Source organism: Bufo gargarizans, chromosome 8 (genome assembly GCF_014858855.1).
Source record: "Bufo gargarizans isolate SCDJY-AF-19 chromosome 8, ASM1485885v1, whole genome shotgun sequence".
Taxonomy (NCBI): Eukaryota; Metazoa; Chordata; class Amphibia; order Anura; family Bufonidae; genus Bufo; species Bufo gargarizans.
The window spans coordinates 56,591,796-56,735,974 of record NC_058087.1 but is presented as its reverse complement, the minus strand read 5'-3'; the positions used below and the strand labels follow the sequence as shown (position 1 = coordinate 56,735,974).

General features: G+C 48.2%; 1 protein-coding gene across 2 annotated transcripts; it reads right to left on the bottom strand.

Annotated features, from left to right (window-relative positions):
• Positions 1 to 40,715: 40,715 nt before the first annotated feature.
• Positions 40,716 to 135,179, bottom strand: GLI2 (GLI family zinc finger 2). 2 transcript variants are annotated; one of them, XM_044304310.1, is made up of 14 exons: positions 134,466 to 135,179; positions 112,016 to 112,165; positions 74,269 to 74,374; positions 65,389 to 65,588; positions 62,875 to 63,063; positions 52,829 to 53,030; positions 52,534 to 52,741; positions 51,687 to 51,800; positions 51,130 to 51,261; positions 50,138 to 50,287; positions 49,184 to 49,348; positions 47,921 to 48,187; positions 45,342 to 45,672; positions 40,716 to 44,841 (listed from the first exon to the last, which is right to left on the bottom strand). In XM_044304310.1, the coding sequence occupies exons 2-14, from the start codon at positions 112,134 to 112,136 to the stop codon at positions 42,671 to 42,673; spliced, it is 4,356 nt and encodes a 1,451-aa protein (XP_044160245.1). In that variant the 5' UTR covers positions 112,137 to 112,165; positions 134,466 to 135,179; the 3' UTR covers positions 40,716 to 42,670. The 2 variants fall into 2 exon arrangements, with proteins under 2 accessions (XP_044160245.1, XP_044160246.1); XM_044304311.1 differs by lacking the exon at positions 134,466 to 135,179 and adding an exon at positions 114,630 to 114,764.
• Between the last annotated feature and the right edge of the window lie 9,000 nt (positions 135,180 to 144,179).

Genomic DNA, 144,179 nt, shown 5'->3' with positions numbered 1-144,179 from the left:
CTGTCTCAGCCTCAAGTTATGCAGCAGTCTCTTATGCTGTTTGAAGACTCTGCTGGCAGGGTTTCCCAAGGGCATCCACCTAGCCCTTCCCCAGCGGTGGAAGACATAGAATGCACTGACGCACAACCACTTATGTTTCCTGATGATGAGGACATGGGAATACCACCTCAGCATGTCTCTGATGATGACGAAACACAGGTGCCAACTGCTGCGTCTTTCTGCAGTGTGCAGACTGAACAGGAGGTCAGGGATCAAGACTGGGTGGAAGACGATGCAGGGGACGATGAGGTCCTAGACCCCACATGGAATGAAGGTCGTGCCACTGACTTTCACAGTTCGGAGGAAGAGGCAGTGGTGAGACCAAGCCAACAGCGTAGCAAAAGAGGGAGCAGTGGGCAAAAGCAGAACACCTGCCGCCAAGAGACTCCGCCTGCTACTGACCGCCGCCATCTGGGACCGAGCACCCCAAAGGCAGCTTCAAGGAGTTCCCTGGCATGACACTTCTTCAAACAATGTGCTGACGACAAGACCCGAGTGGTTTGCACGCTGTGCCATCAGAGCCTGAAGCGAGGCATTAACGTTCTGAACCTTAGCACAACCTGCATGACCAGGCACCTGCATGCAAAGCATGAACTGCAGTGGAGTAAACACCTTAAAAACAAGGAAGTCACTCAGGCTCCCCCTGCTACCTCTTCTGCTGCTGCCGCCTCGGCCTCTTCTGCTGCTGCCGCCTCGGCCTCTTCCTCCGCCTCTGGAGGAACGTTGGCACCTGCCGCCCAGCAAACAGGGGATGTACCACCAACACCACCACCACCTCCGTCACCAAGCATCTCAACCATGTCACACGGCAGCGTTCAGCTCTCCATCTCACAAACATTTGAGAGAAAGCGTAAATTCCCACCTAGCCACCCTCGATCCCTGGCCCTGAATGCCAGCATTTCTAAACTACTGGCCTATGAAATGCCGGCATTTAGGCTGGTGGACACAGACAGCTTCAAACAGCTCATGTCGCTTGCTGTCCCACAGTATGTTGTTCCCAGCCGCCACTACTTCTCCAAGAGAGCCGTGCCTTCCCTGCACAACCAAGTATCCGATAAAATCAAGTGTGCACTGTGCAACGCCATCTGTGGCAAGGTCCACCTAACCACAGATACGTGGACCAGTAAGCACGGCCAGGGACGCTACAGGGAGTGCAGAATTATTAGGCAAGTTGTATTTTTGAGGATTAATTTTATTATTGAACAAAAACCATGTTCTCAATGAACCCAAAAAACTCATTAATATCAAAGCTGAATATTTTTGGAAGTAGTTTTTAGTTTGTTTTTAGTTTTAGCTATTTTAGGGGGATATCTGTGTGTGCAGGTGACTATTACTGTGCATAATTATTAGGCAACTTAACAAAAAACAAATATATACCCATTTCAATTATTTATTTTTACCAGTGAAACCAATATAACATCTCAACATTCACAAATATACATTTCTGACATTCAAAAACAAAACAAAAACAAATCAGTGACCAATATAGCCACCTTTCTTTGCAAGGACACTCAAAAGCCTGCCATCCATGGATTCTGACAGTGTTTTGATCTGTTCACCATCAACATTGCGTGCAGCAGCAACCACAGCCTCCCAGACACTGTTCAGAGAGGTGTACTGTTTTCCCTCCTTGTAACTCTCACATTTGATGATGGACCACAGGTTCTCAATGGGGTTCAGATCAGGTGAACAAGGAGGCCATGTCATTAGATTTTCTTCTTTTATACCCTTTCTTGCCAGCCACGCTGTGGAGTACTTGGACGCGTGTGATGGAGCATTGTCCTGCATAAAAATTATGTTTTTCTTGAAGGATGCAGACTTCTTCCTGTACCACTGCTTGAAGAAGGTGTCTTCCAGAAACTGGCAGTAGGACTGGGAGTTGAGCTTGACTCCATCCTCAACCCGAAAAGGCCCCACAAGCTCATCTTTGATGATACCAGCCCAAACCAGTACTCCACCTCCACCTTAATGGCGTCTGAGTCGGACTGGAGCTCTCTGCCCTTTCCAATCCAGCCACAGGCCCATCCATCTGGCCCATCAAGACTCACTCTCATTTCATCAGTCCATAAAACCTTAGAAAAATCAGTCTTGAGATATTTCTTGGCCCAGTCTTGACGTTTCAGCTTGTGTGTCTTGTTCAGTGGTGGTCGTCTTTCAGCCTTTCTTACCTTGGCCATGTCTCTGAGTATTGCACACCTTGTGCTTTTGGGCACTCCAGTGATGTTGCAGCTCTGAAATATGGCCAAACTGGTGGCAAGTGGCATCTTGGCAGCTGCACGCTTGACTTTTCTCAGTTCATGGGCAGTTATTTTGCGCCTTGGTTTTTCCACACGCTTCTTGCGACCCTGTTGACTATTTTGAATGAAACGCTTGATTGTTCGATGATCACGCTTCAGAAGCTTTGCAATTTTAAGAGTGCTGCATCCCTCTGCAAGATATCTCACTATTTTTGACTTTTCTGAGCCTGTCAAGTCCTTCTTTTGACCTATTTTGCCAAAGGAAAGGAAGCTGCCTAATAATTATGCACACCTGATATAGGGTGTTGATGTCATTAGACCACACCCCTTCTCATTACAGAGATGCACATCACCTAATATGCTTAATTGGTAGTAGGCTTTCGAGCCTATACAGCTTGGAGTAAGACAACATGCATAAAGAGGATAATGTGGTCAAAATACTCATTTGCCTAATAATTCTGCACTCCCTGTATAGATTATACAGCCACCACTAGAGGGAGCTCACTACATACAGATTTTATTACAAGACCCGGAGGCTCATATTGCTATTCTCCTTCTTTACTCTGACCAATAGCAGCAAAGAACAAATAAAAATATTGAAACATGTCATCAGCCCCTCCCCATAGTCTCTCTATAACAGGCCACACCGCCTGCAAATCCTCCTCTTTCTTTGCTGCTGACCGCAGAGATAAGTAGTGCTTTGTTACCGTTTTCTCATTATGTCTTACTGATGATTTTATATGCTTTGGGAAATTTGTCTTGATTTGTTTTTTCCCCTTGTGGGGCTATTTGGGGGTGCATATAGGTGATTTTACACTGTGCCTGTTACATTTATCCCTTCCCCCTATCTTATGGTCTCTTTTGGGGTCCCCTATTGGTGGTTCGGATCCCGGGACGGACATCTTGTTTCTCCCTCTGGTTTCTCCCTCACTGTGCCCTCTTCTGTTCCCCCCTCCTAATCAGGCGGCTCTTTTCCCGCCGCCGCTTACCTCAGTGCGGCCGCGGCTGCGCTCTCTTCCCTCCCGGCAGGCGCGCCCGAGATCTCGCGAGATCTCGGGCACTTCCGCTTCCGCTTTGTGCGTCTTCTCGGCCTGGAGCTCGGCTGCCTCGGTCCGTCCCTGGGGGTCCGGTTAGGTTTCTTTTCGCAGCGTTTCTCTTGTTACTGGCCTGGGGCAAATCCCCATCCAGTTTCCTTCTCCCCAGACGCTCCTGTGGCTGCCGCTTGTTCTAGTGGGCGGCCATTGTCAGCGTTTTTTCTTCCTGTGTGGTTGAGACTGGGTTTTTTAACCCTGTCTTCCCTCATACCATAACTGGCTAGATCGCCTATTATATTATACTAAGGCAATACCATTATCAGTACACACTTGCACAGGCCATCATGCCTAAGAATGTGCATACTGGCCAGGGCCCTGCAGCAGAGGTCATCCCTCTGGTGGAATTAACCCCTTCGGGGGAGGATGGCCATATCCCGATCCCTGGGGATCAGCCCATTGATTTTCAAGCGTCGCTGTCCAGCGCCATTGCTGCAGCCATGGGTTCAATGACCTCGGTCATTTCCCAGACTATTGCTCAGGCCCTAGCTGCCCATCCGACTGCCTCTCAGTCCCCGCAGCCCGTCATGGTGTCCTCACCCACCGGGCCAGGGCCGTCTGCCTCCAGAAAAAGAATTCAGAAAGGTGATGATGTTCCCACCAATGTTGGCGCGCCTGGTCCGCGCAAGAGAGCCCGTACGCGTCGGGCAGAACGCACGCGCAACTGGAAAAGTGCTAGAGCACTGCAGGAGATGGATTCCGACTCTGATATCGGATCCGAGGAGGAGGCTTTAGATGACGCCTTTGAGGAGGCAGAGGAGGACCCATCAGGGGTCATGGAAGATAACCCCTTACCCGGGTGTAGCTCCATGGTTTCGGCAGCAGATGTGTCCTTGACAGACCCATCAGGGGAACCGCTCTTTGACCCGGATTCCCTACACCACCCTCGGTCTGCGGAGTGGTTGCCGTTGGAGCACGTCTCCAAATATTTGGGGGCCCGCGTGCGTTGCCCCCTCTCCAAAGAGGCGCGCAACAAGCTTAGGGCAGAATGCCCCAGACCCATAATCCCGAACAGGGTTTGCGAGACTCCAGCGGTAGACCCCAAAATGACCCAATTCCTCGCAAAATCTGGGTGGAATCCGAGAAAGGGTCTGGAGTCAGCCCTGCGTGCGTGTCAGGACAAGCTCCTGGACATATTTGGCCCCCTGGCAAAGATTTTCGACTTGGCCGAGGTTGCCAAGGCCGAGGGTAAGCAGGTAGACCCTCTAGAGCTGCGCGAGTGGGTGCAGCGCGCGATTTGCGTAGCAGGAAACGTTAAAACGTCCCTGGCTATTGAACGGCGCAAGGCCATACTTTTCAAGGTTGAGCCTAAACTCTCCAACTTGGCGCTTACCGAAGCCGGTAAGGAGGCCCAGGGCCTGCTGTTTGGCGAGTCCTTTATTAAGGACTTAGGACGGTTCGTTGGTGCTTTTACAGCACTCGATAAGGCCCAAAGTTCAATGAAGCGGGTGTTTCACGGTAGGGTCTCTACCAGGGCCGGCAGTTTCAGGGGCCGTCTGTCCGGCCGTGCCCATTTTCAGTCCCGTGCTACGGGCAGAGGCTCCTTCTCCCAGAGACCTGCGTTCCAGGAGCAGAGGCGAGAGTCATCATCCTTTTTCCCTTCCCGGGGAGGATCCTGGAGGCCTAGAGGATACAGAGGAAACCCTGGTTCCAGACGACCTTATGGTAAGACCGATGCCTCATTTCAATTCTTTGACTGTTTGTGTAGGGGGCAGACTCCGGCTCTTTTCTCGAGCTTGGTCGCGCATCACCTCGGACCAATGGATTCTCTCCACGGTCAGGGGTTTCCACATAGAGATGACATCTTCTCATCTATCCATTCCGCCCCCACACCCGGCAGTGCTGTCGGTAGAGAGCCGCATACTTGTGGACTCAGAGCTATCAGATCTCTTCCGCAAAGGGGCCATAGAGCCGGCTCCGGCATCCACTGGTGCGGTGATCAGCAACATTTTCTTGGTGGCGAAAAAAGGGGGTCAGCTACGGCCCGTCATCAATTTACGCGCTCTCAACGCGTTCGTCAGGTACCGCCATTTCAAGATGGAGGGCATCCATCTCCTTCGGGACCTACTTCAGGTGGGCGATTGGATGGTCAAGTTGGACCTGAAGGACGCTTATCTTACCGTCCCTGTCGAAGACGCGTCCAGGGACCTTCTATGTTTCCTTTGGAAGGACAGGGTTTGGCGGTTTACATGCCTCCCTTTCGGCCTTTCTTCAGCTCCGTGGTGCTTCACCAAGCTGATGCGCCCTGCTATGGCCTGGCTACGCAGTCGGGGAGTTCGCCTCATCGTCTATCTGGACGACATCCTGATCATGGCACAGGATCATGCGGTGTTGCTGACTCACCTTCGCTGGACTATGGATCTCCTGTTGGAGCTGGGTTTCCTTCTCAATCAGGAGAAGTCCTGTCTCACCCCGGCTCGCGAGATGGAGTTCCTGGGGTTTCTGGTGGATTCCACGGCAGGGACTCTCAGCCTACCACCGTCCAAGGTTCGGTCTATTCGGAAGGAATTGTGCAGAGCCAAGTCGTCCTCCCAGATCCCGTTGCGTCAACTGGCCAGGATCATAGGGCTTCTAGCGTCATCTATCCAGGCGGTCTTCCCAGCCCCACTACATTACCGGGCCCTCCAGCGTCTGAAGATTTTCCACCTCCGGAAAGGGGCTTCCTATGCGGATTGGATTTCCCTGGACGAGGAAACCAAGGAGGAGTTGTCCTGGTGGATCCACAATTTACAAGCTTGGAACGGCAAAGCCATTTTCGGTCATCGTCCGGACTTCGTAGTGGATTCGGATGCCAGCCTGTCGGGCTGGGGAGCTCACTGCGAGGGGATCTCAACCGGAGGCGGCTGGTCAGCGGACGAAGCGGGATTCCATATCAATGCGCTGGAACTGTTGGCAGGTTCGTTCGCAATCAGGAGTTTCACGAGAGACACGGCCAAGGCCTGCATTCAACTTCGCATGGACAACATGTCGGCAGTGCGTTACATCAATGGCATGGGCGGTACACGTTCCACCATCCTATCTCGGTTGGCGAAGGATTTCTGGGACTACTGTCTGGACAAGGAGTTGATTGTCTTGGCGGAATATCTTCCGGGCGTCCAGAACATTCGGGCAGATTGGAGCTCTCGATATCTCTCCGACTCCAGCGACTGGCAGTTAGATCCAGCGGTGTTCCGGTCCTTAACGTCTCTTTGGGGGCATTGCTGTATCGACCTGTTTGCCTCCCGCCTGAACACGCAGCTACCACGTTTCTACAGTTGGCGCCCGGACCCAGAGGCCGAAGCTGTGGACGCGTTCCTACAGGATTGGTCGCGGGGTCTGCTCTACGCATTCCCCCCCTTCCAACTGATTCCCAGGACCCTGATTCAAGTACGCCGTCATTCAGCGGATCTGGTTCTGCTGGTCCCGTTTTGGACTTCCCAGTCGTGGTTTCCTCACCTTCTGGAGATGATGATAGAGACCCCGTACCTGCTCCCGACATCTCAGACTCTCCTCCGAGGTCCGAATCACCAGCTACATCCTCTTCTCCTGGACGGATCTCTGCGCCTGTTGGCGTGTCGAATTTCAGGGGACCCTGGGAGGTCCCGGGAGTTTCGGGAACAGCTAGAGTCCTTTTGGAGAACGCCTGGGCCCCAGGGACCAGAAGATCTTTCAGATCTGCCTGGGGATCTTGGGATCGCTGGTGCGTGGCTAGGAACTTGGATCCCGTTTCGGCACCTGTGACGGAGATCTTGCACTTCCTATCTTCTCTTTTCGACCAGGGCAAGGCCTATCGCACGATCAGCCTTTTCAGGTCGGCCATTTCTGCGTCCCACCAGGGGTTTGATGGTACTCCTGCGGGGCAACATCCTTTGGTATGCCGTCTATTGCGCGGCTCTCGGATGTCTCGGCCTCCTAGACCTAGATTTTCGGCTACTTGGGACGTGTCTTGTGTCCTTTCCTTTCTATCTTCTTGGCCTCAGAATTCAGACCTGTCCTTAAGGCAACTGTCGGCGAAGCTCGTCACTCTTTTCTGTCTAATTTCCTGCAAGCGGGTGTCCGACGTCCGGGCTTTGGATTATGATGCCCGCTCGTATACTCCGGAGGGGGTCTCCTTTGACATCTCTAGGAGGACCAAGTCTCACATACGCTCAGTCGCTTATCCGGCTTTCCCGGCCTCGCCTTCTCTCTGTCCGGTGGAATGCCTCAAGGAGTATGAAGCTCGCACTTCCCTTCATCGATCACGGGAGTTTTCTCATCTTTTCCTCTCTACCATTCGTCCTTTTGCCCCGGTGACCACTCCCACGCTGGCTAGGTGGATGAAGTGGATCATGGAATTGGCGGGCGTGGACACTTCCATTTTTTCGGCACATTCCGCTAGGGGGGCATCCGCTACCTCTTTGGCGGTGTCTGGCGCCAGGTTGGAGGACATTTTGAAATTGGCAGACTGGTCCAGAGTGTCCACGTTCAGGGAATTTTACTTCCGTCCAGGTCCTCACGTTTTCTCATCAATCATTGAGAATTTGTCTTAACTTTGAACTCGCAATATGAGCCTCCGGGTCTTGTAATAAAATCAGGTGATTTTCCTATTTCATGACGTAAAGTCATGATTTTATTAAAGACACGGAGGCGAGTATTGCCCACCCTACGTTTCCCTCCCTATGTGAGTTTAATATTGGAATGATTTTGATTGTATGTCATTTGCATATTGATTTAACTCTATGAGTTTTTTCCTGAGTAGGTTTGTCGCAACCATTTGTTTGTGCATACCATGCACCAATTTGCTTCTATCATGGTTCTGTTTTCGCCTTTTTTCAGGTTGAGATCGGTCAGTTCCGTGATGTCCTTTGTTCTACGTCCTGGTTCGGAGGGTCGGCAGTTCGGTTCCAGCCGGTCATGTGACGTGGACAGCTTCAGGAGGTTCTTCAAGGTTGTTCCTGGTGTTCCTGTTCGCTTCCGGATGGATGGCGCTTTTGTTCCCAGGCTGTTCCGGTTCCTGGTTGGCGGTTCGGTTGGACTGTTCGGTTCGGATTTACAAAGAAAGAGGAGGATTTGCAGGCGGTGTGGCCTGTTATAGAGAGACTATGGGGAGGGGCTGATGACATGTTTCAATATTTTTATTTGTTCTTTGCTGCTATTGGTCAGAGTAAAGAAGGAGAATAGCAATACTCGCCTCCGTGTCTTTAATAAAATCATGACTTTACGTCATGAAATAGGAAAATCACCTGATTATACAGCCACCACTAGAGGGAGCTCACTACATACAGATTATACAGTCACCACTAGAGGGAGCTCACTACATACAGATTATACAGCAACCACTAGAGGGAGCTCACTACATACAGATTATACAGCCACCACTAGAGGGAGCTCACTACATACAGATTATACAGCCACCACTAGGGGGAGCTCACTACATACAGATTATACAGTCACCACTAGGGGGAGCTCACTACATACTCGATGTCTGTGTAGTCAGCGCATAAGTGTGTTTCAGCAGCACAGCAGGGTCACCATCAGGGCAGTAACCGAGTGCTGTCAGTGACCCTGCTGGCTGCTGCAAAAAGCCAAAATAGGGGCCACTCACAGCTGCCCCCACTGAGCGGCCCAAATTAAAGTTTACTGACCCCAAGAGAAGGCAGCTCCCCCTCCTCTCTGCAGTGGGATAGTCCGTGTGAGGAGGGGGCGTGTCTCCTCCAGACCTTCAGTGGCTGCAGGAGAAGATGAGAGCTGCCTGCAGAGACTTCACCTCAGGTAACGTTAGTGCGCGCCTCGTGTGCATTGCTGGAAGTTCAAGCAAGATGTCCCCTCACTGGCCCCTGCATCCCTCCTACATGCTACACAGAGCAGCAAGGGGGTAAGTTACTGTAGGGGGCGGTCGTCCTGAAGGTGCTACCTATCACCTGTGTTCAAGTGCAAGTCTGTGCCCCCCAGACCTCACAGAGCCCCTGCAACTCCCTGCCCACCAACCATCTCACCTTCTGACATCTCCCCCTGCCCTCTGGAGGTTATATCAGCGCTGGAGCGTTATAAGAGGAGCGGCTGATATCAGTCACATGTGATGTAATGTCTCTGGAGGTTATATCAGTGCTGGAGCGTTATAAGAGGGGCGGCTGATATCAGTCACATGTGGTGTAATGTCTGGAGGTTATATCAGTGCTGGAGCGTTATAAGAGGAGCGGCTGATATCAGTCACATGTGATGTAATGTCTCTGGAGGTTATATCAGTGCTGGTGCGTTATAGGAGGAGCGGCTGATATCAGTCACATATGATATAATGTCTCTGGAGGTTATATCAGTGCTGGAGCGTTATAAGAGGAGCGGCTGATATCAGTCACATATGATATAATGTCTCTGGAGGTTATATCAGTGCTGGAGCGTTATAAGAGGAGCGGCTGATATCAGTCACATATGATGTAATGTCTCTGGAGGTTATTTCTCCCTGGCGTCTCCTGCTCCCTGTTCCGATGCTCAGTATTAGCATACCAGGCGCGATAATTAAACAGGGGCACAGCGGGCGAACGGAGCGGCACCTAGGAATAATAGTAAGCTCTATTAGATCCCTGTTTGATTCCCTACCTAACGTGCCACTTATTTTATAATGTCTGGACCCATAAAAGGTCTTGTTAAAGGGTTTGTCTCACTTCAGTAATTGGCATTTATCATGCAGGTAAAACAAGGCACTTACTAATGTATTGTGATTCTCCATATTGCCTCCTTTCCATCACATTATACACAGCACGTATCCGTGGTTATTACCACGTGTAATCCAGCAGCGGTGGCCGTGCTTACACACTATAGGGAAAGGCTGGAAGTGCTCATAGGCCAACACCTTTACCTATAGTGTGTAAGCACGGCCACCGCTGCTGGATTACACGTGGTAATAACCACGGATACGTGCTGTGTGTAATGTGATGGAAACGACATACAGACACGGAATGTACACTGAGTCATTATTTTTTGCCCAATTGAAGTGAAATGAACGGAACAGACATGGGGGGAAAAAAAGTTAGTTTCTGTGCAGGAGCCCTAAGGTGGGCCCCCAGAATCAGTTACACTGGTTGGCCCTAAGTACCCCAGTCCGACACTGCACAGGGGCACTGCAACGCTAGGCTGAGCCGAGCCCCGGTCTCCTTCCTGCAGAGCGGCGCCCACTTCCAGCCCAGAGCACGGATCCTGAGCCGCCGGAGTCTTCAGGGCTGTGAGTATCTACAGTCATTCACTGTAAGCGGTATTATATATATTACTTGTTTTATGTGAGTAAGGGTGCTGGGTGGACGGAGGGGGTAGTAGTACAGTACTCTCTGCACATTGTAAAAAAAAAGTAATCTACAAAATACTGTATATTTGAGTCAGAAGTTGTGCTTTTTTTTAATTTTTAGAATAATGAGCCATTTTATTAGATACTTTTGTGCTGATTCTTTTCCTTTATATTAAGGGACACTACAGTCACCAGAACCACAACAGCTGAACGTCGTAGTTCCGGTGTCTGTAGCGCGTCTCTGCACGCTTTTTAAAGGGGTTGTCCGGGTTCAGAGCTGAACCCGGACATCCCTCCATTTTCACCCCGGCAGCCCCCCTGACATGAGCATCGGGGCAGTTCATGCTCCGATGCTCTCCTTTGCCCTGCACTAAATCGCGCAGGGCAAAGGCATTTTTTGGAGATCCGGTGACATACCGGGGCTCTCCATGGGGCTGCCAGGAAGCCCGGTGACGACACCAGCACTGATTGGCGGGATTTAGCGCTGCCCTAGCTAATAAAACGGCTAGGGCAGCACTAAAGCCCGTCCATCAGAGCCGGTGACGTCACCGAACACACTGCTGGGCAGAAGTTTCCGCCCAGCAGTGTGTTATTGAAAACAAAAGAGACCGTGCCCTGCGCGATTTAGCACAGGGCACGGGAGCGCATCGGAGCATGAGATTCTCCGATACTAGTCTCAGGGGGGCTGCCTGGGTGAAAATAAGGGTATGTCCGGGTTCAGCTCTGAACCCGGACAGCCCCTTTAATGTAAACACTGCCTCTTCTGAAAAAAAGCCAGTGTTTATATCACTGCCAAGGAACACCTGTAGTGGCCACTCATCAGTTGTCCACTAGAGATGCTTCCTAGTCCAGTGTTGTACAATTTGCACAACGTGGCATTCAAGCTAAACACTCCTCATAGAAATGCATTGATTCAAAGCATCTCGATGAAGCCGCGCATGCGCAATAACCTCCCAATGCTTCCCTATGGGAAAGCAGTGGGTTGGCTATAATATACTCACACACTGCACATTCCTGTGCATTGTATACGAAGTGTGTGGATTTTTTGTGTGTGTTGTGGTGGAGGGCGTGATTGTATGCTAGGGTGTGGGAAGGCGGGATCCAGGGGGCCCAAGTAAATTCTTGCTCAGGGTCCAATTAATATTAAAGATGACCCTGTATACAGCCACCAATAGATGGAGCTCACTACCTGCAGATTATACGGTCACCACTAGAGGGAGCTCAGTACACACAGATTATACAGCCACCACTAGAGGGAGCTCACTACATACAGATCATACAGTCACCACTAGGGGGAGCTCACTACACACAGATTATACAGTCACCACTAGGGGGAGCTCACTACATACAGATTATACAGTCACCACTAGAGGGAGCTCACTACATACAGATCATACAGTCACCATTAGGGGGAGCTCACTACACACAGATTATACAGCCACCACTAGAGGGAGCTCACTACACACAGATTATACAGTCACCACTAGGGGGAGCTCACTACATACAGATTATACAGTCACCACTAGGGGGAGCTCACTACATACAGATTATACAGCCACCACTAGAGGGAGCTCACTGCATACAGATTATACAGTCCCCACTAGAGGGAGCTCACTGCATACAGATTATACAGTCACCACTAGAGGGAGCTCACTGCATACAGATTATACAGTCACCACTAGAGGGAGCTCACTACATACAGATCATACAGTCACCACTAGAGGGAGCTCAGTACATACAGATTATACAGCCACCACTAGAGGGAGCTCACTACATACAGATCATACAGTCACCACTAGGGGGAAATCAGTACATACAGATTATACAGCCACCACTAGAGGGAGCTCACTACATACAGATTATACATCCACCACTAGAGGGAGCTCACTATATACAGATTTTACAGCCACCACTAGAGGGAGCTCGCTACATACAGATTATACACCCACCACTAGAGGGAGCTCACTACATACAGATTATACAGTCACCACTAGAGGGAGCTCACTGCATACAGATCATACAGTCACCACTAGGAGGAGCTCACTATATACAGATTATACAGCCACCACTAGAGGGAGCTCACTACATACAGATTATGCAGCCACCACTAGAGGGAGCTCACTGCATACAGATAATACAGCCACCACTAGAGGGAGCTCACTACATACACATTATACAGCCACCACTAGAGGGAGCTCACTACATACAGATTATACAGCCACCACTAGAGGGAGCTCACTACATACAGATTATACAGCTAGCACTAGAGGGAGCTCACTACATACAGGGTTTACAGCTAGCACTAGAGGGAGCTCACTACATATAGATTATAAAGCCACCACTAGAGGGAGCTCACTACATACAGATTATAAAGCCACCACTACAGGGAGCTCACTACATACAGATTATACAGCCACCACTAGGGGGAGCTCACTACATACAGATTATACAGCCACCACTAGAGGATGTTCACTAGATGCAGATCATACATTTACCATAAGGGGCAGCTCTCTATATACAGTGTATCTGCAGTGAGCTCCCCCCTAGTGGTCACTGATAACGGAAGAATTGTATTATGTATCTCTGTAATAAGTGGAGGGTTTGCACATCTGTATTTGAACAATGGAGCAGTGACCTCTAGGATGAAAAACTGAGAGAAAAGTTTGGATCAGTTTAGATTCAAGAACGAAAAAAGCAGCACAAACCCTTTATTGTTATTACTTGTGATAAAAGGGGCGTTCTCAGGGGGGTGATTAGTTTTTCACATCCGGTGAATGAGATTTATTCTCCAATATTTGATGTAATAAAACATGACTGTAACCTGAATGAATAACTGCGCAGCCGTCCTTGTCACATACATGAATCAAAGGATTGCGGCTACGTTTGGTCTGCTGCACCGCGATGGCTGGCGAGGGTTACCCTGCTAATTTACAGAGAAGAGCAGGAAAATATTTACTCAGCCAAATCATCACAAATCTGAACCACAGTTTCCTCTTATGAATTGTGAGGGCAAACAGCAATTCCCATCCGGACCAGTAATTACTGGCAGACAAATTAGTGAAGTCCAGAGGGCACTAATCATTGGGCGCCCTGTGTACATAGAGCCGTGAGGCCATTACACATACTGACCACCAGATGGCGGCATTGATGAGCACAAGTGACATTCAGGGACCAAAGTCTGGAGCCTCATCCACACTGCACACCTGAGCGTTCTGAAAGGAGCGCTCTGTATGCGCAATTGTACCGGCGTTTGCAATCGCGCATACAGAGACAAGCGTCTCTATGTACGGGAACGCGCGACAAGACGCCCCAAAGAAGCTCATGTACTTCTTGGGCCGTCGGGCGTTTTACAGCGCGATCGTACGCGCTGTAAAACGCCTAGGTGAGAACCATTCCCATAGGGAAGCATTGATTTCTCCTTGTTGAGCGTTTTACAGCGCGTAGGAACGCGCTGTAAAACGCTCAGGTGTGAACCCAGCCCAAGTGTGTGAAAAGAGGCACCAAAACAGTAGAAGACGTCATATAAACTGACAACAGGAGTAGAAATGTGGATGCAGCTTTGGCTGTGATCGGAATATATCATGTTGTTCATCAGTGCAACCCAACTACACAAAAGGTTTACAAAGTGTCCCAGAAATAACCAGAGAAAATTTAAAATCACTGCTCTAAAAAAAAAAACTTTAACTAATCATCTAATTACGCTGTAGTATCAGTAAACTGTGACCCTACCAGCAGAATAGTGAGTGCAGCTCTGGAGTATAATACAGGATGTAACTCAGGATCAGTACAGGGTAAGTAATGTATGTACACAGTGACTGCATCAGCAGAATAGTGAGTGCAGCTCTGGAGTATAATACAGGATGTAACTCAGGATCAGTACAGGATAAGTAATGTATGTACACAGTGACTGCATCAGCAGAATAGTGAGTGCAGCTCTGGAGTATAATACAGGATGTAACTCAGGATCAGTACAGGATAAGTAATGTATGTACGCAGTGACTGCACCAGCAGAATAGAGAGTGCAGCTCTGGAGTATATTACAGGATATAACTCGGGATCAGTACAGGATAAGTAGTATATAGGTGTCCTGTTTGGGGGGTGCACCTGCACTTTATACATTTTCTTGATAATGTGACCGCTGCAGCTGTTTGTTCGGATCTGGATTCTTCTTTCTGCTCCAGTTGTTATATGAAAGTCTCCTGTACATACAAACCTCAGCTGAACCGCCCATTTTGCTGACACCTGACGGATAGCCCTGCCGCCGCCGTCCACATTTTGCTCTCTTTGAACTGACTCCGGTTTTCAATGTTCCATGAAGAATTCCAGAATGATCCGATCTTTTGTTTTATGTTTCATGAAAGCATCAAGTGATTAATGATGTCCCTTTTGTATAATGAGCCACCAGACCTGACAGGATGCCTTGGCTTAACCCATTGTTATCTGTTGGACATCTATCTATCTATCTATCTATCTATCTATCTATCTATCTATCTATTTTCCCTCTTCTATGACTTCTGCCTCAGAAGAATGCTTCTGGTGATTGACTCTTGAGTGTTGGGGGGTGCGGTGGGTTCTTCAGTGGTTGGAGCCTCCTTCGCCTGCTGGGTCCCGGGCAGGAAGCTTCCTCTGACGGCACAGGCAGGAGATGAAGATGTTCTCAGCAGAGCTGCACCTGGTTCCCCTCTATGGATGGAGACTGCAGCTACTTAGAGCACAATCACAGCCGAGCCTGATTCCTGCTGATTACACTCATTTATATATGGGATTAATATGGGGCCCCTGTGGAAGCAGCTGCAGGAGCCACCAACAATCAGCCCAGCACCAAGCGATTATCATCCCCCCCCCCTTCCACCCCATAGAGACAAACCTCAACCCAGAGAAATCTTCAAATCTAAACAGAGAAAATCCTGAACCCCAAGTGTCAGGGTCATTATCCTGTACCCCGAGTGTCAGGGTCATTATCCTGTACCCCGAGTGTCAGGGTCATTATCCTGTACCCCGAGTGTCAGGGTCATTATCCTGTACCCCGAGTGTCAGGGTCATTATTCTGTACCCCGAGTGTCAGGGTCATTATCCTGTACCCCGAGTGTCAGGGTCATTATCCTGTACCCCGAGTGTCAGGGTCATTATCCTGTACCCCGAGTGTCAGGGTCATTATCCTGTACCCCGAGTGTCAGGGTCATTATTCTGTACCCCGAGTGTCAGGGTCATTATCCTGTACCCCGAGTGTCAGGGTCATTATCCTGTACCCCGAGTGTCAGGGTCATTATCCTGTACCCCGAGTGTCAGGGTCATTATCCTGTACCCCGAGTGCCAGGGTCATTATCCTGTACCCCGAGTGTCCTTATTCCATTCTGTCCGTTACCCCTGATAAAGCCAGAGTAGCTGGAGAAACATGTTGGGGGACAGCTTTTAGCGTCTTAGATTCTGATGTCTGCGTCAGTTCTAGCAATTAGTGTAGTACAGAAATAGCGGAGTCCGAGACTGAACCGTGTTTGTTACATAGAATCATCTATAGCACAATATCTATAGGACGGCGCTGTACTAGTCCGCTAATACAGAGTCCAAGTGTGTGACGGCACGGGAAGTGCACCCCCGGCTGACATTGCACTTACAACAACAATGCTTTAGAACTGACAGGGCATTAGATAGTTTTGATTCTTTCTCTAGATCACTATTACTTATACCTAGTAAATTTTTTAACAAAGATAGTAAAAATTAAGTTTTAATATCTGGGACAAGTGAGGTTATTACTTTAAACAGGCTTTATTTTGGTGATCTATATAGATATAGTAACACATTTGTGCTCCTCTTGATATTGGGGACCCCCCTGGATATATGAGATGACAGTAGATTCGAAGGGGGGGGGGGGGGCAGCACCTTTAGCAGCTCATTATCACATCAAAGAATGGCGCGCGCTCTTCTATCTCCAGGAGTCCGCCGCAGGATCGCTCCATGAGGTTTCCACTTTGCTGAGGCAGCGACATCCAGGGAAAGATAATGAAAATACTAGAAATTTCATAATTGTATCAGTTATGACTATGCCTCATACCTCCATATCATACCTCTACAATATATGCCTCATACCTCCATATCATACCTCTACAATATATGCCTCATACCTCCATATCATACCTCTACAATATCTGTCTCATACCTCCATATCATACCTCTACACTATATGTCTCATACCTCTACAATATTGTAATGGACCGTTTCAGCAGACAAGGGGTTAAAATCCGTTACGGCGATATGCCCCTTTCTGAGAGACAGGCACAGCTACTGCAGAACTCCCGAACTGGATACAAAATAGCACTCCAAACTGGAACCTCGCGAATAGCTGCTAGCAGACGAACAGGAAAAGCATACAATCAGCTTACACTCCTGGCAATCAGTCTCTAACAGCATACAGGGAATCCCCCCAATAACGAGACAAGGCTCCGTGTTGAGGGTCAAGCAGTGGTCTGACATGCTGGCACACCCAGCCTGGTTTTTATTACAGTTGTTGCAAATACAGGACAGATACAACACATCCCCACAATGCATCATGGTTTCCTCCTCTCTGTCCCGGAGACAACCGAGAAGTAATCCAATTATCTCTCAGGACAAAGGGAAATCGCCAGTACACATGTGGAGACAACAGGACAGACATCACCATTTAAACACACAATGGGACAATGGCACACACCCAGCATTTTCCTCCCCTCTGTCTATCCACCCAACTATCTCCCAAGCTGACAAGTTACACAAACTTATATACGCTTGGTTCTTTAAAGTGGTATACCCATATGCCCTAACATCATACGTACAGGAATTACCGTATATAGTGGCTGGGTTTGCCACAGGGCCATAATCCCGAGGCAAGAGGCTTTTAAACAGCCCCCTCCAAAACCCAGTGGCGAGGTTGGTTTTGCCACACATCTCCCCCTTCCAGGGAAGACTAACCAGATACCTGACCTCACGGTCAGTACCTGAGTTAGTCTGGCAGTCCAACCACAACCCAATACTGGACCTGTTGAATCTTGGGGCCTGGCTCTGTTCTGTATGTCCCCAGCTGTTGAGTGGGCATCTGCTACTCCTTGCTTTGTGGTTCTCCAGCTTGGAGCTGTAGGTACTTGGTGGGCAGAGGCCGACTGCGCTCTGCCCAGATGTCAGCTCTTCCTCTGGGGTGAGGGGGGTACAAGCCAGTCCTGTAACAAGGGGGTCGGTGGAGCAGAGGCTAGCCGCTCTCTGCCCTGATGCCAGCTCTTCCGCTGAGAAGTGATCATTGGTTATTGCAGGCTCATCCCCTGCCCCCAGAACTCGGTTGGGAAGTAGCTGGGAAGGGGAGGGCTCGCTTACCTCCTCCTCCTGGTATCCCTGCGGAGATGGCTGCAGATCTGGTTGTTTGAGGGGATGACCGACTGTCTCCTCTTTGGCTAAACAGCCCTGTTGCTGGGGGACAGGACCGACTGTCCCTACCCCCTGTGCTGTAAGTGCAGAGACCACGGTCCCATCTGCACATTTGTGGGGCTTACTGTCTCCCCCTGGTAAGTTAAGCTGCCACTGGGGAATGGAGACTAGGCTCCCAGTTCCCAACAAATCCTTCTGTTGCTGTGGGATGGAGACTGGGCTCCCAATTCCCAACAACTCAATCTGCTGCTGTGGGACAGGACCGACTGTCTCTGCCCCCTGTAACTCAGCCTGCCGCTGGGGAATGGAGACTGGGCTCCCAATTCCCGGCACATCACTCGGCCGCTGGGGAATGGAGACTGGGCTCCCAATTCCCAATAAATCACACGGCCGCTGGGGAATGGATACTGGGCTCTATATTCCCTGCTGGACACTCTGCCGCTGGGGAATACTGGGCTCCCAATTCCCGGCACATCACTCGGCCGCTGGAGAATGGAGACTGGGCTCCCAATTCCCAAAAAATCATGCTGCTGCTGGGGGGCAGGAACAACTACCTCTGCCCCCTGTAACTCAGTCTGCCGCTGGGGAGGGAGGACGCTGCTCTCCTCTCCCTGCATTTCACACTGCCGCTGGGGAATGGAGACTGGGCTCCCAATTCCCTGCAGGACCGGTGGAGAGACCTCGGTCCCATCTCTACCGGCCACCTGGGGTCCTTCCCAGTAACGCTCTACAATATCTGCCCAGCTGAATGGGTCTGGATCTGGGTCTGTCACCTTACTGTCCTGCTGAGCCTTCCCAATGGAGTGGAAGAGATCTCGGTAGTCCTGCTCCAGTTCCCACTCCAGGGTTGCTAGGTGAGCCAGATCTTGCTCTACCTCATGGGGGTCATCCCACTCATGCCTAGCCTCCCTCTCATAGAAAATGTCCTGAAGTCTGGACTGTGCAGGGCTCCCAAAGCCAGGCTCTGCAAAGGACTCCCATAACAAGCCAGGACCATCAAACTCCTCTCCCTCTGGCTTGTCATGTTCGGCTGTCCAGGGTATATACTGTGCCATATACCACCAAAGCGCCTGGTAGGCATCCTCCAGCCATAGCTCCTGCCATACCCGGTGCTCTAGTTCCTTCACCCATTCCTCCAGGGGCTGCTCTCCCAAGAAGGGCATCCGCAGGGCCACTTGCTTCTGCAACTGCTGCTCTTCACTGGGGAGACTCTCACCCCGCTGGTATTGTACATTATCCAGGGCCTGGTACCAGATGCCTTTCCTTAATGCATCCCGGCCATCCAGGTCCTACTCCTCGTATAACACTGCTGGTTCCATCCTGTTGCTTTTAGGGTCGCTGTACTGGGACATGCGTTGCCCTTAAATTGTAGAATCCACAGAAATGGTGTCTCCTGTAGCTGTCCTTCTGGCTGTAGGAACGATCCCACCGCTTGCCACCAATTGTAACGGACCGTTTCAACAGACAAGGGGTTAAAATCCGTTTAGGCGATATGCCCCTTTCTGAGAGACAGGCACAGCTACTGCAGAACACCAAACTCCCGAACTGGATACAAAATAGCACTCCAAACTGGAACCTCGCGAATAGCTGCTAGCAGATGAACAGGAAAAGCATATAATCAGCTTACACTCCTGGCAATCAGTCTCTAACAGCATACAGGGAATCCCCCCAATAACGAGACAAGGCTCCGTGTTGAGGGTCAAGCAGTGGTCTGACATGCTGGCACACCCAGCCTGGTTTTTATTACAGTTGTTGCAAATACAGGACAGATACAACACATCCCCACAATGCATCATGGTTTCCTCCTCTCTGTCCCGAGAAGTAATCCAATTATCTCTCAGGACAAAGGGAAATCGCCAATACACATGTGGAGACAACAGGACAGACATCACCATTTAAACACACAATGGGACATTGGCACAATGGGACAATGGCACACACCCAGCATTTTCCTCCCCTCTGTCTATCCACCCAACTGTCTCCCAAGCTGACAAGTTACACAAACATATACACTTGATTCTTTAAAGTGGTATACCCATATGCCCTAACATCATACGTACAGGAATTACCGTATATAGTGGCTGGGTTTGCCACAGGGCCATAATCCCGAGGCAAGAGGCTTTTAAACAGCCCCCTCCAAAACCCAGTGGCGAGGTTGGTTTTGCCACAAATATATGCCTCATACCTGCACAATATATGCCTCATACCTCCATATCATACCTCTACAATATATGTCTCATACCTCCATATCATACCTCTACAATATATGCCTCATACCTCCATATCATACCTCCACAATATATGCCTCATACTAGAGATGAGCGAACCACCCGAGATAAGGTTCAGATCAGGTTTTCCGAATTTTTCTAAAAGTTCGGTTTGGACCTGCATTGATTCCGACCGAACCGAAGTTGCTCCAATCACCCTGTAATTGGTATATAACCCCTTTAGTCTCCTTCGGGCCCTTGCAGACGAGTGTTGGTCACGCTACGAGTCCGCAGAGCAGCTCCCGGCCTGAACTCCCAGCGATGCCGGGGGCCATATAGCATTATATTGATTTATGATGCTATGTAACCCTTACAGTTCTGGAATGTATTGGATAACAGTGACATAATGCTGCCAGTGTTATCCAATACATTCCAGAACTGTAAGGGTTACATAGCATCATAAATCAATATAATGCTATGTGGCTTCGGGAGCTGCGCTCTGGACTCGCAGCGTGACCAATGCTCGTCTGCAAGGCCCCTTAGGGTTAGAAAAACTTCTTTATTTTTTTTTATGAAAATGTTTCTGTTCCCCAAGCTCTGGAACACAATGACATAACTATGGGTAAATGCATGTTTGACTCACGGGTGACACTAGGGAGGCTTGTTCCCGTTGCGGCCTGCTATCGGCTGCCCCCTTTCCCGACGATGGGGAGATGCAGTGACAGCCGTGCTGGTATGAGAAGTGACGCGGGTGCCGGGGCCTGAGGTAAGTACTATCTGTGTGAGGGGCCCGGGCATATAGGGGGACATCATAGAACTTGGATAACCCCTTTAATTTAAGAGATTCCTTGACATGGAGTTTGGACTTGTATTTCATGAGTTTTCCCTGAGATTTCAAATGCTAGATCAATGGTAGAACACAAGTTATACAGTCTTGCGCTTATTCCACCCCAACCCAAAAAATATGTATTTCTGTTAAAATGTGAAATAAAATGAAGGAATGTCCTTGCAGGTCTCTGCTTTTGAGGTCTTCGGAAGCTGCAGTTCTGCCAGGAGGCACAGCGGCCTCAGCTCCTCACTTCTCACTCCCTGGCTGACAGCTTCCCCTGCCTGTCCCTAGTCTGCACTCACAGTTCTTCCTCTTCTTTATAATTCTTGCCTTTCCCTTCACTCTCCCCGGCAGCAGAATACAAGCCTGACTGATTTCTGACTCTCCCTGACTGATTCCTGACTCTCCCTGACTGATTCCTGACTCTCCCTGACTGATTTCTGACTCTCCCTGACTGAGTTCTGACTCTCCCTGACTGATTTCTGACTCCCCCTGACTGATTTCTGACTCTCCCTGACTGATTCCTGACTCTCCCTGACTGATTCCTGACTCTCCCTGACTGATTTCTGACTCTCCCTGACTGAGTTCTGACTCTCCCTGACTGATTTCTGACTCCCCCTGACTGATTTCTGACTCTCCCTGACTGATTTCTGACTCTCCCTGACTGAGTTCTGACTCTCCCTGGCTCCCTAAGATGGTTTTCCTGGCAGACGCTGTAAGAGCCATTCGCCCTTATTCACAGCCCAGCACAGTATGGCGCTCTGCTCGTTCTGCTCGGGCACCTCCCTGCCTACTGCAGCACTGATTGGCTGATCCATGTCAGCATGGGAGCCCTCCCCCCACTTCCTCTCAGGGTCATGTGAGACTTCTTCTTCCTCCCTACTGCTTTTCCCACCATTTTACTGGATTTGTCCAAAATGAACCTAAAAATGTTTGGGTTCATCTGTCAGCCAAAAAATTGCAATGTTTGTAATGAACCCGGTTCATAATGAATTGGTTCGCCCATCTTTACCTCGTATCTCCATATCGTACTTCTACAAAAACGCCTTGTACCTCTATATCATACCTGTATAAGACATGCCTCATACCTCTATATCATACCTGTAGAAGACATGCCTCATACCTCTATATCATACCTGTAGAAGACATGCCTCATACCTCTATATCATACCTGTAGAAGACATGCCTCATACCTCTATATCATACCTGTAGAAGACATGCCTCATACCTCTATATCATACCTGTAGAAGACATGCCTCATACCTCTATATCATACCTGTAGAAGACATGCCTCATACCTCTATATCATACCTGTAGAAGACATGCCTCATACCTCTATATCATACCTGTAGAAGACATGCCTCATACCTCTATATCATACCTGTAGAAGACATGCCTCATACCTCTATATCATACCTGTAGAAGACATGCCTCATACCTCTATATCATACCTGTAGAAGACATGCCTCATACCTCTATATCATACCTGTAGAAGACATGCCTCATACCTCTATATCATACCACTACAATAAGTACCCCCTGTAGTACAATGCCTTTCTCCCGTATATCGGAGGTGACCGTTTCCTCGCAGAATTGGCTCTGCGTTCTGATCACAAGGTACAGGACAGCAGCATTTATTGTGGCAGCAGAAACATTCGCCGGATACATTGTTGCTGATGATAAATCCCCTCAGTTGTGCGGTAACAGCGGTGGAGGGGGAGGGGCCAGGTACGTGAATGGAGATAACTCTGCGATTAATCCGGAGCTTATTACATAAATCACTGCAAAAGCAGGAAAAGGGTCATAGGAGAAAACGCAGTTATCACCTTCCCAGGGGGTTCCTGACGGCACATTCCGGATGTTGACGCAGTAAGACTTCTAATGGGTGCTGCCACCTGGTCAAATGTTCACCAATCCCCTGCTGTAGGATCCAAATCTTTTCTGGGCTCCTTTACTGGGGTCGTTTGTGGCCCCTGAGGACATTTCATGAATAAAAAATAAAAAAATATTTCAAATCTTATAATACAAAACCTATGCTGCAGATTGTTAGATGTCCCCCTACCCAACATGGGGACCTCAGCAGTATTATAGTAGTTATATTCTTGTACATAGGAGCAGTATTATAGTAGTTGTATTCTTATAAATAGGAGCAGTATTATAGTAGTTATATTCTTATAAATAGGAGCAGTATTATAGCAGTTATATTCTTGTACATAGGAGCAGTATTATAGTAGTTATGTTCTTGTACATAGGAGCAGTATTGTAGTAGTTATATTCTTGTACATAGGAGCAGTATTATAGTAGTTGTATTCTTATAAATAGGAGCAGTATTATAGTAGTTATATTCTTATAAATAGGAGCAGTATTATAGCAGTTATATTCTTGTACATAGGAGGCAGTATTATAGCAGTTATATTCTTGTGCATAGGAGGAAGTATTATAGTAGTATATTCTTGTACATAGGAGCAGTATCATAGTAGTTATATTCTTGTACATAGGAGGCAGTATTATAGTAGTTATATTCTTGTACATAGGAGGCAGTATTATAGTAGTTATATTCTTGTACATAGGAGGCAGTATTATAGTAGTTATATTCTTGTACATAGGAGCAGTATTATAGTAGTTATATTCTTGTACATAGGAGGCAGTATTATAGTAGTTATATTCTTCTACATAGGAGGCAGTATTATAGTAATTATATTCCTGTACATAGGAGCAGTATTATAGTAGTTATATTCTTGTACATAGGAGCAGTATTATAGCAGTTATATTGTTGTACATAGGAGCAGTATTATAGTAGTTATATTCTTGTACATAGGAGGCAGTATTATAGTAGTTATATTCTTGTACATAGGAGCAGTATTATAGTAGTTATATTCCTGTACATAGGAGCAGTATTATAGTAGTTATATTCTTGTGCATAGGAGCAGTAGTATAGTAGTTATATTCTTGTGCATAGGAGCAGTATTATAGTAGTTATATTCTTGTACATAGGAGCTGTATTATAGTAGTTATATTCTTGTACATAGGAGCAGTATTATAGTAGTTATATTCTTGTACATGGGAGCAGTATTATAGTAGTTATATTCTTGTACATAGGAGCAGTATTATAGTAGTTATATTCTTGTACATAGGAGCAGTATTATAGTAGTTATATTCTTGTGCATAGGAGCAGTATTATAGTAGTTATATTCTTGTACATAGGAGCAGTATTATAGTAGTTATATTCTTGTACATAGGAGCAGTATTATAGTAGTTATATTTTTGTGCATAGGAGGCAGTATTATAGTAGTTATATTCTTTTACATAGGAGCAGTATTATAGTAGTTATATTCTTGTTCATAGGAGGCAGTGTTATAGTAGTTATATTCTTGTACATAGGAGCAGTATTATAGTAGTTATATTCTTGTACATAGGAGTAGTATTATAGTAGTTATATTCTTGTACATAGGAGACAGTACTATAGTAGTTATATTCCTGTACATAGGAGCAGTATTATAGTAGTTATATTCTTGTGCATAGGAGCAGTATTATAGTAGTTATATTCTTGTGCATAGGAGCAGTATTATAGTAGTTATATTCTTGTACGTAGGTGTCAGTATTATAGTAGTTATATTCTTGTTCATAACAGGCAGACTGATAGTAATTCTTTTTCTTATACATAGTTAGAGTATTATTTGTAATGTCCTGCTTTACTTTGTCTTTTTATCCAAATTAATGGCTAAAGTTACTTCACATTTTGGCCAATGATACATTGTGTATTTTATTCATAATATTTTATTACTTTGCAGTGCCCCATAAGGCTACTGCAAGTGGTTTAATTTTCTCCTATGGGTTAATATCTAATGTTAGCGTAATGTCGTTTTTCTAAGTGATGTTTGCTATACTAGAGCTGAAATTGGAACACCGGTTAATTTTTGGGCCCTACTCAACAACAAGTGTTAGGAGCAAGTGAGTCTGGTCTGCTCGGTGTAGGTGAGAGGAAGCATCGGCAAATGCCTGTGCAGAAGTCAGATGTGCATTAAGGAGCCCTTATCCTTTCCTGCCATCGCCCTCTGAGAGAGAAAGAAGTGCAGAAATTATAGATTGTGTTTGACCAAAGTGAAGAGCAGGACAGAGAGTCGGTGCAGTCTGTCTTATGTATCCACAGACCTTACTGGTAGTGGAAAGTAGGGGTGGGCGATATGGCCTAAAATCTATTTTGCAATATAATTTTAAGCATGTGCGATATGCGATATATATCGCGATATATTGTTTTCTATATTTGGGGGGTGTGTTTAAACTTATTTTTTTTTTTTACTTTTTATTTAATAACTATTAGCCTCCTTAAGGGCTAGAACGTGAAACCCTTGTCATATTTACCCTAATAGAGCTATATTAGGGTGAATAGGACTTTACACTCTCCCTGCTGCCCTGTGCATAGTACACACAGCAGGGAGCTGAGTCCCCTCCCCTAAACGGTGCCATCCACAGATCCCCCCCCCCCCTCCCCTAAACGGTGCCATCCACAGATCCCCCCCCCTCCCCTAAACGGTGCCATCCACAGATCCCCCCCCCCTTCCCTAAACGGTGCCATCCACAGATCCCCCCCCCCCCCCCCCTTCCCTAAACGGTGCCATCCACAGGGAATGCACCCTGGATGCACCCTCCCTTCACTGCTGCGTAAGGACAGCCACCATGAACGACTACTACTCCTACAGTGCCACTACCACGCCCATCCTTCTCCTCTCCCCTGCAGGCTGTCTGAGTCCTGCATAAATATTATTCAAGTGCATCCTGAGAATAAAAGGAAACTAATAGTGATTGGCAGCTGCATTAGGCTCTAGAGACCCCTGCCTAGGGTCAGCACTGTGGAGAGGACAACCCCTCTTCAGGGTCACCTTATAGTCTATGAGAGTTCATCAAACACTTGGATGTAGCTTTAATGGTTCCTATAAATGAAGTTTATTTACATAAGAGGGAATTGATTGTATTGATGGTTGGGCCCTAAGACACCAGACATTTGGGGCCACAATAGAGCTCTGGGCCTCGTGTGAAGCTTAGTCTAGTGCATGGTGCATGGGCTGAGGGTCTGACCCTGAGTGATGTTACTGCTCCCAGGTGATGATGTCACAGAGTTCAGGATTTTGGCCCCAGGATCAGCAGCTGCAGACAGTCCTGATCCAGCGACCATCGGTGAGACGTTCCTCCATGATTTACATGGCCTATACGCCTCACGTCAGCGGGGGAGGGGGCTGTCAATACCTCTCTGATTGGCCCTCAACCAAAAATGAATTTCCCCAAATTAGATTTTCTAACATTTATTCAGGACGTGGAGTGGCAGCAAATGGAGGAAACTCTCCAGTCGCCACAAACTAACGAACATCTGTTAATGGCGCTGGAGAGGTCAAGGACTTGTGTGATGGGAAGTGGGAGCCAAAATGTCGGCAGAATGAGAAAGGTTCTACGCGAATCTCGTACTAATGAGACTGGAGCGGTTAGCGGCAAAACGGGAGAAGGGGAGGGGCTTGTCTTAAAGGGCAACTCCACACAGAACATATGTGGATACTTTGCTTTAACAGGGGAGAGGGAAGAAGGCAAACTGGGCCGACACCAACAGGTCCCATTCATGGGTTAAATCCTCTCACCCACTATTACAGGTGCACCACTGCCGAGCGGTAATCGGGGGACGTCAGGGGCATCCTGTCACCTGAATCCAGCCCTCAAAGTAAGAGGTGTGGCCTAAATGTCCTGTGATCTCCCACAATGCACTGCGCCCTGGCAGCGGGACACCAGCAGAATTCTGAATGCAGCTCTGGGTGTGACTGGACAGGGGCAGTACCTGAGTGTTATCTGTGATGTTACATAGGACTGCAGGTGACATCTACTACATTACCTGTACTCAGAGAGATATCACTGTGTTATCTGTGGTGTTACATAGGACTGCAGGTGACATCTACTACATTACCTGTACTCAGAGAGATATCACTGTGTTATATGTGGTGTTACATAGGACTGCAGGTGACATCCACTACATTATCTGTACTCAGAGAGTTATCACTGTGTTATCTGTGGTGTTACATAGGACTGCAGGTGACATCTACTACATTATCTGTACTCAGAGCGTTATCACTGTGTTATTTGTGGTGTTACATAGGACTGCAGGTGACATTCACTACATTACCTGTGCTCAGAGAGATATCACTATGTTATCTGTGGTATTACATGGGACTGCAGGTAACATCTACTACATTATCTGTACTCAGAGAGCTATCACTGTGTTATCTGTGATGTTACATAGGACTGCAGGTGACATCTACTACATTATCTGAACGCAGAGAGATATCACTGTGTTATCTGTGGTGTTACATAGGACTGCAGGTGACATCTGTACTCAGGAGAGATATCACTGTTATCTGTGGTGTTACATAGGACTGCAGGTGACAGCTACATTATCTGTATCCAGGAGAGTTAGAAAACATGGCTGCTCCCTCAGTTGTGTTATGTGCGGAGTGATTCATGACTTTGCTGTGAGGGGAGAATTACCCAGGACCTCTTCAGTTACATATCAGGGGTCATTTTTTAAGACCGGCATTTTATACGCAGTGTTAATACCCCCGAACGGAAGCTAGGCCTCCTGCACACGAATATGTACTGCCCGTTATCGTATTGCGGATCCGCAATACACAGACACTGTTCCGTGGGCATTCTGTATCACTGATGCAGATCCATTCACTTCAATGGGTCCCCAAATCCAGAGATGCGGAATGGTGCAGAACGGAAGCACGGAACAGAACCCTACAGAAGCACTACGGAGCGCTTCCATGGGGTTTCGTCCCGTACTTCTGTTCCGCAAAAAGATAGGACGTGTTCTATCTTTTTGCGGAACGGGCAGATCGCGGACCCATTAAAGTGAATGGGTCCGCGATCCGCTGCGGCTGCCCCACGGTCGGTGCATTGCGGGCTGCAATTTATGGGGCACACATTCGTGTGCAGGAGGCCTTATGAAGAGTCGTTGGGCCAGCTCCCTTGCGGTCTTAAATTTAGACCATTTTCTACATCTAAAACAGCCTTAGAAAATGATAAATGAGACGGGTCCGCCCGCCTGTCCGTGCCTGCCTGTCCGTGCCCCCTTTTTTTAGCCTGGCGTGAGTGGGGAAAAAGGTGCAGACTGTGGCGCAAATAAACTTTGCAACCTGCGCCAGAAATACACAAGTAAATGACCCCTTCACCATACACGGCAGCAGCTTCATGTCTCTGTGCATGCTCCGTGCACACAACGACGACAATTTCAGCTCTGCTGCATCTAGAAGCCATTGGTGTTTTGGTAATTCCTGTGAGTTTTGCAGCTTTTTATATCAAAACCAGTTTTTTTTTTTCTTTTACACATTTTAAGATAATGAATGTTTTTCGGGAGTTTGAGACCCCAGTGAAGTATTTTTAGACGTTTGGAAGAGAATCAGAATCCTCTTCTCGTTTTCTCGTCCTCGCAGGTTGCAGCAGATGAATGGGGCGTTTTCATCCCTGGGAACATCAGGGTTCCTGGGATTTACTTGTAAGGTGCTGTTTTTGTGTCTATTTAGGGTGTAATTACAATGTGTGATGTTCTAGGCTCCCTGCCACAGACCAGCCGCTCGGAGGAATGTGACACCTTGTCCCCGATCCTCCTTGCTGACTCCTAATCTTCAATTTTCTGGATATTTTTTTAATATATTTTGACCATTTTTGTTGTGTATCCAATGTAGTGTAATAGCAGATCAAACGCTGCCAGTAACACCGCCGGCGTCAGAAATCTGCAGTCACTCAATGGGCCCCGATTTACCAAGGTCCGGCGTGTGCTGCACCGGTCTTGGTAGGGCCTGCACTGCTGGGGGATGTCATTTAGGGCTCACAACCATATGTATTTTGCGGTCCGCAAAACACAAATCCGCAAAATACGCGTGCATTCCGTATTTTGCAGAACAGCTGGCCCCTAATAGAACAGTCCTATCCTTGTCCGTAATGTGGACAAAAATAGGACATGTTTTACCTTTTTACAGAACAGACATACGGAAACAGAATGCACACAGAGTAACGTCCTTTTTTTTTTGCGGACCCTTTGAAATGAATGGTTTCCGCATACAGTGTGCAAAAAAACCAAAATGGACACGGAAAGAAAATACGTTCGTGTGCATGAGCCGTGAGTCCTTGCATGAGACTGCCCAGCAGTGGGGCAGTGTGTCCTCCACAGACCATTGACGGATCCCAAACAGAACCTGGATTCATTGCTAAAGGTGATCCGGTTCCAGTCCGTACCAGTTCAGCTTCCTCGTTAAGACCATTGCAAACAAAGGCTTCGGGGGCTGGATGTCAATGGCGAGACATGTAATGGGCGGCCATAAGCACCTAAAAATGGAAATACAATGAATTGGGGTTTGTGGTGTTTTTGTGGAATTTTTTAGGTTCTCTTGAAGTTTTTTTAAAGTGCAGCGTGCTCTGGGTGCGGTGCGCTCACGATTTCCTGGGGTCAGAGCGACATTTATCTCTTATCCTGTGGACAGGACAAATATAGATTTAACAGGACAGACGCTTTTGGTCCAGTTTTAGAAAAACATGGCTGATTTCTTCCAGAAACAGCGCCACACCTGTCCATGGGTTGTGTCTGGTACTGCAGCTTAGCGCCACTGAAGTGAATGGGGCTGAACTGCAATTCCACACATAACCTGTAGGCAAGGGTGGCACTGTTTTTGGAAGAAATCAGCCGTGTTTTTCTTTGCTTCTGGACAAATGCTGCAGCTGAGGTTCCGGTATTTGACCTTCTAGTGTTAGCGCACTGGATGACCACCTGCCTGCCCACGTCTTCGAAGAGCGCTTGTGCTCGCTTGTAGAGCGGAGCCGTCATTAACAATCCCTTCCCGACTTATGACAGCAGAACCATGATCAGGCCTAATGTCAGCCTCTGCTAATTCAATCAGCTGATTGAGCTGATGTGTCCCTTTATTCCAATTATTGTCAGATCGGGGGTTTCATTCCATCATGGAGAATAAACATCGTTTATCATACTTGTATAGATTAGCTCCTGACAGGCCGCCGCCTGCTTTGCATAAATGTGTATTAATGCCAGGCAGCAGCGCAGACAGCAGCGCGCCTCGTGTGTGATTAAACCGTGTCACCGCCGCTTTAAGGATTGTCTTATCATGGCTGATAATCGGCGAGCGGAACCAAAAGAAGAAGGGAGGCAATTTATTGTGTGGATGGTGGGTTTCCTGAGGAGCAGGCCCAGTGGAGTGGAAAAACGGCGATCGGACCCCGCAAAGTTACACAATATGATGAAGTGGGGAGGGGGATTAACCCTTCACTGCCAGGCTGCCTATCAGTCTTTTCACAGTTCCAATAAATCACATTGACCTTTATGGTTCCGGATTGACTCCTGTAGAGATGAACAAACGTATTGAAATTCATTTTGAGCCGATTTGTCAAACAGTAGATTTGAGTAGTTGTAGTAGTGGCGCTGTGTAGTGGTAGTGGCAGAATATGACTAGCAGCAGGAAGTAGCAGCTGCAGCAGCTATGGCGGCAGTAGCTATACGGTACAGATGATAGGCAGGCAAACAGTGGCAGTGGCATAATGGCTGCAGGAGCTATACGGTACAGATGATAGGCAGGCAGACAGCGGCAGTGGCATGATGGCTGCAGCAGCTATACAGTAAAGAATGATTGTACGAAGACAGACACGGCAGTGGCATGATGACTGCAGCAGCTATACAGTACAGAATGATAGGCAGGCAGACAGCAGCAGTGGCATGATGGCTGTAGCAGCTATACATTACAGAACAATGGTAGGCAGGCAGACAGCGGCAGTGGCATAATGGCTGCATCAGCTATACAGTAAAGAATGATTGTAGGCAGACAGGCATGGCAGTGGCATAATGGCTGCATCAGCTATACAGTACAGAACAATGGTAGGCAGGCAGACAGCGGCAGTGGCATGATGGCTGCAGCAGCTATAAAGTACAGAACAATGGTAGGCAGGCAGACAGCGGCAGTGGCATGATGGCTGCAGCAGCTATAGAGTAAAGAATGATTTGTAGGCAGACAGACAGCGGCAGTGGCAAGATTGCTGCATCAGCTATACGGTACAGAACAATGGTAGGCAGGCAGACAGCGGCAGTGGCATAATGGCTGCATCAGCTATACAGTACAGAACAATGGTAGGCAGACAGACAGCGGCAGTGGCATAATGGCTGCATCAGCTATACGGTACAGAACAATGGTAGGCAGGCAGACAGCGGCAGTGGCAATATGGCTGCAGCAGCTATACAGTTCAGAACGATGGTAGGCAGGCAGACAGCGGCAGTGGCATGATGGCTGCATCAGCTATACAGTACAGAACAATGGTAGGCAGCCAGACAGCGGCAGTGGCATAATGGCTGCATCAGCTATACGGTACAGAACAATGGTAGGCAGGCAGACAGCGGCAGTGGCAATATGGCTGCAGTAGCTATAGAGTAAAGAATGATTGTAGGCAGACAGCGGTAGCGGCAGGAAGGCTGCAGCAGCTATACGGTACAGAACAATGGTAGGCAGGCAGACAGTTGTAGTGGCATTATGGCAGAAGCAGTTCCTCTGTTCCAGTCTGGCCTTTTATACTTCCATGGAGAAGGAGGACAGACGTGTTCTGATTCCTCGTGTGTTGCAATAGAGCTCTGGTAGCTATGTTTGTGTTTAAAAGCCCCGGCTTATTTTAATCCTGCAGATCTTGTGTGTTGGCCTTGGGGAGAAAAGATGCCATAAGGGAGTTACTCACAGGCCTAGGTCTTTGACGTTTTGAGCCTGCGCCTAGAGTTTCAGTGGCATCACCAGTTGCTAAACTGACCACAATAGAAGCAGATCTTGCCATGGCTGTTCTTTTAGACGTTTTAGTCACATGTTGCCTCCACTCTTTATTGCCAACACAGCCACCACCCTTCTCCTCTGATGTCTCCTTCTCCTCTTCGGCGGCACCCTGACCCAGCTCCTGTCTAGCACACAATCATCGTCATAGTCTTCACCTTCCTGCCACTTTTATCAGACTGTGATATCTTATGGTGGGCTCCTTAGCCTAAGTTCTGATGTCCTGCTCTATATTTGCCTTCAGTGACACTGTTGCAACCACTGTCCCACTGCTACCACCATGGCTATGAGTGCCATCAGCCAACACTACCACCGCTATGCATGGGTTCCCCTTCCTCCACCTGAACCTCTTCCACATGGCAGTCCAAATGCTGATGCTTCTCTCACAGGTCATCGACAAGAAGACTCTTTTGAGTATTTTTCATAGCACATGGGATGTTGTTGGCTCTTTTTAGGAAAAAAAGAAGGCGCCCCACAAGGAGGAGGGATGACCAGGCATGGGTCTTTTGTTTTACATTCTTCCATTTACCAGACATTTTATTATAAGGCTTATATGAAAAGTCACAGGCTTGGTACACACACCGGTTATTAAACGGTACTAACGAAATCACTACAGGGAGTGCAGAATTATTAGGCAAGTTGTATTTTTGAGGATTAATTTTATTATTGAACAACAACCATGTTCTCAATGAACCCAAAAAACTCATTAATATCAAAGCTGAATATTTTTGGAAGTAGTTTTTAGTTTGTTTTTAGTTTTAGCTATTTTAGGGGGATATCTGTGTGTGCAGGTGACTATTACTGTGCATAATTATTAGGCAACTTAACAAAAAACAAATATATACCCATTTCAATTATTTATTTTTACCAGTGAAACCAATATAACATCTCAACATTCACAAATATACATTTCTGACATTCAAAAACAAAACAAAAACAAATCAGTGACCAATATAGCCACCTTTCTTTGCAAGGACACTCAAAAGCCTGCCATCCATGGATTCTGTCAGTGTTTTGATCTGTTCACCATCAACATTGCGTGCAGCAGCAACCACAGCCTCCCAGACACTGTTCAGAGAGGTGTACTGTTTTCCCTCCTTGTAAATCTCACATTTGATGATGGACCACAGGTTCTCAATGGGGTTCAGATCAGGTGAACAAGGAGGCCATGTCATTAGATTTTCTTCTTTTATACCCTTTCTTGCCAGCCACGCTGTGGAGTACTTGGACGCGTGTGATGGAGCATTGTCCTGCATGAAAATCATGTTTTTCTTGAAGGATGCAGACTTCTTCCTGTACCACTGCTTGAAGAAGGTGTCTTCCAGAAACTGGCAGTAGGACTGGAAGTTGAGCTTGACTCCATCCTCAACCCGAAAAGGCCCCACAAGCTCATCTTTGATGATACCAGCCTAAACCAGTACTCCACCTCCACCTTAATGGCGTCTGAGTCGGACTGGAGCTCTCTGCCCTTTCCAATCCAGCCACAGGCCCATCCATCTGGCCCATCAAGACTCACTCTCATTTCATCAGTCCATAAAACCTTTGAAAAATCAGTCTTGAGATATTTCTTGGCCCAGTCTTGACGTTTCAGCTTGTGTGTCTTGTTCAGTGGTGGTCGTCTTTCAGCCTTTCTTACCTTGGCCATGTCTCTGAGTATTGCACACCTTGTGCTTTTGGGCACTCCAGTGATGTTGCAGCTCTGAAATATGGCCAAACTGGTGGCAAGTGGCATCTTGGCAGCTGCACGCTTAACTTTTCTCGGTTCATGGGCAGTTATTTTGCGCCTTGGTTTTTCCACACGCTTCTTGCGACCCTGTTGACTATTTTGAATGAAACGCTTGATTGTTCGATGATCACGCTTCAGAAGCTTTGCAATTTTAAGAGTGCTGCATCCCTCTGCAAGATATCTCACTATTTTTGCCTTTTCTGAGCCTGTCAAGTCCTTCTTTTGACCCATTTTGCCAAAGGAAAGGAAGTTGCCTAATAATTATGCACACCTGATATAGGGTGTTGATGTCATTAGACCACACCCCTTCTCATTACAGAGATGCACATCACCTAATATGCTTTATTGGTAGTAGGCTTTCGAGCCTATACAGCTTGGAGTAAGACAACATGCATAAAGAGGATGATGTGGTCAAAATACTCATTTGCCTAATAATTCTGCACTCCCTGTAGTGTTTATTCTGTAATTTAAACACAGAGACGCAATCAAATGTCACTCCCTTTTTCCAAACACACTGCACACTGGTATTTACAATTTACAATGGTATTAATGCAGTAAAAATGCTTTTGCTGTTGGTATGGTATCTTAAAGTAATACAACACATTCACTAAAATGGTTATAATAATGCAGTTTTTACAGTAAAGCTCAATCAATAACATGGGTATAGTAATCCAGTTTTTACAGTAAAATGCTTTTGGTGTAACTGAAGGGTATTTTGCCGTAATATAACGTGTCCACTAGCACGGATATATTGATGCACTTCATTGCACTGAAAATTACCAATTACAAATGGTAAATTTAGGTCTTTAGAAAAAAAGGCGGCAATTATTCAGCAGCAGAATGTATGCTATTGGGGTGCTGGCAATAAGCCTATGAACTATAGAAACTTGAAGTTTGAAGTTTAACAATAAAAAGCTGGCTGTCCATATACAGAAGAAATAACTTTGTGTCAGGATAGAACTTGCCAGCAAGCTGTATGAACAATGGAACAGCACACAACTCGGAGTGAGCAGTCCCTCATTCTCTATGCTAGGTTGTCTCTGATATATTAGGTATATTTTAGGATTTTATCTCCCTGTTCTCTCTCTATAGTGTGTCTCTAGTACAGCTAGATTACTGGCTTGTATCTGCTCCACAATTGTCTTTTAGCAGACACATCCATAACACATGCTCACAGGTCTAAAGCTGGACACAGAATGGCTTCTATTGCGATCTCAGCAGAAGGACCTGCCTGAATCCTGCCTCTGATTGGCTGATCAGGTTGTCTGTCGGCCTCTAAGCCAATCAGAGCAAGCCCCCCGCTCTCCTAGGGTCATGTGATCCTCCATAGTCTTCCTTCTTGTTGTTTTTGCCACTGATTTTCAGTAAAATGGCACCATTTTTGTGTGAGTTGTCCAAAGTGAATCGCCAAAACGTTGGATTCATTTGGCAGACGAATTTATGAGAGATTTGTAACAAATCTGATTAGTTTGGAATTGATTGGCTCATCTGTAGACTCCTCTTAGTGACCCTTTCTCTGTGACTCCCAGTTCAGCAGTGACCAGGGCCGCTCCGAGAATAATAATGGAATAATATTGAACACAATATTAGCTAAAAACTCTCTATAGGGCTGTGGGTCCATACATCTCTATAGGGCTGCGGGTCCATACATCTCTATAGGGCTGCGGGTCCATACATCTCTATAGGGCTGCGGGTCCATACATCTCTATAGGGCTGCGGGTCCATACATCTCTATAGGGCTGCGGGTCCATACATCTCTATAGGGCTGCGGGTCCATACATCTCTATAGGGCTGCGGGTCCATGTGAAAGGGGCAGAAAATTTATATCCATGCAAAATGTTAGTTTTTCCTTTTTAATAAATTTTCTAAAAAAAAAAAAAATTCTGTTCTCACTTTCTCATTATCTGGTATAGAGAGCAGAATGATGGGGAGCGAGATAACAAAATGTGAGTAAAGTAAAAAGAAAAGGTGTGAAGACTTTCCACATGGTATATACAGGGTACAGCCGACCTAGTCACATACACAGTACCTATGTAACTACAGACGTGGACAAAATTGTTGGTACCCTTTGGTCAATGAAAGAAAAAGTCACAATGGTCACAGAAATAACTTTAATCTGACAAAAGTAATAATAAATTAAAATTCTATAAATGTTAACCAATGAAAGTCAGACATTGTTTTTCAACCATGCTTCAACAGAATTATGTAAAAAAATAAACTCATGAAACAGGCATGGACAAAAATGATGGTACCCCTAGAAAACACAGAACATAATGTGACCAAAGGGACATGTTAATTCAAGGTGTGTCCACTAATTAGCATCACAGGTGTCTACAACCTTGTAATCAGCCATTGGGCCTATATATATGGCTCCAGGTAATCACTGTGTTGTTTGGTGATATGGTGTGTACCACACTCGACATGGACCAGAGGAAGCAAAGGAAAGAGCTGTCTCAAGAGATCAGAAAGAAAATTATAGACAAGCATGTTAAAGGTAAAGGCTATAAGACCATCTCCAAGCAACTAGATGTTCCTGTGAGTACAGTTGCACATATTATTCATAAGTTTAAGATCCATGGGACTGTAGCCAACCTCCCTGGACGTGGCCGCAGGAGGAAAATTGATGACAAATCTAAGAGACGGATAATCCGAATGGTAACAAAAGAGCCTAGAAAGACTTCTAAAGAGATTCAAGGTGAACTTCATGCTCAAGGAACATCAGTGTCAGATCGCACCATCCGTCGTTGTTTGAGCCAAAGTGGACTACATGGGAGACGACCAAGGAGGACACCATTGTTGAAAACGAATCATAAAAAAGCAAGACTGGAATATGCCAAACTACATGTTGACAAGCCACAAAGCTTCTGGGAGAATGTCCTGTGGACAGATGAGACAAAAATCGAAGTTTTTGCCAAGGCACATCAGCTGTATGTTCACAGACGAAAAAATGAAGCATATCAAGAAAAGAACACTGTCCCTACTGTGAAACATGGAGGAGGCTCTGTTATGTTCTGGGGCTGCTTTGCTGCGTCTGGCACAGGGTGTCTTGAATCTGTGCAGGGTACAATGAAATCTCAAGACTATCAAGGAATTCTAGAGAGAAATGTACTAGCCAGTGTCAGAAAGCTTGGTCTCAGTCGCAGGTCATGGGTCTTGCAACAGGACAATGACCCAAAACACACCGCTAAAAACACCCAAGAATGGCTAAGAGGAAAAAATTGGACTATTCTAAAGTGGCCTTCTATGAGCCCTGACCTCAATCCTATTGAGCATCTTTGGAAGGAGCTGAAACATGCAGTCTGGAAAAGGCACCCTTCAAACCGGACACAACTGGAGCAGTTTGCTCATGAGGAGTGGGCCAAAATACCTGCTGAGAGGTGCAGATGTCTCATTGACAGTTACAGGAAGCGTTTGATTGCAGTGATTGCCTCAAAAGGTTGCGCAACAAAATATTAAGTTAGGGGTACCATCATTTTTGTCCATGCCTGTTTCATGAGTTTATTTTTTTACATAATTCTGTTGAAGCATGGTTGAAAAACAATGTCTGACTTTCATTGGTTAACATTTATAGAATTTTAATTTATTATTACTTTTGTCAGATTAAAGTTATTTCTGTGACCATTGTGACTTTTTCTTTCATTGACCAAAGGGTACCAACAATTTTGTCCACGTCTGTATATATGTCTGCCCAGTTCTATAAGATGTTGAGCTAGTTGTTCATATAGCTATACTATATACAGTGCCATGTGTGTGGTAATCTAGTGATCTATGGGTATGTCTACAGTAGGATCTGGCTTTTGGTGACCTTGTATTAGAGTCGGTGGCAGGGGCGTTGCTAGGTTAAAACATTCGGGGCCTGTCTGCCAGCTAGATCCAACGGTAGGTCCTCAGGACGGCAATACATTTGAATCTAATACACTGGAAGATCTGAAGGACCTGCGATGATGTCACCACACGTGACCAGTGCAGGAGAGGACGGCAGTGAATAGAAGAAGTCCTGGGGAAGAAGCTGAGGTGATGTCTGCTACATGAGGAGAGGTAAGTGAAGGGAGAGGCAGAGCAATGCTGGGAGTTGTGGTTATTTAACTGGGACTGTATGTTAGGGATGAAAGGAGGGAAGTTATTTACATGGAACTGTGTGTTTATGGCGGCTGTGGGAGAGAGTGATATTAGTTATATGGGACTGAATGTTGGAGGGGGCTGTGGGAGGGAGTGATGTTATTTACATGGGACTGAATGTTACAGGGGTCTGAGAGAGGAAGGGATGTTATTTACATGGGACTGAATGTTATGGGGGCGATGTTATTTACATGGGACTGTATGTTGAAGGTGGCTGGTGGTGGGAGGGTGATGTTATTCACATGGGACTGAATGTTAAGGGTTGATGTATACATGGGATTGCATGTTGGAGGTGGCTAGGGAGGAGGTGATGTTATTTACATGGGACTGTATGGTGGAGGGAGGAATAGAACTACAGGGGGCATTATAAATACTGGGGGAATTATAGGGGTATTATAAATCCAGGGGACATTAGGCGTTCTTATTACTACTGGGGGCTCTATAGGAAAGACTTATAGATCTGTATTATTTCTACTAAGAGCACTATGGGGGCCTTATTACTACTGAGGGGTCTGTAGAGAGCTTTATTACCACTGGGGGAACAATAGGGGGCCTTATTTCTACTGGAGGCTATGTGAGGGTATTATTAATACTGGAGGCTCTTCTGTGAATGGGGGCTCTCTTGGGGAGCCTTATCACTGTTGGGGGCACTGTAGGGGGCAGTATTACTAATGGGGGCATTCTAGAAGGGAATTACTATTGGTTGGACTATGAGGAGCACTATTACTATGGGGGGCACTCCTTTTTCTTCAGGATAGTGTTTGGGGGTATTGGGAAGCACAGCGAGCAGCAGGATAACATAGTGGGGGCTCCAGGTTGGGGGATGATGATAGAAATGAGAGGAAGCTAAGATGTCCGTGTGTCACACTCTGCAGAGACGAGGAGCGGGTGAGAGAAGTGTCCGGACCAAATGGAGAAGATGATGCCAGAGAAGATCTACATCAGAGGAGACGTCACCTGGAGGCCCTGGATGTAACAGGTATGTGCTGCTGTATAGCAAGTACAGCTAAATGTGGGGGGAGGGTCGACTTACAGAACTGGGCCATATTCATTGGGGCTTGGGCCCCGGATCTTTTGAGACCCTAGCAACGCACCTGGTCGGCGGCATTCTCTGCTGAGCCAGTGGTATCTACAGCACAACATAAGATTTAGCTGCTGATTATTGTAACTAGTTGTGATTTTTTTCATTGGTCTAAACCTGTTGTTTCCACCTACAACCTTGATTATCATTTACACCAGAGATCAGCAACCTTCGGCACTCCAGCTGTTGTGAAACTACAACTCCTAGCATGCTCCTTCCACTTGTGTAGGAGTTTAGAAAAAAGCCAAGCAAGTGTGCATGATGGGAGATGTAGTTTCCCAACACCTGGAGTGCCGGAGGTTGCTGACCCCTGATCATCTGTAAAACTCGATTAAAATCCTGTGCATTCCTGGAACACTAATGTTGCAGTTTTCTCTTAATGTAACATTTCAGATCTATGATTGATACATTGTCCTGTTCAGTTCATATCCTAATAATGAGTGCGGTATTATTACCTCCCCTCATGAGGATCAATCGAGAAATGGTTAAATACACATACTTCTTGTCAATGATGAATGGAGGTTTGTATTCTGATGGTCAGACGCGATCCGGGCATCGATCCCGCTGGTTAATAAATCGACGTCTTTAATTATCATTATCGCTAATAATACTTTATTGCATTACTTTGACTTAATCGGCTGGAAATGACACTGAGGTGGTGAAAACAGATTGTAGATGTTGAGAAACAGATGTGATTGAAACGTTAATAGGAACATGAATATGTATGTGAAAGAAATGAGTGCTGATTACCAGATTTACCTGCAAAGTACAAACCCTAATGAATAATCAAATAATGGGATGAAGAATAACAATGAGCAGGAGATTAGTCATGTGAGACAAAGCTAGTAACTAAAGGAAATGAGTGGTAAGTGATCCTACCCATAAGGGCTCATGCACACGAACGTATTTTCTTTCCATGTCTGTTCCATTTTTGGATGCACAATGGATCCACAAAAAAAATAAAAAATACTGAAGTTACTCCATGTGCATTCTGTTTCCGTATGTCCGTATTTCTGTTCCGCAAAAAAATAGAACATGTCCTATTATTGTCCACATTACGGACAAGGATAGGACTGTTCTATTAGGAGCTAGCTGTTCCATTCTGCAAAATAAGGAATGCACACGGACGTTATCCATATTTTTTGTGGATCTGTTTTTGTGGACCGTAAAATACATACGGTCGTGTGCATAAGCCCTTAGTCTGAGGATAACATTCAGGACCACCATGGAGTTACCTTTACTTATAAAACACTGACCCTATGTACAAGAATATAACTACTATAATACTGCTCCTATGTACAAGAATATAACTACTACAATACTGCTCCTATGTACAAGAATATAACTACTATAATACTGCTCCTATGTACAGGAATATAACTACTATAATACTGCTCCTATGTACAACAATATAACTACTATAATACTGCTCCTATGTACAAGAATACAACTACTATAATACTGCCTCCTATGTACAAGAATATAACTACTACAATACTGCTCCTATGTACAAGAATATAACTACTATAATACTGCCTCCTACGTACAAGAATATAACTACTATAATATTGCTCCTATGTACAAGAATATAACTATTATAATACTGCCTCCTATGTACAAGAATATAACTACTATAATACTGCTCCTATGTACACAAATATAACTACTATCATACTGCTCCTGCTCCTATGTACAAGAATATAACTGCTATATGGCTGCTCCTGTTACTGCATCTCCACACTTTCCACGCATTCTTTTGTCCTTCGAGCTCTTTTAATGGATGGTTGGGCCGGGTCTGATAATGTTGAGGTTGTTGAGTTCTGAATATTGATGCTCCCATATTCACCACTGCAGGGGTCCGGCTGTATAACGTTATACACAAGACAGAACCAGAATGGACAAAGATGTAAAAAGTTTGAGTTTAATATACAAAACGTGTATTTACAAGGCAGTTTAAAATAAAAAAATGCTCAATTCTGTCACAGGATATAAATTTCTCGGATCCGTCTTGGACTTTGGGGGGGACACTTTTTTACAAAATATTTACAGGCTAGGAAGAAATACAGAAGTCATTTGCTTGACGGAGAAACGGCAACCAAAAAAATTACCCGGACGAGTGACTGGTTGTGAATGAGACGTGGCTGACACAAAGACAAAGAACACAGAGGATACAGTAGCAGTGAATCAGGACATGTAGAGGTCGCTCCTTGGAATTTACAGGGGTGGTTACTGCCAAGGGTTAATTATTGCACTGTACAACCAGCCTAGAGACATATCACATACTGCCCCCACATTCATTCCTCTACAGGTAGGTAAGTCAGTAAAATACAAATGTTGTGCACAGAATAAAGATTATTAATACAGGGATCCTATAAATGTTCTATACATTTAGATTAATGGGGCGATCATTGTACCTACAGTCAGAGCAGGGGGTAATCACTGTACCTGGAGTTAGAGCAGGGGGTGATCACTGTACCTACAGTCAGAACAGGGGGCTATCATTGTACCTACAGTCAGAACAGGGGGCTATCATTGTACCTACAGTCAGAGCAGGGGGCGATTATTGGACCTACAGTCAGAGCAGGGGGCAATTTTTGCACCTACAGTCACAACAGGGGCAATCATTGTACTTGCAGTCAGAGCAGGGGGCGATCATTGTATCTGTGGTCAGAGCAAGGGAAGATCATTGTACCTACAGTCAGAGCAGGGGGCGATAATTGTACCTGGAGTCAGAGTAGGGAGCGATCATTGTACCTACAGTCAGAGCATGGGAAATTGGTTTGTACCAACTGTCAGAAAAGGGGCGATTATTGGACCTACAGTCACAGCAGGGGGCAATTATTGTACCTACAGTCAGAACAGGAGGTGATCATTGGACTTGTAGTCAGAGCAGGGGGTGATCACTGTACCTACTGTCAGAGCAGCAGGCTGAATGCTTAGAGAATCAGGACAGGAAAACAAGATGCCACATTCACAATATAACCATGTTCCTCATCTTCCACAAAGAGGACAAAACGAGGACTGGTCAGATAAGTGAAGGTTGTGCTCGCTCCCTTCCGCTCCCCGTGCATAGAGCTTCCTGTTTGTTACACTAGAATACTTTCTACTATTGCTGTGCTTTCCCTTTAATGTGACTAATTCTCTCTTCCTTGTGGATACGTCTCAGCCTGAAATACTGAACAGTGGAGGAGGCCAGAAGATGACGACATAACACGAGGTCCGAGGCTGATCCCTGTGAGCAGACCCGTGTATTCATAGAGGAGCTGCCTCCTCTCTGCGTGACACAATATGGCTTTTCACAACGTGTATAATGATTGGCACAATCACGCACAGCGCTCCATGCATGAGGAAGGCGATACAGCCGTATTTACACGCCGATGTAAACAGTGCTGAGGCTTTTATGGCTGCAATGGAATCAAGTCAGTGCATTGAGAAGCAGCTAGAATCCCGTCTGCTGGCGGCACACGGAAATACTGGACTCTGTACAGCTTACACAGCAGCGGTCTGTGTGTAAGAAGTCGATGCTGAAGGTTTGATGTTCCCCTTCGCACCAAGGCTTGGGAAACTCTTAAAGAAAAGTTTATCTTGGGCGGTTTACAGTCCACATCCGTCTAGGACGAGGGAAAGGATGTGGACACTAGTGGAAGCAGAGGCTAAAGAAGAAAAAACACAAGATATAATAATGACTCATTGTGGAAGACGCCTCCTGAGATGCCACCATAAATGTCTGAAGAGTCAGTGTCTTAGGATCTCATCTCAGTACCATCTACTTGCTTGGCCAGTGTCACAGTCATCACAATGGAAGAACGCTCCATCCTGTAGAGAGTCCCAATAAATCTCAATCTGCCTTCAGAGCTTCTAGTTAGGACATAAGATTAAGAAATTTATTTTCCTCTGCCAATGTGCTAAGCATAGAGCTCATATCCCCGATAGCCATATTGTTTATCCCAGCTGGGATGGAAGGAAAAGTTAAGGAGTTCCTGGGAGTTGTGAGGCGAGAAGAGTTTTGAGAGAGACTCTGAAGAAGGCCAGGGCTTATAGTCCCTGACAAGAGACTGCAATGGTCCCCATCGTCCATCATAGAATCGAAATCTATGACAGGAGGCTGTTCCAGACCTTGAGAGTCCACGGTGCTAGTGACCTGATTGACCCCAGGAGATGGCATGGTGGGGACTTGCTGCGTTGTACAGTCTAGTGCAGAATTATAATTGCTGTTCTGCTCAAACATCTGTATTTGGCCTGAGTAATAGAGTAAACCATTGTCCTTTGCATTCATACATGAGGTCGGCTCAGGTTCTTCACTTGCTCTTTTTGGGGTGGCTTCTGCTGTTTGCTGGCATGGACTCTGCTCACTCACCGAGTGCGGGCTCCTCATAAAAGAGGGGTGCTGTCCTGAATGTATACTCCTTTGCCTGTTGGGGGGGTGAGGTGGAGGCCTTGGCTGCATCAAGGAGTTATTAATGACCTGAGCAGATATCCCCATGTTACTGTGTTGATTGTTGAACAGGTTCAGGTTGGGGTAGGGGTTTGAGTTTGGTGGTTGAAGGGTGTCATGAGTGGCACGAAAGTGACTTGGATAATTCTGAGTGTTTGTGGGGTGCGGCTCCCGGCTGCCGTTCATCATCCCGTTACTCTGAGGAGAGTGCATGGGATGTCCAGACCTTTCTAAGATGTTAGATGAGGTGGAGAGTTGGCACTGACCATCACTCGGGACCCGTAACATATGCGCAGACTGGCTAAAGTTCTGCTGCTGGTTGAAGTCGGAGTTGGTGCCTTGGCACGGGTTCAGCTGCTGCACCCTATGCTGAGGATAACTGAATCTTTGCCCATTGACTCCACCATTTCTCTGTGCCAGCTCTTGCTGCGGATTATTCGCCAGGGATGGCTGATGGTTGCAGCTTTGATATTGGCTAAAGTTTTGCTTCTGCTGCACGACTGCCAAATTCCCTTGCGTAAATGGCTGCTTTGGTACATTGGCGGCGACATCGACAGTACCAGAGCTGACTTCATTCCACTGGACGGGCATGTTATTCTTCTGTGTGTCATGACCAGCAGTCCGGTTCTGTGCAAGCTGCTGATAGCTCTTCACGTTACTTTGGAAGTTTTGGTTCTGGTTACTGTAGTCAGGCGGAAGCCTATGGTTCGGCGCTCCTCTGTTCTGAGACTTAATATATTGGACAACATCATCCGGTAACACCAGGTCATCCTCACCACCAGGGACGTCCATATCGGCTGCCATGCCTTCCAGGATGACATTCTCACTGATGCTAGGTGGCCGTGGAGAGTAGATCTGCCGGTGAAGGCTTCCGTCTGAACGAGTGCACTGCTGGAAGCTTATATTCATCTTGTCCATGACTTGTGGAGGATACAACGTGTTCATGGCATTCATGCTGTGGAAGCGCTGAACCCTTGGAAGATGTTGTCCATCAAGTCCAGCTGTTGTTCTTACTGGGTCACTAGCTCGTCTTGTGCCATTTCCAGGAACCTCATGAGGAAAAGTTGGCGCTGGGGCATTACCAAAACCATCGCTGCATCGTCTTGGACCCGGCTGCTGCCTGAAGGCGGGCAGGGAATAGTCTGACCCGTCCAACAAGGACATCTTGCTCCTTAAACTCATTCTCTCCATGTTGGGGAGGGGTGTAGGAGGAGGACCACCAGTTGCGGCTGCGTACTTGGCTTTCAATCGATACTGCTGGGCAGGGGTAAAGTTGAGGAGCGCTGGTAATCCGTTATGTGGGCTGGCGTCACTAGATCTTCTGGAAGCGTCGGTGGAGATGGGGTCATAAGAATCGGCAGAGCTGGCATTGTTCTGTCTGCCACAAAATTGAGAGGCTTCGCTTGAGCGACGGCTGGAGAAATACGGGGAGATCCCTGAAGATCGTCGGCTTGTGTATGCGGAGCTGAGGGTGCTGGTGGCGCTGTCCCGTCTGTCATTCAGCTGGTTCAAAATGGTGATGTCATTCAAAGACAAGTCTGTAATTCTTGGGTTTATGTTCACACTGCCTGGGACACCCATATTGTCAAGTAATGAGCCTGAAAAAGAGGGAAGAAAATCTGACGTTAAATTTATGGACTGTTCTTTGGGGCAGAACAGCACAGAATCCACAGGCCTCATAAAACAGCTGCCACCGATACTGAGTAACATGTGGGGCCAGTCCACATGGAGTATAAAATACCCAGTGGATTCAACCCTATATATTGAGAAGCGTGAACTCCACAGTGCATATCTGCTGAAAGTGCAGAAGTGCCACGGATTTACTTGCAGAAGTTTTCTGCAGCCTGTGGATGTAATTTGTTAAAATCGCATCCACTTTGCTGCAGCTTCTGGTTTCCTGCCTGCATAACCTGCACAGGACCACAATGTAAAGGATAACTCCACCATGGCATGAGTGAATATCTGAGAAATAGATGCCCTTTATTCCCAGTCCTGGATCCTCCCAGGACACTGGCTGCTGCATGGACCATGGCAGGGACCATGACTGAAACCACCTGCACCGATGCCTGAAAAAGAAGCCTCAGGGTATCTCACGTACCATTTCCAGAGATGGCTGGGAATTTGGTGTTCCTGGCAGGTGGAGCTGGATTCATGAATGAGCAAGATTCCTTCAGTGTCTTCAGCTTCTCCTTCTTGAGCTGCTCCAGTCGCTGCACTGCGGTGCCACCTTGTTTCCTGAGCTGCAGGCCGACCATTGCATTACCAGTTGAGACACTGGAGTCCACCACATGGCTGGTGTCCTCCAAACCAAAGATGTCCCCCAGGCCTCCCTCTCCATGAAACTCTACTCCGCTGTCAGTGTGGTTGGTGCTGCCAAGTGGAGACGGCTCACTGCTGCACGACGACTGGCCGCCAGGGCTGGGCTGTATCTGCAGGACGGAACATGAGACGATCAGTGCCCTAATATAGAAGGCGTTCTGATGAGAGTAGTAGTAACAAACTCCTATTCACAACCGATTCGACCACTAAGGAGAGTATCATGCACAAGACGTGGTGGTCACTGGATGATGGGGGTTATCTGCAGCATGCATTGGCAATCTTTGCTACAGTTTAATTTAGGCTACTTTCACACTTGCGACAGAGGATTCCGGCAGGCTGTTCTGTCACCGGAACCGTCAATCCGGACGCAAACGGATGCATTTGTCAGACGGATCCGGATGCGTTGCAATACCAGATCCGTATTTCCGGTTGTCATCCGGAAAAATGGATCCAGTATTTTTTTTTTTCTGATTTTTAAAGACCGCAAAACCGGATCTGTTTTGCCGGAACACTTGGGGACGGATCCGGCATTAATGCATTTCAATAGAAATTAATGCTGGCAAGGATTTTGGGCCAGAGAAAAAACTGCAGCATGCCGTGGTATTTTCTCCGGCCAAAAAACGTAAGAGGGACTGAACTGATGCATCATGAATGGATTGTTCTCCATTCAGAATGCATTAGGATAAAGCTGATCCGTTTTTTTCCGGTATTGAGACCCAAAAACGGAACTCAATACCGGAACTTTAACGCAAGTGTGAAAGTGCGGGTTAAGGGGGGTCGCCCAGTTGTCAAGGCATGGTATAAAGCACAGCAACTTTCTCACAGACTTTCATTATTTGCAAGATCTCTGCTGGCTGTCAATTAATTTATCTATTGTTTACATTCAGTTACAGAGGAAATGTACATGTGGAAGATTTTTTTGCTGAAATTTCAGCGTCATCTGAATATGGCTTCCAGAAATCCCGGTGCTTTCCCCATTCAGATGGAACAGATTTTCAGTCCAAAAATGACTGCAACAAAATCTGTCGCATGTGAATATCCCGAGACACAAGATGAGCATAAAAGACTATGTTTCTGACAGCTCTTATCTGCTCTGACAGGAAGGGCTTTCAGACTCTAAATGTGAGCCAAGGGGTTTCCATTCACTGACAGTAAGCAGAGGTAATAAAAACAGTGAAGATTTCAAACATAAAGTCTATTAGAAATTTGCAGAAGATGCATTCTATGATATGGTCTGCATTAAATCGGGACGCCGGCCCTTTAATATTGCACACAGCTCAGAGCTGACAGTGAACGTTCTCCTCTCAGTCCCCCCAAAACCCACGTAGCACTGGGGACCACAGAATAGGAATCTCTCACCTTGATAAGATCTGTCCTTAGGAAAGTGTTAGAAAAAGAACAGAAAGAATAGGAGTAGTAGTCAGTAAGAGACTGAGAGTCACATGAAACAATATAAGAACATGGTTAGATCAGTTACATGCAGGATGTGCAGAGGGGAGGATTCAGAGCAACCAATCAGAATCTCCCTTTACTGTTAGCCCCGCCCCCAATGATTCCAGTTCTGATACATTGTTCTTCTAGTACTGAAATCTTGATACATTGTATCCCTGGTGGCTTTGTGTTGTATACAGGGGCCACAGGAGCAGGTAGAATAATACACCAGCCCACCCCCGCCGCTCTGCTACCCGGACAGAAATCTATCCTTTGCTAGAACTTTCCGCAGCTTCTTGCTTCCTCTGGATAATACGGATATAAAGTATCGGCAGCGTTACATGCGCTAAACTTACCGCCATCTGGGAATGCTCCTGTGAATAGACAAGATCACCGCCGACTGCAGCAATATTGCGATATTATATCCCCGTCCTATAGCTTCATACACATCTGCATAGGACCCCTCACCTGTCCTGACAGGTCTGTTCTAGGAAATACTTGCATTCTATGATGTGTTGTTCCTCTATTATCCCTACTAGAAGTTTATGATGAGAGGTCCATCTGGGTGATACCAGTCGGGGTCTGTCTGACGCTAACCAGTCATTACTGCCAGTGTTAGACTATGCAGGGTTACCCCCAACTGGTAGCCTCCACTGTTACTCATAAATGTCTAGTAGGAATAATAGAGGGATGTCATAAGAATAGATGCTCCAGAATGGTTCTTACATGGGGGATGCAGACCTGCCCGGAGATGTGAGAGGTCCCCTTTAACATTTCTTGACCCCACTGTAAAAGCTAGCCCCGTGTCAATGGCGTCACCCGTCGCTGTATATGGCTCTTTATAATGTGTGACTAGCATGATGTCATTACACCTTATTGAAATATGTGGCCCCCAGGCACAGGGGCCCCTGTCTCTCCACTACTCACCATACTGTCCTCAGTCTTGATGGTCCTGGACTGGAAGCCGTCTTCTCTACCTCTGGGGCCTCCATTAGACTCTGTGTGTTCAGCGGACAGTCTGTTACCGCCTTCGTCATCGCCGTTTTCCCTAGGCCCCGGTCTGGAGATGACATCATTGCGCTGTTTCTTTGTCACGTGCGCCTCGGGACCGTGAACCGTCTTGACGTGCTTCCGGAGAGAGCTGGGGTCTGTGTATCTCTTCGTACATCCCAGAATTTTGCAGATGTACGGTTTCTGGAAAAGACGAAAAACAAAATCTTACTGACTGAGCGAATTCAACATTAACCCTTTCTACACATATCAGACCGAAGTGTTCTCCACGGGGCAGGAATGCCGGTCGGATGGCGGTATTGCCTGCTCACCCCGCTGCTGCCCGAATACAGTCTTCTATAACGATCATTGTCTTATGTAAATCATTGCTAGATTAAACCTTAATATATTTTGGTTTTATTTTGCTTCAGTTTTAAAACCCCTGCTTGCTGTCAGTGAACATTCTTCTTTAGATGTAAAGGCTGGAAACCCATCGACCTTCCCACAGCTGCAGTTTATTACAATGTATCAGAGCGAAGTCCGGGTCAGAGAGAGCTGCATTCCGAGCCTTGCTTTCATCTACTGACAGCAAACAGAGGTCTTGAAAAGTCGTGTGCCATGCTCACTCCCGGCGCACACGTATGTCACACACAGACGCAGGCTGTACATGTGTTCAGTCCCGCCAGGTTTGTGACTGCCGCCTATAAATCTGTGCTGCAATAGTAAAGTGAAATGACTGGGGGATAACACAGCCCCCTCCGCTGCACTGAGTACCGCTCTGCTGTGTTCGGCTTTCCGTCATTACCCTATTAACTAACGAGTGCCGATGCTGGATGTGTGTATCGAAGCAATAAAACTGCAGGTTACATGTGTGCGCCAGGTCCGGGGATGACCGCAGGGGTCTGCACCATTCACATGGTGAATATCAAGAAAAAAGCCAACAGAGTTCAGCTCTGAAGCACAGATGCTTCCCATTTCCTGTGCTCGACACTAACAGGACGGACGGGTTTTATAGTCCACACCTATTTGGCATCCATGCACCAGCCCAACATCTGCAGCCACTTTATGAAACAGTCGGGGGTGCAGCGCCGGTGCGGTCTGGAGCGGCGGCAAAATAAATTCTATAACAAGAATTTTTTTTTTTTTTGCTTGAGCGGCTGTAAGGCGGAGAATCCCCTGTCAGCAGAATGGAAGCCTCACCTCGTTGGAATGAGTCCTGTTCTGGTGCTTCGCACGGTCGGACGCGTTGGAGAAGGCCTTGTTGCAGCCCTCGTGCTCGCACACGTACGGCTTCTCTCCGGTGTGAGACCGCAGGTGCGTCTTCAGGTTCTCCAGTCGGGAATATGCTTTAAAGCAGCCTTCAAACTGCGGAAACAATGACACATTTATAGGGTATGCACCCCCCAAAAACAGACGCCAAACACCCAGCTTTCCACAGACCTGTGTGAGATGTAATGCTACAATGTTATAAAGATATTCCTCTCCCTTCTTTCCTTTAGGCCTCATCCACACGGCCGTAGCGCTGCCGTTTTGTGTATTTTGCACGGGCAACGTCCGTGCGGCGGCCGGGACGGATTGAGGCCCATTCAACTTGAATGGGCCCGTGATCCGTCAGCACCGCAAAAAAATAGAACATGTTCTATTTTTTTGCAGTGCGGAGGCACGGACAGAAACACCATGGAAGCGCTCTGTACTGGTTCCGTGCCTCCATGCAAGTAAATGGGTCCGCATGTGTGATGCGGGGAGCACGCGGCCGGTGCCTGTATATTGATGACCGTGTGCATGAGGCCTTGCTGTGTTGCTTGTGTGTCAGTTCTTAATGTAGTACTAGCATTCTATTTATTAACCAGGAGGCTCAGGATCAACAGTTATAGTGTAGATTTTGAAGAATCACATGAGAGATCCCCACATTGAAACTTAAACTAGAACCTCTAGACGTGGGGCTTTCGTCACGCCCCCCCCCCCCCCCCCTCCCAGGTACAAGCAGCCGCTAAGAGCGTTAACGCAGCACTTTTATGAAGCGTTCCCTCCTGGGGCTTCCTCGGAGGTGCAGTAAGTATAGTGGTTAGTGGCATCCCCTGGGGGCAGCGTCAGCTACTATTTATGGGGCGGACTGTCGCAGCTGCTGATATCGGCAGTTTTGCGGCAGCTTACCGTGCACTTGTGAGGCTTTTCTCCTGTATGTCTCCTCATGTGAACCACCAGCATGTACTGTGCTTTAAATGGCTTCTGCTCCCGCGTGCAGTCCTGCCAGCGACACACAAACTCCTTCCTCTCGCCGTGAATGTGCTCATTATTGATGTGCTGCAGAGAGAGGACGCAGGAGATAAGCATGCTGCCGACGAGACATATCATCCATTTATACACTGCACAATACAGTAACCTGCATATCTGCACGTTTTACCCCTAAATTGGTGCAAATGTAAAGCCCTGATAAACACAACGCGACACCCATATATTTAGCAATTAATATTTGCTTTTTTCGGGGATCATTTCTGTTTAAGGCTCCTTCAGAGAAATAAGTTGGAGCAATTTGCAAACATTTAGAGCAACAATTTCTGTCCAGTGTTAAGACTGCTGTGTAATAATAGGCAGCTTCCTCAGGGGTGGGCTTTGCTGTGTGATAATGATCAGCTTCCTCAGGGGTGGTATCTGCTGTGTGGTAATGATAATCATCAGGTTCCTTTGAGGTGGGATATGCAGCCGTTAATTCAGAGATGGGATTTGCTGTGTAGTAATGATAATAAGCAGCTTCCTCAGGGGTTGAATTTACTGTGTGATAATGATCATGTTCCTTTGAGGTGGGATCTGACGTGTGATAAGGAGGTTCTTCAGGAGTGGGATCTGCTGTGTAGTAATGATAATGATCAGTTTCGTCTGGGATGGGCTCTTCTGTGTGATAATGATCAGATTCCTCAGGGGAAGGATCTGTTATATGGTAACGCTAATTATTAAGTTTGTCTGTGGTTGGGCTTGCTGTGTGATAAAGATCAGGTTCCTCGGAGGTGGGGTCTGCTGCAGGTTCTTCAGGGATGGGATCTGCTATTAACGAGGCATTGGTGCAATATTTCACTGTGCGCAGCGAGGCATGATGGGTACATACAACGTATATTAATAAACACATCGGGGTCTCAGGGACAACTCACGTGGACCAGTTGGTCTTGGGTGTCGAACTCCTTGGAGCAGCTTTCCCAATGGCAGTTGGTTTCATAAATGACCTCCGGTTCTTGCTTACAGTCCTCTCTGTCCAAGTCGTCTTTCAGCTCAGTCATATGGTCCTACCAGGAGAATATGAAGGGTTAAATCACTAGGAGGAAAATCCTATAAGTGAAATGTTGTCCAATTATATAAATAATATAACAAGAGGACGTTACATAATACCGAAAGCTGTAGGAAACAGTCGCTGATGGCGCTTGTGGCTCCGAGAACATAACTATAATGGTTACATTGTAACACAGTACATAGGGGGGCACATACTTCTAGGTTACATTGTAGCATTGCATGGATGCAATATATAGGGGGCACATACTTCTAGGTTACATTGTACCATTGCATGGATGCAATATATAAGGGGGGCACATACTTCTAGGATACATTGTAGCATTGCATGGATGCAATATATAAGGGGGCACATGCATCTACCCGGGGAGGGGAGACATCCACCAGAATACCTAGTTGACACATATGACAGGGAGCACGTTACCGGGGGGCTGGGGGAGTCCCTGCTGGCCGCCTCCTCCTCGATCTTCACTTTGCTGCGCTTGCTGATCACCTGGTTGACCGTGCTGCTCACGGCCGACTCGCTGTTCTGCTTGTTCTGCGTTAAGTCACAAGAAACATCCAGGAAATAAATCAAAATGATGCAAAAGACTCGGAGAACAAAGACAGGTTTGGACCCATCAGAATAGGATGGACCCGGCAGAATCATGAGGCCGACCCGCCGATCTCCATCTGATACCAAAAAATGTTCTCTCACTTTCTAATAATTTTTTTTAAAATAATTTTCAAGATCTCTGCTTGTCATTTTAGAATTTGCTAGAAATGTATCCAGTCCAGGCCAGAATCAGTGAGCTACATACACTCCTGATCTCTGCTTGCTGTCAGCTGGTGGAGATACAGGTCCTGACGAGCTTGTTACAATGTATCAGTCTAGACACAAACCAGTAGACCAGCTACACAGATCTGTTTTGTGCCCTGATACTTTGCTACAATGTATCAGCACAGAATCTATCACTCTGGAGTTCAGACTTTTTTCCCACAGCAGTCTGCGCTGGATTCAATCATAATTACCATCAGATGAGTGAACGGGATGAGTTTATAGTCTTTGGATATAGGCAAGAAAGTTCCTGTTCACTGACAGCAAGCCGAGATCTTGAAGAGGGTGAAAATAAACAGAAAATGTATTGGAAACTGCAGAATTTTTCTTTATATAGTGATGATATTTTCCAGAAACTGAGGATTTATTTTCTTCCAGTGAGATTTACGTTTCCCTCGCACCAAGTGTGCAATCGCCAAATCAGGGCAACATTACGCCGATGCTGGCAGCTCACCTGGCCGGGGTTGGATGCCGCGGTGCTGCTGATGGTTGGCGCTGGAGCTGGGCTGGAGGTGGGCACACATCCCTGCTGGCGTAATGCAAATGAGGGGGGCGGATGGATGAGGGGGCTGTGCCCGAATGTGGAGTTCAGACTGCGCTGCTGGTTCAGGAGTTGCTGATAGGCCACCGGGTTGATGGGATGCGGGAAGCTGAAGGCCGGGCTGGAGGAGACGGCAGAATTAGTTACACTGTTATTACCACACCTCTGGATCCTACAAGGAAAATCCCAGATCTGACGCAGCACTCACCTGATCGCTCCGGCGGATAAGTGCCCATAGGAGCCACTGGCTGCGGAGCTGCTCCTGGAGTTATTGATGTACGCCACCAGGGAGTTGGGCGAGGTGCGGATCATGGTCTGCAGGTCAATGCTGGCATCAGAGAGGGGGGAGATAGACAGGGCTCGCTTCCGGCTCAACCTCGGCGTGACACGGGGACTCGAGAACCGGGAAACTGGGAGAGTAAAGACAGTGTGATCAAAACTGACAACCGCAACAATGTATCATATGTACACTCCCTGTGACTGTTACATTGTATATATATATATATATATACTGTGACTGTTACATTGTATCATATATACTGTGATCACTACATAATATCATACAGACGTGGACAAAATTGTTGGTACCCTTTGGTCAATGAAAGAAAAAGTCACAATGGTCACAGAAATAACTTTAATCTGACAAAAGTAATAATAAATTAAAATTCTATAAATGTTAACCAATGAAAGTCAGACATTGTTTTTCAACCATGCTTCAACAGAATTATGTAAAAAAATAAACTCATGAAACAGGCATGGACAAAAATGATGGTACCCCTAGAAAACACAGAACATAATGTGACCAAAGGGACATGTTAATTCAAGGTGTGTCCACTAATTAGCATCACAGGTGTCTACAACCTTGTAATCAGCCATTGGGCCTATATATATGGCTCCAGGTAATCACTGTGTTGTTTGGTGATATGGTGTGTACCACACTCGACATGGACCAGAGGAAGCAAAGGAAAGAGCTGTCTCAAGAGATCAGAAAGAAAATTATAGACAAGCATGTTAAAGGTAAAGGCTATAAGACCATCTCCAAGCAACTAGATGTTCCTGTGAGTACAGTTGCACATATTATTCATAAGTTTAAGATCCATGGGACTGTAGCCAACCTCCCTGGACGTGGCCGCAGGAGGAAAATTGATGACAAATCTAAGAGACGGATAATCCGAATGGTAACAAAAGAGCCTAGAAAGACTTCTAAAGAGATTCAAGGTGAACTTCATGCTCAAGGAACATCAGTGTCAGATCGCACCATCCGTCGTTGTTTGAGCCAAAGTGGACTACATGGGAGACGACCAAGGAGGACACCATTGTTGAAAACGAATCATAAAAAAGCAAGACTGGAATATGCCAAACTACATGTTGACAAGCCACAAAGCTTCTGGGAGAATGTCCTGTGGACAGATGAGACAAAAATCGAAGTTTTTGCCAAGGCACATCAGCTGTATGTTCACAGACGAAAAAATGAAGCATATCAAGAAAAGAACACTGTCCCTACTGTGAAACATGGAGGAGGCTCTGTTATGTTCTGGGGCTGCTTTGCTGCGTCTGGCACAGGGTGTCTTGAATCTGTGCAGGGTACAATGAAATCTCAAGACTATCAAGGAATTCTAGAGAGAAATGTACTAGCCAGTGTCAGAAAGCTTGGTCTCAGTCGCAGGTCATGGGTCTTGCAACAGGACAATGACCCAAAACACACCGCTAAAAACACCCAAGAATGGCTAAGAGGAAAAAATTGGACTATTCTAAAGTGGCCTTCTATGAGCCCTGACCTCAATCCTATTGAGCATCTTTGGAAGGAGCTGAAACATGCAGTCTGGAAAAGGCACCCTTCAAACCGGACACAACTGGAGCAGTTTGCTCATGAGGAGTGGGCCAAAATACCTGCTGAGAGGTGCAGATGTCTCATTGACAGTTACAGGAAGCGTTTGATTGCAGTGATTGCCTCAAAAGGTTGCGCAACAAAATATTAAGTTAGGGGTACCATCATTTTTGTCCATGCCTGTTTCATGAGTTTATTTTTTTACATAATTCTGTTGAAGCATGGTTGAAAAACAATGTCTGACTTTCATTGGTTAACATTTATAGAATTTTAATTTATTATTACTTTTGTCAGATTAAAGTTATTTCTGTGACCATTGTGACTTTTTCTTTCATTGACCAAAGGGTACCAACAATTTTGTCCACGTCTGTATATACAGTATATATTGTGACTGTTACTGTATATACTCTGTTACATTATATCATATATACAGTATAAACTGTAATCACTACATAATATCATATATACTGTGACTGTTACATCGTATCATGTATAGTGTATATATACTGTGACTGTTACATCGTATCATGTATAGTATATATACTGTGACTGTTACATTGTATCATGTATAGTATATATACTGTGACTGTTACATTGTATCATATATACAGTATATACTGTGACTGTTACAATGTATCATCTATAGTGTATATATAGTGGGGTCATGCCAGATCCGTCTTGCGCCACATCCCAGGACGGAAAGCAAACTACAACATGTTGCGGTTTGCTCTCTGGTATGGGAACGCAACTAAACGGAACGGAATGCATTCTGGTGACTCTGTTCTGTTCTGTTCAGTTTTGTCCCCATTGACAATGAATCGACTGAAGCGTTTTCTTTTCAGTATTGAGACCCTATGATGGAACTCAATACCGGAAAACTAAAACGCTAGTGTGAAAGTACCCTTAGACCAGGCATCCTCAAACTGCGGCCCTCCAGCTGTTGTAAAACTACAACTCCCACAATGCCCTGCTGTAGGCTGATACCTGTAGGCTGTTTGGGCATTCTGGGAGTTGTAGTTTTGCAACAGCTGGAGGGCCGCAGTTTGAGGATGCCTGCCTTAGACAGTGATGAGTGGGGGATGGGAAGGAGGAGGTAGGGAGGGGAAATCACATGCCTGAAACTTTTATTGAAAGGACAGACACAAAGTCCGTACAGCACCGAGGTGTGTTGCAGGCTGTTCCTGGGCATCCAACAGGCCCTGTGCAAAGGGGCACTCCCAAAACAGGTGATAAGACGTTTCCTCCGTGAAAGGGCACCTGGGGCAGTACCGGGTTTTGCACCAGTTGTGGGGCGTGCATGAAAGGCCGGATGGTAGGCCTCCCTGGATGGGGTCCATACTGTCTCTGCGGTGTCATCAGGGAGCCCTGGAATTGACTCCACCAAGGCTCTGATTAGCTTGTGGATCGTCTTGGGTTTCCACAAGTCGGCCTTGAGGCCTTCTAGTTGCTGTTTCCTCACAAACCTGACGACATCTCCGTAATACCAGGGAGCGTGCCAGTTGTAAGGGATGGAGCTGTCCCACTTGTCCCAGCCCAGACCCCTGCAGAGGGGCAGGAGCAAGAAGCGAGACATGGCCTTGCCCGCAGAGCCGTTTGCAGTTCTCAGAGTCCGGCGAAGCTGTAGGGTCCGCAGTAAAGAGGGCAGGTCCGGAATGCCCTTTCCACCCTTGCGGGACTCTTTGTACATGATGGCTCGCTTCACTCCATACCAGAGGCAGACCCTACAGGATAATCACCCCCTCCTCCTCATGGGCAGCGCTTCTGCTCCTGGTACCCCGGTCTACTGGCATCTGAGGGTTGACCCCCTTCCCTCCCTCTGTCCTGGGTTTGGGGGCTATATAGGGGACTCCTGTGGTGTATACGGCGCCGCTGATCTCGTCCGGCACTGCACTGGGCACAGATGTAATTATCCAATGAGGGATGAGTAATGAGGGGCGATCCAGAGGCAGCGGATTACAATGTGTTTTTCCCTCTATTAGCTGGCGGAAGCAGGACAGCGCTGGCAGCCAGATCCATCTCTGCTACCTGCCCACCTCTGGGGAGACCCGCTTATTAATGTGCCACTTCCCCTGATGAATTAGGGAACACGAAAACTTTGTGCTCATTTTTCTGTCCTCGTTTGCATTGATTTATGTCGCGCTCGCCACTTACCTACAGGCCCCACTAATATACTCAGGAGGATGTTAGCGCTGCCTCTGCGCCCACTTACCAATGTGTGGACCAAACCAGGTCCTGGTACCGGGGAGAAGGCTAGGAGAAATATCTATATCTCCCCTCTCCGGACATGTCTGTCATAGTAATTACTTGCTTTCCCCATGTAATAACGATTCTGGAGCATCTGTTCTTATAACGCTATGTTGTGCCATTCCTCTGTTATTTCTACTAGAAGTTTATGAATGAATTGCCAGCGGCTTGCAGTAAAGGTCCAGATGGGTGTTACCAGTCGGGAGAGGAGGGCGGGTGCTGCACAGTCTGACACCAGAAGCTCTGATTGGACAGTGAGACCCACCAGCTACTGGCAGCACCCAGAAGTACCTTTACTGCAGACTGCTTCTAGCAGGAATAACAGAGGAATGGCACAGCACAGTGTCGTCAGAACAGATGCTCCAGAAGTGTTAATACATGGGGAAAACAAATAGTTACTAAACCAGACATCAGGAGAGGGAACGGGTCCTCTGGGTGAGTTCTATAAAACCGGGGTGCATAAAGAATTGAAGGGAGCCCACAGCAAAAGGCTAGGGTGCTCATATCCAGGACCCCTAGGACTGTGCACATGTCCTTATACCCAGGACCCCAGGACTGTGCACATGTCCTCATATCCAGGACCCAAGGACTGTGCTCAAGTCCTCACATCCAGGACCCTGCAGACGGAGCCTCCTGCTCATCCATGTACCACATCAGCAGCTCGGATACCGGGAAGAGTCAGGATGTGCTGTCCCAGCACTTGGAATAACATAAAATAAGAGTTGTCTCTGTGGCCGGTGTCCAGCAGCCGAGCAAATGACCGTCATCTGGCACAGCGCAAGCAATGAGCAGACAAGGGCAGTCACAGAGCGGAGCCTGCAGCTGCCTGGACTCTATCAATCGCACTCTGTGTGGCCGTGAAACGCGCAGGCTCCTGTCCAAGGTTCACAATGAAGCTATGAAGTGCGGCTCAGATACAGCAGCCCGAGCTTTGCATGATGTATTACTACTGATCAGGGACCACCTGAGACCACCCTGCCAATTGTCACACTTGTTGATTTGCCATCAGCCATTCATTGTCAGATCACCACAAATTGAAAATTTTGTATTAAAACTATTGAAACTGACTCCCGTTCCGAGAGTAGTCAGAACACTGATCCAGAAGCTACAGTGGTGTGAACCTGGCCGTAATGGGAACGCCTCATACACCGGCTCATCTTATGTGAACATCTGCTATGGATCCACTGGAGCCGAGTGTCAGGACTGAAAGGTGGAGCCCCATAACTGAGGGTCCCTATGCACTGCCGGACTCCCTGAGCCCCTGGACCCCTTCAAATGAATACACTAAGCTGTCAGAGATATCAATGAGTTCACTGTCTAGCTCCAGCATTAAGGTAAATTTCTGCCCATGAACACTAAAATTCTGTGCAGAATCCTTTTATAATTTATCTTTATATTGATCGAAAATTTGTTTTTCTGATACCAAGGTTCCAAATTCTCTACATAGTCATAGATACAAGATAACATTCTGGATTCCAGCAGTCACCACTAGAGGGAGCTCAGGAGATTACTACATACAGATATATACAGCCAGCACTAGAGGGAGCTCAGTATATTACTGCATACAGATATATACAGCCACCACTAGAGGGAGGTCAGCAGATTACTACATACAGATATATACAGCCACCACTAGAGGGAGCTCAGGAGATTACTACATACAGATATATACAGCCACCACTAGAGGAAGCTCAGGAGATTACTACATACAGATATATACAGCCACCACTAGAGGAAGCTCAGGAGATTACTACATACAGATATATACAGCCACCACTAGAGGAAGCTCAGGAGATTACTACATACAGATATATACAGCCACCACTAGAGGAAGCTCAGGAGATTACTACATACAGATATATACAGCCACCACTAGAAGAAGCTCAGGAGATTACTACATACAGATATATACAGCCACCACTAGAGGAAGCTCAGGAGATTACTGCATACAGATATATACAGCCACCACTAGAGGGAGCTCAGGAGATTACTACATACAGATATATACAGCCACCACTAGAGGGAGCTCAGGAGATTACTACATACAGATATATACAGCCACCGCTAGAGGGAGCTCAGGAGATTACTACATACAGATATATACAGCCACCGCTAGAGGGAGCTCAGGAGATTACTACATACAGATATATACAGCCACCGCTAGAGGGAGCTCAGGAGATAACTGCATACAGATATATACAGTCACCACTGATCAGGGACCACCTGAGACCACCCTGCCAATTGTCACACCTGCAGTCCGCTTTGTGGACAAGAATAGGCAGTTATATTAAAGGCTGTCCGTGCCGTTCTGAAAATTGCGGAACGCACATGGACGCCATCCGTGTTTTGCAGATCCGCAATTTGCGGACCACAAAACACACAATGGTCGTGTGCATGTAGCCTAAGGCCTGGTTTTGTCCTTTGTGATAAACAAGAGTATTTTAATGCACTGACAGCAAGCACAGATCTTAAAAACTTGGAGCAATTGAGACACAAAGTCTGTTAGAAAGTTGCAGAACTTTTCCTCATAAAAGTAACACAAAATAGCAAAGACTGGAGATTCCAGTGTTTTATAGCTTAAAGGGACAGTAAGGTGCAGGCTATCCTTGTACTCTGCTGTCCCCTGTTATCAGCCATTTCGCCGGCTGTCGTTTTCTCTAATGTGATGACGGACACAAGGTGCACAAAAGATGTGACAGTGACTTTAGCCGCTGCAGTCTTACAAGCTCTGGCCCTTTAATATTGTCTCTGTTGTCTCAGCAGAAAAGGGGTTAATTAAAGGAAAACATCGCACGCCGTCCTCCCCTGGACTCACATTTTCCGCCTGCGCCCAGATCTAAGTTTTAGTCCTAATCCGGCTGTGATGTTATTGTACATAATGATTGAGATGACAATTAAAGTAAACTGCAGCCTGTCTGCGCTGGCAAGAAACCGCTAAGCGCACGTGACAAATGTGCGCCATCTCCAGAGAGCGAGGTCATGCGAGGCCGCACTGCAGGCAGGAGGGTTTTCACTCAGGACAAATATTGGTCCTAAAGGCAACTAGATGCATCCACAGAGGACTGAACCGGGGCCTAAAGGGAATCTGCCATCAGATACCGTGATCTAAATCCACCGCCTGGCCTGCGGGTGCGCCAAACACGCTGCCACATAACTTCGGGCCTGGCGTGAGTACGTCTTCACTGCCCAGTCCTGTCAGCCAAAGTGGTGGGGACGTGCACATCAGAGCAAGTGAGTGGAGAATCTGGGTGCCACGAGGTGCAACAGCAACACCTTCGTTGCACCCAGGGGATAATTGGCATAAAAGAAAATGCTGATTTCTCCACATTAGGGCACAAATGGAGATCGGACCAAGAGCATCAGCAGCGCAGATGGATTTATATCAAGGTATCTAATCATAGATTCCCTTTAAAGGGGAACTCCACCTGAAAATACCCTTTAGAGCTCGGTCAGTGAATAGAGACTCTCAGGAAACACTCGCAGCAGCAGAGATCTTTACTTGTCCTACTTACCACTGACACATAGTAACAAACCCATCAGCGGTCGGAGCAAAACTACCTTCAATCTTTCATTCCCCCATTTACCATATCTCTGTTTGCTGTCAGTAAATGGAAACATTTTTGTTTAAAGGCTGTTGATGAAAACCTGCCCTGCTCCCTTCTCACAGAGCCGATGAGTTGGTTATGGTTGTAGCGAGTCTAGGCAATTATCAGGGAGCCGATACATTATTTGACCTGCACTGATACATTGTAACAAACTTTCAGGAAAGGAGAGGGTTATCTACACTGATACACTGCAACAAATGTGTCAGATGTCGGACTAATATTAAAGGGGTCCTCTCACTTCAGCCAATGGCATTTATCACGTAGACAGGGTTAACACGAGGCCCTCACTAATGTATTCTGATTCTCCATATTGGCTGGATTCATTTCTCCATCGTATTATACACGGCTCCTATCCAGGGGTTACGACCACCGCTGCAGTGCAGATACGGGGTGGTCAGGACAGGAGCTGCACGTGTTCTCCCACAGTCCCGGCCACCAGAGCAGCCAGCACTTTTTCCTATAGTGTGATAGCACGACCACCACTCCTGGATTACAGGGTGGTCGTGACCCCTGAATATGAGCCGTGTATAATGTGATGGCAAAATGAATCCAGCAAAGGAGGCAACAGGGAGAATCCCAATACATTAGGAAAGGCCTTGTATTAGCCTTCTCTACATGATAAATGCCGCTTCCTGAAGTCGGAGGAACCCTTTAAGTTTATATGGGGGTTTAGACTCTGGGTGTAAATAAGACATTCATCCGTCCACTGACAGCAAAAAGAGATACTGAAGCACATAGTCCACCATAAAGCTCCTTATCTGTGTAAGATTGAGATTGAGGAAGATGAGTCTCATGGGGGGGGGGGGGGGGCACTACTACCATCATCATCTCACACTAGAATAGAAGCTCTGCACGTATCCGGCAGAACACGGGACATCTTGTCAGCAGCACATACATCATGTATGGGGGTCTAAATACAGCCGTTAATGTGCAGATACCTACCCCCCTCCTCCAACTCATGAAGTCTGCAAATAATTAATGCAGCGTTTTGCCTGTTTTGGGGGGAAAATGGAGTCCAGATCCTGATTAAAGGCAACAGATGATGACAGGGCGACCGGGAGGCTCTAATCTGGTCGCTCCTTAAGAAAACACGGCTGCCGGGTCTAAGGCGCTGAGGGTCCCACATCAGGACGCAATTAGTGAAACAATGCAAAATATTGTATTCAGGGGAAGAAGCAGCGAAGACGGCAGTGTTTACTGTGTTTTACTGAGACCTCATTATTACTGTACGGTTACTGTATGATACTGCATGTTATTGTATGTTACTGTATGTTACTGCGTGTTATTGTATGTTACTGCGTGTTATTGTACGTTATTGTATGATACTGTATGTTACTGCGTGTTACTGTATGTTATTGTATGATACTGCGTGTTACTGTACGTTATTGTATGTTACTGCGTGTTATTGTATGTTACTGTATGATACTGCGTGTTATTGTACGTTATTATATGTTACTGCGTGTTATTGTATGTTACTGCGTGTTATTGTACGTTATTATATGTTACTGTATGTTACTGCGTGTTATTGTACGTTATTATATGTTAGTGTATGTTACTGCGTTTTATTCTAAGTTACTGTATGATACTGTGTGTTATTATAAGTTACTGCATGTTACAGCGTGTTATTATATGTTACTGCGTGTTAGTGTACGTTATTATATGTTACTGTATGTTACTGCGTGTTATTGTACGTTATTATATGTTACTGTATGTTACTGCGTGTTATTGTACGTTATTATATGTTAGTGTATGTTACTGCGTTTTATTCTAAGTTACTGTATGATACTGTGTGTTATTATAAGTTACTGCATGTTACAGCGTGTTATTATATGTTACTGTATGTTACTGCGTGTTATTGTACGTTATTATATGTTAGTGTATGTTACTGCGTTTTATTCTAAGTTACTGTATGATACTGTGTGTTATTATAAGTTACTGCATGTTACAGCGTGTTATTATATGTTACTGCGTGTTTACTATTATTAATAGCTGATCGTTGCTGAAATAAGTTCAGATGACAGGAGTCATAACAACATGGAAGATATGTGACTGCGCGCAGGATACAGAATATCCAGATACAAGCCCCACCATCCATATACAGCACAAGCCCCATCATCCATATACACCACAAGCCCCATCATCCATATACACCACAAGCCCCATCATCCATATACACCACAAGCCCCATCATCCATATACACCTCAGGGTTATACAATGTACTTTATATACACTGGGATAACTTACAAAATAACAATAACTGTTGCTCAGTAGGAGTCGGTATGAGGGTTTAGACCGCAGAGCGCACCTGTCTTTGTAAAAGTTATTGTTATTTTGTTTGTTTATCACATCCACACATTTGCTATCCTGTGTAGGATGTCCATTGTGGTACTTGTGGTCCACTGTGGGCCTCCTCCGGTGTATGCATTTTTGCTGGGGATTGCCATTAGCAGCGAACCACAAGTGCAGGATCTGCCCCCCCCCCCCCCCCCCCTATAGATGCGCCACTGTATATGGAGTTGAGCACTTCCTGATTTTCATTACTGCACCAATTTGTAGTTTATACTGAAATAACTTACCATCCATAGGAGTCAGATAGTCATGGAGGTGGCCTGCACTTCCCGCGGCCCCTGCCTGTAACAGGAGCTCGCCATAGGGGCTGGGGTGTCCGGCCAGTAGCGACATCTGGTGGTAGTAATCTGCGGGGACGACACCAGGCGGGGGTGCGATGCCAAAGATGCCCCTTTCTTTTAAGTGCTCGTGAGCAGCTGTGAGGAGAGAGCAGAGCAGGGTTACCAGACCATCATTTGGAAATACTTAGTGTAGTGGAGATCGGGGGGTTTATCCGGCCAGACAAAGGCCTCAGGACACGGATAATATCCCCATTTTTATCCCAGAAATTCGGCTCTGAGGCTATTTTTAAATGACTTTCTTAATGGTGACTTGACATTGTAACCTCCAGACAAATGTTCCAAGGGAAACACAAGGGAAACATCATTTATATCAATTGTTCCATTTCCAATAAGATTAAACATTATAACAATGTAACTACTTACAATACAATAACTGCTATAAAGGTTACACACCCGGCACCACATCTCATCACAACCTTGATGCACAGTTTGCAGAACTTCATCGTTAAATTTACAATGTAAACATCAGTGCAATTTCATTATAAAAAAAAGCGGTAAATGTAAAGTGCCGGGCACAGTGCACAGCACATTACAAATGGCTCAAATACATAATACATTTGGCGCAAATGCATGCTGGACTGACTAAAGAGTCTAAGTCACTGCCCTGCACAGCACATTTCATACATCACTATTTTTGCCACGCACGAGGAGGGGGTTTAGGTTCAACGTTAGCAAAATTGCAAAAAAAACTATTGGTGCAAAATGTTGGCACAAAGTAAGCCAAGCAATAGGTGGTGTAAAGTGATTGCAGTGCGCCAAACCTCTCATCCAGCCTGAGCCACTGTGATAAATGTGGCGCCTGTTTAGGCCGTCTAGTGTCCGAGTTTACGGGATCAGTACATCTGCCCCAGTGCTCTCCAGCAGATCAAGCAAGGTCAAACTCCAATAGAACCAGTGGGATAAGTTGAGGGATCCCGTAAAGGGCGGCACCACTTTGAAGATGGCCTTACTACAGAATATATTGCACATGAAGAACAGACAGGATAAAAAAAATGAAAAGTTTTACATTTTATCGTGAAACTTGTCACATTGTTATGGGGTAAGGGCTAGAGCCGCAGTGTGTGAACGCTCTCCAATGCGCCGCCTCCATCCTGTAGGAAAACGTCTAAACGGCCTCATTAACGTCGGCTCCACTCTGGGTGATGCTGAGGAGACGCACATGGGCCCAGAGATGTGTTGGACGCGGCGAGTCCTGGCGTCTGGCTCCCTGAATCCTTGCACTTTGCCAGAGCCAATTATAGAAATTCTCACAGCTGCAAATCCTCCAAACTACACCCGGCGCACGGAGAGGGGGGAAGCGCCAACCCGGAGGGAAAATAAATAGTGTCACCCTCTGTCCAAACCCGTTCAAGGCTGAGAACATGGACGAAGCCTTGGAGATAAGGATGAAATATACTGGGAAATGGGCGGCTGATCCCAACACTCAGTCCGTGAAATAAGGTGCAGATATTGAGAAGATATAGAGGAGCGCGGACCACAAGTGGAGAAAGTGGAGCACAGCCTCGCAGGTTTCAGCCATTACATATCTTGGGGTGTACATACTGAGTCTGACAACATGCGGGATGCACATAGTACACATGGGAAGGACATACTAACAGTACATAGGTGGGCACGGGGCCTCACTAGCGGTTTGCTGGCATCAGATTTGGCTGTAGCGGGACGAGACAGGTGACAAGGAGAAGATGATTTGGGAGCCGCCGCCTGTGAATGGGTCCTTTGTACATGTAATGATGTGTGCACCCCCCTCCGGTGTAACGGGCGAGGTGTGCCGAGTTCTGCACAATGTGGCAGCACACCCTGCGTGTTCAGGGCTTAGAGGAACCTTCTGCTTCATTCAGTGTTTGACAGACCTGGATTAGGGCTGAGAAAAAGCCATCACCCAGCGCCAGATGTGTAACAAGAGACCCAGCTCCGGGTGCCAACGCCGCAGGCCTAACTGCTTAAAGGGAAGGTCCAGGTTCGCACACACAAATCTGAATCATTGTGATGAGACCTTCTTAACTCTCTAACAGACTTGTGTTTCATTTACTTACAGTTATTGTTTAGTGTCTGCTTGCTGTCAGTGAATGGGATTTTAATCCAGAGACTAAAAACATATGCAACTAAATACTTCTCACAGCAGAGGGTTTGCTACAATTACATTCATAATTGACAATCCTGTGTGACCTAAATCCAACATTAGCACAAGTCGCCCTCCTGTCCTGATAGTTGCTACAATGTATCAGTCTGGAGTCCAGGCTGTTTATATCATAGAGAATTGTCTAACTGGAAACAGTCTAACAAACCATATACAAATGCAACATTGTTTCAAAAGTTAATAAAATATAAGTAAAGTCCACTATTAACTATTGCTAGGTTATATAAGTATTCAAAAATTGTGCACCTCCTGGAATCCCCTACCTTCAGCTGGGCTGAGTCCTCTGGCTGCGGAGATCATGGACAGGGTGGGGCTTCCGTGGACGGATCGCAGGTAATGCTCCATGTGAGGGCCGATGTAATGATGTGCGTGGTTGAGATCCGTGGTGGTGCCCACTGGGTGAGGGGAAAGGCGTATAAGGGAGATGTCAGAGATGACGGGGCTGCCGCTGAGGCCTGGAGGACTGTGAAAAAAGCAAATCATGTTAAACTATAGCAGAAGATGCCCAGGTTATACCAGCATGGTCCATATCACTATATACAAGAATATGTATAACATATACCAGCTGTACATATATAATTATATACAGGAGATACCCAGGGTTTACCAGCTGTACATATATAATTATATACAGGAGATGCCCAGGTTATACCAGCTGTACATATATCATTATATACAGGAGATGCCCAGGTTATACCAGCTGTACATATATAATTATATACAGGAGATGCCCAGGTTATACCAGCTGTACATATATGATTATATACAGGAGATGCCCAGGTTATACCAGCATGCTCCATATCACTATATACAAGAAGATGTATAACTTATACCAGCTGTACATATATAATTATATACAGGAGATGCCCAGGTTATACCAGCATGGTCCATATCACTATATAGAAGGTGTATACCATACACCAGAGCTGTACATATATAATTATATACAAGAGAGCCCTAGGTTATACCAGCATGGTCCATATCACTATATACTCTGCGGCGCAGTCACTCGTAGCTGTAGGTAGGAGCGGGCACGGCTGGGTGGCAGTACCAGTACTGCGCTGGCACACTGACATACATTGCAGGCAGGATGCTGTGTGGTAGCAGATGTGAGTTGATGCTTCACAGCTGGAGTCGGGCAGAACGAGGAGATTAATGCCCATTAATGTGTAACAGAGACGCTGCCATGTCTGCCGCACTCACAGATCTGCCAGCGCCGGCCACTTAAAGAGACAGGCCGCTACTTGACGTCTAAATCGTGAAGTGACGGCAGTGATGCTCTGGCAGTCCACGGATTCTGATGACAAGTTTCCAGCGCGCGGCCACCGAGAAAGAGTCGTGAAATATTAAACCTGTTCTCCTAATAATCCGCCTGCGGGAGAAGTGGTCACATGACCTGCGGAGAGGAGACGCCACTGACGCTTCTAGAGATGAAGATGATCAGGAAAAGTACTGGGCGCTCTGCTCACTAGTGAAAAGAGCGTCAGTCTGATAATCCAGAAAGTCTGAGCGATCAGCTGGAAAATACTGGTTTTCTGGATTTTCTAGGTTTGTAAAGGGTTTCAGTTTCTGAATGCAATAATGCTTCTATTCACTGAAAGCAAGCAGACACATTTAAAATGAAGAGGAACTGAAACACAAAGGGGCACATTCACTAATCCTAAAATGATAGACTAGTTGGTGTAAAGATGCGTCAGGACGGCTTCATTGGCTCCTAAATTTTGTAGCACTTTGGCGCTTCCTAGGCCACGCCCCTTTCCTGCAAAGTTATAATAAGTGTGTAAAACACATCATAAGGGCTCATGCATAGGAATGTATTTTGGTCCATGTCCATTCCACTTTTTTTGCAGCCAGTATGCAAAACCATTCATTTCAATGGGGCCGCAAAATAAAATGGAAATGACTCCATGTGCATTCCGTATCTGTATGTCTTCAAGTCTGTTCCGCAAAAAAATAGAGCATGTCCTATTCTTGTCCATTTTGCAGACAAGGAGAGACATTGTTACAATGGATCTCCACAAAAAATGGATGTAACACGGAGGTCATCATTTTTTTTTTTTTGCGGATCCGTGTTTTGTGGATCGTGTGCATGAGCCCCGACTGTGGCAGAAAGCATGTAGAGAATGGCAAAATTCTGGCGCGTTTATCTTTGTAGGGAGTAATTCACACGACCTTAGTTTTGGTCTGCATCCATTCCGCATTTTTGAGGATCGGATGTAGACCCATACATTTCACGGGGGCCGCAAAAGATGCGGAGAGCACACCGTATGTCCGTGGCTGCGGACAAGAATAGGCATTTCTAAGAAAAGGCAGGATGTGCTGATCCAGAATTTGCGGAACGCACGTGGCCGGTATCCGTGCTTTGTGGATCCGCAATTCAAGGACCGCAAAAAGGATACATTAGTGGGAATGCCCCCCTAAATGACTGACCGTCCCCTGGAGTCCGGCGGCCCCTGCAGATCGCGTCACGTGCTGGAACGTTCTATATATCAGATACAGCGTCCCGTGTGATAAATCACTGCGTCCACTGATCCATAATCCACATGCAAATCCGCCCTCATTACCAGTCGCGGCTTGATTGTATCTAATTTCCTGCCGACTGAATAACATTGTTACAGGAGGCGATTAATCCGCTGCTTTCTGTAATTAACACAAGTGACATTTCCCGTGTGTAAACATGAAGAGGCGCTGAGCCGTGCCGCACGTCATCCCGCAGGAGAAGCAGGCTGCGCGGAAACGTGTAGGAGCACTAATCAGTGTGACAATGTATCGCTGCGGGTGTGAAGACTTCTGCAACATTGTTACCTAGAGCAAAGATATGATCACATGACTGTCACTGGTGATTGACTACACTGTTCGGTAAAAAAAGCCGCAGTGACATGGCGGTCGTGGCCGGGAGGCGGCAGGTTTGGCTTCCACATCGGTAGCAGATCAAGTGATGTATGAAGGGAAGCAGAACCTTATAGGGGACCGGCCACTGCATTTTCCACCATGTCCAGGATTAGATAATGATAAATAATGGATACAAAATGGTCGCTTTCATTAGAAAAACTGCATCCGTCCTGTTCATGGGCTCCAGTGAAGGAAATGCGGTGGGGCTGTAATACCACACACAGCCTGTGGACAGGTGTGGCGCTGTTTTTCTTATCTTGAATATCCTGGGAAAGGGGCTGGGGCCATAGACAACGCCGGGGTCACTTTAAGAGCTGGATTTGTTTTTCATGTGATACTTTTTAGCCAATACCAAGATCAGCCCGGATTCTTATTAGTCATGTGACTGTGACATCATAATAATCTCTTCATGGACAATTCTGGTGATATTTAAGCAACTTCCTGTAAACTGCTTGCGTTTTTTTTTACATACTACACAGGGTTTTATGGCATTTTGTAAATGTGCACAAAAGCCCATGTGTGAAGCCACAGATCCCGTCTCCGCCACAGTCGGCTAATGTGGGCTCTGTTCACACCGGCCTCATCCATCACAATTCATTATCGCATCCGCCGTCTTATAAAGGGTCAGTTAAGTAACCGATTACTATTCCAACCACCAAAAAAAGCACCAGGAAAAAAGAACAAACGCTAAAAATATCTAAACAAAAATAAAAGCAAATAAATAAAATATCACAAAAACAAATAAATAAGACACAGGAGAAAAGTGATGTCGGGGGCGGCAGACGAGACAATCTCTTGCGTTTTTTCCCCTTTCATTTTTCACCTTGCACCATATTCACTGAAGGTGGCAGAGGTCTTGGATCAGTGGCGTGTCCTGCGATGTGACAACCCAGGACCTTTGACAAGTTGCCGCTCGCCCCCGCTGCCACCCCTATGACTGACGCTGCGCATGGCCGCGCTTCATTTGCTGCGCAGAGTTGCTGTAATTAGGTGAGTTTGGAACCTGAGCAGATGCCGCCACTCAGGATGTGGGTGTGATGTATGGGGGCCCCGTGTCACAATCACATCACATTAATCATCGGGGCCCAGGAGCAGGCAGGTTTTTTCTTCTCACAAGCACCAAATACAACTGACTCTTTGATAAATGGCGTCTTCCTCTGCTGCAAATTATGTACAAAAGGGATGGGGGTTCTAGGAGGCCTCGCACCGAGGAATGAGGGCGCCGGGCTCAAAGGGTTAAACCTAACTGGTACAGATGTTTTCCCTATGGTGGACCTCTTACTATGTCCACCATTAGGAAATTGGGACCTCACATGGTACCCAGTGCGAAAGCAGCTGCGAAGACTACCACAGATCTGTGCATTACATGGGACATCCCTCAAAGACCCCTCACTATTATCAGCTGAGCTCAGTCAGGGGAGGTTATATGTCAGCGATGTCATCATCAGCAGGGGCGGGGCTGTGACTACCTCTCAGACAGGTGTGAGTTGTGTGCTGCTGAGCTCCCACTAGGGCGGGGTCCTGGCTGCAGAACCAGGAGGAGGTGAGGGGAGCTGGGCTGATGGCTCCAGGCGAGCCCGGGGTCTGGAGCTGGGCTGATGCCTCCAGACGAGCCCGGGGTCTGGAGCTGGGCTGATGGCTCCAGGCGGGCCCGGGGTCTGGAGCTGGGCTGATGGCTCCAGGCGAGCCCGGGGTCTGGAGCTGGGCTGATGCCTCCAGGCGAGCCCGGGGTCTGGAGCTGGGCTGATGCCTCCAGGCGAGCCCGGGGTCTGGAGCTGGGCTGATGCCTCCAGGCGAGCCCGGGGTCTGGAGCTGGGCTGATGCCTCCAGGCGAGCCCGGGGTCTGGAGCTGGGCTGATGCCTCCAGGCGAGCCCGGGGTCTGGAGCTGGGCTGATGCCTCCAGACGAGCCCGGGGTCTGGAGCTGGGCTGATGGCTCCAGGCGAGCCCGGGGTCTGGAGCTGGGCTGATGGCTCCAGGCGAGCCCGGGGTCTGGAGCTGGGCTGATGGCTCCAGGCGAGCCCGGGGTCTGGAGCTGGGCTGATGCCTCCAGGCGAGCCCGGGGTCTGGAGCTGGGCTGATGCCTCCAGACGAGCCCGGGGTCTGGAGCTGGGCTGATGGCTCCAGGCGAGCCCGGGGTCTGGAGCTGGGCTGATGCCTCCAGGCGAGCCCGGGGTCTGGAGCTGGGCTGATGCCTCCAGACGAGCCCGGGGTCTGGAGCTGGGCTGATGCCTCCAGGCGAGCCCGGGGTCTGGAGCTGGGCTGATGCCTCCAGGCGAGCCCGGGGTCTGGAGCTGGGCTGATGCCTCCAGACGAGCCCGGGGTCTGAAGCTGGGCTGATGGCTCCAGGCGAGCCCGGGGTCTGGAGCTGGGCTGATGCCTCCAGGCGAGCCCGGGGTCTGGAGCTGGGCTGATGCCTCCAGGCGAGCCCGGGGTCTGGAGCTGGGCTGATGGCTCCAGGCGAGCCCGGGGTCTGGAGCTGGGCTGATGGCTCCAGGCGAGCCCGGGGTCTGGAGCTGGGCTGATGCCTCCAGGCGAGCCCGGGGTCTGGAGCTGGGCTGATGCCTCCAGGCGAGCCCGGGGTCTGGAGCTGGGCTGATGCCTCCAGGCGAGCCCGGGGTCTGGAGCTGGGCTGATGCCTCCAGGCGAGCCCGGGGTCTGGAGCTGGGCTGATGCCTCCAGGCGAGCCCGGGGTCTGGAGCTGGGCTGATGCCTCCAGGCGAGCCCGGGGTCTGGAGCTGGGCTGATGGCTCCAGGCGAGCCCGGGGTCTGGAGCTGGGCTGATGGCTCCAGGCGAGCCCGGGGTCTGGAGCTGGGCTGATGCCTCCAGGCGAGCCCGGGGTCTGGAGCTGGGCTGATGCCTCCAGGCGAGCCCGGGGTCTGGAGCTGGGCTGATGCCTCCAGACGAGCCCGGGGTCTGGAGCTGGGCTGATGGCTCCAGGCGAGCCCGGGGTCTGGAGCTGGGCTGATGCCTCCAGGCGAGCCCGGGGTCTGGAGCTGGGCTGATGCCTCCAGACGAGCCCGGGGTCTGGAGCTGGGCTGATGGCTCCAGGCGAGCCCGGGGTCTGGAGCTGGGCTGATGCCTCCAGGCGAGCCCGGGGTCTGGAGCTGGGCTGATGCCTCCAGGCGAGCCCGGGGTCGGGAGCTGGGCTGATGCCTCCAGGCGAGCCCGGGGTCTGGAGCTGGGCTGATGCCTCCAGGCGAGCCCGGGGTCTGGAGCTGGGCTGATGCCTCCAGGCGAGCCCGGGGTCTGGAGCTGGGCTGATGCCTCCAGGCGAGCCCGGGGTCTGGAGCTGGGCTGATGCCTCCAGGCGAGCCCGGGGTCTGGAGCTGGGCTGATGCTTCCAGGCGAGCCCGGGGTCTGGAGCTGGGCTGATGCCTCCAGGCGAGCCCGGGGTCTGGAGCTGGGCTGATGCCTCCAGGCGAGCCCGGGGTCTGGAGCTGGGCTGATGCCTCCAGGCGAGCCCGGGGTCTGGAGCTGGGCTGATGCCTCCAGGCGAGCCCGGGGTCTGGAGCTGGGCTGATGCCTCCAGGCGAGCCCGGGGTCTGGAGCTGGGCTGATGCCTCCAGGCGAGCCCGGGGTCTGGAGCTGGGCTGATGCCTCCAGGCGAGCCCGGGGTCTGGAGCTGGGCTGATGCCTCCAGACGAGCCCGGGGTCTGGAGCTGGGCTGATGGCTCCAGGCGAGCCCGGGGTCTGGAGCTGGGCTGATGGCTCCAGGCGAGCCCGGGGTCTGGAGCTGGGCTGATGGCTCCAGGCGAGCCCGGGGTCTGGAGCTGGGCTGATGGCTCCAGGCGAGCCCGGGGTCTGGAGCTGGGCTGATGGCTCCAGGCGAGCCCGGGGTCTGGAGCTGGGCTGATGCCTCCAGGCGAGCCCCGGGTCTGGAGCTGGGCTGATGCCTCCAGGCGAGCTCCGGGTCTGGAGCTGGGCTGATGCCTCCAGGCGAGCCCGGGGTCTGGAGCTGATGCCTCCAGGCGAGCCCTTGGTCTGGAGCTGGGCTGATGCCTCCAGGCGAGCCCGGGGTCTGGAGCTGGGCTGATGCCTCCAGGCGAGCCCGGGGTCTGGAGCTGGGCTGATGCCTCCAGGCGAGCCCGGGGTCTGGAGCTGGGCTGATGCCTCCAGGCGAGCCCGGGGTCTGGAGCTGGGCTGATGCCTCCAGGCGAGCCCGGGGTCTGGAGCTGGGCTGATGCCTCCAGGCGAGCCCGGGGTCTGGAGCTGGGCTGATGCCTCCAGGCGAGCCCGGGGTCTGGAGATGGGCTGATGCCTCCAGACGAGCCCCGAGTCTGGAGCTGGGCCTACGTCATGACACGAGGAAGGTTGTTCCTATAAGTCTGGTGATCGGGGGGAAGACGCGGCTGTGACTGTGAGGAGTAAAGTCACTGAGAAGAAAGGACTCCAGACTAAGGGCTCGTTCACACGAGCCGCGGACCCATTCACTTCAATGGGGCGGCAAAAGATGCGGACAGCACACGGATTGCTCTGCTTCGTGGCCCCGCAAAAATTATAAGTCATGTCCTATTCTTGTCTGTTTTGCGGACAAGAATAGGCATTTCTATAATGGGCCATCTGTTCCGTTCTGAAAATTGCGGAAGGCACAAGGGCGGCATCCGTATTTTGCGGATCCACAATTTGCAGAGCGCAAAACATGGCACGTGTCGTGTGAACAAGCCTTAAGAGAGAGAGAGAGACAGACTCCACAGAGACTGATGAAAAGTGAGCGTGCAGATAACTGTAGCCGGGAGCTGAACGCCTTGAGAGAAGCACCGAGCTGAGGGGCTAATGCCGGCCCCAAAATCCAGGCCCCTCGAACCAGTAGGGAGACCAGGCTGCAGGCGGCCAAGAGAAGGGACACCATCAGCAGGAAGGACCTGGACTAGGAGGACGTGCACAGCATTGTGATGCAAGGTAAAGCTGTGAGACTCATGGCCGCTGCACCTATAGAGCCTGCAGGAGACAGCAGCGCGGTCACTGAGGGGTTAATGCAACCAAGTAGTGGACAGAGGAGTCAGAAAGACCCAGCACAAAGGGGGTTAAACTATGATCCTGATACAGACAAGGAGTTAATGAGCCTGACAACTGACACCTGTGCAGACGCTGCAGTCAGTAAAAGCCTGGCCTCCAATCATCCCAGTAACACCAGTCACAGACACTGAAGCCGTTCCCAACAGACCCATCCTTGACTCGCAGCAGTCCACGGACGCCAGAGACAACGTGGAGGTAGACGAGCCGTCACTATCAGCCACAGGCCGGCTCCAGAGCCCAGCAGCCAGGGGCCACACTGACCCATTCACTGCCAGACCCTGGAGACAACATGGAGGTCAACGAGCTGTCACCATCCACCACAGTCGGCCACTGAGGAGGGATTTCAAGTGGTAAAAAGAAAGATGGTGTCACCTGAACAGGAACCACGCAAACACACAACCATTCAGAGGCCAGGATCACCTGCTGTGGAGACCTCTCCTGGGAGGTTCCAGGTTAGGAGAAGGTGAGGATGTCTGCAGGCAGGATGTCCAGGAGGCCGCTGGTGAAGACGTCCCCGAGGAGAGAGACATTGAGGTGTCTGTGTCCACCAAGAGGGGGGCTCCGAAGGACATAGCAGCGGGAAAAGTAATAAAATGAAGAAACCTCGTGACCGTCTGAGGACCTGCACCCTCCATGTGAACAGTCTGAAGACCAAGGCGAGACGGCGGGCGATTTATTAGTGATTGTCCGATGAGAACTTTAATGTCGCAGGAGACCAGACTGCAGGACATGGAGGTCTCCTCATCAGAGACTGGGCACAGGGGGCATCGTTCTGGTCTTTTAGGCTGGACAGATATGAGGGGGTGGGGGTCCTATTTAAGAAACACAAGGATTGTATGAGGCGTTAACGTACCGCACTGTAATCATCTCCGGAAATTCGGAAACTGTAAATACTTTGTTGCTGATTTTTCAATAAAAGATTGACACAACCTCTCAGACAGGATATACAGGCAGGTTGTCAGCAGTAATATATGTTCCTGTGGTATCAGGTGTGTGGATCTCATGTCATCATACCAGTGATGTCATCAGCAGGAGGCGGGGCTGTGAAAACCTCTCAGACAGGTTATACAGGCAGGGTGTCAGCAGTAATAGATGTTCCTGTAGTATCAGGTGTGGGTCTCATGTCTGATCACATGTCATATCAGTGATGTCATCGGCAGGGGGCGGGGCTGTGACTACCTCTCAGACATGATACACAGGCAGGGTGTCAGCAGTAATCCCGGAAGACTCACCCATGAATGGCGTGGATGGCGTGGCTTTCGTAGTGATATCGCCCCTCCTGGTGCCGGATGTCAATAGGAAACGGTGTGTGGAAGGCGGGGAAGAGGTGCGCAGCGTCTGCGGGAGAGAAAGAACAGGACGTTAGAGGCGGAATCTAAAGCGGATACAATGTGTAACATTCCCCCGACTTTCCCCTCTTGTGCCCCCGTGGTCTGGAGGCGGCAGCAGTGACGGGGTTACTGGGCAGATTGCAGGGCCCCCAGCCCCTCACAGTTTGGTTCCTGCAGAACAATGTGGGGATTTTCTGGCTGAGGATCCAGCGTGAATCACCACCTGTCCTGCATTCTTGCCACAGGGCGATGGACGCACAGCTGGCGCCTGGCATCAGCTGCCCGCTCTGGAGGAGTCGTGGATACAGGGGCAGTCCTCCCAGTCCAGGGGGTACAAACAGCAGCAGTACCATCAGTTAAAGGAGCCGCAACGCGTAAAGCGAGGAATCAAACAAATGATCCCCAGGAGTTCTGCGCCCGGCTCCCTCCTTGGCATCGAGTTCAGGTGGAACGCGCACCAGTTTTCTGTTGCACACATTGGTGAAGCTGCCCCCCCCCCCACTCACTTTTTGTTAGTGGTGGAAAAGTGCTAAAAGTTAAATTTTGGTGCGAATGGCATTGCACCGACATTTGTGACTTTTGTTTCTTCAAAGTGTTAATCTCCTAGGACTGCAGCGTTATACGGCTAGGTTCACACCTGCAGTATTGTATTCTTTTGCGGCAGAGGAGTGGACGATCCGAATTACTGTATCCGGCTAAGGCCGGGTTCACAGACTGACAGAGTTTACTGTATCCGGCACCGCAGGATCCCGTTCACTGTAATGGGATCCGGCGGGGATCCAGACGTTTTCCAGCATGTATGCCGGACAAAAACCGCTGCGCGCAGTATTTTTTTGTCAAGCTGAAAGCTGTACGACGGATACAGTGAACTCCGGCAGTCTGTTCCTGCGCCAGAACACACTACCAGAATCAATAGCGCAGAAGTGACCCCAGCCATAGCCGAACACCGCCGGGGCTCACCGGATCCCTATTCATAATGGGCAGGAAAGACCGCTGCATGTGCTTTTGCCGTCTTCAGCTCACAGAGGTCACCCTGTCACAAACCCTCAGCTGTGCGAGTCTAGATCAGCTGGACAGTCTACTCACTGACAGCAAGCAGAGATCATATAAACGGTGAGGAATATTAGAAAGTTTTTGGGTTCCAGCTATCTACGTTAACCCTTCCCGCCCCTCACCCCGGGCTGCGGTAGAGAACATGTGCTCGGCGGCGGCGGCGCGGTGAAAGTTGCTGAGTGTTTCACTTTCTCCTGGAACAGGAAGTCCTTCCACTAATAAGAATCATATTCTCCAGGCCGGACCCCGAGCCCAGACATGAAAACCAAAGACATAAAAGAAACAGGAAATTCCTGAGGATCCGGTCTAAGAAATAAGAACTCAGCTGATCCCACCGCGACCCCCAAACCGTACACCCCATAAGGATTGACCAATATACAATTCCCATCTTCGTCTGGTGACCTGTATACAATGCAGGAGAAGACCGTGTCAGGTCTACAGTCCTATTATACAATGATTAGTGTCAAATGCAAAACCTGGATCTAAACTGGTTACCAGTATACAATGCAGAATCTGTATAAACAAATGTAGTATACACAGCAGAACCCACACTTTATGTGACCAGTACACAATGCAGAATCCAATGATCAGTATACAATATTATAGAACGAATAAACTGCTTGATATTATGGCCAGTATACAACACAGGAGCACACCGTGACATATATACAATACTAGTATACAATGCAGAGCCTACAGACGTGGACAAAATTGTTGGTACCCTTTGGTCAATGAAAGAAAAAGTCACAATGGTCACAGAAATAACTTTAATCTGACAAAAGTAATAATAAATTAAAATTCTATAAATGTTAACCAATGAAAGTCAGACATTGTTTTTCAACCATGCTTCAACAGAATTATGTAAAAAAATAAACTCATGAAACAGGCATGGACAAAAATGATGGTACCCCTAGAAAACACAGAACATAATGTGACCAAAGGGACATGTTAATTCAAGGTGTGTCCACTAATTAGCATCACAGGTGTCTACAACCTTGTAATCAGCCATTGGGCCTATATATATGGCTCCAGGTAATCACTGTGTTGTTTGGTGATATGGTGTGTACCACACTCGACATGGACCAGAGGAAGCAAAGGAAAGAGCTGTCTCAAGAGATCAGAAAGAAAATTATAGACAAGCATGTTAAAGGTAAAGGCTATAAGACCATCTCCAAGCAACTAGATGTTCCTGTGAGTACAGTTGCACATATTATTCATAAGTTTAAGATCCATGGGACTGTAGCCAACCTCCCTGGACGTGGCCGCAGGAGGAAAATTGATGACAAATCTAAGAGACGGATAATCCGAATGGTAACAAAAGAGCCTAGAAAGACTTCTAAAGAGATTCAAGGTGAACTTCATGCTCAAGGAACATCAGTGTCAGATCGCACCATCCGTCGTTGTTTGAGCCAAAGTGGACTACATGGGAGACGACCAAGGAGGACACCATTGTTGAAAACGAATCATAAAAAAGCAAGACTGGAATATACCAAACTACATGTTGACAAGCCACAAAGCTTCTGGGAGAATGTCCTGTGGACAGATGAGACAAAAATCGAAGTTTTTGCCAAGGCACATCAGCTGTATGTTCACAGACGAAAAAATGAAGCATATCAAGAAAAGAACACTGTCCCTACTGTGAAACATGGAGGAGGCTCTGTTATGTTCTGGGGCTGCTTTGCTGCGTCTGGCACAGGGTGTCTTGAATCTGTGCAGGGTACAATGAAATCTCAAGACTATCAAGGAATTCTAGAGAGAAATGTACTAGCCAGTGTCAGAAAGCTTGGTCTCAGTCGCAGGTCATGGGTCTTGCAACAGGACAATGACCCAAAACACACCGCTAAAAACACCCAAGAATGGCTAAGAGGAAAAAATTGGACTATTCTAAAGTGGCCTTCTATGAGCCCTGACCTCAATCCTATTGAGCATCTTTGGAAGGAGCTGAAACATGCAGTCTGGAAAAGGCACCCTTCAAACCGGACACAACTGGAGCAGTTTGCTCATGAGGAGTGGGCCAAAATACCTGCTGAGAGGTGCAGATGTCTCATTGACAGTTACAGGAAGCGTTTGATTGCAGTGATTGCCTCAAAAGGTTGCGCAACAAAATATTAAGTTAGGGGTACCATCATTTTTGTCCATGCCTGTTTCATGAGTTTATTTTTTTACATAATTCTGTTGAAGCATGGTTGAAAAACAATGTCTGACTTTCATTGGTTAACATTTATAGAATTTTAATTTATTATTACTTTTGTCAGATTAAAGTTATTTCTGTGACCATTGTGACTTTTTCTTTCATTGACCAAAGGGTACCAACAATTTTGTCCACGTCTGTATATGATTCAATAACCAGGGCCTGACAGCTGACGCGTATACTACCAGTATACAATACAGAACCTATATCTAATGATCAGTATAAAATCTAAACGTTTGGTCTAAGCTTGTGACCAGTATACAATGCAGTTTGTATAAGCGGATGATCAGTATACAATGCAGATACAATAAAAATGTGCGTGTAGTATAAAATATAGGATGTATGAACCAACTCTTCATGTGAGCAGTACACAATGAGTAATCTAAGGATCGAATGGAGACTCTGCATGATGTTATGGCCCGTATACAATGCAGGAGCCCAGAAACCAGCGGTGGTAGAACAGGAGGAGCTTACAATCTGTCCAGTAATCTGGAATGTTCGATAATCCGGCCTTCCATGGAGGCGCTCGCTGAGCTGGCGGCCACGTGCCGCTGTTTGGGAAGAGGCTATATTTCACTTCAATTGGGTCGCTGTCGCTTGGCGGCTGGTGCACCTGTGGTGGCTGCTACCTCCCGAAAAAGGGGCCGAAAAAATCCTCCAAGAATTGGGACAAGCAAAGCTTAAATTAGTATTTCTGCAAAATCAGTGACAAATCATCAGGAGCCGTTAATCTGCCACCCGCCATAGTGGAGAGCGCAGACGTGTGCAAAGCGTCCTGATGGCATCTCAAAATGGGAAGAGGGGGCTGATTATTAACCCCATCTGTGCTATCATCCATCTATCTAACTTATGTTTAATGTGTCATCTATCTATTTATTTCATGTATATCTATCCATCCCATATCTGTCTGTCTGTCTGACCTCTCTGCTGGCGGACTGCTCTCCAGCTGCTCTTCCAATTAATGTCACAGAACGTTCCCTCTCGTCGTGGCTCTTGTCAGTCTGATTATTTGATTTCTTCTTGTGGTGAAGAGAAAAGACAAACAGTTTAAGCTTCACGGATAATGGAGTCGCTGACACATTTGTCTTTAATTTCAGGCCGGAAACAAGGATCTTATTTAGGTTGTCAGAGGAGCCACAGAAGTGCGGGTGGGATGTTCACAGCAGCAGATTTGTTGCAGAAATTTCTGCGACTATAAGGCCTCATGCACACAATTGTATGTATTTTGCGGTCTGCAAAAAACGGATCTGCAAAAAATACGGATGACGTCCGTGTGCATTCCGTATTTTGCGGAATGGAGTAGCTTGCCCCTGATAGAACAGTCCTATCCTTGTCCGTGATGCGGACAATAATAGGACATGTTCTATTTTTTTTTGTGGAACGGACATACGGAAACACGGACATACGGAAACGGAATGTACACGGAGTAACTTCATATTTTTTTTTTTTGCAAACCCATTGAAATTAATGGTTCTGTATACGGTCCGCAAAAAAACCCGGAACGGACATGGAAAGAATATACATGTGGCCTAAGTCAGTTCCATATATCTGAATGGGGATATTTTTGGAGGCACGGATTTCCACGCGCCACATTCCCCCCAGTGTGGGTGCCCCTCTTCTTGGAGATCCCCCTCACAAGCTGCAAGAAATGAGGTCATGTGTTGGATAAAACCCAATTTACATGTGGAGAATCACTAAGGCTGGGTTCACACCTGAGCGTTGCGCAAACGCGCGTTTTACGTTTTTATGCGCGTTTTTTGTAATAGTAAACGCGCGTTTGACGCGCGTTTGTGTGATTGACTACAGTGTCCTATGGCCACAAACGCGCGTCAAAACGCCCCAAAGTCGCTCATGTACTTTTTTGAGCGTCGGGCGTTTTACAGCGCGATCGTACGCGCTGTAAAATGCCCAGGTGTGAACCATTCCCATAGGGAATCATTGGTTTCTACTTGTTGAGCGTTTTACAGCGCGTAGGAACGCGCTGTAAAACGCTCAGGTGTGAACCCAGCCTAAAATCTTGGAAGTTTGCTGCTGCTGGTGAAGACTCGGAATCAAATCCAAGGATCCTTGATCAGATCACGAGAGATCGTGAAGCCCCAACAGAAGACATTGTGAAGGGGTCACCAATGTAACAAGATGGATACATTTGATACAATAAACATGTTTCAATAATGTAACAACGTTTCTCAACAATGTATCCGGTTGGTAGGAACTCTGGATATCAGTGAGACACGGAGGACTTGCTCGCAGCTTTTCTGCTGCCGTCACAATGTATCACCGCAGCTTAAACTAATGTTCACCAGTTTATGTAAACCTTGCAGTTCTGAGAATGGAGTCATCTGCATATCCGTTCCATAAATTCCCCCAGTGCCTGCACCTGTCAGGAGAAGAGTTAGTGCGTGCCGATACGCAGACCTGGTGTCTCCACCTGTCATCGGGAGGGGTTTTTAAGCAAATATCCATGGATTTTGATGAAATTTGCTGCTGGAAAGTCTGAACTTCTGTGCCAAGAATCAAGTGTTTGTTTTTTTCCACTTCCCTAAAATAACGTCAGGACGAGTCCCCGCACATTTACACCTCTGCGAAAAACATTGGTGGCTCCTACTGCTGCGCTAAATATAAATCTTGGTATGGTCCAAAGAGAAGAGCTGACATCGATGTGAGGAGCAGGGGCGCCGAACCTGAATAAAGAGGCGCCAAATGGTGATGACAGTGGGAGGATGGGGGTTTCTGGGTGACAGTGAAAGGGTTAATTGGAAATTCCCTGTGTATGGATCAATGGTAGAAAAATTCCTCCTATGGCTTCATGCACACGAACGTATTTTCATTCCGTGTCCGTTCCATTTTTTTTTGCAGATCTGGTTTTTGTGGATCGCAAAATACATACGGTCATGTGCGTGAGACCTAAAGCTTATACTACACTCCCAGATCATCCCTAATGAGTGTTCATAGAAACGCTGGTTAGTGACGATCTGGCAGTGTAATACTGCCGCCGATTCCCTCATTCAGACATTTGTCCATGTTTAAAAATCATTGCTGCCGGCAAACAATGAGTCTGTACGGGGATGAGCGATGGCTTCAGTGATCACTGCTCCCCATACTGAGGAGGAGATCGCTGCATGTAAATGTGTCTCCTCCACTGACGAGCAGATTGCCGGAAAGGAACGCTTCCCTCCTGACAATCGCCTGCTGAATCTGTTAGTGTAAGGCCTCTTTCACACGACCGTATGGCTTTTTCGGTTCATTTCTCACGCATCCGTTGTTCAGTTTTTTTGTTTCCGTTGTGTTTCCGTTTCTGTTCCGTTTTTCCATATGGCATATACAGTATACAGTAATTACATAGAAAAAATTGGGCTGGGCATAAAATTTGCAATAGATGGTTCCCCAAAAACTGAATGGATACAGAAGACCTACAGATGCATTTCCGTATGTGTTCTGTTTTTTTTGCGGACCCATTGACTTGAATGGAGCCACAGAACGTGATTTGTGGGCAATAATAGGACATGTTCTATCTTTCAGTGGAACAGGAAAACGGAAATATTGAAACAGAATGCATACGGAGTACATTCCGTTTTTTTTTGCGGAGCCATTTCAATGAATGGTTCCGTATACGGACCGCAAAAACGGCCCGTAAACAGAAAAAAAAACGGTTGTGTGAACGAGGCCTAATACTAGTTCAAGGTTTTAGTCACATGTCCGTGTTTTCATCAGATTCAGATAGGGCTCATGCACACAAATGTATTTTTTTGTCCGCATCTCATCTGCATTTTTTGCGGGTTGGATGTGTACTCATTCACTTTAATGGCGCTGCGAAGCAAAAGATGCGTAGAGCACACTGTGCGGACCCATCATTCACTTCAATGGGTCCGCAAATCCGGAGGTGCGGAACGGAAGCACAGAACGGAACCCTACGGAAGCACTACGGAGTGCTTCCGTTAGGTTTCGTCCCGTACTTCCGTTCCGCATGTCTTTTTGCAGAACTGCCGGATCACGGACCCATTAAAGTGAATGAGTCCGCGATCAGCTGCGGCTGCTCCACGGTGGGTATTTGTTTATCAATTCTGATGGAAATTGCTAACCGAACACAGATTGTGTGAATAAGCCTATGGGTCCACTAAGAAATGTGGCCCCAGGGCGATGGCTCAGCATAGAGCACGCCACCAATGTCGGACAGCCGGGAGTTACACTGTATGGAGAGCGCTGTGCGGGCAGTGGCGGACTGGCCATAGACCCGCCAGGGAAATGTCCTAGTGGGCCGACCCCCGAGCCCTACTCATGGCCTCCGGACGGGTATATAATCAGCATTAATTAATGTCGGAGCATCAGGTACTTATACACCGACCAATGGCCACAGGTCCCTCCTGAATTCGTCATCCTCAGGACCGTGATACAGTTGAATACTCTGGAGAGGGCGACGGTATTTTGTGCTGCACTGTGGTATTAGGTTCTGCTGGTCAGACCCTGTGTGCAGACCGAATACCTATCACAGCTGAGAGACTGCTCCAATTGCATCAGTCTAGACCAGGGATGCTCAACCTGCGGCGCTCCAGCTGTTGTAAAACTACAACTCCCACCATGCCCTTCTGTAGGATGATAGCTGTAGGCTGTCAGGGAATGATGGGAGTTGTAGTTTTGCAACAGCTGTAGGGCTAAATAAATAAACTCCTGGACTCCAAACTGATCCATTGTAACAGAAAAAGATCAGGAGAGAGATGTGTGCTGCTACATTGTTTATGGAGGATCGGCTCGGCTGTAAAAACTATTTGGTCAGGACGATGTTTTTAAAAATGAAAGTTTGTATTCACTGACAGCAAGCAGACATCTTAAAGAGAGTATTAAGTTGAAGCAGAAAGTATATTGGAAAGTTGCAGAACTTCTTCTTATATCAGTGTATACACACATAGGTCCATTCCTATGCATCATGGACCGGTGTAGTCAGCCTTAGTCACATGTCCACCACTGAGGGGCGCACTTTCTTTCAGGGATCTGGAATATGACCATTTACCAGTCTGGCATACACACCATTATGGGCGGGGGGGGGGGGGGGTGTCTCCTTGCTGCTGACACTCATGGCTTTGATGGCTACCAGCCCCGGCATTTTCTTCCCCAGTACTGCTATATATATCTAATGGGGTGACTGTGACCACTGCAAGACTCCACCAGGGGAGGATTTAGCATTTCTGGGGCCCCAGCAAATTTGGTCTGGGGGGCCCCTGTCACACCTCTAAGCTCCACCCCCATCAGTTTGCTAAGCCCCACTCTCAGCTTAGCAGTACAGCCTGGGCCCTTCTGTTACTGCTCTACAATAGGGAAGGGCCCCTCACGGCGGGCCCCTATGGAGCTGAACCGGCTGCACAGGAACTATGTCCATCCCATTGGTCAGCCAACCGTTTGTGGCCAGCAGGGGGCCCCCTGAACTCTGACCCCTCATACAGTGGGGGGCATCAGTCACTAATGCCTTGGAATGGGGGGCGTTCTCCCCCCGCCCCGTTTTTAGGCCCCTGTTAGAATCTCTGCCAGTGGTGTTTAATGAGGAAAGTCCTAAGAGAATGAAATTATTAGAACTTTTGTCGGATCAGGAAAATAAACCCTTTTTGTCTATTTGGGGCTTAAAGTCTGAATGCAGCGTGAGCCCGAGCATATGGCGATCACGCGACCCGCGCCAAAGTCTTCACGGGCATCGTGCTCACACACGACTACCTGAGCAGAATACTAAGAGCGCGGCCCCTTTCTCCACCTTCCAGCGGCTTCTTGTAAGTCCTGCGACCCGCACAAAGCTCAGAGCCGTCCTCTATTTTCCCGCACAGCAAGAGCTCTAATAATTGGGCATTACCTCCCGATCCTCGCGTCCTGTGATATTGTATTGTGCGTATTCACATCCTGCGGGGACGGGAGCGGGATGAATACATTTCACGTGCATTAAACATTCACAAAAGTGAACTGGACGGGAAGATTTAGATACTTGTGAGCCGCATTGTGCCCCAAATGAAAGGCTTTCCTGATACGTAATTAAGGGGTGTACGGCTTTAAGAATGTTTGGGGTTTTTTTTATTTTAATTTTTTATTTTTTTTTGTCAAAACTTTCTTCGAAAACAGCCAGTAAGTGCGCAGGAAGTGTCCGCCATCTCAGACACTGTAACGAGATGCAGAATGTATAAAGGGGCGCTCCACAGTTACAGCAAGTACCGAAAGCGTCCCCATTGTGTAATAAACAGTAACTTTCTAAAAGACTTTTATGTTTCAGTTCCTCACCATATTCAAGATCTCTGCTTGCTGTTAGTCAATGAAAGGTCCAGGCTAAAAACCCTGTAAGGGCGCGTTAGATTTCACAGGGATTTTGTCACGTATTCCTTGGGGAAATCTGCGTGGAAACTGCGGCAAATCCACTTTCCATTGTCTTCAATGGGAATCCACTTAGTAATAATCCTCCGTCGGATCTGTGGCGTGACAAACCACAAAGCCTCGGATTTCTGCTGCAAATACTTAGATTTTACCAATGTGTATTTTGCTGTGTGATTACAACAGCTGAGGGTTTGTTACAACTAAATCCAGTGCAGAGAATCCTCCATAAGGAAATCAGCACAAATCCCTCCCCTGCCCTGATCGTTACAATGTATCAGTCTGGAGTCCAGGATGTTTATCCCACAGAGGATTGTCCAGAATGGATACAACTGTAGCAAACTATCAGCTGTGAGGAGTATTTAGCTTGTCTTCAGGCCATTCAGCTATTAACTAGTGATGTCCAAACGGTGTCCCTCAAGCTTCAGAATAACTACAACTCCCAGCATGTCAAGTGTCCTGTAGCACCAGGGCAATCGCTACATAACCAGGCCGCAAATTGCGTATCCACAAAACATGGATGGCGTCCATGTGCGTTCCGCAATTTGCGGTACGGCACAAACAGCCATTGATATAACTGCCTATTCTTGTCTGCAAAACGGAGAAGAATAGGACAGGTTATATTTTTTTTGTGGACCACGGAACGGAGCAACGGATGCGGACAGCACACGGAGTGTTGAAGTGAAAGGGTCCGCATCCAAGCCGCAAAAACTGTGTCTCAGATGCGAACCAAAACAACGGTTGTGTGCATGAGGCCTTATTCTGCTGTCAGATACAAGCAATTGCTTAAAGGGAACCTCCATAATCATACACTATGCCCCCAAACTGAACTGATATAAGTGGGTGGAGTCTGGTGTGAGAACATCTGGGCCACGGAGCCACATGCTGCTACAATGTGGAAACCATACTGTAACAGGCAGCACGGAGGGTGGAGAGCGCGCAGACTGTTCCTGCCAGCAGCACAGGGGTTAATGGCGAATTCCTCGGAAATGTTGGGGGGGGGGGTCTGGCTCAAGTCTCGCACTCATCTCTTCTCCAGTGGGGATTAAAGCTGCCGGACCCCAGAGAGAATAAGCAGAGCACTCAGGACGGGGAGTGAAACTACACAGAGGCTCAAAGACTGGAAACAGCTGGAGTGGAGTTTAGTGCAGCCCGGAGCGCCACCGCCAGGGTCACCCCCTTCCTGCGGGCGGCCCAGTTTATTTAGCTTGGAGTGTATTAATGAGGTGGCGCAGAGCCAGGGCCGAGACATGGAGGGGATGAGTGCAGGCGACATGGAGCGGCTGCTCAGGATCCCCTCACGTCCCACCTCGCGCTGCCCCTGGCGATAGTGAGACAGATATCACAATAATATACACGGTATGTCACGATATCTATATGCGGTATGTCACCATATCTATACACGGTATGTCACGATATCTACATGTATGCGGTATGTCATCATATCTATACGCGGTATGTCATGATATCTATACATGGTATGTCACGATATCTATATGCGGTATTGCACGATATCTATATGCGGTATGCCATGATATCTATACGCGGTATGCCATGATATCTATACGCGGTATGTCACCATATCTATATGCGGTATGTCACCATATCTATATGCGGTATGTCACCATATCTACACACGGTATGTCACCATATCTATACGCGGTATGCCATGATATCTATACGCGGTATGTCACGATATCTATACACAGTATGTCACAATATCTAAAGTATTCTAACCTTAAGGCAGAGCATTACATGCAAAAAGTACACGCACACTCACTACATACATATTTACTACAGGCATGATCACACACACAGTCAGACGTGTGCACACAGAATACATACATGTCTCCATAACCTTGGGCAGACATATATAAACTCAGACAAATAATGGGCAGGCGGCTACTAATAAAAAGGGAGAAAATACACTTGGGCCCTTGGGGCCCAACAGCAAACACAGCCCTGGCTGCAAACAGGATCTTGCTGCAAAAATTCTCAGAAAAGTCACATGCAGGAAAACACTAACTCATAAAGTAGCGCCGCCTGGCTGCGAATAGTCAGGTGGACGGTCCGCGTTAAGGAGTCACACAGTCCTGGTTTAGAAGCCATCTCCGCAGGCACAGGGCAGCGGGTTGTACAGGCCTCAGCACACTGCACATGCACAGGGAAGCAGGGTGTACAGGCCTCTGCACACTGCGCATGCACAGGGAAGCAGGGTGTACAGGCCTCAGCACACTGCGCATGCACAGGGAAGCAGGGTGTTCAGGCCTCTGCACACTGCACATGCACAGGGAAGCAGGGTGTACAGGCCTCTGCACACTGCGCATGCACAGGGAAGCAGGGTGTACAGGCCTCTGCACACTGCGCATGCACAGGGAAGCAGGGTGTACAGGCCTCTGCTCACTGCACATGCACAGGGAAGCAGGGTGTACAGGCCTCTGCACACTGCGCATGCCGCAGAGCTGGCTTGTACATCAGGACTGTGTGACTCCTCCGGAGACAGGGACCGCCCCCCTGACGATTCGCAGCCAGACGGCGCTACTTTATTATCATGTTTTGTTTTACCCTGATAGTGCATGAGGCTTGGGGAGCGAGGAGCTTCATATGTGATGACAGGCCCCTTTAATGGCCTCATGGATAAGGCCTTTCAATTCCTCAATGTCAAGATCTCTGCTTGCTGTCAATGCACTACTGTTACTAAGGCTAGGGCTACACAGTGACGTGCATCATGCAACAAAACAAAATGTGCAACTTCTCTACAACCTGCTGCCGCGCGATCATTTTTGGTGAGTGATCAGAGTAAAGCGCCAATGAGTGAGCATTCACCTGTGTAATACAATGGCCGCATTCATCAGACGACACTGAGAAATCGCCCTGCGAGTAACCAAGCGCTTGGTGCCCCGGCGTCTTCGTAAAACATAATTTATACAAGTTTCAGGTAGTCACCGATACCAACAGCTCATAAAACCTCCAGCGAGGCGTCAGCGCCGCCTGTACGTAATATTTCCTGCACTAATCACCCGTCCAGCCGAGAGGTACCAGCTTCTTAAAGGAGCCACGCACCAGAAGGAGGGGTCAGACAGGAGGATGGTGGAAGTAGCTCGGGTAACTGAGGGTGGATGCAAGCGAGTTCCTTTAAAGAGCGCCGGTCAGAAGGATCAACCCTATCAATCCAGCAAACTGGATGAATCCTGCCATGTAACGGTCCTGAGAAAACAAGACCAAATGAGGGATTCAGTGCAATGAGGGGCCACTTGGTGCACTGAAGACCTCATCTGCATAAAGAATAAAAACGTGGTAACCGATTGTCACAAGATCTGTATCATTTTAATCAGCAGCATCAACCCCACCAGACACTAGGGTTGACTCTGCTGACAGATGCTCTTTAATCCAGCATCCTATGATCCAGGAGGTTTGATAATCCGCCATGTAATGTGGAATTTCGAGAATCAATGAGGAAATGTCTGTAGTGACAGCGGCAGCTTCTGTGGCGACATCTCATTTGGGCTCCTCGATTTCTCGGTGACTATTTGATAATCTGGAAAATCTGGTCATCCGGCACCTATCGAGCCCTTTAAGTTGATGTATGCCATAACGGCTGTGAGGCAGGAGGCACAAAAAGCCTCATGTCTCTGCCTTATCGCTTGTGGAGAAGAGGTCTAGTCACCTTTGATGTGGGCTGACCTTCGGATATTTTCAGCGACGCTGCGGACGTTTATTACAACACCCCCCCCAAATTCTAGAAGTCAGTGACCAACCAGCTCCGAGCCATGGAAAACGTAAGCAGCGAACTGACAGATCGTCCTCTAATCTGACATTTCTGCTAATCTGGCGCTGGCGGACGTGACGGAAAGTCCCGAAGGATTGATGTCCCTCCACTAACAAGGCTTTAATCCTGTAGAGATGGGATCTGCCAGATTATCAAATATTCTGGATTATCTGACTGTCGAAGAAAAATCTGAGGGCTCACGAACACAAACTTATTTTTTGTCCGCATCTGATCTGCATTTACGGACAAGGATAGGACTGTTCTATTATGGGTCAGACGCCCCCGTTCGGCAAAATGCAGAACGCACACAGCTGGTATCTGTGTTTTGCGGATTTGCAATTTGCGGACTGCAAAAATGGCTACTGCCGTGTGCATGAGCCTGAACATGTATGGACAGCAACCAGGAGCCTAAAACCAAATGTGACCGCTGCTTCTGGAAGATTCCCCATTACCAGATGCTGCAGATGTGATAATCCGAGCGATTTGCACATTCCCTATGGTTCCATATTGCACGGTGCAGTATATACGCCCCCCCCCCCCATGGATGTGAGGACAATCCGCAGCGCTCGTCAGACATTGCGCAGCCGCTGCGATCAAAAGTCGTATTGTGAATGAAAAGCGCAGTAAACGAGTTCCAGCGCAGCCGGCCGGTGACTCACGAGGCGCAGCCGATCTCCTCCTCTCCGCACCGCGCTCCGGTCTGCTTCAAATCACTGCTATTTAATCCTGACATATTGAATCCTGACAGGCCGCCCTCCCCCCGCCCGCGCCAGTGTAAACAGCAGAGATTCATGGCAGTGCCAGCCGCAGAGGGTGGAAATGAGCAGTCGGGCAAACTGATCACAGAGCTCAGATGTCCTGCTCTAGTCTAAATGAAATAACGGAAAAGCGGCGACAGGACGGCAGTGGCGCAGGGTACCAGGGTAGGGGCGATGCCAAGCGCTGGGTGCCCGGCTGCACGGGAGCAGTTCACCGGAGGAAACCTCTGACCGAGGAGAGGACGCTAACTCTTCCACCACCTCCAAACAACCGCCCCCCCCCCCCGTTCTTGCTGCGAGTCAGCACTCCCGAAATTCTGAACCTACAGGGACCACAGGGGCGCAGACAAGGCATGGCGGGCAAGCGACTGGAACGCCGTCAGTAGAAAGCACCCCAGAAAGTAGCACATCTGTAGAGTAGATATTCAGTGCAAGTCCTCTAATCCGAGAGCAATGTGACGAGGATCTTGTGATAATCCAGAATGTCTGATGATCCGGCACCTGTCAGGATTGTGGCGCAGCGCGCGGTGTGCGGCAGCCGCGGATCTCTGCGCTTCTCCAGCAGATCGGTGTGTGGAGAGGCTTCATGTCCAGGAACCTGTCAGGCTGATGGAGAACGGCTCGGGGAAGCCTCAGGCCTCCACCGCTGAAAAGTTTGCTGAGAAGGCACTTCACCGCTTCCCAAGAAAAGCACCTCCGACCCCGCAATCCATCAAGAGCATGCAAATGGGGCGAGACAAAAGGCGAGCAAACAGCGGAGCCACTCCACACCGTGTGCCAAGGGGACGCACGCTTCCTGCGCTGATGGCAATGTACACAGCCAGGATAAAGACCCATCCCCGAACTACCCCCCGATGATCCGCGCTCTCAACCCTAAGGCCTCTTTCACACGAGCGTGACGGATTAGGTCCGGATGCGTTCAGAGTGCGTTCAATGAAACTCGCACCATTTTGAAAGCAAGTTCTGTCAGTTTTGTCTGCGATTGCGTTCAGTTGTTCCGTTTTTTTCTGCACGGGTGCAATGCGATGTGTTTTTAATGCGTGAGATAAAAAACGGAAGGTTTACAAACAACATCTCTTAACAACCATCAGTGAAAAATGAATTGCATCCGCACTTCCTTCCGGATACAATGCGTTTTTCACTGAAGATCCATTCACTTGTATAGGGCCGGGGCTGCGTTAAAAACGCTGAATATAGAACGTGCTGCGATTCTCACTCAGCGCAGAACTGATGCGTGAAAAAAACCGCTCCTGTACACAGACCCATTGAAATGAATGAGTCAGGATTCAGTGTGAGGGCTATGCGTTTACGTCACGTATTGCACCTGTGTGGAAAACTCGCTCGTGTGAAAGGGGCCTAAAGAGAGCCGCCCCACGGGGTGGATTTAGCACAAGCGATGAATCCGGGGTAAAATCCGCACGTGATACATATAATATCCGCACGTGATATAAAATCCGCACATGATACATTTCATATCCGCACGTGATACATATAATATCCGCACATGATACATATAATATCCACATGTGATACTTTTTATATCCGCACGTGATACATTTCAGATATATTTAATATGTGGATTCCCGCGGCGTATCCCAGCACGGTGTATGAGACGACACAAATCTCATGTAAACTTTGACCCTCAGTGCGGACGTCCAGATCCGCAGAACGTCAGTTATGTTTTTAGCTGCAGATTTCACCCCTTTTCCATGAAGGATGAGACCTGCAGCAAAAACCGCTGGTGAAGGAGAAAGAACTAAATCTATTGAGGGCCCCTGGATACAGCCCCGTCCAGGGCCCATAAACAGTAAACTACAACCCCCATTCTCTCACTGGTCGTAAAAGTCGGACCCCACGTTTCTGCCTCACTGATATAACTGCCACCTGAGCCCATTGGGGTCGGATTTGTTTCTGATGAACTCATTTCTGCAAAATCTGCAGCATTTGTGTCCTGTGTGAATTGACCCTTATTCTTCACCCTCAGATGGGGGGGGGGGGGACAGATTAGTGGGGGCAGACGGTCCGAGTGACTCCACAATGGCAGCCTCTGAAGCATGAAGCCTCTCAGGTTGCTCCCCTTTAAGGTTTCGTATTAAAGGCTCCCATTCACCCAGTTAAAATACAATGAGGCTGAAAATCGCGTCCATCATCGGCCATGAAATGGTTAAGGATTGGGGGGGTTATAAGAGGGGCCCTCGCTTATTACCAGTGAATTACTGCCCCCCTCATTGTTTATAAACTGGGTGACTCCGGGGAGCAGAGGACAATGTCTCCATTATATCGGTGGACATGGCGGCCGAGAATGGGTCAGCGAGTCCTGAAATGTGACTCGGGGGAGGGGGGGGGGATCCCAGGAGCAGAGACTAATGAGAAGCTGATGAGAATTACCAGAGGGGGGGCAGGACGCTATAAGAGGGAAACACGGACCGGACCCTGGAATTAGAAGAAGCCCGTTCAACCTGAGCTCTCAAACAGAATCCTAATGGACTATCATTTAAAGTAGTGCCATGATTTACACTGCAGCTCTGCTCTATGAGAATACAGCTGGGGACAAAGGCACCAATATCAGCTGTATTAATTGAGAGAGTGTGTAAGCTACCTACCGTCACCACACAGGCTGCTGCTCTGTTCATCCCCTGTGCTTTACCCTGCAGCATCAATAGCAGCTGATTGTCTCCATAGTAAAGTTGATGAGAATATTATTACTATAAATATGAAAGGTTTGGTGCTGGGTCACTCAACGTCTCTGCACCGCCAGGCTGTGGGGCACCTGTTACACTATAAGCTGCCCCCAATAGACCGCCAAGGTCGCCCAGACGTGGCGGGCACTGAATGGACTGGGATCCCGTATTCTGATCAGCGGCTCCTGTGAAGTGTGAGATATGCAGTCATATAATGACCCACGCCGCGGTATAATAATCTGAGGCCACCGGGAAGTCTAATGAGACGCCGCAGGAGGCATCTCAGTGGCCTCATAACAGGTGGATGGGTGCTGTTCATACATGTTCCATGTGATTCACCAGGTCTGACACGCCATCAGCTGCAAGCGTGAGAACCTGATGTTCAGGCTGAACCTAAAGATTTCATAGAACCGGAGGAACCGCTCACATCCTGAACACAACGGAAACAACAGCTGTGTTTACAGAGACGCTCAGCCCGATCTCTGCACTGTACCACTGGGAAATGGAGGACGTAATGAAAGATGCCTTCTCTCTATCAGCACCTCTGACGAAAAATTCCTGAACCCTTTTTTTTTTGTGCTCTATTTTTGTTCTTTCTCCCCTGCACCACATCACCACCAGTCAGTCTCCTTCCCCCTCTGACAGCCATCAACATAGTCCTCGGTACAATCCCCTGCACATAGTTATATACACTGAAGCAGCGAAAGGAAACCAGTACTCCACAAATTAGATGGACAGGGGGAGCCATACTATGTAAGTAACTGAAGACCAAGGGGAGCCATACTATGTAAGTAACTGATCACCAGGGGGAGCCATACTATGTAAGTAACCGAGCACCAGGTGGAGCCATACTATGTAAGTAACTGATCCCCAGGGGGAGCCATACTATGTAAGTAACCGAGCACCAGGTGGAGCCATACTATGCAAGTAACTGAAGACCAGGGGGAGCCATACTATATAAGTAGCTGATCACCAGGGGGAGCCATACTATGTAAGTAACTGAGCACCAGGTAGACCCATACTATGTAAGTAACTGAACACCAGGGGAGCCATATTATGTAAGTAACTGAGCACCAAGTGGAGCCATACTATGTAAGTAACTGATCTCCAGGTGGAGCCATACTATGTAAGTAAATGATCACTAGGGCGAGCCATACTATGTAACTGATCACCAGGTGGAGCCATACTATGTAAGTAAATAAACCCCAGGTGGAGCCATACTATGTAAATAACTGATCTCCAGGTGGAGCCATACTATGTAAGTAACTGATCACTAGGGCGAGCCATACTATGTAACTGATCACCAGGTGGAGCCATACTATGTAAGTAACTGATCACCAGGTGAAGCCATACTATGTAAGTAACTGATCACCAGGTGAAGCCATACTATGTAAGTTACTGATCACCAGGTGGAGCCATACTATGTAAGTAACTGATCACTAGGGCGAGCCATACTATATAACTGATCCCCAGGTGGAGCCATACTATGTAAGTAACTGATCACCAGGTGAAGCCATACTATGTAAGTTACTGATCACCAGGTGGAGCCATACTATGTAACTGAACACCAGGGGGAGCCATACTATGTAAGTAATCGAACACCAGGTGGAGCCATACTATGTAAGTAACTGAACACCAGGTGGAGCCATACTATGTAACTGAACACCAGGGGAGCCATACTATGTAAGTAACTAAACACCAGGTGGAGCCATACTATGTAAGTAACTGAACACCAGGTGGAGCCATACTATGTAAGTAACTGAACACCAGGTGGAGCCATACTATGTAAGTAACTGATCACCAGGTGGAGCCATACTATGTAAGTAACTGAACACCAGGTGGAGCCATACTTTGTAAGTGACTGATCACCAGGGGGAGCCATACTATGTAAGTAACTGAACACCAGGTGGAGCCATACTATGTAACTGAACACCAGGGGGAGCCATACTATGTAAGTAATCGAACACCAGGTGGAGCCATACTATGTAAGTAACTGATCACCAGGTGGAGCCATACTATGTAAGTAACTGAACACCAGGTGGAGCCATACTATGTAAGTAACTGAACACCAGGTGGAGCCATACTATGTAAGTAACTGATCACCAGGTGGAGCCATACTATGTAAGTAACTGAACACCAGGTGGAGCCATACTTTGTAAGTGACTGATCACCAGGGGGAGCCATACTATGTAAGTAACTGAACACCAGGGGGCGCCATACTATGTAAGTAACTGAACACCAGGGGGCGCCATACTATGTAAGTAACTGAACACCAGGTGGCTGAAAAGATGCATTCTTATCCCAGGGAAGTAGGAAGATTCACTATAAAACATAAAAGTTAAATCCCTTGATTTTTGGGACTGAATGTTCCGCAGTCTTGGCCAGAAATAGAAAGTTGCATTTATGGCTCCTAAACCTTTAATTATATGTCATTTGAATGTTTTAGGCTAAAATAAGAGAGGTCGCCTCTTCCCCGCGGAACCCTCCGCTGCATTATAGCAATCCTGTAATTTGCTGCGGGGAAGGTGGGGGGGGGGGGGGGTCTCCGTCCCTCCTGCGCTTAGCACCTGCCAAAACACGAGCTGTTCACAAAATCACCGCAACATCATTCATGAGGAGGACGGAGGAGGGGCTCAGTAATTATCCACACCGCCACAATACTCACAGCCAGGTCACAGCTAACATCTGACACTATGGTGGGGGCCACATTAACTCTTCAGCTTTCAGCAGAAAATGTCAATGTGAACTGGGCTGGGAGGGGCCTATCCAGCTGTTCATCCTGAGCTCCCTGGTTCGTGAAAAGAATGGCAAAACAGCAAGGAAAACTGACACCAATAGGTAAACACAGCATAGCGACCACTGAGTGAGGGATCCATCGAAGGCTCTTAAGATTAATGGCCGCAGCTCGAAAACATCGAAATCCAACAAATCCCAAGTGTATCAGGACTGGCGGACTCCATCCATCTCTCCCTGATGTGTCCCTGGTGCCGACGGCGGCTCTTGGGGGACATTGCCGGGGGTCTGGGGGATCGTCCCCACCATTGTGCCGTCAGCTGCGAATTATAAGTAATGGGCTTGCCCCTCACGGCAGCTCGTTTACAGTTATGGGGGGGATCTGGGGGCGACTCATTAGTTCTTAGAATGAATTGTATAAAAAGAGACAAATGGCCCCCATTGTAGATACGCGCCTATCACTCCAGAGACGGCAGCTGCACCCCAGCACGAGATACTGCGCGGCCGACTGTCATGATGATGGACAGGCTCCGCAGACTGCAAGGTACGGGGGCAGGGAAGGCTCCAGAGGCCCCACAGTGCATAACGTATGTGATCATAACTACCATCAGCTTCAGGTACATCTAATAGGGGTCTATAGGCAGTGTAAAATAATTGGCCACCTGCTCATAAATTAGGTGCAACTCTGGCAGTCAGTGCACCTGGGGTAAAAACTTATTCGGCACCTGACTGATGGCTCCTGACTGATGTAGTTTTCAGGCATAAATCTTTGTAAATTTGCGGGAGGTGATGTGTGGGACCTGGTCCGGCTCCGAGATGATGTGTGGGACCTGGGTCGGCTCCGAGGTGATGTGTGGGACCTGGTCCGGCTCTGAGGTGATGTGGGGGACCTGGTCCGGCTCCAAGGTGATGTGTGAGACCTGGTCCGGCTCAGAGGTGATGTGAGGGACCTGGCCCGGCTCCGAGGTGATGTGTGGGACCTGGTCCGGCTCTGAGGTGATGTGGGGGACCTGGTCCGGCTCCAAGGTGATGTGGGGGACCTGGCCCGACTCTGAGGTGATGTGTGAGACCTGGTCCGGCTCAGAGGTGATGTGAGGGACCTGGCCCGGCTCCGAGGTGATGTGTGGGACCTGGTCCGGCTCAGAGGTGATGTGGGGGACCTGGCCCGGCTCCAAGGTGATGTGGGGGACCTGGTCCGGCTCCGAGGTGATGTGTGGGACCTGATCTGGCTCCGAGGTGATGTGGGGGACCTGGTCTGGCTCCGAGCAGATGTGGGGTACCTGGTCCGGCTCCGAGGTGATGTGGGGGACCTGGTCCTGCGCCAAGATGACATGGGGGACCTGGCCCGGCTCCGTCCAATCTCAAGTGCGTAAAAAACATTGTCACACAGTTGTTTAAAAAGTCGTCAAATGGGGCCTTGTGACTATTTTTACACCAAAAATTGTAACTGACCCCCAATGAGTCCAATCCGGATCCAATATTTCTCATCTAACTGACTGGAGAGCAGCAGCGCGTCTGTAACTACGCCAGACACCTGCCAGAGAGCGCGGACTGTGGGGGGGCTCAGGGTACAAGACACTTTCCCGGAGTCCTGGGTGATGAAGACGAGAAGACACAGATATGGCTCCGGACCTAGAGACGTCGGGCGAAGAAAACGTCTTTAATGCCACAAAAAATCCCAAGAAAAGTTCTGTAAACTTGATGAACTCTTGTGCTTGGCTCAGGGCCGCCCGCTGGAACTCTCGCCCGGCGCATTATTTGGGGAACAGACGCGCTTTGCAGAGATCTGTAAAGAATTAAGTAACCGCGAGAGCCTCTTGTATTCATCAGGCGCATTACTGACGGAGGGAGGTAATGGGATCAGTCTGCGCGCAAAACTAACTGCAAACCGGAATTCATCAGGAAGCAATTAAGCCACATGTTCATACCGCCGCACACTACTACTTCTCTGTGGCTGCTGGGAGTTATACTGTGCACATCTGTATTCAGTCCCTCCTTTAGTCCTGCCAGGATTTGTGACTCCAGCTTAGCTGCACCTCTAGCCTATGCTCGCTGCACTGTCCCTCTCCCTCTCCCATGCTTTACACTGAAGCTTTGCTCATTTAAGGCCTCATGCACACGACTGTTGCTCTGGTCCGCATCTGAGCCGCAGTTTTTGCGGCTCGGGTGCGGACCCATTCACTTCAATGGGGCCGCATAAGATGTGGACAGCACTCCGTGTGCTGTCTGCATCCGTTGCTCCGTTACGTAGCCCCGCAAAAAAAAATATAACATGTCCTATTCTTGTCCGCGCTTTGCGGACAAGAATAGGCATTTCTACAATGTGCCGCTGTTCCGTTCCGAAAATTGCGGAAGGCACATGGGTGGCTTCCGCGTTTTGCGGATCTGGAATTTGCGGACCACAAAAAACTGAACGGTCGTGTGCATGAGGCCTAAGGCACAGCGATGATCAATAACTCCAACATAGCTGCAGTCTGGTCTAGTCTAAAATCCACCTCTTGTCTCATTACAGGCTCAGGCAGCTACATTGTGCCCCCATGCTTTACACTGAAGCTCTGACTGTACAAGCACCAGATCAGCTGCACATGGAGGGGTGATTACATCAAGGACAAGAAAGAAAAGGATGATTATCAGAGAACTGCATTACATGGGTGGAGGGGGAGGGGCCTCGATAAAGGGGAGGGATCACTGTAATACAGAATTATTTAGTCTTATTACAAGCTGGATGAATATTATACACTCATTAAGGGCTCATGGACATAAACGTATTTTTATTCTGTATTCCAGTTTTTAGGGGGCCCATATGGAGAACCATTCACTCCAAAGGGTCCGTTCCGTGTCCGTATGGATGTTCTGCAAAAAAATAGAACAAGTCCTATTATTAATGCGGAATGCACTTGGCCGGTATCCGTGTTTTGTGGATCCGCAATTTGCGGACCGGAAAAAAACACACCCAGCGGTCGTATGCATGAGCTCTTATAGAGACACATTGTATCAGGAAGGCCTTTCCCGCAGCTCACATTACACTGAGTGACAGCTCATTACCCGGTGAACTGCCTGTAGCTGCAGGTGATGAGCTCTTCCCGGCCTCGCCCTTTGCCACGAGACTCTCTGGCGTCTGCTCTACCTGTGCGCTAATACCAGGAGCTGCCGGGATTAAACAACCTCTGAGAACCGAGTAATCCGAGATATTCCAGCAAATAACATACATCTCCATACAAGTCACTGGTACACAGGTTATCAGTGCTGTTCTAACAGAATAGTGAGTGCAGCTCTGGAGTATAATACAGGATGTAACTCAGGATCAGTACAGGATAAGTAATGTATGTACACAGTGACTGCACCAGCAGAATAGTGAGTGCAGCTCTAGAGTATAATACAGGATGTAACTCAGGATCAGTGCAGGATAAGTAATGTAATGTATTTACAATGTTGCTAAACGTCTTCTGTTCATTGATTACACATGGAACTCGAAACTGGAGTTGAAATAAGGACACAACCATTGAAAGAGGATTCCATATAATACTTCAGTATGAGGTTCAGTTCGGGCTGGGAGCGAGGGGGGGGGGGGGGATCAGGTTTATTCTCATTGATCGTCATTAGTTATCTTCAGGTCTCAGTTTTGCACTTTTGTCTTCTCCATCTCTGAGGTCCAGAAGCCTCATTCCCTCCTTGCTTTCTAAGTGTCTGATCTCCCGATGGATTCCCTGACCACCTCAGCTTATGAGGAGGACGCCGTCTGCTTACGTGGAGACTTGTGTGTGGGCTGAGAGCGGTTTCAGATGCGCAGCCAAAACCAAGTAATCTCTCTCCTTAAGGAAATGTGAAAAGTATGAGCTCGCATCAAAAACCCAAAGCTGAAATGACATTTCCCCTCCAGACAAGTTATCTCCTGCAGCCGCCAAATGCTTCTCCTGGCAGGAACCCTGCAGCCTAATGCAGGAGGCGCTGAATACCTGAGGTATTAGCCGGGCCCGGGACTCATCTGACGGGCTTACATCTGTCACTGACAGCACTTAACAGGGGGATAACGAGGGAGCGACACATCATGCAGCCAAATAGGGACATGGAGGGATCTGCTAAGAAACCAAGGTCACAGAATGGAGCAGTTTATACTGACACAGGTGACAGTAGGAAATCGCTTAATAAGCAATTACCAGGCTCAGACATAATCACTGATAGCGGTCAGATGGTTCTTCACGACTCTGGGTCTGGTGCCACGGATGGGGTAGATTTACCACTAGAAACACTAGGATCCTGAATCAAACAGAGAACGCCCATATTTATTGTCAGGGTGGCTCAGTGGTTAGCGATGGCTCAGTGGTTAGCACTGGAGTCTTGCCGCACTGGGGTCTTAGGCTTGAATCTGACTAAGGACATCTGCATGGAGTTTGTATGTTCTCCCCATGTTGTCGTGGGTTTCCTCCGGGTTCTCCACTTTCCTCTCACACTCCAAAGACATCCGCATCCTCTTCTTCTTGATTGTTTGGGCCAAGCGGGATGACTACAGGAGCCTGGCCTTTCGAGGAGCCAGGAGGAGGCGAGGGTGCACAGAGTGCCTCAAACCCGCCCTCGGGACACTAAACTGCTCATTTGCATATGCATTAAAAGTACCTTTTCTCCAGAATGAAGCAAAGGAGTGAAAGATCTCATTACACCCGGCTGAGCTCGCCCTGCGAGGCAGCGGGCCGGGTGTAACAGGAATTCCCTGGTGACTGACCCCCTGCAATGTATATCTACAGTTGAGTCTCATTATTCTGACTAGGGATGAGTGAATCGACTTCGGATGAAACATCCAAAGTCGATTCGCATAAAACTTTGTTCTAATACTGTACGGAGCAGGTGCAGGAGCTCAGTACAGTATTAGAATGTATTGGCTCCGATGAGCCAAAGTTATTGCTTCGCAAAGTCGCAATAACTTCATAAATTAACTTTTACTGTAAAAAAAATAATAAACGTTTCCTGAACTCGGTTTCGGTTCCAAGTGGTATTACAAGCAATAACTTTGGCTCATCAGAGCCAATACATTCTAATACTGCAAGGAGCTCCTGCTCCGTACAGTATTAGAACAAAGTTATATGGTAATCAACTTATGTGTGCAGACAGCCTATCACCCCTTATATACCCACCGAGAGATATGTGTGCAGACAGCCTATCACCCCTTATATACCCACCGAGGGATATGTGTGCAGACAGCCTATCACCCCTTATATACCCACCGAGGGATATGTGTGCAGACAGCCTATCACACCTTATATACCCACCGAGGGATATGTGTGCAGACAGCCTATCACCCCTTATATACCCACCGAGGGATATGTGTGCAGACAGCCTATCACACCTTATATACCCACCGAGAGATATGTGTGCAGACAGCCTATCACACCTTATATACCCACTGAGGGATATGTGTGCAGACAGCCTATCACACCTTATATACCCACCGAGAGATATGTGTGCAGACAGCCTATCACACTCCTTATATACCCACCGAGGGATATGTGTGCAGACAGCCTATCACACCTTATATACCCACCGAGGTATATGTGTGCAGGCAGCCTATCACACACCTTATATACCCACCGAGGGATATATGTGCAGACAGCCTATCACACCTTATATACACCCCGAGGGATATGTGTGCAGACAGCCTATCACACCCCTTATATACCCCCCGAGGGATGTGTGCAGACAGCCTATCACACCCCTTATATACCCACTGAGGGATATGTGTGCAGACAGCCTAACACACCTCTTATATACCCACCGAGGGATATGTGTGCAGACAGCCTATCACACATCTTATATACCCACCAAGGGATATGTGTGCAGACAGCCTATCACACCCCTTATATGCACATCCGGCAGCTGTGGGATGCACTGCAGTCAGCATGGCTCCAGATCCCTGTGACATCCTACCAGGACCTTATGGAGTCACTCCGGGCCCGTCTACCTGCTGTCCATGACGGTTAGAATAATGGGACTTCACTGTGTATATAATGTGTATATAATAGTATATGTAATGTGTATATGATAGTAAACAGCATGTAACAAGGTGTATATAGTTTCCGTATATATGATACATGTATCTTTTGTAGAACAACTTGTGGACTATCATTAATCCCTTACGCATCCCCCGTCCCCGTCAGCCTCTGTAATGAAGCCATGTCAGTCCAGCCTCGTCAGGGTTAACAGCACATGGTTTCCCTGAAGACACGTGTCACCCACAAGTGGCTATTTCTGCAAGAACTAAACTTAGGATGCTCCCGGGGTCACCATGTGCTGCTGCTGATCTGCAAACAATTACCGAATTCCTGCAGAATGGAGAAAGAGATCCCCCCCCCGCCCGAAATCCACCAACACCATGAGGTTTATAGGGAGTGACACCCCAGAGGTGCCGGGTGCAGATTCTCCATCCAAAATTTAATAAATCCGCATTAGCATGTGGTTTTAGTTCTGCTCCTAGTGATGCGGCAGCTTTGCCAGTCAGGACACAAGGAAAGCTGGGTCACAGTCAGATCCTATTTGGCCGCCATGATAAAGACTTTTATTATTATATTATATTTCCTCGAAAAGTCTCCTTTTTACTTTTCTGGAAGCTCCGTGACCTTCTTCTTTTGTGCAGATGATTGATCCCGTAACCGCTCAGGATCCCCGGAGAGCCGTATATCTGTAATTTAGCGCAGGTCAGCAGAACCAGAGGACATTGTGTTCTCAGGGACTGTCTGCAGAATCTGCCATTAAATCTTTGTATCAGTGAAGTCTGTTATACCGGGGGGCAACAAAGCCAGCAGAGGGTCTGTCATCAGGACGAGCACCAAACAGATTTTATAGAAGGTGATGACTCTGGAGGCAGAGGTTCTAGATGCAGCGGACCAGTGGTTCTTCCAGGCCTTGAGCTGCACACCTTACATCTCGTGGGACCCTGCACACAACCTACCTTAGAGCCATGGTAATCACCCTGGACTACTCCCCCGTCCCCTGCATCCCAGACTACTCCCCCGTCCCCTGCATCCCAGACTACTCCCCCGTCCCCTGCACCCCAGACTACTCCCCCGTCCCCTGCACCCCAGACTACTCCCCCGTCCCCTGCACCCCAGACTACTCCCCCGTCCCCTGCACCCCAGACTACTCCCCCGTCCCCTGCACCCCAGACTACTCCCCCGTCCCCTGCACCCCAGACTACTCCCCCGTCCCCTGCATCCCAGAGTACTCCCACGTCCCCTGCACCCCAGACTACTACTCCGACCCCTGCACCCCAGACTACTACTCCGACCCCTGCACCCCAGACTACTCCCCCGTCCCCTGCACCCCAGACTACTCCCCCGTCCCCTGCATCCCAGAGTACTCCCACGTCCCCTGCACCCCAGACTACTACTCCGACCCCTGCACCCCAGACTACTACTCCGACCCCTGCACCCCAGACTACTCCCCCGTCCCCTGCACCCCAGACTACTCCCCCGTCCCCTACATCCCAGACTACTCCCCTGTCCCCTGCACCCCAGACTACTCCCCCCGTCCCCTGCACCCCAGACTACTCCTCCGTCCCCTACATCCCAGACTACTCCTCCGTCCCCTACATCCAAGACTACTCCCCCGTCCTCTACATCCAAGACTACTACTCCATCCTCTACATCCAAGACTACTACTCCCTTATCCTCTACATCCCAGACTACTCCCATCTGTTACCCTACTACATCGAGGCTCCTTAAAATGTCACATGACAAACACCGCTGATGCTCGATGACTTAAAGGGGTTGTCCGGGTTCAGAGCTGAACCCAGACATACCCTTATTTTCACCCCGGCAGCATCCCTGAGCCTAGCATCGGAGCATCTCATGCTCCGATGCGCTCCTGTGCCCTGCGCTAAATCGCGCAGGGCACGGGCTCTTTTGTTTTCAATAACACACTGCCGGGCGGTAACTTCCGCCCGGCAGTGTGTTTGGTGACGTCACCGGCTCTGAGGGGCGGGCTTTAGCTCTGCCCTAGCCATTTTACTGGCTAGGGCAGAGCTAAATCCCACCCTTCAGTGCCAGTGACGTCACCGGGGTTCCTGTCAGCCCCATGGAGAGCCCCGGTACGTCACCGGAACTCCTAAAAATGCCTTTGCCCTGCACAATTTAGCGCAGGGCAAAGGAGAGCATCGGAGCATGAACTTGCTCCAATGCTCGAGTCAGGGGGCTGCCTGGGTGAAAATGGAGGTATGTCCGGGTTCAGCTCTGAACCCGGACAACCCCTTTAAAATGGGGTTTGTCAGGTTCTGACAACTTGTCCATCACTTTGCCAGAAACAATTGTGCCAAAATCTGCAATAGAGGCTCCAATGGACATAAAAAGCAGCCATTGCGCCGCTACTTTCAGACTAGCGTTTTGGATTTCCGTTTCTGAGATCCGTTCAGGGCTCAGCGGTCCAAAACGGATCAGTTCTGCCCTAATACATTCTGAATGGATAAGGATCCACTCAGAATGCATCACTTTGCCTCCGATTCATCTCCATTCCGCTCTGGAGGCCGCCTACAGCGTTTTGGTGTCTGTCTGACAAAACTGAGCCAAATGGATCCGTCCTGACACACAATGTAAGTCAATAGGGACGGATCCGTTTTCACTGACACAATAGCAAATGGATCCGTCTTGGCCATGTTACAGATAATAAAAACGGATACGTTCTGAACGGATGCAGACGGTTGTATTATCTGAACGGATCCGTCTGTGCAGATCCATGACGGATCCGCACAAGACGCGAGTATAAAAGTAGCCTGACTTACAATGGGGTCTATCAGGTGCCAAAATGGTGTCCATCATTATCTGTCACCTGGGATGGAGTCAGGGACAGAGGTGCCTCCAAGAGCTTAACAGTATCTTATACAGGTTGTTTTACTATTTCTACAGTATCGTTTTGCTCCCACTCGCCATACGTAGTCTACCTGGACCGCCCAGGCTCGCTTGTCTCCTTCCTCCTGGATCACCCAGGCTCGTGTCTTTAGTTTTCCTGGTTCACTCAGGCTCATCTTCTTGCTGTCATCCTGGATCGCCCAGGCCCGCTCTGTCTCTGTCGTCCTGGATCGCCCAGGCCCGCTCTGTCTCTGTCGTCCTGGATCGCCCAGGCCCGCTCTGTCTCTGTCCTCCTGGATCGCCCAGGCCCGCTCTGTCTCTGTCCTCCTGGATCGCCCAGGCCCGCTCTGTCTCTGTAGTCCTGGATCGCCCAGGCCCGCTCTGTCTCTGTCGTCCTGGATCGCCCAGGCCCGCTCTGTCTCTGTCGTCCTGGATCGCCCAGGCCCGCTCTGTCTCTGTCGTCCTGGATCGCCCAGGCCCGCTCTGTCTCTGTCGTCCTGGATCGCCCAGGCCCGCTCTGTCTCTGTCGTCCTGGATCGCCCAGGCCCGCTCTGTCTCTGTCCACCCATTCACATTCTTTATAGGCACTTCTGAGCACGCCAGGTCCACCCAGTGACGCCTCTTCAGTCAACCCCTGCTGCCAGGGTAATTTTCCTTCCCGGACCGCCAGGTCCTTTTCTCGCCTCCCTTTTCCTGCGTCACGTGGGTCCCCCTTCGGTCACGACACGCTCCCATTCTAAGAGTTTTCACCCAACTCATCCAGGTCCTTCAAGCAGGCACCAGAGGCGTTCAGTTCCTCTTCTCGGAGGTTAACACATTCACTTCAATGGGGCCGCAAAAGATGCGGAAAGCACTCTGTTCGCTGTCCACATCCGTATGTCTGTTCGGCGGCACCTGCAGAAGTATAGAACATGTCCTGTTCTTGTCGGCATGATGGACTAGGATCGGACAGTTCTATTAAGAGCCGAATGTTCTGTAAAATGCAGACCGCAAAACAGGTTATGGTCATGTGCATGAGCCCTTACACGCAGATCAGCTCAGCCCCATGCACCTGGTCTTTCAATGGTGGGAAGATAAGCGGCTTCTGGTCTTTCAGTAGTGCAGGAGATAAGTGGCTGGATCTTCTACCAACTAAATAAAAAAACACTCAACATCTTGAGAAAAAAACGTATTCACTTTTTATTCTCTATGAATAAAAATAAACTAACGGACCCTGGACCAGAGCAGAAGAACCTTCCACTGAAAGCAGAGGAGAAGATCCAGGTCACTGGAGAAGAGAATTTCTGAAGAGGCCAAAAAAACAACAAGAAGGAGACAACCACAGGAACCATAAAGAAGCCTGAAGACTCCAGAGAAGAGGAAGGTACCGGCTCAGTGAAGGCCGACCCAACCCGACTCCATCATAGTATCTTTTACACAGAATCTCTGAGATCTCAAAATCTTTACATCGGTGGTCTCCAGCTATGGTATCACTCATGATGGGTTCATGTTAGGACTTGTAGTTAGGCCATAACTACCCACAGGTGGGAGACCACTGAACAGAACGTCCCGAGCTCCACCTTCCATAGTGGGTGGAGGTCCGGAGGTTCCCGCTGAGGCTGGTGGTCACTTATGTTTCCACTCTCTGGTTTCAAGCTTTCTAGATGTTTCCGAGGACGAGCGAGAAGAATGTGCAGCTCATGGAACCTATTACTTTGAGGTTGTCGCCTCCTTCGGACTCTGGGTTGTTGAGGTTCTCCGGAGAACATTGCTGGCCTTGCATAAACTGCAAACAAAGTCGCACAGTAATGAGCCGGGCCTGTACTGGAAAATGATAATTACCGGATCCATGCCCAGATTGTGTGCCACATGGCAGAGGCTCTGGGTGACGTGTTTATAGGAGCGGGGAAAAATGGGGAATGGTAGAGGGATGACACACTAACTGCATGAGACTGTCAGCAAGCAGAGATGTTGATGTCATTGGCACTGAAGCACACAGTTGCAGAGCTTTCCACTTTCTACGATTTACTGGCCTGGACAGAACTGCTACAATGTAACAATATTGTTTCTAGAGTTTCGGGACTCTTGGTGTGAATTCCCCATACAGTAACGACGCGTCGCACAAAGAATCCCCTCTTGACTCGCCGGCGCTTAAGGAACTGGATTAAAGGGATAATGCTCCATGAAAAGCTGCGGAGATCTGTAGATCTGCCAAAGCCCCGTCCTCCCGAGATGTGAGCAATGAAAAAGCCATTTTATCCACAAGTAGATTAAAGGATCGTTGACTTCTGTGGCTAATAACCCGCCACACTTACGGGTTCTTAAGGTTTGCTTCCGCACTTGGGGAAGGTTCACACTCAAGCTTCTAGTGGCGTTTTTCCTGACTTTTTTTGCATCTGTCATATTTGGTGCCACTTTTTATTTTCTCTAGAGGCGAAAAAAACTGATTTGTTTAGAAAAAAAATGGCATTAAACATCAGAAAAAAATTGTGTAACGGCGCTCTTAGTTTTCCCTTTGGTTTGTAAAAAAAATTCCATGAAATACTGACGGTTTTTACAGTTCTTTCGGGATGGCTTCTGCTGTCACACATTTTTTCAGACTTTTTTTTTCATATAAGGTTTATGAGAAAATATCTGAAAAAATACCACACCTAGAGCATGCGGCGATTTGAAATAAAAAAACAAAAAACACAAGGCCAGAGACTCAATGCAGGATTCGCGGCTGTTTTCTTTTTTTTTTTTTATTTCCCGTCAGTGTGTAACATATTACGGAAACAATTTTTGCTAAAAAATAAATAGAAACAAACTGCAAATGCAGCATTTAAAAAACATCAAACCTATATGTGCAACCAGTAGTGTACATAGAGAAGTAAGGGCCCCACAGCAAGGATGAAACCAGGCCCCCCACACAGGACAGAAGGGTTTCCGCCTAAACCCCTTTCTATGACCCTTGGGTCATTTTTTCCACTGCCTCATTTGCTAAAAGTTGTTTCTTTAGAGCAGGCATGCTCAAACTGCGGCCCTCCAGCTGTTGTAAAACTACAACTCCCACAATGCCCTGCTGTAGGCTGATAGCTGTAGGCTGTTCGGGCATGCTGGGAGTTGTAGTTTTGCAACAGCTGGAGGGCCGCAGTTTGCTTTAGAGGGTGGAGTCCTGACCAAGTTTTCAAACCCCAGTAGAAGAGGAGATTATCGCAACTGGGCCCCCTCTTGCCCTGGGCCCCATAGCAGTCGCATGGTCTGCCGCTATGGTAGTTACGCCCCTGTGTGCTCTCCATGTCGCCCAGAGCCCCCCAGCAGGTGGAGAAGAGTTCAGGGCTGGGCGCCATCTTCTTCTGCCCTGATTTTATATATTTTCTTTTTTAATTTCACCATAAAAGGCAATTTCCCCTGAAAGAACATAAATCTCAAGTGATCGTAATTCCTTGAATCGCCCAAAAGTTACTAGAAAGTTCTAGATCAGTTCTTGGAAGTGCTGCCCTATATGGCTCCCATGGAGGCTACTACCCAGCTTTGCTAGAGACCAGATCTGAATGGTGGCAGGTAGAGCCGTCCCTAGCAGTCTGGATGCTCAGGGATGTGTCACCACCAGATATCTGAGAAGCTCTGACAGACGTTCTTCAGAACCTCTTGCTTGAGGTTCTTTTGTTTCGTTTTGTCATCTCGTTTCCCTCTCTCAGCTGTCATCTAGTTGCACTGATTGCTTCCCTTTAAGGCCCCTTTCACACGGGCGAGATTTCCGCGCGGGTGCGATGCGTGAGTTGAACGCATTGCACCCGCACTGAATCCTGACCCATTCATTTCTATGGGGCTGTTCACATGAGCGGTGATTTTCACGCATCACTTATGCGTTGCGTGAAAATCGCAGCATGCTCTATTTTGTGCGTTTTTCACGCAACGCAGGCCCCATAGAAGTGAATGGGGCTGCGTGAAAATCGCAAGCATCCGCAAGCAAGTGCGGATGCGGTGCGATTTTCACGCATGGGTTCTATGTGACAGTCTATTCACTGTATTATTTTCCCTTATAACATGGTTATAAGGGAAAATAATAGCATTCTGACTACAGAATACATAGTATAATAGTGCTGGAAGGGTTAAAAAAAATAAAAAAGTTAACTCACCTTATCCTCTTGTTCGCGTAGTTCGTTCCCGGTCTGTTCTTTGCTAGCTGTGGGCTTGGGCTAAAGGTCCTTTGATGACGTCAGATCACATGCTCCATCACCATGGCGATGGACCATGTGATTGAAGCATGTGATCTGACGTCACCACAGGTCATTCAGCCCAAGCCCACAGCTAGCAAAGAACAGACCGGGAACGAACTACGCGAACAAGAGGATAAGGTGAGTTAACTTTTTTATTTTTTTAACCCTTCCAGCACTATTATACTATGTATTCTGTAGTCAGAAAGCTATTATTTTCCTTTATAACCATGTTATAAGGGAAAATAATACAATCTTCAGAACATCAATCCCAAGCCCGAACTTCTGTGAAGAAGTTCGGGTTTGGGTACCAAACATGCGCGATTTTTCTCACGCGAGTGCAAAACGCATGACAATGTTTTGCACTCGTGCGGGAAAATTGCGCATTTTCCCGCAACGCACGCGGCTCTTATCCGGGCAAAAAACATGACGCCCGTGTGAAAGAGGCCTAAATCCCCTCCCATACTGCATCACTTTGCGGTTTATACAACTTCCTGGATTGTGTGCATGCTGGATGCTACTACTGAGTCTTCTACAGATAAGTCTGTTCATTCATTTGTGGTTTCCTGTTGGCTTGATCCTAGGTGACCCTGACTCCCTCCGTATTAAGTGTAGGGAGCCGGTGGTCGAGTCCCCTCACTATTATAGGGTGTTCAGGTGTCATTCAGTCGAGGCACGAGGGCAATTATCTATCATACAGATCTTTGCATGGGCTGAGAAGTCAGGGAGAGTGCTAGGGCTTTTACAGGCCTCACCCTTATGTTCCTTAGTTTGGGATCAAGTCAGTCGGATCTTCATTTGTTGTCTTCTAGTTTTCTGCAACACCATCCGTGACAGGCTGCCAGGAAAGCTCCCATGATTGTTGTCACCCAGCTTTCCCAGAGTCCTGTAAGTCAAGTCTATAGATGCATTGCCTCCATTGCTGCAATGAACATGGCCAGGTGACAGATTCTGCTATGGGTATCACCCAGCTTTCTCTGCAGCAAACAGTATATAAAGATGCTATAACGGGGGATTCTATTGATATCTTCCTTTAGGTAATGAGCCCCAGAAGTTACTAAAATCCAGTCTGTAAATTGTGAGTTGCCCCCATAGATCAGCTGCTCCGACACCTCAGCAGCTCGCACCAAATAAATTGCCGGCCCCGTGATAAATGGTTCTATTAGCGACCCAGATTATTCAGCCAGATAGGACGCGCGGCAGTGAGCGCAGTGCACCCTGCGCCGTCCTGGCGGTTGTAAATAGGTTATTTTGTGTGTAAATAACACATTAAAAATCTGCATTAGCCGTGTTCTCCGAAAGACCGGGAAAGTGTGAGAAATAAATAACGGCAGACAAGCGAGTAAAATAAAGGACAGCATTAATGGCGCTCGCCCGGAGGAAGCCACTTACACATGACGAACGTGCTAACAATCTGAATATAGCCGCCATTAAACATGCACAGTCTGGATACGCACCAGGCCGTTATTCCGCCGCGTCCCGTAGAAATCAGAAGTGACAGAATTTGGAGAGCAGAAAACTGCGCAGAGATTAAACGCTCAGCTCTTCCTGTGGTGGCCATAAATCAGATCACCGCTGTTAACCCTTCTCTGTCCAGGGGAAGCGGCTGAACGCGGCTCTCGCGGTCTGGGGACTCAGGACTCCGCTAATTAAATGACCACTAAACTGAATCCAACAGGAAGTCATTACAATGTAGCGGCAGAGATCGGATTCATGATGCAAGATGATACGTTGTAACCACGTGGATGACTTCACACCTGATCGTCCTCAGACTCCACGTCCGGGGCAAAGATTCAGTTTGCTGCCCCAGACTAGGAGCAGTTAGAGTGCCCCTTAACACTCATGCAAATAATTCCTCACCCATTTCAAGATTTTTAGATTGGATAAAAAAAAAAAAAATATATAACAAAGTCAGGTTTACAGTCTCTGGATTTTTCCCATTCACTGTCAACAAGCAGAGATCTTGAAACACTAAAATGTAGAACGTTATAGTACTTTTGGGAGGATCTCTGGAGTTAGAAGAACCCTCCGGGGGTCACATCTTTTACCGCAAGGTCCAAGACTAGAAATGAATAGACCGCCGAGTGATTGTCCCATAGACTCAATGATAACTTGATTTCCTGCTTTTGCCTCCGTCCTTATTCTATCTGTTCCCGATTTTAGGCTGGAGAACTAGAAGTCCCAGCAGAGCCTGTACTGGAGCACACAATCCTCCCATCAGAATAATTTAGCATTTCTTTCACCCTGAACCCATAATTAACATGAAACCTAACTGCAGACGGCTGACGACGGCCCCTTCTCCCCGCGGGTCACCGTGACTTATTTATTAGGATCCTTTTATGGGCTTTTTAGGACTGATTAGTCGTCTCTTTCATCATCTCTCCGCTCACTCTTCAAATGCAGTCGCTGTAAGTTCTGCGCCCGGGTGCCTCACCGCCATGTCTCAGCTTTTCATCCTTCATTCGACAGGAGATGAGAGCGGGTACAGCGGGCAGGAGGCTGGTTACTGGGGCGTCCCAGAGCTTCTGTTCCAGGCAGGAGACACCATATTTAATGCAAGAAGCCAAATGTGTAACATCGCTGTCACTGCGCCATTCTTTAACCCCGATATGATATGATGACTGTCCCCATGTGTGACCATAAGGCCCCTTTTACAAGAGCGAGAATTCCACATGGGTGCAATGCGTGATGTGAACGCATTGCGCCCGCACGGAATCCGGACCCATTCATTTAAATGGGTCTGTGCACATTAGCGGTGGTTTTCATGCATCACTTTTGCGTTGCATAAAAAATCACAGCAGGTTCTATATTCTGCGATTTTCACGCAACGCTGGCCCCAATAGAAGTGAATGGGGCTGCGTGAAAATCGCATCCGCAAGCAAGTGCGGAAGCGATGTGATTTTTACGGATGGTTGCTAAGAGATGTTGTTTGTAAACATTCAGTTGTTTATCACACGCGTGCAAAACGCTGAAAATCACATTGCACCCGTGCGAAAAAACTGAACAACTGAACGCAATTGCAGGCAAAACTGAATGGCTTGGTTTGCAAAATTGAGCAGTTTTCACTGAACGCATCCGCAGCGCATCCGGACCTAATCCGGACACACTCGTCTGCAAGGGGCCCAATAGGGTTTTACTTCTTTACAAAACATAAGTGGCAAGAGCAAGCGCTAAAACAATTGTGCAAAAATCCCTGATATTTGAAACCCGCTTTATATTTATTCCTTTTTTTGGTTTTAATGCAAATTAGGCTTAACCTCAATATAACAAACATTTGGAAATTTTTCATCAGACTTTCTGTTTCAATTTTTCTTCTTGCATTTTCAAGACCTCTGCTAGCTGTCAGTAACTGGCAAGCCTTTTTAACATCTAGAGTTTTAAAAAATCCATCTGACCTAAGATCTTTTTAGAGATGAAGGTCCGTTACAGTGTATCCGGTGGTGAACTAATCACAGACACAGAAATCTCTGTCCTGATGATTTGTTACAATGTATCAGTCTGGAATTCACACCGTTCCATGCTGATCAGAGCAATTTCCATTTCATTTGCTAGAACAGGGATTTTAGTCATCAGAGGGTCCAGGAACCTAAGATTAGGAGGATACTGGGAGATAAGGAGGGCGGGAAGGGGTCATTACTGGAAACCATCAATTAGGAAGGAGCCTCAGCATCCAGCGCAGCGTTAACGGCTGTGTACAATCACACCTCAGCATCTGCCACAAGGGTAATTAAAGCCACAGGCCCGACCCCTGCTGTCTTCAAAGGCTCCCCCCCCCCAGCCATGAGACTGTTATCTAGGAACAGCCCCTAATAAAACGCCAAGCGCCCCCTGAAACCTGTCAGATCCCCAGATTCCTTCACAAAGGGAATTCATCACATGGAACAAATGGTGTCCTCGGATACAAGAGACCCTGGGGTTCAAAACACCATAAAGACTCCATCACTTTCCTTTATCTGGAATAGTCAGGACATCATCCGGGACACCTCCAAAGTATTCCAAATCCCTGGAACGGTGCACCCTGTGTATCTAATCCTATCCTGTGTGATACTGTCTGCTGAGCTGTGTATCTAATCCTATCCTGTGTGATACTGTCTGCTGAGCTGTGTATCTAATCCTATCCTGTGTGATACTGTCTGCTGAGCTGTGTATCTAATCCTATCCTGTGTGATACTGTCTGCTGAGCTGTGTATCTAATCCTATTCTGTGTGATACTGACTGCTGAGCTTTGTATCTAATCCTATCCTGTGTGATACTGTCTGCTGAGCTGTGTATCTAATCCTGTCCTGTGTGATACTGTCTGCTGAGCCGTGTATCTAATCCTATTCTGTGTGATACTGACTGCTGAGCTTTGTATCTAATCCTATCCTGTGTGATACTGTCTGCTGAGCTGTGTATCTAATCCTGTCCTGTGTGATACTGTCTGCTGAGCTGTGTATCTAATCCTATCCTGTGTGATACTGTCTGCTGAGCTGTGTATCTAATCCTATCCTGTGTGATACTGTCTGCTGAGCTGTGTATCTAATCCTATCCTGTGTGATACTGTCTGCTGAGCTGTGTATCTAATCCTATCCTGTGTGATACCGTCTGCTAAGCTGTGTATCTAATCCTGTCCTGTGTGATACAGTCTGCTGAGCTGTGTATCTAATCCTTTTCTGTGTGATACTGTCTGCTGAGACCATGTATCTAATCCTATCCTGTGTGATACTGTCTGCTGAGCTGTGTATCTAATCCTTTTCTGTGTGATACTGTCTGCTGTGCTGTGTATCTAAGCCTACCATGTGTGATACAGTCCGAGGGCAGCACACGCGATACATTCACTATGGTTGCTATAAGGTCTGTAGTAAGTGGAAGTCATAGGGTCGTCTTCTATAGATCTGTTCCTGGGAAAGCTGGGTAACAATAGTCGTGTCCTTGCAGCGCCCACAGTGAAGGTCACCCCACTTTTTGGGGAATCTGGAGAGATGTGGGTGACAGTCCTTGTAGGGGCTGTAATGGCAGTCATTTTGCTGGTCACCCAGCTTTCCTGGACACAGATATCATACAGGAGGACGAGTCCAGGACTTCCCGCGGTGTCTTCATCTCAGGGTCTATACATTAGACATGTAGATCTCGTACCTCCTGGTGATGAGTTCAGGACCCCGGATTTCTTCCCAATGTCCGAGTAGCCGTTCCCCTCCAGAATGGACGTCTTCGCCTCCTTCTTGTGCGCTGCGATCACGGGGCCGGCGTTCTCCATCTCAACGGCTCATATTCCACAGACGGAGCCTGGAACGAGATCTCAGCATTAGGACCTTATTATGGGGGGCACATACCTGCTGTAGGTCGGGGCCGCACCCGGACTTTGTCACATGACTGCGATGGCCGCATGACAAAAGTCTGTGTGACGCCTCGGCCCTACAAGAAACCAGTCCTGGGGAACCAAGGAGCCCGAGCCTCCACCAAAGGTACAGGTAACATGGAAGGATCCTAGGACAGCAGGGGGCAGGACGCCCCTTCCCTTGCCCACGTGGACCCCTATTTCCACATACACAGAGGGGGCACTGACCTGGAACACCCTATGAGTACCGTGAGGGGGGGGGGGATTAGATTGCAAGTCCCCGGCCCCATTTCATGGATACGTGTCTGTATTTACAAATCTAAAAAAACAACAACAAAAAAACTAAAACAGCTGCGTTACTTTTTTGTCAATATCCACAGGGGAGGGAGAGGCGCAGCTGTCACTCCGGGACATTGTGGGGTCACTGACCCCCCTGATATGAGGAACCCTGAGAAACTAAAGGCAAAAATGTCCAAAAAATCTGGACTCCAGACTGATATACATTGTAACAGAGTGTCAGGACAGGAGTCAGAGGTCAGCGCCGCGCCTGGAATCACTGGCTGGGTGAGAAGTAGAGTGATCCCTGGGATCTGGTGATTACAGGATCGGTGAATATGGCGGCACATGATCAGCGCCTCCCAGGCATCTACAAGAGCGGAAATCTTCTGATAAACTGCATCACGAAGGATCAGGACTCTAATATAACAGATCCAAATCATGGCCGTGGGACATACACAAACCATCCATATAACCAACATAACACACATCTACATAAAATCTACATGACACACACATCGTACATGTAATGTACCAAACACACGCGTCACGCGCTTCACGAGCCGCCCGTCATGGCTCTTCTTGCTCAGACATCGTTCAATGTTTCCTTATCTGCTAATTATCTTTCTCTGTTTGACTAATGAGCGGTTTATAACGAGCGCACACAGCGAGAATGAAGAGCAGAAACCACATCCGTGTCCTCGTACAAAGACTGGATGTCTGTCTGTCCTCTATAGACTATAAGACCGAATGTCTGTCTGTCCTCTATAGACTATAAGACTGGATGTCAGTCTGTCCTCTATAGACTATAAGACCGAATGTCTGTCTGTCCTCTATAGACTATAGGACTGGATGTCAGTCTGTCCTCTATAGACTATAAGACCGGATGTCTGTCTGTCCTCTATGGACTATAAGACCGGATGTCTGTCTGTCCTCTATGGACTATAAGACCGAATGTCTATCTGTCCTGTATAGAGTATAAGACTGGATGTCTGTCTGTCCTCTATAGACTATAAGACTGGATGTCTGTCTGTCTGTCCTCTATAGGCATCTAAACGACTGGAGCTTTTCACCCCAGGTTTGGCACTACAGTACAGATGTGGTTGTCATATGGGCACAGACATGGCCTGTATGTCCGCAGTGTGTCGGCCTTTGCCGGGCGCAGTCTCCAGGATTTGCCAGTAGCCGATCGTAGACTTTACTAGATAATCGCTGCCCGCGCCTTCCCTTCATACAGCTGATCGGCGGGGGTGCAAGGTGTCGGAACCCCGCAGATCTTATACTAATGACCTATACTATAAAAGCCCGGAGAACTTCTTTAAAGCCTCTCTGGCCGTCAGATTTTCATTTCACGTTTCCAAGGTGTATTGGACTGGACTTCGGAGCCGGCAGTACACCGACACTGGATGTACCGCCAGAGCAGAGGATCTTATTCCACGGGTTAAGGGCCCATGCATGCAACCGTAGTTTGCATAGGACATAAGTGCGAGATTGGTGGGGTCCCGCTTCTACCCCGGCAGCATCTGGTACTTTTCCAGTGATCCCAATACAGATATCATATACACATCATTCATAGTTACACATGTATCATATGGAGATGGAGGATACAGTGTGGATACAATGTAACTGTATACAGATATATAATATACACGTATCATATAGAGACGGAGGATACAATGTAACTGTATACAGATATATAATATACACACATCGCACTTGCACTTCTATACACCGTACATACAGAGCACACATATATACACGCCACTCTACTGCGCAGACAATCTGATCATTATGATTGCATGAAGATCAGATGTGCACAATTTCTGTCTGACATATTGGGGGGGGGGGGGGTCATCATTACTTGGTGAAGATGAAGGGACAAGACGCCGCCAGATCTCATCACTGTGATAAAACAATGCAGTAATCACCGCTGTTAGGCCCTGTTCACACTGTGATTGCTCTACACAGCAGGAGCATCCCCCAACACACAGCCTTACACAGCAGGAGCATCCACCAACACACAGCTGCCTCCATTGGGTTTAGTGTAAGCACCATAGGCTTTCCCAGCACAAGTCTGGTGTGAACAGCGCCTGACGTGAAGTGATGACACAGGAGTCTATGGAGATGGAAAATTACCGTAAAGTTAGCGCTCCCTGGACATGTGACAGCGTAGAGCGCCACAGACAATGTCAGCACCAAATAGACAGCGAGACATAATCCAAACACCTCCAGAGCAGAAATCCGAGATCCTGAGGCTCCTGTCACCGCCAGCACCATCCAAACACAAAACGTCTGACAGAACCCAGCGCTTCCTGCTCCTTACAAGTCCCGGCCTGTCCGTCCTCAAGATCCTCGTCTGCTCCCGAGATCTGCGCTAATAATCCCGCGCTGAAAGATACGAGCGCAAATATCCTCCGAAAGGACACAGCCGAGTCACCAGAGGACAGTGCCACTGTATCTAAGCTGCTCATGTGTGATACTGTATCTAAGCATGTGTGACAATATCTGTGAAGCTATGTATCTAATCCTGTCCTGTGTGATACGGTCTGCTGAGCTGTGTATCTAATCCTACCGTGTGATACTGTCTGCTGAGCTGTGTATCTAATCCTATCATATGTGATACTGTCTGCTGAGCTGTGTATCTAATCCTATCCTGTGTGATACTGACTGCTGAGCTGTGTATCTAATCCTACTGTGTGATACTGACTGCTGAGCTGTGTATCTAATCCTACCGTGTGGTGCTGTCTGCTGAGCTCTGTCTGCTGAGCTGTGTATCTAATCCTATCATATGTGATACTGTCTGCTGAGCTCTGTCTGCTGAGCTGTGTATCTAATCCTATCCTGTGTGATACTGTCTGCTGAGCTGTGTATCTAATCCTATCCTGTGTAATACTGTCTGCTGAGCTGTGTATCTAATCCTATCCTGTGTGATACTGTCTGCTGATCTGTGTATCTAATCCTATCCTGTGTGATACTGTCTGCTGAGCTGTGTATCTAATCGTATCCTGTGTGATACGGTCTGCTGAGCTGTGTATCTAATCATATCCTGTGTGATACTGTCTGCTGAGCTGTGTATCTAATCGTATCCTGTGTGATACTGTCTGCTGAGCTGTGTATCTAATCGTATCCTGTGTGATACTGTCTGCTGAGCTGTGTATCTAATCGTATCCTGTGTGATACTGTCTGCTGAGCTGTGTATCTAATCGTATCCTGTGTGATACTGTCTGCTGAGCTGTGTATCTAATCGTATCCTGTGTGATACTGTCTGCTGAGCTGTGTATCTAATCGTATCCTGTGTGATACTGTCTGCTGAGCTGTGTATCTAATCCTCTCCTGTGTGATACTGTCTGCTGAGCTGTGTATCTAATCCTATCCTGTGTGATACTGTCTGCTGAGCTGTGTATCTAATCCTATCCTGTGTGATACTGTCTGCTGAGCTGTGTATCTAATCCTATCCTGTGTGATACTGTCTGCTGAGCTGTGTATCTAATCCTATCCTGTGTGATACTGTCTGCAGAGCTGTGTATCTAATCCTATCCTGTGTAATACTGTCTGCTGAGCTGTGTATCTAATCCAATCATGTGTGATACTGTCTGCTGAGCCTCTGTATCTAAGCCCATCATTCCTGCGATACGTCGAGTGGATACAGTTTCCTGCCTCCATGCTGACGCTCTCCTCCCGCCCCCATCTCTTTATATGAATCATATCTGAGATTCGGAGGAGCCGGGAATGTGGCGGATGAAGGAGATAAAGGAATGATCTGTGATCTGCTGGGAACGCCATTTCTAAATATTAATACACACAAGACAGCAATTTCCTGCGCTCCTAGGGCCACACCAGCACAGGGAAGCCCCTCAGGACAGCGGGGGCCGCGGAGGGGGCGGTTATGCTGACACCCCTGTTTCCTGTGAGGTTTGGGGGGAGGCGGGGGGATAAAAAGATCCAGCTGGGCGCTCAGGACTGTGAGGGGCCACCGTATTATTACTGCTCTGTGTGAACTGAACTCCTGACCCCTTCTGATGTGACTCACTGATACTCCGGATTACTCATTATTACTCCAGTATCACCCCCCATCCATAATGACGGAGCCTCACACCATAAAAGGGAAAAAGTGGGATCTAATAAAACCAGAGGATCCACAAAGCCCCAAACTATCGTTACCCAGAAGCCCCTGCAAACCCAAACAGTCTGCATGGAAAATACTGCCACTTCTGAACCCTGTACAGACGTCTCACAGCTGAGGACCTGTTACAGTGTATCAGTCCTGAAAATCCTCTGCCACTTCTGAACCCTGTACAGACCTAATATGTCTCACTGCTGAGGATCCGTTATAGTGTATCAGTCCTGAAAAACATGTAAACAGCCTGAACTCCAGACTGATACATTTTACCTGCGCTGACACATTGTAACAGTCAGGACCTGGAATATTTGACTAATGTCTTGACTCAGAATTGCAGCCAGTAACCCAGTGACTCACAGAGAAACTTCAGAAAGAAAGACCCCAGAAACCTCAAAAAGACCCCAGACCTCCTTAAAGATCTGAGACATCTGAAGAATAAAACCCAAGACGTTATCAATGACGGAATCCAGGCTGAGCAATAAACTGCAGAAACCCAGCACACGACCTCTGCAGAAGAAATTCCCAGAAATAGAGAGCAAGCATGCAAAGAATCTCCAGCGCTGCACAGTGGTGTATCTAAGGCGACTTTCACACTAGCAGTTTTTGCGGATCTGTCATGGATCTGCAAAAACGCTTCCGTTACCATAATGCAAACGCATGCATCCGTCATGAATGGATCCGGTTGTATTATGTCTTATATAGCCATGACGGATCGTCTGGAACACCATTGGAAGTCAATGGGGGTGGATCAGTTTTCTATTGTGTCAGAGAAAACGGATCCGTCCCCATTGACTTACATTGTGTGTCAGGACGGATCCGTCTTGCTCCGCACCACATCGCGGACAGAAAAACGCTCCAGAGCGGAATGAAGACTGATCGGAGGCAAACTGACGCATTCTGAGCGGATCCTTTTCCAGACAGAATGCATTAGGGCAAAACTGATCCATTTTGGACGCTTGTGAGAGCCCTGAACGCATCTCGCAAACAGAAAGCCAAAACACCAGTGTGAATGTAGCCTAGGCCTCTCATGTGAGCCAGTGTATCTAAGCCCCTCGTGTGATGCTGCCGGCTGAGACTCCGCATCTTAGGACGCCTTCACAAGCTGCTGAATTTTCTGTGACTGATAATCAGTTCCATTCATTTGAATCGGGAAGCAAGAAGGTGGGTGATGTCTGCAAGTCCCAATCGGGTGAACCCTAAGATGTGTGATACTGCCTGCTGAGCTGTGTATCTAATCCTATCCTGTGTGATACTGCCTGCTGAGCTGTGTATCTAATCCTATCCTGTGTGATACTGTCTGCTGAGCTGTGTATCTAATCCTATCCTGTGTGACACTGTCTGCTGAGCTGTGTATCTAATCCTATCCTGTGTGATACTGTCTGCTGAGCTGTGTATCTAATCCTATCCTGTGTGATACTGCCTGCTGAGCTGTGTATCTAATCCTATCCTGTGTGATACTGTCTGCTGAGCTGTGTATCTAATCCTATCCTGTGTGACACTGTCTGCTGAGCTGTGTATCTAATCCTATCCTGTGTGATACTGTCTGCTGAGCTGTGTATCTAATCCTATCCTGTGTGATACAGTCTGCTGAGCTGTGTATCTAATCCTATCCTGTGTGATACAGTCTGCTGAGCTGTGTATCTAATCCTCTTCTGTGTGATACAGTCTGCAGAGCTGTGTATCTAATCCTATCCTGTGTGATACAGTCTGCTGAGCTGTGTATCTAATCCTATCCTGTGTGATACTGTCTGCTGAGCTGTGTATCTAATCCTATCCTGTGTGATACTGCCTGCTGAGCTGTGTATCTAATCCCACTATGTGTGATACCCTCTCAGAGAAGCGCAGGGCACTACACGCTACATGACTGGGCTCTTGGTCTGTGTTTCATCTTCAGACGTGGACATGTAAAGAGCCCGTGTAATGTCACCGCCATTAACCTTTGACCCCAGAGACCACTGGTTCTCATCCATAAAGCCCCTAAATTTAGCTTTCCCCAGAAAATGAGCCTCTTATGAAAGGATCTATTGAATGCTACAATGAATGATTAAGATTGCCATTGTCTGGGGCCCGGGCCCTTCAGTCCATAAATAAGGGTCAGAACTAAAAGCTGCAGCAGAGACCCCCAGCCATGGGATCTAATATTTGGGGGAATGGTCACCGGATAAAGGTAACGTCTGCCACAGAACAGACACAGGAGAGTAACGTGGTCACTCAGGCCATGGCACCGGAGGGACACATGGCTCGTATGGCGCCTCCTTCACCAGATCTAGCTTAGCTGCATTGTCATTTGGAGTTTGGGCTAGCCTGAAATCCCCCTCCTGTCCCATAAGAGTCTTCGTTTGCTGCTTTCTACCTTCCCATGCTTTACCCTGCAGTCCTGCTTGTTCGGATTGACTGCTGTGTATATGCACAAGCTCAGTGTAGAGAGAGATGATTACAGTAAGGACAGAAGATTCTAAACTACAATAAACCACCGTGAGGAAGATGGAGATTATCAAGGAAGGGGAGGGGCCTCAATAAAGGGGAGGGGCCTGGAGGACATTTAAATAGGCACCTGTAGTGCACAAGGACACATTGTATTAGATGGCGCCATATCATAAGCTATGTTCCCGTAGGTGTCCATAGAGCCTCTGAGAAATGCCACAGACAGAAGTCCACTGGACTACAGAGACTTTCCATCTAAATCTGATTACTACGACCACGAGACACAGTAAGACGTGGTCTGCGCATTGTGAGGCCTTCGTGTCCAGGGACGTGCTGCCTGTATCTGTCAGCCTGTGCGTCCATAGCAACCAGACTGTCAGACAGGGACGCTGGGCAGCAGTCACACCGCGCCAGTCTCCATCTACTCCTGTCTTATTAATCAGATTTTCTGAGTTTTTTCCAAGGGAATGAACAAACCCCCCAGAACAGGACTTCATATGTCCCTGACATTGGATATCTGGGGGTCACCAATGGTAGCCCCCGGTCTTCTGAAACCGGCCGCACTGGCCTCCTGTCTATTGGAGGTTTAGGAATCCACAGAAGTATTATAAAACGAGGCACGGATGTGGAGAAGAGGAAGACAGCAAGTAAGAGGGTGTGAAGTAAGTGCGTGGGCAGCCATGGACCCCGTCCAGGAACCACATATAAAGAAATGTATGGAAGAAGTCGACATTTCACTGCACCCTGAAGTGATGAAAAATTGTCTTCCTCGGCCTGAAGCCACAGTCTGGGTGAAAACCACTGGTCACCACCACGGCTGTGGACACTGGGATGGTCACCCAACAGTCCACACATCAGCCACGTCCTGGCTGCTACTGATAACTGCGTGTGTCAGTCTATACTGAAGTTCTGGCGTCATATTCATGGAACAGGAAGCTTAGGATGAGCAGTGCTGTGGCGCATGTGCATTGTTGGAGGACACAGATTCATATTTAGGATAAAGCCTACAATTATTTATAGCGAATAATTCATTTATGTGTATATTTCTAGAGCTGTCACATGGGGGCTCATTGGTTACACTTCTCACATAAAGTGATACAAATGTTGCACTACTGACAATTACCGTTTTACAATATTTCTTGTGCTTGTTACAATGTTCATCCTGGCCGGCCCCCTCAGAAGATATCCCGCTGCGCAGTATTTAAGGGTTAATATAGGACAGTACACGATGGCAGATTAAGCAGCAGAGCCTATAGATTATGGAGACGATATGACGTATCAGTGCGAGGCCTCGTCCATTCAGAACAAAACGGAGAGAACCGCCGCAGGCTGTGGAGGGGATAAAAGGGTTAACGTTAGAGTGCTGGAATCCATAGAGTCACGACAGCTGCACAATGGTCCCTCTCTGCTTGTTAATGTCGAGCCCGCACAAGACACCCCATAAAATCATTGCTATTCACGGCCGCTAATAGCCATTAAAATTCAATCAATTCAGCTCAACACAAGTGTCCTCCAGGCCGCGCCGCCGCCGTCCCCGCTGGATGTGACTTATCGCATTGTGTCAGCGCCGAGAGCGGCTACTTGTCCTGAGAGCTCTTCAGCCGCCTCTTGTGTACTAAGAAAACAGCTTAACTTCTTCCCCACCGTCCGAGGCTGCCGGCCGGCGGCGAGGAAAGGGTTAAAGGCGACGGGGCCCATAGAAGCATGTTAATGCAGAGCAGATACCGGATATATCACCGCGTGTGCAAAAATCTATAAGTGCACACAATTCATCATGCAGTCAGGTTACACGAGAGCGGCAAAAAACACCTTCACTGGGGAGTCACTGTCATAGCCAATTAAATTGTAATGTACGAGGCAGGCCGTGGCGCGCCATTGTATCAGGTATCAGCCGCAAGACCAAAGACTTGGGTGACTACCAATATGGCTGCCCATACAGACTGTCATCAGCTTCCTCCGACCCCTTATATCCAGTGTAACGAGGCAGCCCCTCAGCATCCGGAAAAGCTGGGTGACAAGATCTCAGGAGCTGTCACAGGGGCCATATTTGTCCGAGAAACATGCGAGCGGAGAGAAGTGGCGACGCTTATCTGGGGGCTGAGATAAGCAGGGTCTAAGAAATATCAGTATCACCCACTGCAGAAGTGAGAGCATCGGGCAAATACTATAAACTGCGGTAAATGGTGCCAGGAGAGGAGTGCCAGTACGCCAGTCCTGGGGCTGGGAACGTGCAGCCATCTGAATAGAGGGCCGTTTCTTTAGATTCAGTCGCCCATTCTCTGTAACCGCTGGAACTCTGCATTCAGGACAATGGAGGTGACAGCGGCTTTATTCTCATGTTAATCCTCGTCAGTGGATACTGACAGTAACACTGCAACAACCCCCCCGGCCAAGAAAGCGCCCCCAAATATTTACCAGCCACTCAGGGGTTAAACAGTCCCAATTAAGTCACTATTTCTCCCTGGACCTTGAGCGAGAAGCGAACAGAAATCACTCTAAAAGGACTCCGAGCCAGAGCTAAAAAAAACTTTACAAAAACTCCAATCGTGCATCATCATTGTGAGCTCTGACCTGAAAAGCTTGCAATCTAAACCCCAAGATGGGCAATCTGACTTAGTTATTGTCCACAAAGACCACATTGATATTTAGGTACAAGATTCTGGGCTGATCTGTAAGACAAAGCTCCAAAGCCCCTGCATAGTCACAGAGTCATGCCCTACAATGCTGTCTGCCCAAAACCACCACTAGGGGGAGCTCACTGCATAATGTGTTAGAACTGAATACAAAGTATGCATTGGATGCAGTGAGCTCCCCCCAATGGTGGCTGCAGGCAGGCAGAGTTGTATGGCATAACTATGACTATGCAGGGGATTTGGAGCTCTGTATCAGAAAAGAAAAGCTCTGGCCTCTATACATATTTATGTGACACAATTCAGGGCTCATTTTCTGGCAGAATATTCTAAGGTGAATGCTCTACGATGTTAATCCCGGTCATTTTCACCCCACACAAGAGTTATGGTATCCAATGTTGTGATACTGATGCATATATCTGGTGGATCTACTAGGATATCTGACGCCGTCTGCTCAGCTGCTGTATCTATGTCACATGTGATACTGACTGTTGAACCGGTGTATCAAAGACCATTATGTGTTCTACTATCTGTTGAACTGCTGTATCTAATGCTATCATGTGCGATACTGTCTGCTGATCTGCTGTATCTAAGCCCCTGATGTGCGATACTGTCTGCTGAGCTGTTGTATCTAAGCCTCTGATGTGCGATACTGTCTGCTGAGCTGCTGTAGTTAAGCCTCTGATGTGTGATACTGTCTGCTGAGCTGCTGTATCTAAGCCCCTGATGTGCGATACGGTCTGCTGAGCTGCTGTATCTAAGTGCCTGATGTGCGATACTGTCTGCTGAGCTGCTGTATCTAAGCCCCTGATGTGCGATACTGTCTGCTGAGCTGCTGTATCTAAGCCCCTGATGTGCGATACTGTCTGCTGAGCTGCTGTATCTAAGCCCCTGATGTGCGATACTGTCTGCTGAGCTGCTGTATCTAAGCCTCTGATGTGCGATACTGTCTGCTGAGCTGCTGTATCTAAGCCTACGATCTGTGATACTGTCTGCTGAGCTGCTGTATCTAAGCCTCTGACGTGCGATACTGTCTGCTGAGCTGCTGTATCTAAGCCCTTGATGTGCGATATAGTCTTGGAGAACCCCACATGCCCCTCCCTTAGCCGCTCACACAGGGGTGCGCCACCAATGAGGCGAGGTGAGGCGAACCAGGTAGGAGCAAGTGGGGGGGGGGGGGGGGGGCAGCGGAAGTGGGGGGGGGGGGGAATTATCTGTTTCTGCAGTATAGTATTGGGAAGCACAGGGGGCACAGTATGTGGCGCTGCTTTACCCTGCATGTAATGTCTTTACCAGTAGGGCTGGAGAGAAGGGGTTAGGTTAAGAAATTGGCATCGGGTGGTTGGGGGCGCCGTTTCAGTTTTCGCCTCAGGCAGCAGAAAGGCTCGGTGCACCCCTGCGCTCACGTTATATGTTATTGCACGGTCTGGATGAGAGGACCTGTGTGTTGTGTACACGGACTGACCGCAGGCCACACATCTTCTCCTCTATACCGCAGTCGGTCCGTGTCGCTCGGGGAAGGCATTATTAATGATCACAGACACAGAATCCAGTGGATTTCTACAATCTCTTTCTGTGACTGAGGGTGTCTGATGCCCCCCGCCCCGCTGTATATTTTGGATTACTGGCCTCTATTTACTTTATTTTTTGGCACCGGCCGTTCGCAGGGAGCACAATATTTGTTTAAATTCCCTTTCATGCAGTGCGCTAAAAAAATATCATTTTTTTCCCCTCCTCTCCTGAATTCTTGCACAATGAAAGAGCCAGTTTATAAGTCCGGACCCGGATCCCACCCTCAGCTCCGCTGCAGAATAATATTTAGATGAGGGATGTCAGCCCCCGGCTCTGCTCAGGAGCCGCGTACCCAGAAACGACATCCAATACAGAAATCTGCATCCTCCTGCCTGTTTATCACCTTGTAAACCTGGACGGGAAACATTATTGATGCGAGTTGTTGGAGTTCTCATCTGGACACAAACATAAAAACTGAAAACTGCAGAAATAAACGAGAATGTAGCAAAACGTGGCAAAATCATCCAGAGAAAGGCAACCACTCAGCGTTCACCCCCACTGGTTACTGTACAGCTACAAGGAATCATCGTGGATGATGGGCACGTGTCACAGAGGTTCCTGGCCTCGCTGGAACAAGAGCCGGTTTTTATGTGTCAGCAGCAGTTGCTGTTTGACACCTCAATACTTAGTATGGCTGTAATAACTGATCCGGGACGGCCCTTACTGGGAGTAGTCAAAGTGCTGGGTGGGTGACTACTCCCCATGTTCCAGGCCGGGTTTTGCCAAGGCCTAAAAACCAGCCAGCACTGCCAGGTGAGGAGGATTACCTCAGTCTGACAGTGTAGCTCAGGTGGTCTGTGTGTGCTGGGATCTGAGGCTGGTGCCGTGCTCGAGGGCTGAGACCCATCTGTAAGGGAAACCGGCCCCTAAGAGCCTGCTATGGACTGCTGGAGGCAGAACTGCCAACAAGGTGATTTGGACTTTCCATTGTGTGTGAACTAACACCAAGACTGCAAAGAGATGTTTTGTTTTTGCTTTATGTGTGAATAAACACGGAAGTTTGATTTAAGAACTGGTAATTTGCCTCTGTACTGCATCCGCACACCCTGTCTACCAGAGCGAATCCACACAATACAGCCACGGCATGCACCGCTATTTCTCAGGACCATGTTAAAGCACGGGCTTTTTGGGGCAATGGGCCAGGGCCTGCTCCACCCGTCATGGGCTAAATGTGGGTCATAGCACAGGCTGTAGCTTTTGAGCTGATACTGTTACTACTGAGCCCCACATAGGGATGTTATTCTGGCCCTGCTGTGTGCTTGCTGTATGGCAGCAGCATGTGGGCACTGTATACGGGCATTATTTAGCTATGGAGCCTCTATAGACTCTGATCTGGACCTGTCTCTAGATGACAGATGAACAAACTGTTCTGCCCCATTTACAAAAAGAAAAAGAATCGCCAGCCGCCACGATGCAGATGAGGTCATTTGCTAAATTTTCCCTTGAAAGCAAATCTGAAATGCAGAAAATAAATCTTCCCAATGTATCATATAATGGTGGAGAGTTTGCCGAAAATGGAATCCGGCAGATAAATCCCCTTATGTCGACTCATGAGCTCAATACATCAGCAGCGCAAATGTCTCTCCTTTTCTGTCACAATCGGTGGCGTAGCTAGAAATAACTGGGCCCCACAGCAAGTTTTTGAATGGGGCTCCATCCCACAGTAATTTTTTCGCGACCCCTTCATGCCGCCCCCATTCCTGTGGCTAGTAAAGATCGCTCTCAGACCAGGCCCGGCCGCTGTTCGATCCGTTTTATACGCTGTCTATACTGTCACTGTATATCATTTCATTGTGTAATACTGTTGAGGAGGCCATGACAAAATCTTTTAGTCCTTCTCCTCCTGGAGGGTCAGGGCCCCGAAGCAGCAGCTTCCCCTATAGTTACGCCCCCTGGTCACAATGTATCAGTGCAGGCTGTTTAGCTCACAGAGCATTGTCTGTACTGGATACAATTGTAACAAACCCTCAGCTGTTGGAAATATTTGGTCAGGATGAGTGGATCTTGGAAATGGTGAAAACTTGAGACATTGTCCAGATTTACTTCTCCTAAGGGCTCATGCACACGGCCGTTCCGTGCATTGGGGTCTGCAATTTGCTGGCCCCCGATACGGGCACGACAAGGCAACGGTGTGTGCATGAGCGCCAAGTTCACACTTCAGTTATTAGGAACCAAAACCAGCTGAGGGGTCAAAAACACAGGATCAGATCTTTCCAATATAACGGATCTCTGACTCTGCGCACAATAAGGCTACACAACGGCATTTGTCGCACAACATGTTATATAATGCTAGTCTATGGTGTCGCAAAAAAAACAAACATCCAGGATGGGACACCGTAGACTAGCATTATAAAATATGATCCGAGACACATGTTGCAGAGGCGTTGCGCCCTATACGTCGCATGACTTATTGTCGCCTTGTAGCCCTAGCCTAACTGATGGAAATAACTGAAGTGTGAACCTGTCCTAAAGACGGCGGAGGCTTAGCCGGCAGTCTAGAACTGCACCAGATTTACCTTGGGGCTCAGACTGGATGATAAATATGGTGCAGAGATAGATGCTTTACTCGGACTCCGATTTTTCAGCCAGAATTGTGTGGCAATTTTGGTGCAAAGTGATGCATCTTAGACCAGTGAAGCTCGGCCCCCGTTCCACTAAGCCCCATCCCCTTGTCTAGCAAAAAAGAGTAGAAAACCTAAATGCGCCAAATTTTGCCACTTTTGGCAGGCTTTTGGCACAGACACAGTAGTAGTTCTCGGTCTCTTAGGACTTTTTCACACAAGCGTGACGGATTAGGTCCGGATGCGTTCAGGAAAACTCGCACCACTTTGCAAGCAAGTTCAGTCAGTTTTGTCTGCGATTGCGTTCAGTTTTTTCTGCGCGGGTGCAATGCGTTTTTCATCTCTTAGCAACCATCCTTGAAAAATGCATCGCATCCGCACTTGCTTGCTGATGCGATGCGTTTTTCACGCAGCCCCATTCACTTCTAGGGGGCCAGGGCTGCGTGAAAAAACGCAGAACATAGAACATGCTGCGTTTTTCACGCAATGCAGAAAAAAACTCATGTACACAGAAACTTTGAAATGAATGGGTCCGGATTCAGTGCGGGTGCTATGCGTTCACGTCACGCATTGCACCCGCGCGGAAAACTCGCTCGTGTGAAAGGGACCTTAGAAAGTTACAGAACTCATTTGCAGATTAGGTGTGTAAATTTGCAAATTGACAAGAACCTCCTGAAAAACTGGGATCCAAAATCTTCAGCTTCTCTTTTGTTTATCCCAATGCGTCTCGATTTTCTTGGATCTCATCTCTTTGAAACATTGTTGTAGCAGCAAATATCCAGAAACTGTGACCGTGTTCTGTGCGCAGCCGCTCCAGGGCTCCGGGGGCTCCGTATGGATAACGTCTGTTGGTGATTTGATATCTTGGGAACCTTTTAATGGCCTGACTTGAACGTGCCTCAGAGGTGATGTCATGAAGACCTTGCAAGTCTATTCAAGTTTTAGAAGACCTCAGGGACAATCAGAGGCTTCCAAACATATGCACAGAAAATAATATCCCCCCCTCCCCCAGAAAACAATGGAGGGCTGAAGTTAAGAGTTATCAATGGAACAACTTGATTCTTTTCATGGGGCGATTCGACTTTTCCTAATAATCCAGGATTGGGAGTAGGGAAGAAGGTAATGGCCATATCTTACAAGCATTTGCAGTCTTCTCATTGGGGTAGAAATGTCGGCGCACTGGACGTAAAGCGCATTTCTAGAAATAATCGCAGGCATTTATTTACAGCTCTATGGCCGTCACCACGACAGCCGGACGCTCAGGAATGTTTACAGGACAATAACCGGTGATAATGCGGCTCCATAACAAGTAACTGTCCACAATAGGTAAAACTGGGAAGAGCCTGTAAACCTGGGCCTGCGTTCTGAGGGGGAGCTGCTAACTGGCCTCGGCGTCCGGCTCCAGACTCATCCCAGATCAGGTTGCAGCAAAGCAAATTTTTAGAATTCCACAGGAAAAGGACTACTTAGGAAGGTCACCCAGAGCCCCAAAATACCAGCCCAGTATGATGACTGCGAGCCGGGATTGTGACCTGCAGGGGAGACTGTACAACAAATGCTGCTCCCCCTGCGCAACAAGACCTATAATGAGGCCCCAACCTGCACCAGAGGAATTCATCGAAAAGAACAACAAAAAAACCTTCGCAAATTTAGTCAAAAGGTTAAAATATTCTCTCTAGTCTTTCCTTAGTTTCCGACAGTCCCCCCCCCCCCCTCCACTTGGATATGTGAGATACAGGAATGGGGGATGTATCCGCTTAACACATCCGTGATTAAATCTGTGCTAAGACGGTCAGTGACACCTCCGTGTGTTATCCGTGTTCCATGGACACCGCACAGCCGAAAATTTATTTTCATGGCGTCTCCTCTTAATGGTCCATGAAACACGGATGGCATCCATGTTGTGCCCTTTGGACCCATAGACTATAATGCATCCAATGGATCTGTAAACACAGACAAAATAGACCATGCTTCTGCGCAGAAATTACGGACCCACAGACCGTTCTAAAACACGGATGTGTAAAAAAACACATAGTAGGGGCTCATTCACACTAATGTGTAATGCCCGTTGCCGTATTGTGGCCCGCATTTGCGGATCCGCAATACACGTGCACAGTTCCGTGTGCATTCAGCATCACGGATGCAGACCCATTTACTTCAATGGGTCCGCAAATCCGGAGGTGCGGAACGAAAGCATGGAATGGAACACTACGGAGTGCTTCCTGGGGTTCCGTTCCGTGCCTCCACATCTCAAAAAGATAGAACATGCTCTATCTTTTTCCGGACCGGACGGAAGTGAATGGGTCCGCGATCCCCATGCGGCTGGGCCAAGGTCGGTGCCCATGCATTGTGGACCACAGCACGGGCTTCACACGGTCGTGTGAATGAGCCCTAAAGTGAATGGATATGTGTGTGCTGTCCGTGGAGAACGCGTCCATGAATCACTGACGTGTGAAGAAGGTCTATCCAGGAGGATTTGCCGTTCAGGGGCATTGGAAAGCTGGGTAAAATCCACGCAGGAGCTGATGGCAGCCATATCCAGAAACCAATGCAACTGAAAAAACAATGAATGGAATATTTCTTGGAAAAGGCTCCATGTCTAAGCGCAGAGATCGAGTGCAGGATATTGGGGTTCAGGTTCGGGGGATTCCTGCCACAAAGCTGCTCATGGGAAGAGTGAAGAAGCCACGAGTAATGGCAGAGAGGGGATTACATCGCATCACACCGGCTGAGCTCCCGGCAGCTGACGGCGGAATCAAAGCCACAGGTTTGTGTATTTAAGACCAATATTGTAACCACGACATCGCGCCCGCTATTCAAACAATATATATTCCATGAAAAGCCCGAATCCTGATCACACGACACGTGGAGCGATCCGAGAGCAGCAAAAAAGAGAAGAACAATGAAATCTACGGCTCAAAGGGACATTTCTGAGTTAAAGTGTCTGCACACTAAGCACCAGCATACATGACGAATCTCCATAAACAGTCATTATGTACTTACATCACTGATCCTGTACTGATCCTGCATTACATCCTGTATTATACTCCAGAGCTGCACTCACTATTCTGCTGGAGCAGTCACTGTGTACATACATTACTTATCCTGTACTGATCCTGAGTTACATCCTGTATTATACTCCAGAGCTGCACTCACTATTCTGCTGGTGCAGTCACTGTGTACATACATTACTTATCCTGTACTGATCCTGAGTTACATCCTGTATTACACTCCAGAGCTGCACTCACTATTCTGCTGGTGCAGTCACTGTGTACATACATTACTTATCCTGTACTGATCCTGAGTTACATCCTGTATTATACTCCAGAGCTGCACTCACTATTCTGCTGGTGCAGTCACTGTGTACATACATTACTTATCCTGTACTGATCCTGAGTTACATCCTGTATTATACTCCAGAGCTGCACTCACTATTCTGCTGGTGCAGTCACTGTGTACATACATTACTGATCCTGAGTTACATCCTGTATTATACCCCAGAGCTACACTCACTATTCTGCTGGTGCAGTCACTGTGTACATACATTACTTATCCTGTACTGATCCTGAGTTACATCCTGTATTATACTCCAGAGCTGCACTCACGATTCTGCTGGTGCAGTCACTGTGTACATACATTACTTATCCTGTACTGATCCTTAGTTACATCCTGTATTATCCTCCAGAGCTGCACTCACTATTCTGCTGGTGCAGTCACTGTGTACATACATACATAACTACTTTTACACTCGCGTTTTGTGCGGATCCGTCATAGATAATACAACCGTATGCATCCGGTCTGAACTGACCCGTTTGTATTATCTTTAACATAGCCATAACATATTGTGCCAGATTGTGCCATAGAAAACGTATCCGTCCCCATGGACTTACATTGTGTGTCAGGACGGATACGTTTGGCTCAGTTTCATCAGACGGACACCAAAACGCTGTGGTCTCCGTCTCCAAAGCGGAATGTAAACTGAACTGATGCATTCTGAGCGGATCTTTACCATTCAGAATGCAAACTGATCTGTTTTGGACCGCTCCTGAGAACCCTGAATGGATCTCACAAATGGAAAGCCAAAACGCAAGTGTGAAAGTAGCCTTACATATCCTGTACTGATCCCGAGTTACATCCTGTATTATACTCCAGAGCTGCACTCACTATTCTGCTGGTGCAGTCACTGTGTACATACATTACTTATCCTGTACTGATCCCGAGTTACATCCTGTATTATACTCCAGAGCTGCACTCACTATTCTGCTGGTGCAGTCACTGTGTACATACATGACTTATCCTGTACTGATCCCGAGTTACATCCTGTATTATACTCCAGAGCTGCACTCACTATTCTGCTGGTGCAGTCACTGTGTACATACATTACTTATCCTGTACTGATCCTGAGTTACATCCAGTATTATACTCCAGAGCTGCACTCACTATTCTGCAGGCTTCGGAGATATCCCAGTATTCCCTGCTTTTTCTGGTGATTTGCATTCTGGACAGTGTCCTTACATCTCATGCATGTAGTGCGTTGTACACGTATCTCACTCTCGTGTCTCCCAGTTGTATGATGTGTCCTGCGCCACCTTTCTATTCCCCCCTCCGGAGGACAGATGTGCAGGCGGATACATTATATATGTTGATGGCCAGAATACCCCTTTATTATTAAATTGCAGCCCCACATTTAGTGTGTGCAGAGCTGGCGGCTGCACAATTTGCTGCCTCTGGCTTCACATTGGTGCTGCTCATTTACAAGAAAATAAAGGATCAGGCAGGTTAAAATCCAACATGTCCATTGTAGCACAGGGTCCGGGGGCCCTTATGTTACAATTTGTACACCCTGAATATACCATGCACAGTGCAGCACAGGAGCCCGGGGCCCGGGACACAATTTCTATGGCTTGCTGCTGAAAGATGTTTACTGTAAGTAACATCTCTATTTTTGAGGTTCTATTTCCCCTCTGGATGCAGTAAACCCAAATTTCACAATCAGTTCCCTGCATGCTGATGCTCTCCCTGCAGGGTCTCCTCTAAACCGGTGGGAGACGTCCTGTATAAAGTTTGAGAAGTACCCCTCCTGTCTGGGCCCATTCGGACCCAGCCCTCACACTCACGTCCTTTTTTCACTTCCAGATTCTGCAGGATTAAGTCTAAAACAAACTTTCTTCACAAACTCCCAATCCCTGCACAAAATGTTCTTAACAGTGACAAGTCCAGTGCAAACAGCAGCCTTGTGCCGTCGCCCCTGGATCCAGCAGCAGCCCCTGCACTGGCCTATGGGGGCCCAGCAGCTGTTAAACAGTTAACATGTGAGCAATGCTCAGGGCTGGAGGAAGCAATTGTCTCAGAGGCACATTCCTCCTCACCCTGGATGACTGCAGCTTTATCACTGAGGTTTGCAGCTGCTCAGCTCCAGACTTGACCCTCAGTCCTTCCTCCAGTCTCCTGCCCTGAGGAGCAATCCTATAGATGACACCTTCTGTGTTCAGACTATGGGGGCTCTGAGCTTCTCACCTTCAACAGATGACAAGACACTGAGAGCAGAGAGAACAGCACTGCCCAGAGCCCTCCAGACTTGTGTCAATAATGGAAAACCTTCATATCAATAAATCACTGCTCTCATAGGAAAAGAGTAAGTCTGCTGCATGCTGACCTTCTCCATTCTCATCTCCTGTCACTGGTGATCGGTCCTTGTCCGACACATTGACCCCTAATACCAACAAGAGTTGTAAGGATGAATCACACGCAGTAGATTTGTTGCGGAAATATCTGTGACTGCTCCATTCATCTAGTGACAAGTTCAGTGGTGTCTCCAACCAGAGGAACAGGATTTATCAAACATACAATACTTTATAGCATGGTATGGGCACAGACTGGGGGTATGGGAGCATGGAGGCAGACTGGGGGTATGGGGGCAGACTGGGGATATGGCAGCAGACTGGGGGTATGGGAGCATGGAGGCAGACTGGGGGTATGGGAGCAGACTGGGGGTATGGAGGCAGACTGGGGGTATGGGAGCATGGAGGCAGACTGGGGGTATGGGGGCATGGAGGCAGACTGGGGGTATGGGGGCATGGAGGCAGACTGGGGGTATGGGGGCATGGAGGCAGACTGGGGGTATGGGGGCATGGAGGCAGACTGGGGGTATGGGAGCATGGAGGCAGACTGGGGGTATGGGGGCAGACTGGGGATATGGCAGCAGACTGGGGGTATGGGAGCATGGAGGCAGACTGGGGGTATGGGAGCAGACTGGGGGTATGGGAGCATGGAGGCAGACTGGGGATATGGCAGCAGACTGGGGGTATGGGAGCATGGAGGCAGACTGGGGGTATGGGAGCATGGAGGCAGACTGGGGGCATGGAGGCAGACTGGGGATATGGCAGCAGACTGGGGGTATGGGAGCATGGAGGCAGACTGGGGGTATGGGAGCAGACTGGGGGTATGGGAGCATGGAGGCAGACTGGGGATATGGCAGCAGACTGGGGGTATGGGAGCAGACTGGGGGTATGGGGGCATGGAGGCAGACTGGGGATATGGCAGCAGACTGGGGGTATGGGAGCAGACTGGGGGTATGGGAGCATGGAGGCAGACTGGGGATATGGCAGCAGACTGGGGGTATGGGAGCATGGAGGCAGACTGGGGGTATGGGAGCATGGAGGCAGACTGGGGGTATGGGGGCATGGAGGCAGACTGGGGGTATGGGGGCATGGAGGCAGACTGGGGGTATGGGGGCATGGAGGCAGACTGGGGGTATGGGGGCATGGAGGCAGACTGGGGGTATGGGGGCATGGAGGCAGACTGGGGGTATGGGAGCATGGAGGCAGACTGGGGGTATGGGGGCAGACTGGGGATATGGCAGCAGACTGGGGGTATGGGAGCATGGAGGCAGACTGGGGGTATGGGAGCAGACTGGGGGTATGGGAGCATGGAGGCAGACTGGGGGTATGGGGGCAGACTGGGGGTATGGGGGCATGGAGGCAGACTGGGGGTATGGGAGCATGGAGGCAGACTGGGGGTATGGGGGCAGACTGGGGATATGGCAGCAGACTGGGGGTATGGGAGCATGGAGGCAGACTGGGGGTATGGGAGCAGACTGGGGGTATGGGGGCATGGAGGCAGACTGGGGGTATGGGGGCATGGAGGCAGACTGGGGGTATGGGAGCATGGAGGCAGACTGGGGGTATGGGGGCAGACTGGGGATATGGCAGCAGACTGGGGGTATGGGAGCATGGAGGCAGACTGGGGGTATGGGAGCAGACTGGGGGTATGGGAGCATGGAGGCAGACTGGGGATATGGCAGCAGACTGGGGGTATGGGAGCAGACTGGGGGTATGGGGGCATGGAGGCAGACTGGGGGTATGGGAGCATGGAGGCAGACTGGGGGCATGGAGGCAGACTGGGGATATGGCAGCAGACTGGGGGTATGGGAGCATGGAGGCAGACTGGGGGTATGGGAGCAGACTGGGGGTATGGGAGCATGGAGGCAGACTGGGGATATGGCAGCAGACTGGGGGTATGGGAGCAGACTGGGGGTATAGGGGCATGGAGGCAGACTGGGGATATGGCAGCAGACTGGGGGTATGGGAGCAGACTGGGGGTATGGGAGCATGGAGGCAGACTGGGGATATGGCAGCAGACTGGGGGTATGGGAGCATGGAGGCAGACTGGGGGTATGGGAGCATGGAGGCAGACTGGGGGTATGGGGGCATGGAGGCAGACTGGGGGTATGGGGGCATGGAGGCAGACTGGGGGTATGGGGGCATGGAGGCAGACTGGGGGTATGGGGGCATGGAGGCAGACTGGGGGTATGGGGGCATGGAGGCAGACTGGGGGTATGGGGGCATGGAGGCAGACTGGGGGTATGGGGGCATGGCGGCAGACTGGGGGTATGGGGGCATGGAGGCAGACTGGGGGTATGGAGGCAGACTGGGGGTATGGGGGCATGGAGGCAGACTGGGGGTATGGGAGCAGACTGGGGGTATGGGGACATGTAGTTGGTTTGATGTCAGGCACTGGAACAGGTTCTGGGTACAGCTTTGGGTACGCAGGAATGCTGCAGGCTCTGGATATTTAGAGGTCTAGGAGCTGGGTCTGAGCATATGCTCTGAGTATGAGACCATGTGGCAGCAGGTTCTGGGTAAAAGCTCTGGGCAGGGGATGTAAGATCAGGCTCTGGGTTTGGGGTATTTAGCAGGGTACAGGCTTCTCTTAGGGGGCATTTAGCAGACAGGGTCTTGTTAGGGGGTATTTAGCAGGGTACAGGCTTCTCTTAGGGGGTATTTAGCAGGGTACAGGGACCTTACTACTTTGCTGCCCAATTTCTTGGCATCCATAGATTGGAAACTTTGCAGTAACTTCCCCTGGCTGTAATAATGGGGCACAGGAGCATCACTGAGCATAGGAGCTGACACTCTATTCACACAGTGAGCGGCTTTCCATCCCATCATTGTGCTCCACATAACAGGAGGATTGTGTGCATTGTCTCCAGCCATTGTCTGCGGCTTCTGTCACTGGGCTGTGACCCTGGCACATCAATGCCCACACAGGGGGCACAGCACTGGAATTATACTCCATACAGAGGGCAGCAGCACATGGCAGGGTCCCCCCACAATCCACACACAACTGCTGCCCCCCTGTAATCAGGGGGTGAGGGGGCACTTACCTCCGGGTGTAACGATCCTGTATCAGCGCCCAGCGGGCATGGGGGGCCCCAGGGTCAGGGCAGCTCAAGAGGAGGGGGCCATGGTCACAGCTTCCAGCATCTGGTATCCATTGGGGGTTCAGCCCAGGTGCCCCGGGAACAGAAGCCCCGAATATGGGAGAGCACAGAATCCAGGAGACAGACTCGGGGGTCCTCTGGGGAGCAGAGACTGGGGCTCTGGGGGAGTCCGGGTTGTCGGGGAGCAGAGACTGCAGCTCTGGGGGAGTCCGGGTTGTCGGGGAGCAGAGTCCGCAGCTCTGGGGGAGTCCGGGTTGTCGGGGAGCAGAGTCCGCAGCTCTGGGGGAGTCCGGGTTGTCGGGGAGCAGAGACTGCAGCTCTGGGGGAGTCCGGGTTGTCGGGGAGCAGAGTCCGCAGCTCTGGGGGAGTCCGGGTTGTCGGGGAGCAGAGACTGCAGCTCTGGGGGAGTCCGGGTTGTCGGGGAGCAGAGACTGCAGCTCTGGGGGAGTCCGGGTTGTCGGGGAGCAGAGACTGCAGCTCTGGGGGAGTCCGGGTTGTCGGGGAGCAGAGACTGCAGCTCTGGGGGAGTCCGGGTTGTCGGGGAGCAGAGACTGCAGCTCTGGGGGATTCCGGGTTGTCGGGGAGCAGAGACTGCAGCTCTGGGGGAGTCCGGGTTGTCGGGGAGCAGAGACTGCAGCAGCCTGAGGTCCCGGGGAAGTTGAATGCAGAATAAAGTTTGGAGCCTCCTCCTCCCCCCATGTCACACTCCCCCTCCTCACTGGAGTCAGATGATCTGAGCCCATTACTTCAGCCCTCACTGATCTGTTTTCAATCTTCCCTCCTCCCCCTCCCCCTGCTCCCCCTACCTCCCCTCTGCATCCATTTGCTGCTCCGGATGGGAATGGGGCTCATTAAAGTCACAGTTAAGGCGCTGAGGGGGTTAACCCTGGCGGGATGATGGGGGTGATGGTCCTTCCTGCAGGGAATCTAGTACAATCATCAGCCTCTCATTTCCAGGTACAACGTTTCCATCCATTTGTTACATTGTAAAGCGACCTCTGATCTCATCCTCCAAACATTGTATCCAATCTTATTTATTATTATTATTATTATTATATAAAATCCTGGCTGCTCGTCTGTCTCTGTGATGGAACCTGCGTTCTAATTTGTGCGACAATTAAATGTTCATCAAATTCTCTGAACGATTCCGCCAATCAATGGGACGATTCTTCCTCCAAATAATCGTTCAGTCCCCGCTATATACCGCGCGTGTCCGTCAAGGTCACATGCTGCGGAACGCGTGCGTCTTTCTCTTCTGATGATCAATACTATTTTTTTTTATTAGGGTCTGTTCACATGGAGGTTTTTTTAGCATGGCTTTTGTGCTGAAAACTCTTGCAATTTATCTCCATTGACTTTAATGGGGAAACGTTAATTTATATGGCGCTTTTTTTCACACTTGCAGTTTTAAAAACCGTGCCGTGGAAAAAAGACGTGATATGTCCATCTTTGACCCGGAATCAATGTGGAATCCACATCCAGAGTTCCCATTGAACTAGGCAGGATGAAAAACCACATCAAAAACACATGAAAAAACGTGTCAGAATAAAAACTGCAGCCTAAGGCCTAGTTCACACGACCGTTTTTTTTTCCCGTTTTGCGGGCCGTTTTTTGCGGTCCGTATACGGTCCGTATACGGAACCATTCATTTCAATGGTTCCGCAAAAAAACGGAATGTGTTCCGTATGCATTCCGTTTCCGTATTTCCGTTTTTCCGTTCCGTTGAAAAGATAGAACATGTCCTATATTTGGCTGCAAATCACAGTCCGTGGCTCCATTCAAGTCAATGGGTCCGCAAAAAAAACGGAACACATACGGAAATGCATCCGTATCTCTTCCATTTCCGTTCCGTTTTTTGCGGAACCATCTATTGAAAATGTTATGCCCAGCCCAATTTTTTATATGAAATTACTGTATACTGTATTTGCCATACGGAAAAACGGAACGGAACAACGGAACGGAAACGGAACCACAACGGAAGCAAAAAACGGAACAACGGATCCGTGAAAAACGGAACGCAAAACACTGAATTCAACATACTGTAGTGTGAAAGAGGCCTAAGGCTACATGCACATGAACATTGTTTGTTTCCTTGTCCGTTCCGTTTTTTCTGCGGATAGGATGCAGACCCATTCATTTCAATAGGTCCGTGTGCTATCCGCATCCGTATGTCCGTTACGTAGCCCCACAAAAAAAATAACATGTCCTATTCTTGTCCGTTTTAGGCATTGTTACAATGGATCCGCAAAAAAAAAAAAAACGGATGGCATACGGATATCATGTTTTTTTGTTTTTGCGGATCCGCAATTTGCGGACTGCAAAACACATCCGGTCGTGTGCATGTAGCCTAAGAGATGGGATTTTTTAAGTCTCAGTTCACACTGTCACTTTTGAGGGTGTCCGGTCTCCGGCAGATTTCTCTGTAGATTCCCCCTGGGTACTGTACAAGCCCATATAGGTCTGAACCCTGGGGGGATGTTCACACGTTGGTGTCCCGTTCCCATATTGCGGACCGTATATGCGGATCTCCATGCGCGTGTCCCACAGAAGGTGCCCGTGCATTGTGGACCGCAATTTGCAGTCCACAGCACGGGCTTCACACGGTCGTGTGAATGAGTCCTAAATCTGTGAAAAGGTGGTCAGTGAGGCCTCTGAAGATGTCCATGATGGATCTATGTTGGGTCCGTGTGTCAGTTTTTTGCTGTCCGTGTGTCATTCGTGTTTCACTGACACAGAACAGCTGAAAAAATAATGTTCAAAGCATCTCTTTCCTATTGATCCGTGAAACACGGAAGAAACACGGATGAAATATGGTAGCATCTGTGCTTTTCACAGACCCATAAACTATAATGGGCGCGATGGATCCGTGAACACGGATAACATAGAACATGCATCCATGCTAAAAACATGGACCCACGGACGGTGCTAAAACACTGATGTATGAACACACATATCAAAATGAATAGGTATGTGTGCTGTCCACGGAAAACACGTACAGCGAGGAGACATCTGAGGCTAATAAATCTGCAGGTCTGATATAACATTCACATTCTGCAGTCGATGTGGCGAGGATCGGCATTCGCTGGGGCTAATCCGCCATTTTTCTGTGTGCTCATGATTTACACAGATTTTTTTCTGCAGCATGGAGAATTTGCGCTATTTTTGGAGGATATACATTTCCCCCATCACTTGCATTGGATGCAGAATGTTACTGAATCTGATGAGGACTGAGGTGCAAATTCCCAGGTGTGAACATAACCGAAATCTGCAGCTTTTGCCAACCCTACTGATGTTAGGCTGACCGTGGCCCAGTATACACATCTAGGTCACTTTCTTGATCAAACTGGGCTCGTGGCAGCGGAACCAGAGACTCCTCAGGAAGAGAGGGGGAGACATCTGTAGACAGCTGTTTCTGGGCTCTTGCCCCTCATCAAGACAGGGGAGGGTAGCCAAAGCAGCTGTCTGTGGCTGGATCCCTCTCTCCTTTGGAGGGATCTCTGGTTTGGTTAATACGAGCTCATCTTCATCTTCCCCATGGAGCGTTGCCTAAAAATAAGTCTCCAGTGAGGTTCATTATCCTGACTGATCAAACGGCAGCAGGAGTCGAGATAAGATCCCAGAGAACCTCAGCGGTACCCCAGTCACTGCATACACAGCCATGTTGCCTCTCACCTCATCCATAGTGATGAGCGGCATAGGCAATATTCGAATTCGCCATATTTTGCAAATTTTGGGCTGAATATTCGCCGTAAAGTTGCAAATTTGAGAATTCGTGATCTTCAGTCATTGTTTACTTGATTGCAAAAATCGGCAATGCAAAATATTCGCCATAAATTCGGGATTACAATATTCAACACTATTCGCAAATACGAATATATAGCACTGTATTCTAAATATTTGCGGCGATATTCGCGATTAAAGTTCGCGATTTGAATATTTGTGCTCAACACTACTGATCCACTGTAACACTCCTCTATCTTAGATGGACCATTGTGAACTTCCTCATCAATGAATAGAATGACAGAACTACAGTAAAGACTGACACATCAAGAGCAATAAGAAAAAGGGGGATGTAACTCAGCATAACACTATGAGCATTGTAATGGCGGCCATGAATGGCATTCGCACCCACCACGTGCTGCCCAGTACCGCGGCCACTTTAGTATCACAGTCACTTCCGCAGAAGAAGGCACAAGTGGACACTTAACCTCCTTTATTGGGTTGGGTCATTTGCTTCCAGCCATCGGCCCAAGGGTCGGATTAACCATTTACTGTAATGTGCCGCACAAGTTCACGGCCAATTCAGGCAATTATCTTGTCTCTTCCTGTAGCCAACAGAATCTGACATTAAATACGGCAGGACTGCAGTAAACATGTCCTCCTCCTGCCCTCCTGCCCGGGGATTATGCCCTGGTCTATGGACCATCCATTGCCCACGGTGAATGCTGCTGCCTCTGGAAAGAAACCCTTGCAGTGCGAATCTCCGCTATTCAACACTAGGGCTTTATTCTGGAATCTACTATTCTGTGCCGATTCATTTATTAAAATATTATACAACGGTTAGAGATCAGTTTTCCCGATACAGAGCTCCAAATCCTCTGCCTAGAAATGACATGAGTAATTTTGCTCTGCCTTGCAGTCACCACTAGGGGGAGCTCACTGTGTCCTAGGGTGGTGTTCAGTGTCCGGGCTGTGTGCAGTAAGCTCCTGACTTTGTGTGATTGTTCCCTTCTTTCTATGTAGGGGATTTGGAGCCCTTATGAAGAAATAGAGAAGAACCTAAACTGCAGGCTCTGACTACACAGTATGCGTTTGTTGTCTGTTACTATGGAGATACAGAACAATAGGATATTTATTATCTAGAATTTGTATCATTTTTCATACATTTAAACAAATTTACAAAATGTTTGTGAAGCTAGAAGTGAATGTCCAGCGTTCTGCACCATGTAGCGATGTGGCGCCCCCTTGTGACAATATAAATGTCCAGAAGGTTCGTCAAAATTTGGCTTCGCCTTACTAGACCCTCAGTTTCATGACATAAGCCTTGTGAGAAATCAGGGCACAGGCCTAAAAACAGGGGTTCATATTGGTCCCAGACCGTTGTAAGACCTTCTGGCCTTGGGGTTTAGGAGATGTTGGGGGTTGTTCTCCTTTGGATGGTCTCTGCAGTGATCATTTCTCAGCTATTTATTTGTTTCTCATTCGCAGCCGATCATTTTTTATGTCTTCGCCTTCAGCGGAACTTGGCGGCCCACAGAACAGGATGAGTCAGCTGGACCGCGATTTGCTGAAAGAAATCCAAAAATTTGTCAAATGGATTCAACATGTTTCCAAATAGCGGACAGATCACATATGTGTCATAATGTAATCAGCCGTAAGTTACAGACTGATTGATGTGGCGGCTGTTGTGTGGGCGGGGCTTGTGTCACCACTCTCCATGGAACGCGCAGGAACACTGGCAGCGCCGCCAATGACACGTGGGGGGCCCAGGACATGAGCGGATGATCGGGCTCTGTCTTCACTTTCTGACTTTCCCATCTCATTGTTGTATAAATACTTTTCCATGGAGGAGCCGCACCCCAAGATGATCATCTCCAGATCTGTGGGAACAGAGATCTTCACCGCAGGTCTTCAGGACATCACTGGGGAACACAGACAGGTTAAAGGGGCTCTCCAGCATGAAAGAAACAAAAGAGCCTCCTACTGTTGATGAGGAGTCCACACCTTACATCTAAAGGGGTTTCCAGGATTAGAAAAAGGATCTTGTTTTTTCCCCCCAGCGCCACCTCTGTCTATTGGCTGTGTCTGGTATTACATTCCATCCTGATTTAAGTGAGTTGGACTGACCTGCAATACCAGACTCAGCCTGTGGACGGAGGGGCGCTGTCTTTGAAAGAGAAAAGCAGATGTTAGTTTCCAATCCAGACAACCCTTTTGAGCTCCTCTTTCCAGCGCTGTAAATTGGAAATGAGGGTCCGGGCGGATACTTTCAATTAAAAGATCATGGAGCAACTGTCTACAGACCATTGGCCTCCACTATAGGGCCCATGAGCAGAAGGGCCCCCCTCTCCTACATGCTATGAGGCAAGTGAATCTGCACTGGGCGTAAAACCTTTATCAGACCCAAGGGGCAACGACCAGAGCCCAGTTCCTTTCAAAGCTGGATGGGGGGGACAAGGAGTTCTGATAGAAGTGGGTGAGTTATCATGAATCGGAGCCAGCAGGGGGCATCATTTAGTGTTTTGTCATCCATTCAGTCTGTGACTTTGTATCTCTCCGCTCAGTCCAGTTGATTTGGGGTACAGTTAGTTTTTGGGGCCCCCTCTGCTCCATGTACCCCCCTGTAATTTAGTCTCTGGTCTTGTGCCCCTCCGCTCAGTCCAGTTGATTTGGGGTTTAGTGGTTTTCAGGGGTTCAGATTCTGCTAGACGTCCAGAATGAAATTTTTAGGCTACATGCACACGAACGCACCGTGCACCGTGTGATGTCCGCATCAGTATGTCCGTTCCGTTGCCCCGCCAAAAAAAATAGTGCATGTCCAATTTTTTTTCTAGTTTGCGGAAAAGGATAGGCATTATTACAATCGATGCCATACGGAATGTCATTATTTATTTTTGCGGGTCCGCAATTTGTAGACCGCAAAACACATACGGTCGTGTGCATGTAGCCTTACTGTAAAACAACAGATTCTTCTGGGAGGAGACAAATGGCGACTTTCTGTCACAATGAAACAATCGGAGGGTTTTCCTTTCGGTGACTATTGGAGTAAATGTTCAGTATTTCATGTAAACGGGCGCCATAAGGAGCAGCCGGGGCGTAATTCACCCGAAAAGAGGCCACAACTCAAAATGAATATGGAATTCACCGCATTTCACATCTAGCGAATGTCGTGGAATCTACGGAAATAAATCACATTGAACACTGGCTGCGGACAGCGGGACATCGGGGGAGGAAAGTCACCCAAAATATTGGTGACATTCCCAAGCTAAAAGCCACTTACAGGCTGACATGAAAGAATATATGTCCTGGAGTTGTGGATCGGTTACTGGGAAAGTTGGGTGACAACCAACATGGCTGCCATTTCAGGAGTTGTCAGGTCGAATTTGTAGCAATTAAGTTAAACTAATAATAAATGCTGCTCCTCCTCCTTTTTTCCTTTACAGTCGCTGAGGTGTTGTCACAGCCCCGCCCCCTCCTGTGGCCCCATGACAATATTAGTACAATTAAAGGGCAACTCCATCTATAAATTTCTCTAATTATCTCAGGGTTGTCGTGAATTAGATTGTAAGCTCCTATGTACAGATCCTGAGTTACCTTGCTGGTGATCTGTCAGGTACCGTCTGTACGTTCTGATTTCTTCTGCAGCATTTTCTTCAGGTTGGAGAAGCCGCCTCGTTCGGATCATGTAATGGGTGAGATTATGGAAAATGTCGCCGTTGTGTGGACTGTGTACCACATTTTTTCCTTTTGCATCATGAAAAACAGCTGATGGTTTGTTACAATGTTTCCAGTCTAGACAATCCTCAGTGAGGTAAACACAGCAACACACACCTCTCTTCTGTCCTGACAGTTTGTTACAATGTATCAGTGCAGGTAAATGTATCAGTCTGGAGTCCATGATGTTCAGCTCACATAGGACTGTCTAAACTGGATACATTTGTCACAAACCCTCAGCTCCGGATATCAACAAAAATGGTCCAAAGCAGAAATTTAGAAAAAATTGCAATGGAGGTTTAAACACAAAGGGGAACATTTATTATTAATTTTGGTGAATTAATGTCGCAGATTTTGTTGCAATGGTTTTTTTTGCGGCAAAATCGGCGACTTTTTGTCAGTCACGCCACTTTTCCCGAGTTGTGAGAAAAGGGGGTGTGACATGGGCAGGGAAGAGGGCCTTCCAGCAGGCCCGTCTCAGTCATCGTTTTGTACGCCAGTTTTTGGTGTGGAAAATGACTTAAATCTAGCAAAGGAGCTGACGTAGAGCCTAGTATGTTGCACGGCCTGCTGGAGGAAGCGCCTGCGTCTCCACATAACTTTGGCGCATCCACCAGCAGCGCAGCAGGACTAAGACTGCGTCTAAATCGCCAGTCTTAAAAAATGTCCCCCAAAAGTGTCCCGACACCGGCTCAGGAAACTAAAGTACTTAGACTTGAAGAAAACAATGGGGAAAAACCTTCAAGGGGTTTTCTATTTTATGTTAAGTTAACCTCTGGTGTATCAATGGTGGGGTCCACAATCCTCAGTAACCAACCCCTTTTAGAGATTTAAAGGGAGAGTATTTCCTACATGGGCATGCTCTGTCACCTGTGCAGAGAGGGAGAATAGACAAGCTGTAACCATCACCCATTGTGAATAGTGGATTTCACTGCATGCCTGCTTTTGAAAATAATGAGATGACTGCTGAGAAGTGAGCTTTATAGAACGGGAAGTGCCATTATATGGAGTGAAAACTACTAGATTTCAGGATTATATTTTAACATAATATGAAATTTTAGAAAGATCTAAAAAAAAAAAAAAACCTTAGGAAAAATATATTGAACCTTAAAAAAACCTTGATTTAAAGGGGCTTCCCAAGTGTTTGATACGGTCGACCTATCCTCAGGACCCCCTGCACTCCAGCTGATCGGCTGTTTGAAGAGACAGGGGTGGTCCAGTAAGCGGTGCCGTCCCTTCCTAGGCCAGCGACATTGCGTACATCGGTCACGTGGCCTAGGCGCAGCTCTGTCAGAGCTAAGCTGCAATACCAAGCACTGCCACTATACAAAGGGTGGCGCTGTGAGTGCTGAGGTAACTTCAAACAGCCGATAGGTGGGGGTGTCGGACCCCCGCTGCCCAGATACTGATGACCTATCCTGAGGACAGGTCATCAATACTAAACACTGAGAAAACCCCTTTTATAATATTTTATTTTTTGAGCGCAGCTTCGGATTTTGCATTCGTAGTTTGGCAGCCCTATTTTGGCGCCTTTAGATGCAATCCACACATCACACCCAGCGCCATAAATTTGAGGATGGTTATTAGGAAGATGTTTTAAACAGGGGGGTTCTCTGGGGAGTCACAATTTATGCATCGCTGCTCGGCATTTTTCTCGCAGGGAGTGTTCAGAATCGGCGGCCTGAGTCCCCGAGCAGCGCAGCTCCGGCCCCGGTCATTAGTCTTCAATTGTCTTGCTGTAAAAAAGCCAAATAGTGATAGTTTATAATCCGGTCATTGGGGGGGTCGGCTGCCGGCAGCTCCTGGGGCGCCGCTTCTCAGCACTCCATCATGTTTCCCAGAAATGAGTGACTCCCATAATTCATCCTGCGCAGCAGATCTGCGCCCGGTCTCCTGACGCTGCGGCTCTGCTTGTATAATTATGCGCGCCGTGATGTATAGATATTGCGTATTGGGTTGTTATATTGCCACAGGCGCCAATTCTGACAGGTGGAGCTTTCTGACAATTGTCACATGTAAGTGATCAATCAAGGGCGTTAAAACTTCTGCAAATATCAATAACACTTCAGTTGTGCAAAATAACAATTATTGTACAGAGCTTCCAATAATCTGGAAACAAAGGATTTCCTATTTATCACCAGAGGCGAGGACCCCGGCCGTCCTCACGGTGACAAGGGGCCCATGGCGGACTCTGGCTCAGGGACTCGGCTGTCCATGGTCTCT

Bases quoted from the DNA above. Each gene is read 5' to 3' on its own strand.
- GLI2 (XM_044304310.1), bottom strand. From the start codon at position 112,136: ATGGAGAACGCCGGCCCCGTGATCGCAGCGCACAAGAAGGAGGCGAAG. The intron at 63,064-65,388 runs GTAGGGGATTCC...CTCTCCTCACAG, and splicing joins AGGACTCAGCCCAGCTGAAG to CTGCTCACGAGCACTTAAAA. The intron at 52,742-52,828 runs GTGAGTGCTGCG...CGTCTCCTCCAG, and splicing joins TTATCCGCCGGAGCGATCAG to CCCGGCCTTCAGCTTCCCGC.